The sequence below is a fragment of the Sparus aurata genome, chromosome 4 (genome assembly GCF_900880675.1).
Source record: "Sparus aurata chromosome 4, fSpaAur1.1, whole genome shotgun sequence".
Taxonomy (NCBI): domain Eukaryota; kingdom Metazoa; phylum Chordata; class Actinopteri; order Spariformes; family Sparidae; genus Sparus; species Sparus aurata.
In genome coordinates, this window is record NC_044190.1 from 15,857,677 (window position 1) to 16,001,855 (window position 144,179).

Sequence of the window (144,179 nt, forward strand, 5' to 3'; positions counted from 1 at the left end):
CCAGCAAAGGGATTTAAATCTGTGAGGTCAAATGAGTCTTCATATACGTGGGCATAGTTTCAGCTTTTTGACTTTGGTCCTTTTATATTGAATTTATTATAATTACTTATTAACATGTAGTACCAGTACAAGAAAAGTATATATTAAATAAATATTCAACATCTATCAAATATTCCTGTTTCATTACATGAATGAAGTTCTAATGTCAGATGGCAACCGGGTAATGTTTAGCTGCCAAGAAAGGCCACGAGATGTGGGAAAAAAAAAAAAATCGTACTTATTGGACCTTGAGGTTACTTCTTTGTTTTAGTGTTTTTAAATATTTCCAATAGAGTAACTGAACGGGACATTGTAGATTTAAAATGCAACAAAAACCGAACTGATGCCACAGGGATTATGGGGCTGTGGTCTGTATGTATATATGTATCATGGGTAATAGTGCTTCTATAGGTTTATGACAACATCCGATGTTTAGTGCAGTTATTATTTCATGTTCGTCATGTGTCATGTTGTGTTACTTCCTGCCCTTTGTCTTGTTTGCCCTCCCTCCTGATTAGTTTCATCTATCCCTGATTGGGCTCCTGTGTATTTAGTCCATGTGTTTTCATCCTGTCTTTGTCAGTTTTCCCCACCATTTTCTCTGCTCAACTGTGTTCAGCTGGTTATCGCTCCTTACTCTCTATCAGATTGTCTGTTCTGCTTCCCTCATCCTGTTGACTTTCTCTGATCCTGCTGTGGTGTTTGCCTATTCATGTGCTGCCCTTGTGCTGAATAAAACTTCGTCCATTTTTCCTTCTGCCTGCCATCCACTACATCAGGGTCCCCCTTCTCTGCTCCAGCACGACAGCAATCTGTTGCAAAGAGCATGTTGATAGATACATCTTGGAGTGGGGTAACACAATCCATGAGAGGTAATTTAATTTGAATTTTGTGTGAAAGCGTAAAAAATATATACTTTATTATATGTACCCGGGCGGCTGTAGCTCAGCGGGTAGAGCAGATTGGCTAGTGATCGGAAGCTCGCTGGTTCAAATTCCGGCTGAGCTGAGCTGCATGTCGAAGTGTCCTTGAGCAAGATACTGAACCCCAATCGCTCCTGAGGGCCCTGCGATGAGCTGGCGACTTGTCCAGGGTGTACCCTGCCTTCGCCTGGAGACAGCTGGGATTGGCTCCAGTAATAAACCACGCAACCCCTTGAAAAAGGATAAAGCGGTTACAGACAATGACATAATATGTGCCCGATGCTGAGTATAATCGGAGCAACACTGATCATGTAATAGAAATTAATTCATTTGACAACTAATAATTGTGATGCATTCATTTCTGGATTACAATAATTCCCCCATGACATGTATAATACAAATTCACACTGTAACTAAAGCTTGCAGCACAAAGCTCAAACACTTAGCTGATGTTGCCATCTAGTGGACATCATTTGAGGTTCATCATTATGTTACCACACCATATTTTCAAGCGTTTGACTTGGTGAACTGTATTTACAAAGCTTTACTGAGAGGCCCTGATGATGTCAGAAAAATTAACCAAAGCGATTAAATCAAAAGGACTTGCCCTCTGACTGTGTGAGCAAATTGTAATCCCTTGAACTGGTTGATAGGGAAGTACTAATCACATTACTGTGACACTCAGTGGGAGCTGTACTACACCTGTACAGTCTAATGCAATTGCTTTGCAATATGGTGCGTATAACATTCACATTCTGTTGACACTGTCAGGTGTAAATCAAATTATATGTTTTAACACTGAGCTCAGTAATTGTTGGTGTTGCATGCATAGTATTTAGAAGTGTTGGCCCCCGTCGGGTTTTGAATAGGAAGGACAAAAGCCATAGAAAAAGAAACCCACAGAACAATAGAATCCAGTAACACCAACCTGAATGAAAATAATATTATTACATATTATTTCGCTTTAACCCATGGGGCTTTTCATCCATGTGTCAATACCACAACATTTCTCATTTCTATCAGAAACAATACAAGGCCCATATCACTGGTATTGATATACAACCTGCCCCACCCCTAATCGGCGTGCACAAACAACTGCAAATCTACTAATGAATGAGAGACACATGAGATGTAAACATCATTGGTCTCCAGTAGGGATGTCAATGGGCAACTGTTATTGACTTTTTTTAATCCCAAAAATTGAAAATAACGATGTCTGAGCTCTCCTCCTGTTAGTAAACGGCTTTGGCTCCGAGCAGATACCGATGCGACCGTTTACTCCTCAGGTCGGGCTTAGTTCTCAGCCAGCAGCTGAGCAGCAGCACACATCACTCTGCAAATGTCTTGTGCTTTGTTTTGACAGGGAGGCCTCTAGCAGCAGAAATTACACACTGTACATTTAAAATCATCGATCAGTTAGTTACAGGTTAATCAGTGTTGGCCGACTGAAAGCAGGATCGAGGGAAAACTGACATCCCTCGCGTCCACCTTGGCTGAGCTGTAATGTTAGCAAGCATCTTCTGATCCACTCATTAATGAGACTGTTACCTTTCAAGAGACAGGGATATGAACCTAGCTGGGAGACTTCTGGTTTTGTGCTGCCTGGCTCACAGCTGGTAACCTGCTTTACATTTTCGGAACAGCTCTGATATGAAAAATGCAGGAAAAAAACTGTAGTAACATTGCATAAACAGGGACGTTTTTCTCTTCTGTGGCTGCGAACAAAACGCAGTCTTTCAGTAACTACTGTGCTTCAAACTGAGCCTGATCTACACACTCAACTATGGTTGACAAAAAGTGGAAACTGCAGCAAACCTGCCTGTACCTTTCTCAATCAGGAGGGACTCACTGCTAGCCTATGTCAATCACAGGGTTGTCTGGCATGTTAGAAGCCATAAGCTTAGACATTATTGCTATGCCACTCTGACAGTAATAGAAGTTACCATTTTTTTAGCATAATACCTGACAAAAAGTCTCCCTACGAAGCACCAGAATGTTAAGCCAGACTTCACGTTATGTAAAAGAAATATCTGACCATGGATTATGTATCAATGGAAGAGTTAGTTTGGAGTGGGAGTGGAAGTGGAGGTCCGACCCCTGAGAGGAGAATCCCTCCATCAACAGCCTAATCTTGTTAGGCTTTGTGACCTGTCAGAGTAATCATAATGAAGGAGTACCAGCAAGTCACAGACCCGAACACAGACCTACAGTAATTACTGTTGATGAGTATGATTCGATTTATTTCTTCTTCTCTTATTTTTTTTTCTTTCTCAACAAATTAGATTAAATTTTAATGGATGATACTTTGTATTCTAGAATTGTAAATTAGTGGTGTTCCACAAACCTGACCCTCAAAACTGTGTTTCAAATGTACATCTGTGACGAGGCCTTGCTACATCAGTCCATGCTTTGTGCCATAAATACACACTGAATGAAATGATACAGGAGATGAAATCTACAGAGTGGTGTGGAAATGTGTATTATAATACCATATAACATTGCAAACAACAAGGCTCCCAATCAAATAAAGACACGCTTAGAATAAACCCTGGTGCCATTCACTAAATCCTCTTAGAGATGCACCAGTAGGTAAGAGTAAAACCTCTAGAGTTGGCCATGATGCAGCTGCTAATTTTAGATTAATCTCAAAGGTTGGCCTCCCACAGGTAGTTTGGCTTTCTCTTTGCTGTGTTTTCGGACAGGCTGTAATGTGCATAAAATAAGGAGTAACAAATGATATCACTTACCAGAGAATAGACAAAAACAACAAATTATCTGTAGAAAAATTGCCATATTTCTTCCAGTAAATCTAATTTCAATTTTAACGAATGACACCCCATACTATACGGAACAAATATTGATTTGTATAACCTTTAAGGATGGATATGAGAAATGTTTGCACTAAAGATATTTTTGTATGACATCAGTATATGACAAGTAAGAAATGCATTTAAACCCTTTAGCTCAAGAAAAAAAATGTACTCCTTCTCCCTTATCAAGATTTCCAGAATGTATGAATGTGCAAATATTTAACATATCACAAGGTTAACTGCCGGACACTTCACTGTATTCCACTGTCAGTGCTTTTGCATTGGACGCTTGTGTATGCTGACTTGAATTGGCTTCCAAACTATTTGCCTTGTCACAAATCCTGCAGACCCATGGATATTCAGACAGTGGCCATTTTCCTGTCACGTCACGCTAAGGTGGGAAGTTCTAGTGTTATGAAGAAGGAGTTCTGTAGTTTTCCATAAACCTAGGAAACCTGACAAATGGTTGTTATGTCATCGCTGCCTGATTGATCAGCAACAGTAACAGTGAGATGGTGGACAGTGAACATCTGGACATCAGTTGTCCTTTCAGCTGCTGATCAATCAGGAAGTGGTGAAATTGTAACCATTCTCAGATTCCTTGCATTTTTAGGACTTACAACCTAAACACAGCACTGAAAAGTGCATTTTAGACATAGGTATACGTAATCTTACTAAAATATCACAGACAGAATGGTAGATGGAATAATGGTCTTCTGAGACGAAAAATTTGATTTTTTTGGACAAAATTTTGATTTTGACCTTAAATTTGCTTATCGGGGTTCCACAAAGGTGACTTTTTCCTCACCCTGAGTATATGTTACATCCAGTCTGTATTTGCATGCATGTTGGTGGATTTTTGAGGCTGTATTTTTGGATTATATTTTAAAAAGAGGCACTGTGTTTCTGCATGGGTATTTTGGTGTAAAGGAGCCACCCTTGTGTAGATGGGGATCCTTAAATGTACTTGCACCCTGTTGCTGTTGTCATTGCAATATGGATCAAGTCCTGACAATGCCAAATGATCAGATCACCAGTGAAAGTAAAGAGGCATGATCCACGAATAGTTTCGATGGCTTCCTACCATCAAATCTATCCTGTATGCATATGCTGCCAAAGGACGATAGGGCAGAGTTTCAGAATTAACATTGTGAATATCAAATACATGTGCACAAAAAGCCAGAAATACTGTGCCTTATCATGACATGTTCTGTACATTTAATCACAGCTTGTTCAAAATACATCAGCTTGTTACAGACATCATTCTAGCAGACCTCCTGTTAAGCGTTAATCTTAACCACCTCGTATCAACTAACAAGGACTCAATTGTGAATCACACTGTTTATAAAGTGCCCATTAACCCTAACCCATTAGTATGAAATAAATCCCAAACTTTAGATCTGAGATTATTTCATTGCTTTTTTATTCTGACTGGCAGGACTCAATGGTTTTGTCAGCAAGAAGTCAGCAATTCAACACTGTTAACTGTAGAGCAAATCAACTATCTTATAAGATTTCGATTGATGGCTTGATATCAATCATTCGTAACTACACTGAGTTTAAAGCAACACATATGAAATTTGTTGGAGAATTGTTTTAACACAGTAAAATTATAGTGTCTTGATTCAACCCCCACAGAGATCCACTCTGTACATACGCTCAGTAGGATATTGCTCACTCTCCTATCCTCAGAGTTAGTGCAATCTAATTAAAAGAGATTGATACCAATTCCAAATTAGCATGACCTAGAGCTTCTAAGTCTCTTAGTGTCTTTTTTTCTGCACTGAAAAACAACACTACAGCTGATTAAGGACAGCTATATACTTGGGTATCAGCCAATTGGCAGGTAAATGCAGTGGAGCAGATACTAAGATCCTTTACTTAAGGATTAAGACACAGATACAAATTGTCATCTTGGCCAATTTCTTTTCGTCATTTATCAAGTCCATTCCTAGTGTTTTAAACTGGTGGCTTTCAAGTTTTTCCATATCTCAATGTATCTCAAGGCCCGAAACGTGGCCTGTATAGTTTTGGACTAGAGCCATGCTGCTGATATTAATGACATGTTTGAACATGGCCTGGTTAACTTCTAAAGCTGCACTCAGTTTTGAACAACATTTAATGTGGAATAGTTCGCTCTTACAGACAACCCCAGACAATAAGCAGCTCTCCAGAGCCTTAGCTTTTTTTGGATTTCTAACCTTCAAAACACTTTTTTTTAGGCACATTTTAGGCAGAGTCATTTTGAGAGGAAGACCTCTGATAACCTAAGCTTCCTGGTAAGTTTTCAACAACAGACATTCCAATTTTGAAGGTAGCTGGCTCAAGAAAGACATACATGACTCGAGGCGAATGCTAATGTTGCATTCCAGGACATTTATGCTGACATTTATTACATCCAAGTCTCAGTTTGATTCACACTCTGCCCAAACTGGCCTTGCGTCGTCTTCCATATATCGTCTTCCATGACTTCCTTCATAAGTATTGCTGATCTAGTGCCTTGTTATCAGCAGTGGCATTATACTGCATGCTACACTGTTGGGCTACAGATACCTTTAATAATGAGGCCTGTCACTTACACAAGTTTGGCCCAGACTCACCTTTAGTTGCAGATCTTCTTAACTTAGAGAGGAAACCCCACCAAGCTAATACTGAGGTAATCCTGAGGCCTCACTAATCACTTCTGTCATATGCAAACTGGAGCTCTGGGATTCCACAGGGTTATAAAAAACACCTAAGAGTATGAGATCCCATTTCAAGTCTGGTCACTCCATCGTGGATTACGCACTCATACTACATGGCTACAGGACTTTGGACTTTTCAAATGACAAGCTAACCATGGGGCAAGCACAACAAACAGAGAACAATCAAGAAATTGATGTCAAAGTGCTTCAGGACATGTATAAAAAGTTTGTCATGGAATGCCCAAGTGGACTACTTTTTCTGCATGAGTTCAAACGTTTCTTTGGTGTGGAGCCGACAGGTGAAGCGTCTGATTATGCGGAGAACATGTTTCGAGCCTTTGACACAAATGGGGTGAGGGAGTAAAAGCTGTTACAGCCTGGCATATTGTTTTTTATTACCAAAATGTGAAAATGTGACCCATTTGTTCTCGTTCAACCTACCTTTCAGGATAATACAATTGATTTCCTTGAGTTTGTGGCAGCGCTGAATCTTGTTTTCCGGGGAGACTTGGAGCATAAACTGCGCTGGTCATTCAAGGTGTATGACAAAGACAACAATGGCTTTGTGGACAGAAAAGAACTCCGGTCAATAATTGATGTGAGTCTAAATCTGCTGAAGATGGAAAAGAGGATATCCTTGCAGAAAAAAAAGCATTTTGTTTCAATTCCAAACTTAAGTAGGCAAATACAGCAGCACAGAGTATCTATAGTATTGTTTAAACATCTTCATACTGTTCATACCTACTGTTTGGCTCTGTAGATGAGGCTGTGGACTTGCTTATTGCTTAAAGTACTTTTGGTTTGACAGTGACAGCAAGCCAGCATGCATAATACTAGGACCCTGAAACCAAGGCAACCATATATATTGGAGCCATGCTCAATCATACTTTATACACCAAAACTGAAAATTAATATAAGTCTGTATCTTTTCGCTGTGAGACTGCAAGTGTGTTGTTTGAAATCTTTAAAATCAAACTGTTGTACCAGTAAAATAAAACAAAATGTTTTTTTGTTTTTTTTAAATAGATGTGATATTAAACTGTATTAGTTTTCAAAAAGTCCTAAAGATGGTCAAATATATTCTTGCTATTATTGCGTGACGTCAGTTAATATGACAATATTTTCCACAATATTTCCTTTTTCTCTTTTCCATCTAGAGCATCTATCGGCTAAAGAAAAGCGCAAAGAAGGAAGACTTTGATTCACAACTTACAGTAGATGAGGTTGTGGATCGAATATTTCAGGCTGTAGATAGTGATGGAGATGGTAAGTATTCAGTCACATATTACTTTTACAATGCAGTGAAACCGCTTGCGGACTAAAAATAGCCGGAAAGTATTATTGTTTTTTATCTTTTTTATCAGCAGAGAACATTAATCTTTCTTGGACTTTTTTGACCCACAGGTCATATTAACTTGGAAGAGTTCATCAGGGGTGCACAGCAGGACCCCTGGGTGCTCAACATGGTGAAGCTGGACATGAATCCTGCTGGATGGGTCATGGAGCAGAGGAGGAGGAGCGCACACTTCTGAAATGTCAAAGCACATATGCCTTTCCTTTGTGGACAAATGGAAAACAATTACGACAAAAAAACCCCAGCTAAAATCACAAGCTCACTCACAGCCAAATCAGGATCCATTATGACATGTTTGTCAGCATTAATTACACTGAACATCTCACAATTAACAGCATGAACGCACAGATAAATATTACTTGTTTGTTTTTTGTCTTTTATTACTCTTAAAAAATATTATAAGGATTCAAATAAAAATGTCTCATATTTGGATCCTATTCAAGTAATGATTTGCATAGTGCATGTTTATTATTCAATATAGTTTGCTTACTCAAGTCAAAGCCTTCTTATCGTAAAGTGTTATTGTTTTTATTTTTATTTACATGTAAATAGTAAATGATTGTCTGCTTTTTTATCTTTGCTTTTTTACTATCTTTATTATTTTTTATTTTCTTTGTCGGCAATTAATTAACACCTCTAGGATGAAATCCTAATTGCACATACTGAGTTTAAGTGCATACTGTAAAGCAATATTGTTCTACCTGATTACTTAACTGTTGTTAAAGGCATGGTTGAACACTTATGAATTCAATTCAGTAAAAAAAACAAAAAACATGAGAAGTCACTGTCATGTCCTTCTTTCCAGAATTTACAAATGTGTGCTGATATCTCATCTCCACTAACAAATATCTGAAATACAAGCTCAATTCTTTCTTAGAAGTGTCATGTTCTCAGAACCATAAGGTGGTTCCCTCGGACTACGAGGTACAGAAACCGCCTGCTCTCGGTCAGAACCCCTAACACCCCTTCCTTCCTGTTAGTTATTCTTGCTCTACAGGATTACCTGTGTGTGGCAAACCTGATTTTAAAGTTATGAATCAGTTGAGTGAAGCTTCTGTGCTGCTACCCCCACACAGCGTATTCAAACTCTCGTAAAAGTTCATAGGTCAGCGTGAGACTCGTGTGACATGCATCACAGTAATGTTAGGGTAGCGTAGCCTGCCCCCTGCCTGCCAGGTAAAAACAAAAGCAACATGTCCAACAAGGCCGGTAAGACTTACAATTCACCGTCAAATCTAAACTCTAAAAAGTTTAGAAGATATCCAGATTTTTTTTAGGAAGAAGAGGATACATACAGTCAGGGGCATCCAGTTCAGAGAGGTCCAATGCAGACAGATCCAGCTCAGAGAGACCCTGCTCATGGAGATCCGGACAACAGGATAGCTGCTCCTCAGATCCAGAGCCGCTGAGAAGCTGAGGCTGGGAGGATTAACCGTTCTATCACGCACTGTCCAATGATCTGTCATTGAAGAGAGGGCGCAATCTCAGCTAACCTCCCTTAAATGTGGGCTGGACTATTGTATTTATTTCATTTCATTTCATTTTATTAAACAATGCACCGTAACACCATCATATATTCTGTACCATCAAATTAGTTTAACATAACTCACATATGTGGGCAGGGCTGTTATATGTTTTGTGCCCTGTTTGAGAGGAGTGAATCTTGGCACCTCTTCTTTGCCCATTTTCCATCTCTTTGACATTAGCTAATTCTAGTACACTGTTGAACTTGCTAAACATTTTCACAGCTTCAAGAAAGTGGCTCTGGTTTGAGCTTGTTGAAGACTCGTTGTCATCCCTAAAAGCCTTTCCCCGTCTCTCATGAGCGCTATAAAGTGTCTATAATAAAGTAGTATAAAGTAATCTGATCAGAATGTCTCAGTTTCTTTGTTTCTCCTATTACCTTGTTTTGAACACCTGTTACATGCAGCATGCATTTTCATCGGCTTTGGAATCTGCACGCTCTTGCATTTATTTTCAAGCTCTGCTTACCAGTTGTTTACCACAGTCACTCCCTCAGCAGTCTTGTTTCTGGAGTTCTTAATTCAGAAAAGGCTGACAGTTTAGCCATACAAAGTGTCCTTTAAAACAATCAGCCATCTGAATTTCTGGGACATCTAAGAGCAAGATGGCACTACGTGAGTTTCAACAAGGCTCGTGGTTTCCCCAGACTCCCCCTCCTCTATGGCCTTATCAGCTTAACTTCATCTACTGTTTCCCTTCCTGCAACCTCTTCCTCTACTCTTCCTTTCCCGTTAACTATGATTGCTTGATCAGCTGTAGCTTCTGTGACAGGTGTTGCATCTAAAGCCACTTCGAATTTTGTGTAAAATAAGTTTCCTTCCTTAGGTTAAAGGAAAAATGTCTGAATGTTTCTTTTGGAGCTAGTTCAGCTCCCCTCACTAGGATGACTGGTTAGGGCTGTTCAGAAAGTGTTTTTCAGAATTGGCATTACAGTGTTGTCAATTCCAATGCTAATGCAACTTAATGCAAAGGATACAAAAACATCAGTCCACCAAGACCAGTTCTTTCCAGAGGTGCTAACACAACAAAATTAGCAAACCGCCTGAAGAACTGATACGCTGACCTCTGTAAAGAACCTGAGAGGTTTCAACATCAATGAAGCATTTAACAAGATGCCCCATAAACAGCCTTACTGTTGCTGTGTCTTCACCTGTTGTTGGCCCAACAGCCATCTGCAATTCTAACACTTAACTAATCCTTCTCAGAGCTAATAGGCCTGAGGAATCTCAGACAGACAAGTTCCCATTGATAGGAAAATACTTTTGGTCAGGGTAAATTAGCAAAGATGCTGGGTTTTTTTTTTTTTTTTGTACACAGAGAACCCAAGCTTTGTTGTATCTATCTTTTGATGAAAATCTAAAATGTGATGCTCTCAATGTCAATTGTTAGCTTTAGTATCTAAAATAGTACTGAATAAAGATATTTTTCCAACCATTGTATCCGTGCTGTAAATTCCGTTATTAACACTAATTCATACAGTACATAGTATATCTACACACAAGAAAAGGGTCTCCAATGCTAAGTTGTCATTTTAGTGTAGATATAGTGTTATGTTTACTGGTGTCCTCGGGTCACTAAAGGTTCAAGATGGGATCAGGTGTGTGGATTACTGTTCAAACTCAGCTTGTCAAAGACTTAGAGTCAGATGCCATGGCTAAAAATAGGCTTCTTGGTTGGGGTCACATGAATCAGTTATTATACACGACCTACTTCACGACCCTTGAGCTGTTGAAGGAACTGTCAGTGACAGCCATGAGGTGGACGCTCAACAATTTGCTCCTGGCAGCCTTAAGAATATTACTTTACAAAGGCTTCTGTATTGATTAATTTCACTCACATTCTCTCAAATTCTTAGCTTTTACTGCAGTGGTAGGGTTTGGATTTCAGTATGGGTCAAAATCAGCAAATACAGTCACAGGAAGAAGAACTGGAGTTAGAAGGCATCCAGGACCTCTACAGGTCATTCATCATGGAGTGCCCCAGTGGATCTTTGTACCTGCATGAGTTCAAGAGGCTGTTCGGAGTACAGAATGGTACACCTGAATCAGACTACATGGACAGCATCTTCCGAGCATTTGACATGAATCATGTGAGTAAAAAAGCCACTTATAAGTAAATTGTTGAAGTCCAAGTAACAGTTTCTTTTCTTTTTTTATTCCTGCCCTGAAACCATTTTGAAATGGGTTTTTATTACTTTGAGCACAACACTTCTCTCTTAATCTGACCCAGCCTTCTTTGTTAGCGTCCAACTAATAATCTTTCCCTTATTTCAGGACAACACAATGGATTTTATAGAATATGTAGCTGCAATTAATCTCATTCTGCGTGGAAAAATTGAAGACAAGCTGCGGTGGTCTTTCAAGGTGTTTGACAACGATGACAATGGCCGCCTGGACAGAAGTGAACTACGGAAGATTGTTAAGGTAAAAAGTTTAGATTTTATAAAAGCATTTTTAAAGATCCATTTTGATCTTAAGAACATGTCTGTGTTTTTAATGCTTCTTTGAATTCCAGCAACCTAGCGGCATAGAGTTGTTCATAATAATCACTGAAAACATGTAAATACTTCACACAACTGTCAAATATTAAGATATTTCTGATGCTGAATTAAGGTCAAGTCCAGCCTAATTCAGACGTTTCTCACTTTTAAGGAATTATATAGAAGCAATATTTTGAACAACAAATGGGGACGAGGAATCTACAGCACACATGCAGCTCTCTGGTTGTACTTAAAGTCTGTTTAAAGCAAAATCAGCCATTTTCTTCTAAACACATTAAACAGGTCATAAATGTGTTTACTTAAAACATGTAAAAGCCATTCGACCATTTAGAATTTAATTTTGGAGCTAGGCTCACAAACTGTTTTTCAACATTTCTGTGTTCAGGATTTAATGGGCGGGTCAGAAATCATGCAAATCATGGCTGCGCTACGTAACGCGGCCATACGATTTGCATAAACCAGGCCCTACTGCGAAAGTGGTATAAATACGTTCAGCGCGTCAGCTTCAGCGGTTCTCCCACTCGCTCTCCAGTCGTTGATAGCATTGCTTACAATAGTTTGCAGCTAGCTAACCAGCCAACCAGTCAGCTAACCAGTCATGTCTCCTCCACATCGCTCTGCATCTTTCCTGGATGCCACAGTGTGCAGGGTGACAGCGCTGTTAGCTTATTTAAGTTTCCTTCGGATGACAACGTAAGGAAACGGTGGATCGATTTTGTCAAGAGGAGCTAACGTTACTGTGGGGAGTTAAACATCACCACCAACACCCGTCTCTGCAGTGTCCACTTTACCCCTGACAGTTTCAGCAACTATCACCAGGTAATGTCTGGATTTCTGCAGAGTCCGTTGACGCTGGTCACTGGGCATATGTGGCCGCCGCAGCCCGACCCTCTCCGTCCTGCTGACGGCGGGTCCGACCGGCGGTATGTGGCGGTCGTATCAGGGCCGCATTATTGGTGAGCCGTCCCAGTGTGAACGGATAATCCGGAGGCGCGGAGCGAGGGCGTGTCGGTCTGACAGTCTGATAACTACACAGGTCCTTCACTCAACTAAATACAGAGAAATGTCCCACAAAGCAACGTTACAGGACTGAACAAAAGTAACGTAGTAACTGTAACTGTCTTTGGCAACTTATATGAGGAAAACAAATACCACAGCTGTATGTGGAGAAGCGTCTGTCCTCCCGACTCTCCCTCACATTTCTGCTCAGAAAACAGCATCTGTCACCGGCAAAAACTTTAACTCACCGAGTGTTTGTGATGAAAATAAATCACCGCGACCGTCAGCCCTCCTGACCGAGAATTCAGGGAGCCTTCCCCCAGAAAACAGCCTCCGTCCCCGCGACTGACAGAGTCAGACAGCATCCTGTTTACTGATGGTGATTATGTATAATTATGTAATTTAGCGCCAAAAACTTAACTCCGTCACTTTCCAGGATGTTTGGTGGGTCAGGATCTTAATCACTACACATTATAACAGCATCTATATGATTATAAACTGTCCGCGGGTACACCTGGGGCACCGACGTCATTAACATGACGTGTACCGTCACGCTGTAGGCTGCATCCTTGTGCAGTACACGGAAGCCCCCCCCCCCAGCGTTTCACAGCAGAAAGAAGTGCTTGTTTTTCCATGATTTTGAGACCTAATTTTATATAGCCTACTTATATACTATACTAATGTTATATACCTCATTTTATATACTTATCTTACGAGGTAATATTACCGCGTAAGATTACTCCTCACTGAAAAAGTGCTCAGATTAGAGTAACGCGTTCTGGAGTTTTACGTTTGTGTGTAATGTAAAACATGGACTGTGAGGAACGAGGCTGAGCACTATCAGTGTCTGACTCAGAGTCAGTTTCTGGCTCTGATGGTTCAAACAGGTCCGGCTGGGTCAGTCCGATGATGCTGCTAGCTTCCATTGTCACTGTAGGTTGCGTCCTTGTACAGTACACGGAGGAGGCTCCCCTCCCTGCGTGGGTGTGGTTCCAGCGCCTCTAACTGACACGCCCCCAGTGTTTCACAGCAGAGAGAAGTGCTTGTTTTTCCATGATTTTGAGACCTAATTTTATATACTTGGCAATTTTTTTAATCTTTCAAATTTGGCTCAGTGGTCAATGACACATGTTTCTGTGGTGTGACAAACTCATAACAAAAATGTATTTCTTCTTTACACGGACTTTAAGCACAGTTGTAGTTTTAGCTAAGTGCTAGCATCCACATGCTAACATGTTCACAATTACAAGGCTAATATGCTGCTATCGAGCAGGTATATTGTTAATGTTCGCCAAGTTTAACACGTCAGCATGCTGATAAAGTAATGGACAAACTCAAGTATTTACCTGATGATGGGACTACATCTAAAGTTTTTATTTATCAATCCTCTTGATCCTCCACAATGATTGTCCGAACAACATTTTATAGTAATCATTCGAGTAGTTTGATGGCATAGTCTGGACTCAAGTGGTGGATCGATTGACCAATTGACCAACTGAACAACTAGCAGACCCTCACACCGACATTGCCATCCCTAAAAAATATAATGCTACTCTTGCTAAGAAACCACACAGATCGTCAACAACATTACATATCATTACAACATCAGAATCGGTCTAATTTAGTCTGTCCTCACCATGTAAAGGCTGTATTGGACATATGTGCAAGCAACTCAGTACAACATATAATTATGAGCATGGTTAGGTGGTCATAAAAAGAGCAAAGGAGGATATCAGCTGGAGTAGTTTATGGGTGACACTGTCTGCGCGAGGAGGAGGATGAAGTGGGTGGCTAGGACAAAAGAGTGCAGAACTTTCACTCAAGAGACGACTGTTGGTGTTCCGTGCCAAACCCAAAGTAACGTGTGACATCCTCGTATGAAATGCATGATGTATCTTTAAGCTAACAAATGTCCCCCAAACCTTGTTCTTTTTGTTATCTAAACCAATACGTTTTGTTTGCAAAACCTAACCAACTAGTTTTTGTGTCCAAACCAAAGAAAACTGAAACCGTTTGACAATCAGATGACAAAGAAGGTGTGTTGCTGTTACTCTCCATCAGTCGTACTTAAAATGGTCATATAAGAATTTCATGGAGTTCAGTCGTGTAGGTTTAACAACATGTTGTTCAAAATTGCTGGATTTGTCTTACAGATAATCTACAGGATAAAGAAAAGCTCTGCATCTGATGGATCAGGAATAGGGAGCCTCACTTCTGAAGAAGTTTGTGACCGCATTTTTCAAGAGGTCGATGTCAACAGCGATGGTATGTTGACTGCAAACTCAAAACCATCGAAACCCTGAAACCTATTCCTTAAGAAATAAATATATTTGCTATTTAGCCATAAATAATTAAGTCAGAGTTGCTTTGTCTGTGCTGCAGGTGAGATTACACTGGAGGAGTTTGTTGAAGGGGCTCAGAGGAGTCCGTGGCTTCAGAGCTTCCTGCGACTCGATGTCAGTTCCAGCGCATGGGTCCAGAAGTACATGTGTGATAGGAAACTGATGAGCTCCAAAGATTCCTGAGGGAGTTCAAGGTATATGGACCAGCCTGATAAATGGAAAGGGACCTGACTGTGAACTTATGGAATAAGCATATATTCTTACACCAACAATGTGTGAGAAGACTCCTCTTGCCTTCATATCATTTTTTATTTATTCATTTATTTTTTATATAAATACAAATGGAAATGACAGCTGATATGTGATCTTCTCAAGCAATTCAGACTTCAAGACTAAGTCCATGTCACCCTGATGACATCATCAGGGTCAGTTTCTCAGACTCGACAAAGCTCCTCCAAAACCAGACTGGGCGTTGTTTCCATGACTACTCTCTGTTGTGTAGAAGTGGGGCAATGGTGGCCCAAAGGTAAGTTGTCAGTTCAAACCTGGACCAGCAGGATAAACCTGGTTAGGGGAAAAGCCCTGGCTGCTTCAGTGGTGCTGCTCAGTGGCCAGCAGATCAGAATGTGGTTATACTGAGCAGCTTCAAGGTGTGAATGTGTGACTATGTGGATGTGAATTCTCAAGAGATTTAAGCTAGTCAACATACAGTTTGCACAGGTACACAAATCACTTGTGCTTAATTCAGACTTGGTTGAATGTGACTTGCTGACTCTCTTAGTTTGCATGTTACATATTTTCATTCATATATACATTCACAATGTCTTTGAATGCGGTTTACAAATAAACGTTTCCTTTCTCAGAAAGACTGTGAGACAAATACCAAACAATGAATTCTGTCTAATTGTAATTAGCTAGTCATTAAGTTGTGTTTATTTTGTTGGTGCAGATATGATGATAATATGATGGTACATGGTGTTTGCAATGGGTTTTATTTCAAATGGGTGCAATTTATTTTTTTTGAATGAAGCCCTGAATTGGCGTTTGCATAGTGTTTGCCTTGAATTATTGAACACAACACAACATACCACACCACATCCTGTGTGTATTACCATGGATTATAATTAATAAATAAATGTAATACAACTTGAGTCCTCCTCATTCTGAGTGTAATTTATTGTCTGAGAATTTTCATTTCATTTTTTATTTTCACATCAAACCCGCAACTGAGGAACAGTGTGATTGTTTATTTATTCATTTATTTATTTATTTATTTATTTATTAGTTGGATGAAAACCAATGTTTGCCTGTCAAACATATTGAGCTATGCATGTTCAGAATATAAAATCAGTTATGGATGGATTTTAACAACACGAAGGTTAAGGGCTACAACTTAAAAGACAGACTTAAGTAAATATTTGGCAAAGTCAATGTGAATTTCTACAGTGATATTAAAAACTGCAATGTCTGGCACTTCTAATTCTGTTCTTTGGCACTATCTGGTGGTAGTATCAAGAATGACACTGTGGCAGGAGGTTATGTTAGAGTGTAAGAATTCCTTAAAACAATAAGTAGCTATCTCAGTTCAAAAAAATGACACTAATGAAAAATTATTTGACAATAGTCCTCGGTTAACAGATTACAAAAAAATATATTTAGACAGGAGGTTTGGTAGACAGCAATGTCCGATTCAGATATTTTTAAAGGAAATGGATGTGATAAAACATTTCATTCCTGACATTTAGTCCTTCCGGTGTTGTGAAAAGTAGCCAAAAGTCATAGTAAAAGTAAAAAAAATACCAGGTTAAAGTCATCCATACGAATAGTTCCTGTGTGTGAATCAAAAGTATCTAAAATCAATTGTACTTAAAGGTCCTGTTTGTAAGATGATAATACTTACGCCTTCCCCAACCCGTCAAATACTGACACTGAATTATTATTTATGGTCAGGTCAGCAGCCAATCCGAAAGCGTCTGTATTTGGGAATGAAACTCAAGAATCAACTATCTTACATACAGCAGCCTTAAGTGTCAGGGAATAACTTTCTGGCAATAAATGTACTTACTTTGCGATAAATGTATAAATAATTGTAAATATATGTACATGTATGGGACAACATCAGATCTGATGTTCTTTTTCAAACTGTGCCATGTCAACGTGTCTTCTGTGAAAAAGGCTAACTAAACTTTTATTCATCATCAAGAACTCAGACTCTGGTTTTCTTTTAAACGATAACATGTGACAATATAACTAATGGTACTATACCATTAGAATGTCCCAGTAAATGTCAGTTAGCCAAAATGTGCAATAACAGGGCCCTGGGAGTGGCACCTTGGCATCCCAGACTGACAGCGTCAAACCTGTGGAGCAAAACTGCTGCCGTTTTCATTTGTCTCTTTTTGCACATTGTACATGGTAAAACTTGTAATAGAACAGAAATAGGGATTGAACTATAATGCATGTTAACATTTGTCTCTTTATGTTCTGAGGCATAGTGTTAAATCTTGAAAATGGGAAGAAATCGTTTTCAATGTGTTCCACTTCCCTATCTCTGTGGCAGGGGGTGGTTTGCATAAGATATGAGATAGCAGCCCTGTGTGTTACAACCTCTGCACACTTCCTGAGTAACTCAACAAGAACACTGCCTACGGATATCAGAAGAAAATGGCCACTGGATATATTGGGCACCCGAGCGTAGTCAAAGGTATGTAATCATCTGCCTGCGTTGTAGTATATCGAGCAATTATAAAAAAAATGTTTTATTTTTTACTGAACCATACAAGTAGGCTAACTGACTTTTACAGAGCCTGAAAAGGGACATGGGGAATGTGAGATACTTTCTCGTGAAATCATATTTGGTGAAACATGAACAGTAGGCTATTCATTCTTCAATGCTTTTTGATTTAATCTTGTATTTCTACGATCCATTAAGATCAAATAGATAAGGTAGAAGAGTCTGGCCCTCTCCGCTGCGCTCAATGGGGAGATATTCACTTAAGGTTTGTGTTGGCTGATATTTTTACAACTGAATGGTGTTTATGCAATAAAAATTACACTACAGGGAAAGCGCAAATAAGGAAGTGCAAGTACGCGAGTAACACTGCTGGTTTGTATGTTTATGAAAATGTGCCTACAAAACTTTTCTCGCGAGCTTTTCATAACCCTTGTATTTTTTCATAGCCTCGTACTTCTACGTGAGTCACACACACGCTCGTCTGGATTACCCTCACCACCAGTCAATATGGATTGTATGATTTCTGAAAGCCTGTAAATAAAGTCAGTGACAGCTCTCACAGAATCATTACACCCCATATCCTCAATGTGATTCTTAATCATGACGCAGGCTGAGTTCACCGTAATTACACTTCAATGAATAAATAGTGTTCACCTATCAAACTTCAGTTTTCAAACAATATGCCAGGCTGAGGGATACCACGGATTGTTGCGCATAATTTGGGCATGTGAAAAAAAAAATAATAATAATAAAATAAAATAGAATAATAAAAATAAACGTTTCTTGTGAGCATGAATAATGTTTAGGTTTTTTTTCTTTCCCCATGTCCCTTTTTCAGGCTCTGTAGAATATAGTCCAATGCCAAAACAATCAGCATTATTGTTGTGTTGTAAATAAGTGGCCTTATAATACTGTATCACCACTGACTATGCATTTGAGCTGATTTTCAACCGAAATCTTTGATCAGAGTCCAGATTCAGTGTTTATGAAACAAGACCACTGCTGATTCTCAATTCTTCATATAACTCATTATATCTTCTTAAAGTGTCTGATCGTTGTCTGTTTTCACTGAAACTCCATAACCTCCCTGACAGCATTTTTGAACCAACATCAATATTTATTTATCAGCTACGTGGTAATTGCAGTAGTTGCAGCTAAATGTGTTTGGGCGTAGCTAATATTTTAACACATGTGACTACTTTGGCTTTTATAGGAATAGTGGATGTAGAGATAGTTGTTCCTGTTTTCCCAGAAACTTGGTAGACCTACTTTTACCCAGATCTTAATCATATAGTAAACCCTCTTCATTCATAACACAGGATTCAGTTTGGAGGAACTGGACCTATCAGGACAGAAAATGAAGTCCCTTCCTCTGGATCTTCTGACACATGCTACAAAACTGGATATGCAGAGGAACAAGCTGAAGAGGGTCACTGGCATCTCTATATTAACCCACCTGGTGGAGCTTAATCTCTCCAGGAACAAGATTATGGAGTTTTCTCTTGAAATAAGCAAACTGCACTCACTAGAGACACTCTACATGAACCAGAACAACATCAGATCCATTCCAGAGGGAATCTTCCCACATCTTAGGAAGTTAAAGTTCCTAAAACTCAGTGGCAATCGCTTGACCAAGCTTCCGTCAGATATAAACCAGTGTGCCAGTATCACTTACCTGGATCTTTCCAAGAATTGCCTGCAAAACATCCAACCACTAGTTGGTCTCCCAAAACTGAAGGAGCTTTTCGTTGGGAAGAACCAATTGACTGAGCTCCCGTCCCAGCTCTTCAAGAGCAGCAGCTGTGAGCTGATTGTGTGCAAGGCCACAGGGAACCCGCTGAGGTGCCCACCACAGGAAGTCTGTGCCGGAGGGGTCGTGGACATCCAGAGCTACTTCCGTCATATGGAGGAGAACCCGAACACACGCAGTGCCTGGACAGTCAAAACCATGTTCCTGGGCTCCTCCATGGCAGGGAAGTCCACGCTTTGCCGAAGTCTGAGGGAAGGTAAGCCCGTGGCTGTGCTGGTGGAGGACCGGACTGTGGGAATCGAGATCAGTCAACTCTACACTCAGGAAGTCCGTTTACTTTTATGGGACTTTGCAGGGCAGGAGGAGTACTACCTGACACACCATGTCTTCATCACCCCACGAGCCCTGGTCATCCTCACTGTTGATCTGGCCAGGTGAGTAAGTGATATTCATCTTTTAAGACAGTGGTTCTCAGTGTTTCTGAAGGATAAAGGATAATTTCACGCAGAAATGAAATTTCAGTCATAATCTAAAATGGTCAACTACAACTTGTCTGGTATAATCCAAGCCTACAGAAGCCCTGAAATCCAGATTTTAATTTGCAAAAAGTAAGAGAAAAGATCATATTTTCACACTATCCACAGACTGTCAAACATCTTCTCAAATCAATTTTGGATCTTGGGGCTTCCAGAGACTTAAATTATACCAGACAAGATGTCTGAGCTTTGATGTTTTGGGTGAATTTATCCTTTATCGCACTAACTGAGACTACCTAATATTTGTTTCTTTCCAAATGGCAACTTTGTCAAATTACATAACATAGGATCCTAAATTCCTGCCAAAGAGAAATGTCAAACTCATGTTGAAACCTCACCAATCATATTGATCCATTTAACAACAACTCATCCCGACAGCATTCAGAGGATCAAGCGCATGTATTTATGAGCAGTTTAACCAAAGACTATTTCTTTCTCACATTATTTTATATCTGTAAAAGGGTCTAAAGAGATATTATTTTAGACACAAAAACATATCAAAGACTGGCATAAAAGAATTACTGATGTATGACTGAGTAATATTTTAGCAGCATTGCTTTAGGGATGGTCATGTTGGTTTGTCTCATGGTTGGATATCTTTAGTCCAGACTAAAAGTACCTCAACAATTAAATGAATTACCATTGAATTTCATAATACAATAATGTCCCTGTCATTTTAATTACTTTTCATTTGTTGTTAAACCATTATGATGAAGATTATCTACTGTAATCATGCCTACTGGTGTCAGTATGTTAGCATTGCTATTTACAGCACTTGAGCATTCTGTGGAGACATTTTGTTTAAATGGACCCTTGGTGCTGAGTTGAAAAGCATCACATTGTGTTTTTTTTCTCCCGTGTTCTTTGCGAGATTTTTTATTTTCATGAGTAACAAACAAAGTCGTGCACTTGAGTTGAACTTTTTCGAGATTGTGGAATGAGACCCGTAATTAAAATTATTTTTGATGTTGAATTTCAATCAGATACAGCACTGTCGATCCAGATTCTTTCAAAGACCAACTGTGGTTCTGGATAAAAAACATACAGTTGCGAGTGCCAGACTCAGTTGTCTTGCTGGTGGGAACACACTGTGACCAGTGCAGAGACCAGGAGGAGGTGATGGAGAAGAAGAGTGACATAGATGAGAAGGTCAAAGCCATGTTGGCCAACAGGAGGATGGTTTTACAACACCAGAAGAAAAATCTGGAAGAAAACAAAGATGTCTTTATGTTTGTGGACCAGCTAGATGAGCTTGACTGTCTTTTGGAATACAATTTGAAGGTACTGATTGTATGTTCTGTGTTATTTTGGAGTTGTTTTTTTTTAAACCTATATTTTTCAACCAATCAAGTTCCCCCTGATGATTGTAATAAAATGATTTAGATCTTTTGTGCGAAGCATGTTTGTTATTGTAGCACAACCTTTCTTACATGTACATTAAGTTGGAGTAAACAAGTGCTCTTGCGTTTAAATTTAAAAACTATTTTATTTCTAGAAAAGCACTGTGAAACCCTCTTGGCGAATTGTGCTGCTGTGCTGTTTGAGTGAATGTTTCCCTGTCTATACAGCCATTCATAGCTATCCTTTACCGTCCTATCAGGTCCTAGATCTTCTAACCATTGACAGCACAAGTACAGAAGATATTGCGAAACTCAGGAGTCATATTTTGATGAGCATTCAATCAGAGAGTGTGTTTCTGTGTTCCGAGAGCATCTTACCAAAAAGTTACGAAGCAGTGGAGCAAGCCATTCATACACTAGCTACACAGGAGGAAATTCCTCAGCATGGTAAATGGATATTCAACTACAAAGATAGTGACATTAATCAAAATATTATAGAGATAAATTGTATGGTGATTGTACAGTTTCATTGAAATTGATGTTTTTTTTATATCAGGTATTATTCTACTTGAAGAACTCAGTGATTTAATCCTAAACCACGTTAAAATGAGCAGAGAGAGTCTCCGCTCCATCTTGCGATTCCTGTTGCGATACCTGCATCGGATTGGGGTGATCCTTTGGTACGAAGACATCAGCATACTGAGTGACAGAGTGTTTATCCAGCCTTCATTCCTCATCTCGATGTTTAAGGTCAGCAGCTGCTTTTTCTTCCATCATAAGCCAGCTTTCAAAAGAGCATCTAAAACTCTTATGTCCCACGTATTTTCTTGCATGCTTCTGAAAGCCTAATGTTTACTCTCCACACCTCTCTCTGTAAATGCAGACCATTGTGAGACATGACCTGGTGCAGCAGCTGGAGGGGGTCTCCAGAGACCTCCTCATGCGGGAGGGGTCTCTGGTGAAACAGAAGTTCGTCTGGTTGGACGACTTGAGGAGCAGAGGCATCCTGCACAATGCGGCAATGCGCATCTTGGTCCGCAGAGAGTTGGAGAAGCTCGTCGTCGACAATGACGATTTGGTCGAAGAGGTGGTGGGAACCAAAAAAGAGGAGGGCATAATACTCACCCTGCTGCAGTATTTTGAGGTCTGCCTCCCGACTCTTGCCGGAAGCCCTTTGAACCCTCAAGCACCGGAGTTCATTCCTGGTGTGAAAAGCTGGGCGTTGGCCAGGAAGACCAGGAGAGATCCAGATGGAGCATGTCTCTTCCCCATCTTCCTGAAGGACGACCTCACCGTGTGCCACAAGTGGGGTGAGGACAAGCAGGACGACCTCCGTGTTCACGTGTACTTCCTTCCTGAGATTCCTCATGGCTTCTTCCACAGGTAGCATAGCTTGCAATCCCAAAACAAGCATAAAACCTTGAATTGCAGGGCATGTAAATGAAAGTAAAATTACACTTCTTAAACTAGTTTAAACTAAACTTCACTAAATTTGCTTCACACTGCCATGAAACCATCAGGGTGATCATCACGACCTGCTCCCTGTACCCGACTCACTGGGTGGGGAGAGAGCAGTGTCTCCTCTGCTGTGGAAACACGCTGGCTCTGGTGAGACAGAAGAACAAAGATGGAGATATGTTCATAGAGATACGCTGCAGGAGACCTGAGAAGGGTAAGAGTAGAGATCTATGATCGCCCTTCATAATGAGGTCCAACGTTTTGCACCCCTACAGTACAGACAAATGATTTCTGTCCTCAGAGTTTAGAAAGTTGTGGGACCTGATCTTAGCGGTGATGTCCAAGCTGTTTGTGCTGTCCAGACAGTGGCCGGGACTGACTCAGCAGGTGCACACACCCTGTCCAGAGAGAGGCTGTTCACACTATTTCACCTGGAGGGACTGGCAGGAGCTCGACAGCACGGACCTCTACAACCTGCAAGTGTTAAAGATTTTTTATTTTTTTTTTTTTTACGACAAATCCCTGGTCAGCTTAAAAAAAACTCAGGATTAAGGGGTTCTAGCCAGGCCAGGTTTCAGTGTTCATCTGCCCTTCACTTCCTCTCCCAGCCATTCAGGCATGCAGTGCCAGAACTTTGACCACTGTTCAAGCTGTTTACTTTGTATACATTTGGCGGACCCCGCCAACTCACTTGCTTCAAAAGGTTTAGTTTTTCCATATTCCATAATCCCTCTTAAGCATGTCTGGCTATATGCATCACAAAATAATAAAACATTATAATATAAAAACGTACAAGGGCTGAACAATTCACTGGAATAGGATCGAAATTGCATTAAGGACAAGTGTAATATCTAAATTGCAGGAGCTGCAATCGTGGTGGTACAGAGATCCACAGATTGATTTGCATCTCAAGCAAATACGAGGCGACCCCACCTTTAATACCTTGTCTTTTTTTCCCCTTTCTTTTTAGTGTGAAGGAGGAGAAATTAGTTTGCCAGGGAGGCCATACACGACGGACTGAGCTGATTTTTCCTCGGGATAAATAAATGTCTTCATCAATATGTGAGTTGTGTGTCAGCTGCACATGTAGGACTAGGTGTGACACTTTCACAGTGTGAATGGAAGTGAGTGATACATGCCCAGATGCCTGAAGAAATCAAGGTCAACAGTTTACATGTGACTGAATTTAAATGGATGAAATTATTTGATGTTTCCTTTTTTTTTTTTTATCTTTGGTACATCTATTTGATAGAAGCTCTGGTGTTCTGGGAGTAAAGCTCTAAGAAAGTATGGAGGAAAGAGGACAAATAAATACTAGGAAAAGAGAAGAAAGATGTCAGGGCGTGAAACGGAAGAAAAAAAGAGAACTGCAGAAAAAGGTCCTTGGTGATACTTGCTGACCACTGTTTGCAGACTTCCTGTATTCCACACCATGAAATATGAAAGTCTTTCTGTGCACAGTATCGTCCTCTGCTGGTTTCTCCCTGACATTACTCCTCAGTGGTTTCAGGTCTTGTCAGGTAACATGTAACTAATGTAACTGTTTTGCTTGTTTTTTTTCTGGTTTCACAGCGTAACGGCAAATCCAACTGTGTGCATCTTTCATCATAATGGATTTTCCTTCTGGAATAAAAACCTACATATAGGCTTTGTGGATAGATAAAGACAATAAACCTGGTAAATGCAGACCAGTCACATATACTTGTTAAATATATTGGGTCAGTTATTTCAAATGAATCCGGTCTGATGCTTACCACTGACGGTACACGTAGCTGGTTTCCACCTCAGGTTATTTCAACTGTGTTTTTTATTCACTTCTCAGCCCCTCTAATCTCTGTGTGAGCTCCTGCTGCCTTCATGGTCTCCTTGTAAACTACATGTTTTGGAGGAAGAAGTCAGTCTTGCGATGTGTTGAATTTTTTAATGTTTTTATTGAAAAAAATCAAATCAAATAAAAAACAGCAGACTAACTTAGCAGTTTCCATGGTGGAGGATGGTTTTTACAATTTTTTGCTGTCCTGTAAAAGCTAAAAACCATGTATGTCCAAAATGTTCTTATCGTGAATCAACAGTTATAGCCTTGTTTATTTATTTTGAGAGAATATGATGGGTTTTATTAATTTCTTTATTTAATTTCTTCAGTTTAACGTTAACATTTCCAAATTTGAAGATATGCACTTTCCACTGGGATTGAAACGAAGCAGGGTGGTGATTGGTGGTGTGACAGACAAAAAAAAGACACGCAGTTTCATAAACGCACAACTAGATGTACTGTTGCTCTTTTATCTTATGTGCAATAAGTACTAACTTCTGGCTATATTTAACACCCCAAAAATCTAAATTAAACATTTCTGTAAATGAATAATGGCATGTTACTGGTCTCTTTTTGTTGAAAACTTTTAGTTTTTTGTTGTACAAGTCTCCTTTTTAGATTTTGTTAAGGCGATGTGAGATAGCTACAAATAAGTCTTTTAGGATGCTGACAAACTCCAACTTTCATCCTCGGCCCAGGTTTGTTTTGGCTTAAAAATCGAATTTGATGGAAGGAAAACATCACTACTTAACTAAGCAGCTAAAAAGTTATCTTACAGTGTGGCAAGTCAACATAATGTCCAGTGTTGTAAAATAATATATTTTGTGCCCCAGTAAAGACAGTGTGAAATTCTTGCTTGAAGCATATTTAAAATATTTTCTAGCCAATGGAATGTGCTCAGAATAGAAATGTCTACATGGTTGGTCCCTATTTAGACCAGGAGCTGTTACAATGAGTAAAAACAATGTTATACTACAGTAACAGTCAACAGTAAAAAAAAAAAAAAAAAGAAAAAAAAAAGAAAATGTATTTCTGCAAATTACACATTACAAATTACATTTATCCTGTAAAACAAATTTTGCACACTTCCTAGTTTTGATTAAGCATAAATACAAGCAACATACTCATTGAATGACTCACTACCTTTCAACATACAGTAATTCATACCTGTCAGGCTGTATGGACTCTAATATGGAATAATGTACTGGATATGTTAAATGCAGCTTTTAAGAAGACAACATCTGTGCTGGTTTTCACACTCTATCAGTGTAAATAATATAGTGCCCTGCCTTTTAATCAGTTATACACATAGATGACCTATTATTGACCGTTATTTGCCATGTTAAACATATATATATTTTTTTCCAATAAATGAATATTGTCTATGTTCTTGTATTGAAGATTATTAAAAGAAAAATGCAACGTATCATCTTAGCTCTGTGTGTAAGCGGTTCTGTTGTTGTTTGGGGTGACCAATACATTATTTTTGGGGGGAATAAACTTTTTTTTTTCCGAATCCTGCAAAGTTAACACAATCATGTTAGCATTTTTGCACAGTTTAAAATTAGTTTTCATTTGTCCCACGGTCGATGAAGGCAACACCCTATCGCAGCATCGGCGGACCTCAGGTGTCTGCTGGGCGGCCGCGCAGCGGAGCCAATGGAGGAGATATAACACGGCGGCATGGCGGACAGAGAGAAGCGGAAAGCCAGCACGCCGTCTGGCCGCAACATCCAGGTGAAGTCTCCGGCTAGCTTCAGGTGAGAGCCTCGGCGGCAGGGAGGGTGGGAGGGACGGGGGGCTCGGGCTGCCCTGCTGGAGGCTGTGAATGAGCCATGAGCCAGCGCGGCTCTGCAGAGCCGAGGCTGCTGGTGCTGCCTGCCCGGAGCCGCCGCAGCTGCCTTCGGGCTCCGCTCACATTCGCTGGTCGAAGTCGCAGTGTGTTCTCCAGTCGTATGTTTGGTGTTTGGGCGTGTCTGCTCCCAGAGGACCGGGACGAGCTGCGTGCTCCCCGCATCTGCTCCAATCATGCATTTTTAAAATATGTCGCATACTTTTTTTTTGTTGTTGTTAATCTGCTCCAACCATATAAACCTGTAATAACTGCACAGCTGTGTTGAGATTTCAGCTTCGAGAAATGACTATATTGGCCTTGTTGCCTGCTTTTTTCACAGAAATAAGGATAGACCTCCTCAGTCTCTTAATAATGAAGTTGATTTGCTTTAAGAACACTGTTGTGATATCCTGTAGTTAGTCCAACCAGTGACTTAATGTGTTTGTGCTTCACATGTTTAGTGTTATTAACACTACTCTGACATCATATTAATCTCCCATCACTGTAATAGACCCATATTGTGTGTGCAGGATTTACAACCTCATCACAGCTGTAGTCTGACAGTCACATCATGACTGTTTATACTTTATTATTTTGTTTTCTGATAAAGGCTGTCGTTTGAATTTCTTTTCCCTTTAGCAGGAAAGTTTGAAATTGAGTGCAAACATTTTCAACATTATTTTTTATTAAAGGGCACCATGTAGTTTTAAAGAAATAATTCAAACTCTGAATTTTGATATTTGTAATATTAATGATGTAACGGTGTAATCAGAAATATATGTGTGTGTGTGTATATCTATCTATCTATATATATATATAGATAGATATATAGATATAGATATAGATATACCATACATACCTGAATAAACAAGCTGCTGAAAAACTAAACATTTTGAAGCAAGTGAGATTTTATACAAAGTAAACAGCTTGAAATTGTTTTGTTGTTTACGGTCAGTTTGTCTATTCAGTTTATTCAGTTATGAAAAGGAAGAGAGTTTGTTTGTTTACACATAAACAATCAGTCGTTGGAGATCTTTCTCTTCTGATGAAATGTTCTCCAAAACTACACAGTGCACCTTTAATAAGCCTACATTGTAGCCATTCTGTAGTTCTATTTTTAGAAAGCAACTTAAGCCTAAGGTTTGGAAACAAACAGAATTGTCTTAGCTTCTGGTTATAGTTGTATGTTGTCTTGTTGAATAGAAAACTGCAGATTTGCATAATGGATGGTTTCGAATGCATAATTCAGAGTTACATCACAGAATTAACTTCAATCAGTGGCAGTCAGTTTCTGGGAGGTAATTAATGCTGATGCTGATTATAGTTGAGTATTTTCTGTTGGTTCTTGGGCTGTTGTTCAGGCTGAAGGATCGCTTTGTGCAGTGAGAACTTGTGGTGGGCATTTTATTGTGGAGAATTAATAAGTAATCCGCAGCATTATAAGCATAATTGATAGGTTTGTCCTAATTGAAGATAGCGTTGCAGCGCTGCACCACAGATAACCCAGGCCAGAGCTCATCAGGCGATCAGTCAGAGCTATTTCAACCTGCAGAGCAGCTCAATGTAGTGAGCAGAGCACGGCGAGGGATTAGCTGCATGCTGTCGGTAGGCTTTTATACTCTGTGTCTCAAACACACACACACATGCAGACTCTGAGATCCTTGCAATGTTGCGCAGGGAGAAGCAGTGGATTTTTAGTTGCATTACTGGGCGGATGAAGGGCTGTGATCAATATTCCCCAGTGAGACCGTCACACGCACACACGCACACACACACACACACACACACACACACATAGGAACACACACCCTCGGGCTCAGCCTGTCCCTGTCTCATTAAGTGAGCTGAGAGCAGGCGGATCCACAACCATCTCTCATCAGATTTTCATCACAGTGACTTCAGAGCCGTTCCAGCAGCCTTTGATTTGTCTGACATGAAAATATATAAATAAAATCAATAACGGCCTCAAAGTTACGCACAACAAATATCAAACCTTCGGGGGGGCCAGCGAGCGGCAGAAGCAATACAGCAGCAGTTTCAGCAGTGTGATGAATTAAAGAAGTGTCTGATGTGAATGTGTCGTATCATCACCGAAATTCAAAAGAGAAACTAGACAGTAGGGCTACTTAATCAGAGTGATTCATACTGTAAAGTACAAACTGCATTTCTGTAGATAGTTCTCTCAGTTATATGGCAAAAAAAAAAAAAAAAAACACAACACATCACAGTTTGGCCATCAAAATAACAGTTAATCATAAAACTGTTTATGAGCAATGATGTAAAAGAAAGCTAAAAAGATCATCATCATTAGAATAATTAATTCCTGGCTTTAAATCAGGAGTAAGCGTGTAACATTGCAGCATGTTTTTTCCCATGACACGTCACCTGAGACTGAATGTATCGATTGGAGTGATAGTTGACCAGAGAAAGAAGCCCGGTAATCCACAACCTCAGGGTTGGCTTGGTCCCAGAGCAGCCATATGCTGGCATGTTTTCCTCCATCACCCTCCCTGCCTTCACACACTCGACTCTGTCACCTCTCCCCCGATCTGCTGCTGTCAGAGCACAGACCGTCGATCTGCCGCCGTATGTGCAGCTCTTTGTGCTCGGGAGATACAGGAGCAGTTCAAATCTAGATTCAGTCCATGTTTTGTTTTTTTTCCCCCCTTGCAAGCCCGTGACCCCATTTTGAGGCTCCTAAAAGCATGCAGCAGCACAAACAGCAGCAGTCAATGATATCACATTGACGATGAACACAACAACCGGGTTAAAAATGCTGCTTTAATGACATTCCTCAGGTTCATCACAATGTGCTGCATTTGAACAGCGGTAAGATATGTCGGTCATCCTGGCGATACAGAACAGATCCACACTGACGAAAAAAATCAACAAAACACTACAGGATGTCACTTAATGAAAGGTTTGATTTGCTTCACAGTTTTTACTAAACAGGGTATAAACTGTATCAGCACATATTCGCTATTGAGGGACTCATCAGGAATCGAGGACAAAACCCAATGAGGACGTGTTAAGCAATTCAGAATCTATGAGCCGTGTGTTTTGGGAGCTTTTGCAAATTTAATTGGAGCTGAGCCTGACAAATGAAGACTTTCCTTTCGCATTTCATAACAATTGAACTGTACCTTTAAATCCCCCTGCGCTGTATTGATCGTCTGTGGCACGAGAGGGCGTCGCAGGAGAGACTTCCACATTAGCACAGTGTTTATGTCTGTGTGTGACGCAGCGTGCGAGGAGCACTGAGACAGTGTGGGATTGCAGGTGGCATCGGTGACTTGAAACCCAGAGAGCCCTCTTAAGGCAGAGCTAATCCCTCTCATATGCAATATAATATGTATCGCCAATTATGGTAAAAGCCTGTCACTATTACCAGGCAAACATGAACAACAACAAATCAGTTTGATTTGCGAATTTATGAGAACATTTTTTTTATGGTTTGTCTTCAAAACCCCTGACTGGATGGTTGTGAGTGATTGGATTGCAGTCTTTTAAGTCATCATGTTGGTTTGATTGTGCAGTGTGAGGTGTTCACGGCCTGCTGTTTGTCTGAACTGAAATGTAATGTGTCATTAGCAGCACATGGAGTAGCCCATTAGATTAGATTAGATTAGGTGAGATTCAACCTTATTGTCATTGTGCACAGTACAAGCACAGAGACAAAGAAATGCAGTTAGTGTCTTATCAGAAGTGCAAAAAAGCAGTAAATTGCAAAGTATGTGCAGTATATAAATATTACTGGCAGTAATAGCTACATGTATTGCTTCATGATAGAAGTATATATTGTGTTGGTAGACCTATTATTGGAACATTACAGAGTACTGCTGTACTACTACTACTCTTTTATGACAACACGTTGCTTCTTGTCACTTGGATCATGAATTTGAAACAACAGCACAGAGTGTACAGGCTACAATATGGTATCAAGTATTACGGGCAGAACTGTGTCCGTATGATCCTCTCACTCTTCCGAAACTTCCCGTGGCTACATTTGATTGCCCGTGGGTACTTTCTAAATAGCCTCTTAGCAAAATTGACCACCACCTCGTAAGAGATGAATTTCTCCTGCAGTTTTTCTATGGGGGAGAAGGGCGCCATCAGGTGTTATATCGAACATACTCTGCAGTCAGCACGAACTACGGCAAATAGATAATGAAGGCATATGAGAGTTATGTTTTAAAATGTAAAGTTTACATACGATTGAGTCATCAAACTGAAAGCAGCACGTTTCCATGGTTTCTCCATCTCACGCACTCACCAGTTCAGTGGCGTAACCCCCTTTTCTTTTCTTTTATCTTCTCGCTGCAGCACTCCACACTTGATGTGACTCTGCTGACAAGATCTGCTCAGGCAGATGGATTCACAGGGTATGGGATGTGAGAGGGATGTGAGAGGGATGTGAGAGCGAGAGCGAGGGGGAGACCAGGGAGGTTAGGCGTTTTTTTGAAGTGTCAATTTCCCCGATTCACTGCATCCGTCTCTCATGGACTTTGATGTTTTCCTGAGGAGAAAAAAAAATAAAATAAGAAGGATTTTAGGGTTTTTCAGCAGGATGAGCTTGTAGCTTTTCACCTGTCTGTTATCCTTAGAGAGAGATGGACAAAGAGAGCGAGGGAGACAGGCCGACATAGAGCAGGAGCATTTAGATTAGGCTAATTTGAAGTTCACCCAACGAAGCAGCTGACAGAGTGGGCAGTTATTGCTCTGGTTGCAGTTCCCCCCCATGCTGATTATTTACTGCTGTCGCTCAGTTCTGCTGACATGGCAAGTTTCACCTGATGGCACCTCCCTTCTGCTTATACAGTGCATCTCTCTCTCTCTCTCTCTCTCTCTCTCTCTCTCTCTCTCTCTCTCTCTCTCTCTCTCTCTCTCTCTCTCTCTCTCTCTCTATCAGATGAGCAGTAGGGGTCAAAAATAATATCACAATCTATTTCCACTCCAATTAGGTTCCACAATCTACATGGCAGTTTTAGAATGCCCTGTAGACTATAGCATGATTTGAAATTGTTTGCACCAATAAAACACTAAACTACTGATCCTGTAACTCACTGACACTCGCACAAACACTTCTGTAGGGAAAGTATTGGATTTTGCGCAAAGGGCAAATGGCATCAACAGCTGGAAAACGGAAAAAGATCAGATAAAAGGAAGACTACATTGACTGAAAAATAGAATAGGGGCCAATAGAAATACAGGCCTGTCTCTAATATACGTCTGTTAAAACGTATGGCGCTCTTTCACCCTGCAGTTGAGGTAAATACCAATAAATCATATCAGAGAGTCACAGCGTGTAAACAAATGATCAATGTCCAACATGTCACCTTCCAGTTTCATGTTATATTTACTTCATGACAGTACTTTCTTTTCAATTTTTTTTTCTTCTAACAAATGGCGAATTGAACTATTGTTTCAGCGCTTATGTTACAAACATTCTGGCCATCACAGGGTTAATTTGCCCTCAGCTGACTAAATGAACCGAGATTAAATATCACACACACACACACACACACACACACACACACACACACACACACACTCTTTCTTTCTTTCTGTAGCTAAAGACACACATATTTTAAGACTTTTTTATCTGAGATATTCTCTATGTTTTAATTCTATACTGTGTTGTCATGTGTATGAATAGGTGTTGGAATCCCTTCTGCTGTGTGTGTGTGTGTGTGTGTATGTGTGTGTGTGTGTGTGTGCGCACGCGTGTGTGTGTGTGAGCTCCATAGGTTTTGGTCAGTTGCCAAGGACGTGCTGTATGGCCATATGGCTGTGTGTTGGTAGCTGAGGGTGTAGGAATAAAAAGGATGTTTTCTTGTCTTTGACCTTTCTGAAGGAATGTTTTCGATGCCAGTAGGGCTTTGACTTTTGGCCAAAAATCATATTCGAAGTTCGTTTGTTTGTTAATATTAATATTCGAATATTTATTAATAATATTTTGACCATTAGATGCCTTCAGTAAGACCTATTGGTATCAATATGTCCTGTCCACCAGAGGGCAGTGTATCAGTCAATGTCAATAGGCAGGCAATAATGTTTTCAGAAGAAAAACACACAACTGTTTTTTTATTTTTTATTAAAAGTCAGACCCCTCCTCCTCTTCCAGCTTGCCGGAATGTAGTGTTGACAGGTGGGCTCTCAAGTTGCTGGTTGTCGCGTGGTGTGTGAGTTTGGACCTACATATTTTACATATCACTTTGTCCTTAGTCGTGATTTTTCCCTGTTACTTTGGGAACCCAAAGTAGCGCCACACGTTGCTTTTCAGATGGTCTGGAGTGTAGATTTGGAACTCCTCAGGCGTAGTTGTTGTAGGCGTTGGTGCGGCCATTGTTCTGGTATACAAAATAGGCGCTAACCAGGGCGCTAACCAGGATGCTAACGTCACCTACAGGAGCCCAGATGACCAATGATAGCCTTGCTAATGAGCTCGTGATTCACAACTTCACTAGGCGTGAAACTGCCTCGGAATCTGAATTGAAAACAACGTTTACAAGCAAACACATTTACAAAAAATAATGCCCATAACAGGTTTGAATATTAAGGGCTGCCTAATATTCATTTGAATATCTTTATTTTTGTAAATATTCGAATTATATTGGAATAACGAAGTTCGGAGTCAAAGCCCTAGATGCCAGGGGTTTGGATTTCCAAAACCTTTCCTTTTTCCTGCGTACCTGCATCAAGTTGCAGTGAATGTTGCAGGTATGAATGCAGCGACGAATGTAACGCATTGGCTGTCATTCAGAGCTACATTATTGTATTACTGGCCACTAGGGTGCAGAGACATATTACAACAACTTGACACAAAACTGATGCTTTAGCCTGTCATTAAGTCATAATAGCTTTCATAGTAGCAAACAATTTCCTGTATCCATGTTCAGCTGACACAGAGAAATATATTCATCACATCACAGTCATTTTTCTGTGTGCCTGATGAATATAAAGGCAGAAACACACTGGCCCAGCCGTTGGACGTCTGAAGCGTTTGGGGAGACTCGGACGAGTTCGGGAACAAATCTGTTTGGTGTGTTCAGCTGCGTTGGAAGCTTGCGCTCCGTTCCGTCATTTCCTGTTTTCATGTAGGGCCACCCGCTTATTGCATCTCGCGCAAGCGTGGAACGTTCACGCTACTGTGGAGTTGGCAGCACGTCGAAGCAATGTGTTCAATGCAACTTTTCTGCCGAACGGGTCAGGCAGGGGGCGACAGAGTGGTCGGATAAAGGCAGTTGGCTGTTGGTTTGCGTCTGGGCGGTGTTTGGGGGCCTTAAGTGTAGCATTATCTCCTCTTTAGCTCCGGTTTGGTCTCTTCCAACTCCTGAGAAAAATATCTGGCCTCTTGAGTAATGGAGCTTTAACAGTCTTGGGGAGTACTGCTGCACATGTGAAAAAAGTAGTATCGAGGCTCCAGGGGAAGCTTGCATGCAATATGATAAATGACCTCCAGTGATGTCACGCAGTGGCTTAGTTGCATTGTGGGTGATATATAGTGCCAGATCTAGAAAATTTAGAAGAATGCGTTGAATTAAAAGGTAGTATCTCTGGTTCTGGTGTATCTATTTTGAATAATTGTTTTTAAATTGTCCATGCCACCTACATTACCCACAATTTAGCTTAGCCACTGAGTGACATCACTGGAGACAATTTATGAGATTACAGGCAGCTTCCTCTGGAGCCACAAAAAGGCTTTCTACTAAGTTTTTTCACAAAGTCTATATAAAACCTGTAAACACGCTTCAATGTGTAAAATAGTTGGAGTTACCCTTTAATGTCCAATGGCTCTTGTGTTATACATGTGATACAGTGAATATGCTTTAGCCTATGAGATGCTGGCAGGAGGTATTAATGTCCAGAGGGTTGACATGGTTAATGCACTGTAGGTCACAGACGTAGGCATGTGCACAATCCCACACACACACACACACACACACACACACACACACACACACACACACACACACACACACACAGTGGTTTTGAGAGGAAGCTTAAACCACCTGCCTAAAAAAAAAAAAAGCGAAGACCAGCACATGTCCAAGGATAATTCTGGTTATTCGAACTCTCAAGTTATTTCTGTAGGTTTGGACACCATCTCCGGCGGCAATGATAGTGTTGTATTCATCAAGTTGATAGCTGAAATCTGGTTACATATAGCGGACATACACCAGAGCGAGACAGAGCTCAGAGCATCAGAGGCAGGTCGTACAGAAATCCTAGGTAAGAAAAACGTATTGGAAAAAAAAAGAGACAACAGGGAAATTATTACTGATCCATGACTTCCTGGTTCAACTTGACTCACCACACTTCCCTCAACGTGAAATTTAAATTGTCCTGCATGATGAGGGATTATTACTCTCGGGACAGACTTATTTTCATAAAACAAAATGAGTCTGGGTAATCTGGATAACCATCTGGCTTGTTTACAGTCTGTCTGGTCGTCCGACTGCTTTTGCTTTAAGCCTTGTCAGTTGTCTTTTCTTTTTCAACGTCGCCGTCTTGCCAGACCTCAGCAATTACCTCAGGAGAGTGCACCGCCGCTTTAACTGATCGAGAGGGTGGCCAAAAGCACGAGAACAAGATCCATGCTCTTATGGACTGGAATTTTCCTTTAAGAGGATGAATAGAGGGAAAGACATGAGGAAAAATTAGGAGTCCTGTGATCAATGGGCCTCATGAATAATTGAGTGCGACAGTGTTTTGCAGGGAGAGAGCCAGAGAGGAAGAGAGAGGAGTGTCCTCCTGTGCTGATGTTTCTCTCCTGTTCGGGCTTTCCGCGGCGTCGGATGTTCTGCTTACGCCGACACTTTCCTGCAGTGGCGTAGTAAATCTGATGCACATAGGACAGAGTAAACATCCAAGAGAGAAAGAGAGAGAGTGAGAGAGGGGAGTAGATTATATAACACTACTCCTCTGTGGCAGATTCAGCTCCTCCGCTTTAAATAATTCCCCCTTCCGTCTCTCTCTCTCCTCTGGATGAGCGGTAGCAGTGGCAGGGCTCTGAATCGGACGCCTCTCCCATCGACCTGGACGCGCTGCACCCCTCCTCCCTCTTCCCCCGGCTCTCTTCCTGCTCGCTCCTCCCTCTCGCCCACCCTCCCCTCCTTCACTCCCTAACCCCTCTTGCTCCTTCTCCTCCTCCTCTCCTCTCCTCTCCTCTCCTCTCAGCTGTGGATGCCCTCCTCACTTACAGTATGGACTCGGGAGGGGAAGGAGAAGAGGGTTGGATGGAGGACCAGTGGGAGAAATGGTAGGGCATCTCTCTCATTCATCTCTCCGTGTGTCTGTTGCTTTGCCGGCACGCAGCAACATGGCTGTGTGTGACCTTGTGAGTGTGTAACTGCTAACATGCCGGGTTTCTTCATGCTACATGTCGTCTCCTTGCACCTTAAGGCTCAGGGCAGGCATGCCCTTGAAGGAGAGCGGATGCATATGGTTGTGTGCATGTTTGCGTCTAAAGAGGAGACGTGGAGCGTACAGCAGAGGGTTGCTGTTTTGTGTTGACCAAAAATGGGACCAGAGGAGAAACAAAAATACACTTTATGTCGGCGCGTGTGCATTATGGCAGCGATGCCGATGTAGGAGATTGTGTCTTTCAGATTTAACCAAAACAGTGTGGGACTTAATTTATGTCTTCAGAGTTTGTTGTCATACAGCAGATGATGGAGGGAGGGGGGTGTTTTATCTGGATGTGGTGAATCTGACAGGACGGTCCTGATCCTCGTCCTGGTCCCTGTCCTTGCAGCAGGACGAAGCTGATGAATGACAGGCAGCGTGCAGCCATTCAATCTTTCAGAGGGAGCATAAAAAGTGTTAATTATCGGGGAGAGATGGGGGGAGAAGACATAGGCGAAGGTGTACATGCGTCTGCTGTGACGACTAAACACCGGGCTTAATGTTTATAAGAGTGCGAGTTGATTGAATCACAACAGCACAACGCAGATGCTGGTCCCGTGAGACTGTAACGTTGAAAGATGTGTGCAAGTGTAAAACACCCATAGCTGTGTGTGTGAGACGACTGTCCTGCTTCCACTGGTCGAATGGACATATTGCAAATATTTAGGAGGAAATCGGATTTAGTTTTTCACAATTTGATTAATGTTAAAGGGGATTGTGGTGCATTATTAGCAGCTCATACGCAATTTCTTCCAATTGTTTTGCCAGAAGCATTTCTTTTTATCTGTCTTCCCCACAACCTAACCTTTTCTACTGTAAACTGAGAAAGAAAAAAAATTTTTTTGCAGCAGGGAATAGCACAACATGTGGGCTTGTCAGCGAAAAGAAAAAAGATGACCCTCGTCTATTTGACCTTGCGTGCTTCTTGTGAACTAAAAACTGCAGACAACATTTACAAGAAAGCAGCAGGTAAAAACGGTGCTGTTCTCATCAGGATCATCGCTGGATTCAGATAAAGACTAATGAGCTGCTGGCCGGGGCCCGTCGTGGCCTGAGCGCGAGGTCATGCTGTCCTTCATTTACACAAGCAGAGAGGCAGGCTGAGGAGACACAAACAGGCCAGTAGGATGCCCTGTCACCCCCCGCTGTCAGAGTAATGCAGGAGTTTATCCCAAATCCTTTCGCGAAACAAAACGAAACAGCCATCGTGCAGTGCTGCTGCCCTCTGATGTCTTTTAACACCATAAACTGTAGACAATGTGTCTGTGATTTGAATGATTCTTCGGGGATGTTTTGAAACCTGGACTCTATCGACCAACTGTTTTTTTGTTTTGTTTTTTGGTCAGTTGTGTAAATCCAGAAAATCTGAATTTGTGCAGTTTTGCAGATGAGGCATGACCATGTAACAATGACCACACAGCTGTGACGGCTCAGTCAAGGCAAACAACGCTTAAACTTACCTTCATTAAGCCTTTAAACCGTCATTGTTTCCATTCTATAAACAGCGTGTAAGTCAGCAAAGCACCTTAAAACGTAAGGTGTCTCTCCAAAGAGCAGTTGAGGAGCCAATTAAAAACCAAACTTACTGTTAATAATACTGCTGTGGAGGGAGGAAGATCATGCATGCTGACAACAGGATCCAAATCCCTGACTAGTACATATACTGAAATTGCCACTGGAGAGGTGAACTTACACTGTTAGACACATTAAAAGTACCTAATACCTACCTAATTAACTAATGAACCTCTGACATCTTTGAGAAAAGAATGTATACTTTAAGAGTATTTGGAGTTACATTTAAACTACATGTAAGCTATACCTTATGTCGCATCTGCAGTGGCTTCAACGCTGAGCTTAAATTTTTACATGGCCCTTTACACACACGGCTGCTGAATTAAAAGTAACTATGGACCTTCCCCAAACTCTAAAAACGTATAAGCTGTAGTTGTTGCTGGTTTGTGTTGCTTACTGTATGTGTGATTTTAATACATGTAAAATATAGAAAAACGAGAAATTGTTTGTTTCCACAATACGCGCCATGCAGTTACTGAACAGCTGAGCATAGTAGCATGTGGCATCTTAATTCATGAAGCAACTTATTGCAGCTGAAACATGATTAACATTTGACGGGTTGTACTGAGGCAACTCTATACACTTATTCAATTTTGAAAAAGAATACAAAGTAATTGCTGATTGAAAGCATTGGAGGGCATAAAGTAGTTTTTTGGGTATTGAACCAATAGGGCTGAGTAAAGGCTACCCAATTGGCATAAGACGATATCCCCAGTGAACCATCAAGATGGACATTGGGGGGTTGTTGCAAAGTATTTGAGAATTTGAGGTATCGTGTCCCAATAGAGTTGCCATAAAGCAGGAGTTGCTCATTAGCACACCACCGCTGTTTGCCACTGCTGTCTCAACCAGCCGAGAAAACATAGCCGTGTTCAGACTCAGATGCTTGAAGCAAAGTTAGCTGACAGGTTATACTGAGGGAGCTAAGCTAAGAAAACACGTATACCAGAAATGTCATTGAAAGAAATGCATCAAAGAAACACCGCTGCCACAAAGCTCACATTTTGGGGTGGCTTTAAATAGAAAATAACACGTGACATCGAGGTATAATGTCACAAATGACAACTCTGGGTACCATTTTGCACTCACTGGTTGGGTGCCTTCTAGATCGTGATATTATGATGGTACAGGGTTCAGTAGTCGATCACTGTAAACTATCTGCAATTGACAATGGCATCACCCATTCAAAGACAAAAGCACCTTTCCTTCACCTTAACCGGTGACCCTTAACCTGAGATTTGTGCATCCAAACATCCATTCTGACTTGAACATAACCAAACCTCCTCTTATGTGGCCTGCACAAAGATGTTTTTTGTTGGGAGACGGTGCTGTTCCAGAAGATTTCACAATTATTGGCATCTTTTCAACAAGCCATAACCATAACACTTGAAAACATAAAGTACAATCAACTCCTCTGGCAGAGGCAAAAATGATATCGGGATGCTGATATGATAGCTATTTAGGTTCCTGGGAGGTAACAGTGTCACAGAGATATGATGTCAGGGTCAGCCTGTTGTTACTACGCTCCGACTGATTTGCTGCGTCTCACTTTTGGGTGACGATGACACAGTAGATGTGTCACAGAGATCCCTGACCTGGAGAGCCCGGCCAGTCTGCTGAGTCAGCCCGCATTGATCACTGAGGGTGTAGTGAGTGTCTGACTGAGATGATGTGTACTACATCGTACAGGAATACAATCCCAGTGGAAAATAATGAGCATGTTTGTGGTGGTTCACTTTTTAGGATACCTATAGGTCCATTTCGTGATCATTCAGGAAAAACTTTTGGATGGGTGTGATTATAATTTTTCTCCTCCCCTTTCTCCTCTCACACATTTCCTGTACATAGCACATAATAGAACTATCTGAAATAAAGGCAGACTGGCCAAAAACTAGTCCAAACAGTAAGAGTGAGAGGTTTTTTTTTTTTTTTGGAGGACAACCTTGCAGCTGTAAATTCTCAAACTCTTCACACTTTGGACAAATGCACCTGAGATTGTTTTTCCTGAGTGAATTGAACTTTCGGGAGCTATGGACGTTACGTTAAAGCATCTCTGTACCTGCTCCAAACCAGCAGTGTTACGGGTGGGTGGCAGGTGAGGGATCATGTCCCTGTGGCTGCACTGTTGGCCCTTACAGTCCAACAGATCAATGTGTGGACGAAGGCTGGATGTACAGCCATGACCACCTTTCTTTTCAGGGCTGCACAGTTAATCGATATATAATCGACATTGCCATTATTGTGTGAATCATATCACAGTCACAATGTATGTCAAAATAATCGCAATGTAATTTTTGGTCACTACATAGTGTAGCCTTGATTTTTTTTTTATTGTTTTTATTAGAAATACAGGAAATATATTTTAACAGGTGGTTGTGCTATGACTCGGATATTAACTAAAAGAAAATTTGACTACATACACATGTGCTGCTTGAGTATGTCATTATAACTTCCACAGAGATGCTGGCATTTTATTCATGTATTTTTTTGGACCTGAGAGATTGGACTAACAGAGGAACCGGCTAATCCAGAATATAAACACAGTGAAAAATATCACCCTAGTTTTTAACAGGATCTTTCCCTTCTGTAAGTGTGATGTGAGTGTTTAGCCTGTTTGATGCGAGCGTGCTCGACATTGTCCGCCCCGCATGCTACCCTTTCAGTCTGAGCCTTGATGTGTGACAGCGTAATTTGCTCTTTATTATACACTCTGTTGGTTTTCTCTGCTGTCTGCATCCCTACTTACCCACAATTCACTGCAGCTAAGGGGTCACCCTGTCCCATCCAGGTGGTTTATCTCCCGGCACTTAATTTTCTCAGCCCTCCCTCCATTCATTTTTGTCCCCATGACTCTCTCCATCCTCTCACTGTCCACTGACTCTATTTGCACTTTCCTCTGGGTTTGATCTACGCTCACGGCATCATTTCCTCTCACCTCTTGTTGACTCGTCATTAGACTCCCCTCCTCTTTTTGTCCTTGTAAGGCCCCAATTATAGGTCAAACCCTGCAATTCAGGGTGACAATAATGTGATACACGTATGGCTGATTGGCTCTGATTGGCATTCCTGCATCTTGTTTGTAGTATTTCATTTCATTTCCCTTCCTCTCCTCTCCTCCACCTTACTCCTCCTTCCTGTAAGTGATGCTGATAACAGAGGGACACTCAGGAGCATATTGATTTTGTTCCTCCTTTCCCAGGCATCTGTCTGTGTTGTAAGAGATTACATTTGTAGAGAACTGATAAGCTTACAGTTTATTTTGTTTATCAGAAGCAAAGCTATGTCTCAAGACCAAAGACTGACGATGCAATTTGCTAGGGGCAAAAAAAAAAGAAAAGAAAAAAAAGAAGTTCAGGTGGCGCCATGAGTCCGGTGCTCTTGTGCAGCGCTGGTCATGCGTGGTGGGAAGAGGACAAGAACAGCTGGAGACATTAGAATTGAAACAATAACCAGGCTTTCAGTCAATATGAGGCACATGTGTCCTGCTGTATAAATCTCAGGTCTCACCATTAAAATACTGCTGACTTTGCCAATATTTTCCAATTCAAATTAATCTCCTGAGAATGCTTCAGAATTATATTTATGTCGAGATAACACCATTTATTGCACTGTGGCAAAGTAATCAACAGAATTTTAACTATATCGAATGCAGCAGGTGATATTTTGAAGGCTTTGAATAGTCGTACTTGGATACTGTTTGGAAACGGGCGGGCACTTAAAAACAAACACTTGACAGGTGATTGATATACCATCTGCCTGTCATCATCTATCACAGGCCAACATCAACCAGTCAGATCAATGAACCATGTGACGTTGCTGGAGAGCACTACCAGAGGGGGCTGTTGGTAAATCAAACTCTCAGAGAGAAGCCAATGACAGAAGACCGAAAAACATCTTTTATATCGAGAACCCTTCAGTGATCTTTTACTGAAAATACTCTCCAACTCTGATATAAGTGTTGTTTGCAACACAAAAGTCACTTGTCTCACTTTTTGTCACACCTAAACCGCTACTCCTTTCCAGGTTAGACTTAAAGTGCATATTTGCAGCCTGGAAAGATATGTAAGATCATGTAGTCATGTGATCACATGATCTCATGATTCCAGCTGCCTTGCGAGGTAATTGAAATCAGAGAGTTCAAACCAACTTTGCAGCCCCATGTAGTGTTAAGCATCTTGTAACAAACTGTTTTGGCCCCGTCAGCTGCACATGGACTGTACGGATGAGTCCTCAGGCTCTCACCAACCCCAACATTTGTTTAACGTAAGTTGTGGTATGGCAGGTTTCTGTGAGTTTGTTTTCTGTAGGTAGGTAACCCTCTAGTCTCACTTGTTGAAATATAAAGAGTTGCGCTGGTCATTCTCTAGACTTTACCTGCAGAGACTGGGGTTCACGTCCCATTTTGGGACCAACAGTCAAGAGTGATTTGTTTTTGAGTAATGTTATGTAAGTAATAGACAACTTTCAATCACAGCTTGCCTTGCACACATACTAAAACATAGGTAATAAATAGAATCTGAATAAAATACAGTAAAATAAAGTATGTCAAGTCGTTCAGTGGAATGAAGGACTCTATAATAGATAGAAGATGTTAATAAAGAGTTGAACTAAACATAAACTCATGTTACGCTAAGTGACATGAGTTACATCACGTAGTTACAAGACTGAAAGTAGTTGTTTAACCCCAAAATATAATTTTTTTCCTACACCTAACGGGGTAGCTATTCTGCCTTAACCTGACCAAATCGCGGCCGCTGGACAACAGTGCCAAAGTCATAATTTGTCATAATAACTGAACTGTTTGTCATAGAGCTTTATTTCTAACATCTGACCAGATGTCCATATTATGGATCATTGCTAACTTAACCACAGAGCTGTGGAAATTATGCTAAAATGGGTCACCAAATGTACTTAAGTGGCAGTGAATAGACCTGGGCTGCCTGCTCTTTTCAAGTTTATGTCTGGCAATCACTGTTGTAAAAAAAGTATAATATTGTCAGCCTTGGCTTGTCCTAAAACATAATCAGAATTTTCCACCTCGCAACTCTGGCTGCCACACAAATTTGCACTTTTCTACCATCTATCACCAGCTCACCTATTAGGAGGAGGATTGCTCAGTAGAGACGGATGATTCCACTGGGAAATCTTTCCTTCTCCCTCTGTTCCTTAGTCTCACCCAGGTGTTCATATATTCCCATCCGAGATCCTTTGCTCCCTAACAATAGATTGCTGAGCTCACAGACTCTCTAGCTCTCTTCTCCTCTTTCTTTTCTCGTACTCTCTGTCCATCCTTCAGCCCCTCTCGCTCCTTCAGGGCCTCATTATGGAGGTAAACAGATGCTTCTACTCCAGGCTATTTAGCTCCCATACCCATCCTACGACACATGATGGGCTGAAGATGGCCACAGCTGTGTGTGCTTGTGCAAGAGTAGACAGCTACAGAGTCAATGTAGCTAGAAATGACACTAGCCTCGTGCAAGGGGATCATACCTCTCCATATTCACCAGGTCTCTCTGACAGCATGCTGTGTCCTGCATCCTTGTCATCTTCTCTTTGCTAGCTCTAATAACATTTTCCTGCTGTCTGTTATGCCCCGCGGGGCTGCTGGATAAAGAGATAAAAGGCGGATATAATTACGGACGAGGAAAACTGAAGCATTGTTTACTGGAAGCTAATTGAATCCTGCCACAGACAGCAGGACAGTTCATTTCCCCGCCTGACACTGGAGTGATGTCCACGGTTGCTGCAAGAGCAATCAAGACCTTATGTTCTTGCCTGCAAAACACAACAGTTTTTTTTCCTTTGACAGCCAGAACCACACTGTAGCAAACAGATGTGGCGGCTTTGTAATGAGAGGATTGTTGACAGAAGTTGGTTGACTGAAACGTCAAGAGGCCTGATCGCCATTACATTTACAATGGACAGTCCTTGTTTCCCCCGATGATTAATCCTTATGTATGACCCATTGTCCAGCACCACTGCCATGTCAACATCTTTCCATTTGTACAGTACAAACTACTGAGAAAGAGACATTCATGCAGAATTTCACCTTTACCTCGAGGTTTAGTTAATGGAATGCTACAAAGATTGAAACTCTTCAGGGGAAAGGACAGCTCATGTTAACCACCCCATTGTCTGTCCTATGCCCATTTTGCAGATCTTCAAAAGCAGCAAAATTGACAGTGTGTTTACTGATTTATTCCATGTATTGTATTCTGATTAAATGTGTTGGCCTCTACAGACTGCGATTACCACTTCTAGTTAGTGTCATCACTAGTCTTGGTGTTGGAATATTTAACTTTAATGTAGGGCTGCAGCTATCGATTCTTTTTGTAATCGATTAATCTAGCACTTTATCGATCGATTAATCGAGTAATCAGATAATTTTTTTACCGCGTTTTTAAACAACCAAAACAAATAATGCATAACGAAAATGATGTGGCTGTAAAATGATCAAGCATTTCTCAAAAAAACAGAGGTATTCATTCCAACTCCAACATTTGGCTCCAAAACTAAGCCCATTTATTAAGTGCCAGTGCCAATGATTAAACAACAATACAGTTAAATCAACTTACTGTAAAACATGTATAACATGTAAAACTGTGAATACAAACTTAAATAGTAAAGGCCATTTGGCCTTGGTTTTGTTTTCTTAATACAACATTACAAAAAAAGGATTGCACCTTCTGCAAATTGCCCACCTGAGAACAAAGAATGAATATAAAATATCAAGCCAAACAGTCACACAATGTGTACAATTTATAACAAATAAATGTAAATAAAACAATTTTAAACAAATAAAATAAATGAATTATAAATAAGACTTTTTCAGTCTTCAGTCCCCAAATCCATGATAACCACACTAATCCGCCAATCACAAAGAGGCAAATACACTGTGTGGGAAGACTAGGGTCCTACCTACTCCACATTATACGTGTCCTCCTGGAACTGAAACTTATCCTGAACTGTCAGGAATCATTTCAGAGTGACACAGACACATTGGATTAGCCGGTGGAGGCGGTGTAATGCACTCAAACAGAGTTTATAATCACAAAACAGCCAATGTAGCACGTAATTCATGACCATGTCTGTATAAAGTAATGTTTATTTTTGCTCTTCTTCGGCGGCTGTTTCAGTGAGTTTTGGGCGCAGAGTGATGAGACGTATACTGTTGAAATTTGAAGAGTCCCAGCTTTCATATGACATGCTGTATGTAGCGTTAGCATAAAGTAGCGTAATTGCTAACGCCGATTTTTCTGACATGCGCCAATAGCGTGTTTTTTCTACGTGCTCCTTTAGTTGCTTGGTGTCTGAATTGAGTTCCGATTAGGTGAAAATGATTACCATGAGCGTTTAGCCGAGCTTCTTCCCGTTAAGTTGGTGTGCTGCATTAATATGTTGCTACATGGTTAGCATGCTCTTATAGGGTGTATAATGCAACATGCGCAGCTCGGGCTGAAGAGGTTAAAAACATCAAAGCTAAACATCATATCTAGTCAAACCGCATCACATCACTACAAATACAGAGCTAAATTGTGCCAGCCAGCTAAATTCAAAATGTATGACGCGCTGGTGTGCTTCCTGAACAACGGTCCGTGTGGCACAATCAGATCCCTGCACGTATAGTGCGCGTCATAGGAATTTAACGAGGCTTCGAGGCAGAGTTTTTGCCTCGAGGAATTTTCATAATCGAGTTAATCGAGTAACTCGATGAATCGTTTCAGCCCTACTTTAATGCAATGACTTTTAAGAAAATATTGATATTTCCATAGAGAACATTTTTTGAGGGCATTAAGATTTTCGATTTTTGGCACTAATGTAACAAAAGGTACAACTTTTCTTTTCTTTGCCAGCAGCGGAGAACACCAAAAATGACTGTAGCAAACATTAAATATCACACTTTAAATGATGTACAGGGTTTCTGCTAAAAAAAAAAAAAAAGTTGTTAAACTCAGCGGCCACCTTTGGGAACAGAATAGGCGACTTGTCACTCTAATGAGAATAACTGGTCCACTTTATAAGGTCAGCCCACCTTAAGAGAGCCAGGGTCAGAGTTGCTGCTCTCTCCTTGGCTAACCATCTTCAATGTAAAGAGCTGGTTGCAAGCAAGTCACGGGAACTGGGCTTGTTGGATCTTCTGGAGTTGTAGCAAATCTCTCATTTTCTCTCACAGTGTCTCGGCAGTGTCTATGCACACACTGATTTTTACCTGAAAGGAGATTGCAACTTGTCTGACACATTTAGTCTTAAATTAAATATTGTACTCCCCGAACTCTGGCTTGGCGCACCACTGATCTTGCACTATGGAAATGGTGCAATGTATGTGTTTAAAGTTTGCTGTCGCAGAGAACAGAGCACAATGAAAGCACAGCTGTCAGATGTGTCAAAATGAGTGTTGAACCCTTATTCAGAATCAATATGTATTGAAAAGTCAGTGTCTTTGACAATGCGAAAAATGTTTCTGCTTTCGTCAAATTTTTTATTAAATCGACAACAAATATGGAATGCACTTTTGTCAGTCACTGTTTCATGTCGGCCAGTTGTAACTACGGCTTGTGACCCGTGTTCATGCGTCTGATGTGTCACTGTGTTCAGATTTTGGCTCTGAGCCACGACCCCATCTCGGAGAGAGATAATTTGGTCAACATGAGATTTTGAGATGTACTCTGGCTACAGATGAGCGGGTAAAGGATTAACATTGATTTATGTCCCTCTCTCTTTCCCACGTCTCCTTTTCCCAAATCCTTCCCTTCACCCAGGTTGACCCATGACATTAGCCTGGATGAGTTTGAAGATGACGACCTGTCGGAGATTACGGAGATCACAGACGAGTGCGGGATGAGCTTGAACTGCAATGGCCCAGATATAAAGGTAAGCTGCCTCCACAAAGAGCTGGTTCTCACAGGATTTCACGAAATAGGCTTTCAATGAAGTCTTCCACTTTTCAAGAACTTTCATGTACACTTACGAATGCCCTCAGTGTGTAACTGTGAAGGTTCTTTCGAGGATAGATTTTGTGGTAGACTCTCATCAATTAACTATCATTAATCACTGCTGCTCTGATTGGGAGCAATTCTAGAGAGGCCATTAGATACTTGGATCGGTAGATTTCACTCAAGCAAGTACAGCATTGATGCTCAGCTTTCACATTGAGAGCAGATGTATTCCTTTATCAGGAAAAAACTGTGTCCTTAAATCTATTAAACAATGAAGGTATCAAACAAGGCAGCCAGTCTCTGCAAGTCTTCAAATTTCCTTCTTGCTGTGTGCAAACACAGAGGTGAACGCACAGGTTTCTATCATCAAAGTGCGCCAAGCAGAGTTTATTTACAATCTGCCAATTCACAAATTTATGCCGACTGCTGACACTCAATCATTCTTTAGTCTGCCAAGACTGGAGTAAGGTTTTGCGGTGCTGTATAGTTTTGTGGGTTGCTTTCAGGTTACATCAGAGGTTTCGAGTCAAAGAGGTGTAGAGTACTACTGGAGCAAAGGTGTAGCTTCTTTACTCTACTCGTAGGAAAACAATGTTTGATGGCAGAACAAAGCCAGAATAAATGTTGGCAGGTGTGTGCTTTCGCAAAACCACAGAAATGTTGAAACTTTCACATTTCTTTTTGGTGCAACTTTGCATTTCTTTAGGTTCGGTTTTCAATGTTATCCTTTGACAACACTGTGCCTATTCTCTGGCTGGTTTAAGGCACAACAAACAATCAGTAAGGGATTGGAAAAGACCATTTTTTTGGCTTAAAACACCTTTTTTCGGTCAGCATAAACTCTGCTGGTTATGTCCTGCTGTCACACTTCCAGATCTTGAAGCGCAGTCTCGAACTGTGGTCATTGGCTTGGCAACATACATTGTGTCAAGCCAATGACCCACTGTCTATCTCTGCCGGCTGGACTTCTGCCACACATGAATGAAGAGAGAATATATAATATTGTGTCTTGTTATGGCTCTTGGTGGGCTTTTAAATATATATGACACAAATGTTTGAAATATTTAAGCTAAAATGTAAATTCCTCACGCACAACTTCAACCCATGACTGTGTTCTTAATCATTTTATGCATTATGCGGACGTGTTTAACAAAACTTTGCTAGATTTTATTTCCCTTAACCCAACAGTGGCTGTAGTTTTTATCAGCAGGAGGACACTGTCCACTGCAGTTTAAAGCAAATGAGATCAACCAGATTTAAAAAGAAAACGAGTTGTATACGTAATCTCCATTCTTGCTCATGCACCATTAATCATGTTTGGCTGCCTTGCCACCGTTCAGTGACACTCTGACGAAGCCAGAGCTCAGCGAAGGGTCAGACTCTCCTCTCTGTGGCATTTTGTCCAGAACAGCTGCTGCACTCAGCTTCCTGCCAGCTGAGGAAAGAGGCCAGAGGCGGAGAAAGGCCTGACAGACGGCGACAGAGATGCTCTGTAAAAACCTTGAGTTTGATCGCGTATGATTGCCCCACTGCTTCCTGGTTATCTCAATAATTCACTTTGAGCTGTTTACTGTTAGTCTGAGTCTTCTGAAAACTTTGCTGAGTTGGAGACATTTTTGTGGCTGCCGTGGGCCCGCTAGCACCCTGGTTTTCTCAAGTTTTATTGGCATAGAAATGAGTGGGTCATTAATGATAACTGGAGTGGGTGTGAGGCACCGCTACCGGAGGGAGGGAGTGAGAGGGAGATAAATGAGGAGTGGTACAGAGGGGAAAAAAATAAGCAGAGGTAAATGTATTATTCTGTCAGATCTCTGCAGCTCTGTTCCCAGTGAAACCATCATCACCTCCTCCATTCCGCTCCCGTAACCAAGGCAACAGGAGGGTCGGGGGTTGTTTCAGTGTATTTTAAACAAGCAGATGAGAGGGTTTTTTTCTTCTGTGCTTTGTATTTGATTGTTTTAGTGAGCCGCTGACCTGACAGATGAGAAAATCGCTCTGACATTACGGAGTACCAGGATTATTTTTAGGTTAAACAAAAAAAAAAAAAAAACAGTTTTCTCCCTTTTTGCTTTTTCTTGTCTTCCTATCCAGGGAGCTAATTATAGCCCAGATAATTGACTGCGGGAGCTCTCTGCAGGAGGTGTGCATGTGTGGACATTGATGACTCATCCCAATTGCAGGGGCCTCACAGAGATCAGAATCCAAAATGGCTTCCGTGACTAGAAAACGGTAAAGGGTTCTGACATCAGCAACAACAACAACAAACCACACGTGTCATCGAGTGCTGTCACTCTCAGGAAATGGAACTAACTGGGTGTTGTAGGGGATGTTACAGCTGGAGGGCTTACGTTAGCATTGTCTTGTGGGGAAAGAGCAGGCTCTGCTGGCTGCTTTCTATAATGTGTTTGCCCTCCATCTCTCAGTGTCACATCACTTTTCCCCAGTTCTTGATTGTCTCCCTCTGGTAGTTTTGTTGCCTGTCAGAAACGGATAAGATCTTCTGCCGTGAGAATGCGTGAAGGTGCGCAGGTACACGCGTGCAGCAAGCTAACCACACCTCCAGTGAAGGTTGAAGACAGCAGTCGCTTAACCGAGGATATGAGATACACTACCATAAACAAGAGTTAATGTAAGGTAGGTAACGTAAAAAGAAGCTGGGGGTCAACCGCTATGACTTTTTCATGGCTGATACGATACCGATTAATAAAAATCCAGGAGACTGAAAACTTTTGGGACCGATATACATTTGCAGCAAAAATTAAACTCTTTGTGTCAAAATTTCAAACAACCAGTGATGAAATAATCATAAATACAATTTACTTAAGTAGAATTTTGAGGTACTTTCAGTATTTCCATTTTATGATGACAACTATTTGTTATATTTAATTACCAGTTACTTTGCAGATTCAGATTCTTCAGTATTGATTTGTTATTTATTGTGACGTGTTACCACATAAAATGTTCTCATGGGCGGGACATTATGTGAGAGGTACAAGTAGTGTTAATATGTAGAAGTAGTACAATGCTGAATATACGCCCCAATAATCAGCCAAGGCCGATAATCAGTCAACTTGGGAAAAAAAAAACTGTTGTAGAGACAAAAAAAAAAATAGGATGCACACAAATCCTTAACTTTAAATAAGTTCAATTTAGTTGCTTTGTCAGAAATGTGCCTTAAAAAAAATAGTAACAAACATTAAAGGTCCAGTGTGTAGGATTTAGTGGCATTTAGCAGATGGCAACCAACTGAACATCCCTCATCTTACCGTCCCTTGTATAGTGGCCACTTGTTGTGACCCAAATGTTTAATACTCCTCCACCCTCTCTGGAGCTGCACAATAGGGATTTAAAAGGTTACGCTGATGTTTTTTTTTTATTAATTTTTTTCATTTCGCTGAAAACTGTGAAATTAAAAATCAAAAATTGTAATGATGGGACATTTGCTGGGGGTTTGTATAAAACAAATGTGCTCGTTCATCTGGAGAATAAGGGTTTTGTAGGCCATGCAGGCCATCTCTGCAGCACTACAGTACTTTATCATATTACTGTTTATTTGACTTTTATCAAGTTAGCCTCTGTCCATAAACATGAGAGATCTTCAATAAACATAGAATTTTCTCTCTCGCAGCAATGTTAAGTGCTTTCTTGGTCAGCAGTAATTTTTGAAGGGAGAGGCGTCCAGAAACCACATTTGGCGTTGTGCAGATGAGACGAGATGAAAAACCAAGGTGCACCGAATGGCATCTCAACAACCAAGCGAACCTACAGGTTTGTGCAAAACAGCGTCATCAGGAGGTCGACATCAAATAGCAGAGGTTGCATCACAACACGATGGAGGTAACACCAGAGACCGCCTCTCCCCCTGCAGAGCATGTGTGACTGACAGTAGATAGGATGGGGGGCATGAGGGTCACAACAGTCTGAAAGTTAAATTGTCATCATAAAATCTGAAGAGAAGATGAACCTAAAGTTGAGGTTGTCTAGATTTCTATAGAAGAAATTACATTTTTGTGTAATACATTAATTCAGTTGTTTATACTTTAACAGTGTTGGCAGCCTGTCTCCCGTGGCTGCCGTAGCTTCATTGTAAAATCAACACCAAGAGGAGCTTCTGTCAACACGTAATTACAGATTTAAATTTCGGATAAGCTGTTGCTCTTGTCGGTAATAAATTACGTCATCTCTAAAAAAGAAAGAAAGAAAGAAAGAAAACTGACCTGTGGTGTTACGGTTATGGGTTAGCACTTAATCTGCAAGTGTACTACGTTGTCTGAGCCTGTGTAACGTTACGCTGAAAGCAAAATCCCAAAACAGGCTTCTCATAATGACCAGGGAGCTTTTTGTTTCATTACGGTTTAATCCTCAGCAGATGGAGGAGCTTGTAGAAAAACAGTCAAAAGCCACAACAAGTTACATCACAGTGTTTATTCTTTAAATGCTGCTTTCTTCATTCATTGACTTTAACAACCACTAAATGGATCAATATTGTATATATTAACGTTCAACTAAATAATTCCTCCTCACCTGTACTCATTCTGCAGTTGTACGCAGCTCAAGGTGGAACTTGTGCAGCTAAAGAGTCAGATATGTTGGTCTGCAGTTGACTTAGACCAAACCAGAGCTCAAAGATGACTGATCTCGATTCCCCAGGTGGAGAAACACACAGCTCCAATGAAATGACAGCCTTCCTCTATGTCTACCATCTAGACAGCTGTTTGCTAACACATAAGCCGAGTTAATAAGCCAGTTCTTTAGCCTGTGTTTCTTTGAGTTCCTTCTCTTTTCTTGAAAAGTCAAGTTGTGCATGAACACTCTCACATTAAGAAATGTAAAACATAGGCGAGTGTGGGACGGAAGCAGTTTTTCTGCTTCTCTGTCATATTTCAGCTGTCATGGCAGACCTTAGAGGCACTGCTTTGTTGCTGCTTTCTGTTTAAAAGTGCACATTGTTCAATGGGGGCTTGGTCTGTTTAAAAATATATGAGGATGTTGTGCAGCTGCAGGACCTCAAATGGGTTGGTGGGTGGGTGGGTGGGGGGTTGGGGTTGCCCTCACTGTACACACACAGAGTGGTGACCTCATCAGTGAGCTCATCATCCCAGGGGAGTTTTAAGATGCATCAGGTCTCATCAATAATGGACAGTCACCGGGATTGAGCATCAGTCAGACCAGACAGGCGTGGTGTCTACCCCAGCAAGAAAAGAAGGTTCAGAGGGTCAGAGGGCGTGTCCGGACTGATGCAGACATTTGGAAACACTGCCACAGGTCAAACTGATGCGATCCTTGATGATGCAACAGCATTTTGTTCTGGATTTGTTCAAATTGTTCAGATTTGAGCAGAAAAATAACAACTAGGCTGATCAACACTGCTCATGCAGACATGCGTCTCGTCTTTTTTTGGCATTCTCCATCGCTATTTAAACCCCATGTTGAACATCTATTCGAATATCACAACATTAGATTCAAATGAGGAGAAATGCATTGAATCTGTGTTACTGTCTTTAATCTCGGTTCTCAAACAAAGCTGTTGCTTCTTGATCCAGTGTCAGCACAATTGACATATTTTTTGCAGCATCTCGGTGCAAATACAATCATGAAAGTGCTAAAGTGACCCGAGTCTGACTCCTGGTTGAACTGGCTCATTAGTTGTGTATGTGTCTGCACCAGTGTGCACATGGCCGGAGTTATGAAGGTTTACATAGAGCACCTCAGGTCCAGAATGAAACATAGAGAGATTTGATGGTCCTCAGAGACATGAACTGACAACATGCATTATCACAATGACTGTAAGTCTGTGTGTGTGTGCGCGTGTGTATAAGTGTGTGTGTGTGTGTGTGTGTGTGTGTAAGAGAGAGTGAGACGACAGTCGCAGTCATTTTGTCATGTGCGAATGGTTGAAAAAGACCTGTGTTGAGGTGGAGGCAGGGGGGAGGGGTCAGATAGAATGGACTATAACATTAAGTGACTGTAGTAAAACACACATCACCCCTACGATGTATCTACACATAGGAATCTAGAAGATTCAACGCTTGTTATTCTGTCTTCTGCCCTCTATTGTCACATTGTGCTAGACAGAGACATAAAAAGCGACTGTAAAACTCAAAGCCCTGACAAAATCCTTCTCCAACATACCAGGTGTTATGTCATGACTTTGAATCAACATGAGTACTAGTTTTTCAAAACAACATTACAACTGTCTTATACAGTCGGAACTTTGTCCAAGATTATAAACTTTTTCAGAGTATATTCACATACTTATTGTTAGGGATGCACCATATGGACAATATGACTGATGATTTAAAAATGTCTATTTAGCAGTTTATAACCTGTAGTTTATGCACAACTGAGGGTAAGTAAGGCTAAAGGCCCGTACACACTAGATCGACGGTCGGCTGTCGGGCATTGTCGGGTCCAGTCGGTCCAGTCGGAGGCCTTTTTGGCCGATTCAGCATGTAGAATTGGTGGCAGATGGTTGTTGACACAAATCTCTCTGATTGGCTGTTCAGGTAAGCAAATCAGTACAGAAAAAAGAAACCGGGAAAAGAAAGGGAAAGCCACTTGAGTCTGTCCCTGTAGTATTCAATATTTCACCCATTTAGTGCAGTTTCTCCTTATTTTTCCTCCTCTACCTTTTTATCAGACATATTCTCAATTAGGAGTGGTTATAATAGCGAGAGTGGTGTCAAAAAATGTTGCTTAATCAAAGTCTTAGCAGTGTCCTAGCACTGTGTAAGTGCAGCTTTTTGGCGGAGATAGACATGAGGCGACGCAACAATCAGCCTTTGTCGCAGCTAGTTATTTAATGTCAGTTTGGTGTGTAGGGGCCTTTTAGTGATAGTGAACACAGATGAATGATTTGTATATGTCAAAGCTCTAACAAGAGCTGTTGTGTTCTACCTCATGGACTTTTTTCCCCCTCTCACAACCCTTGTGGAACGTGCGCCTTGTTGTCTACCTCTGTAAAAACAACGTCTGCATCATTTGGCTTTTCTACCGATGTGCTGCAGTTTGATCTCATGAACGAGACAAGAGTGTCCTTCACGTTTCTTCTGCTTCCTCTCCTTTTTCTCCTTTCTGTTTATTAGTGGATTACAAGACGATGCATATTCTGAAAATATAGCATGTAAACCTCATCTAGTAGAACCCAAAATAAAAGTTTTAACCTGAAAACGGCCGTAATATATCTCATTTTAAGGTGCATATCACCACTTATTGTGTCAGTATTTTAATATAATGATGCAGTTTGGCTTTATTTCATCTGCTTTATTTAATTTTCTATTCCTTTTAGTTGATAATTAGAGCTGGTAGCCAATCAATAACTAATAGTATACATTTCCCATTATTTGACTGTTATTTATTGTGCATCCCTACTTTTTATAAATGTTTAAAGACATTTAAGTTTTTTTCTGATTCTGCAAAAGGTGCAACAGTTTAATTCAGGGTTTGATGTCTATTACATCATTAGATTTTTATTTTACTTGAATAATTGATATGTCTTCATGACTTCATAGCTATGGGAAAATCGTTTTAAAACCTTTCTCCCAATAAAGGTGATTGATTTTAATTCAAGTCCCTACGCTGTTGTACTCCATCATTATACATCAGTAAAATAGAATTTCAGTAACCCAGAGAGGAAAGGGGAGGGAGATTTACAGAGAGAGTCGGAGGGAGGGGGTCCAGGAAAACACTTGCAAGAGGAGAAGGAGACCTATTGCCATGGCAACAGTGTTTCTCTCACCTAGTGCACATGTCAGAGCTGAAAATACATGCAATGCAGTGTCTCACACGCACACACAGGCACACACACACACACACACACACACACACACACACACACACACACACACACTGCCACCATGGATACTGCTCACGTCACCTCATCCACACATGGTAACAACAGCTGAGAGGGAGCTGCATCATCAACACAAACACAAACAAGAGGAGCAGTTTGTGTCTCTTGTCTCTCTGGTCCTTTTTACAGCATCCCGTATCATATATGTTGTTGTTTACTTATATTACTAATACATGGGTAGATTTTTTGGCCACTTTGAGCAGAAATACATGACAACATATTGACCTGCTCAAATAACAGAAGAATTAGCTGTAATTTGATGTTGTGTCTTTAAGTGAAGTTTGTTCTCCTTTCAGCTTTGTTTTGGCTGTCACTAACTCCTAAGAAAAATATCTATATCTTTAGCAGCTAGATTCCCCCTCTTCTCCAGCTAACTTTGTACGTCCACCTTTCAATGTCAGATGGGCATACAGAAGATATAATGACCTGAAATAAGATAGATACTCTGTTTGAGGTGTACTGCTGCAATTGTGGTAATCTTTAGGGGTTCATAAGATATTTTAAATGGGACTTTATCTGGTAAAACTACAGAATATTGATACTGCAAATGTTATTGTTTTAAAATATGATTTTGACCCGGATTTTAAATGGGACTATATGTAAAGCAGCAGTTTTGCAGTTAACAGTTCTGACCATATGATGTCTATGTATTATATTGCAAAGATACTGCAGAAGTTAGCATGCTAAGCCACTAGCCCTGGCCGATTTTTGTTCCAAAGCTCCTGTTCTAGCAGTGTAAAAACTAGCAGTCCCCTGGTCCCAGAGAGCCCCGTCAGAACCCCTTACTTCATGGCTACCTGTGCTAACTAGCTAAGGGCGGCTACAGGAAGCAGCAAAACAGCAGTTACTCTGGTGGTGCAGTGTCTCTTATTTGTTTTAAGTATTACACCTTCTTTAGATACTCAAGTGAAAACATGAAGTCCAGATTTTATATACAGTTTAAAAGAAAAAATGTTGATACTTAATAATTTGTGATATTTAATCACATTGGAGCAACAAGTCCAAATATTTATTTTACAGGATTTAAAAAAAAGAATAATTCAAATGATAATGAGATTTATCATGTTTAAGTTTTAATGTGTTAATGATTCAGATAATTGAACGAGGGAATCTGTTCTTCAATCAGATCTTAACTATTTGCTGTCTTTCTGGGCATTTTTCTCATTTATTTATCTATAGTTTATTGTTCTGTATTTTTGTTTTTTTGTTTTTTCTTCCACTAAACAGAGCTCAGCAGCAGGTTTTGAGTGATTTAGCATTTTCACTCTTGTGTAGTTTTATCTGACCTGTTTGCTGTGTGATTGCCTAGCTCGGGCTGCTCTGATTGGACGGGATGCGAGCATCACATCTTCAGGGCAGCAGCATCTCGTCTGCCTCCCCCCCTTGTCTCTTAGCAACAGGGGCTGGAGCTTCCTTAAAGCGGCCAGTCGTAATTGAGGTCATAAAACATGATAGGAAGGGTAGAAGACCACCACATTAGGTATCGATCCTCAGCAGGTGAGAAGGTGAACTGGAGGAGAGAGGGGGAGAGGAGAAGTAAAAGGAAATGTTGGGGGAAGGGGGATGATGGTGTGATTACAGGTGCTGAGACAGAAAGTGGTGTGATGCAAATGATGTAAATGAACTGAAAGTACGTGTGGAGGAGGAGGGGTGACAGGAGTGTCTTATGACAGCTCAACAGATAGGGGAGTGAGTGATGAGTATTTATTGGATGGATGGATGGATGGATGGATGGATGGATGGTGGGAGCAATTACAACTACTTTAATAGCAGAGGATAGCTATTGTATGATTTTAGAAACTCCTAAATTATTGTCATTAATTTCCTTTTTAAATGTATTATTCCTACAATACCTGTGGATGGCAACTGCGATCGATATGAGATGGTATCATATGCCCATTTAACACAATCAGTTACATTTATATCAACCCACAAAAAGCAACTAAAATAGTGGAAATATTATTTTATCAATGCTTTCAAAATAAAGGTGTATCTCAACGATTGGTGGTGACATGAATTGATGTTTTCATTTTGCATCAATGCTATTGGATCGTTGATCGTTGAATCGAAATAACAATCTGAATCGATGTATGGTTACACCCCTAAAAATAACTTTTAGCAACTGAAACCCAAGACAAGATTGTTGTCACGACAAATACAACACAGCCTCAGCCTGAAATGACTGAATAGATCCAGCTGCTTCCAAGAGCAACACATTGAGAGCACAAGAATGACAGTGCAGCAGCACTACAGTCCATCAGGGCAACTGCAACTTGTAGTGTTGTCATTTCTCCCACAGTTTCACAGTGAAATGATAAAGTCAAAATTGAAACTGGAAAAGATGGCAGAAGTGACATTTTAAAAAGTCACGTATGTGAATCCTGCAAGTCAAACAGTCACTCCCAAAACAATGTGTTGTTAGGTTTAGGGACTAAAAGTAGTTGGTTATGTTTAGAAAAAACATTGTAGTGTTGGTAAGAATAACTACAAGACATTACTTGTGCAAATTTAGTTCCAAACCTACTTACATTAGGTACATAACTACATGAAGAACAGTCTGCTGAGTGAAAATCCTGAGTGTGTTTGATTTCTTTCTCATTCTATTCATGACGTCACCCTCATTCTGCCTTTCCAGCTCTAATAATTACTACACAACATTTCCCAACTGACGGATTAATAAAGTGTTACCTTATAACAACTTCCACTAGAGGTTGCTGCCCAATAAGAAACATCAATATGGGTCGTAATAAGCTGCTCTCACAACTACAATACAACTATCCACCTTATGGTTGTATAAATGAGATGGAAAGATAACAAAAATACAAAATTTGATGTCCGACATAACTTTGTTTGTTTGGGTGTAGACAAGGTCAAACATTCTACCTTCATAAATGGCCCATGACACATCTTGCTGGCACTGAATGATGGCATTTGGTGTTAATCCTTTTCGGTCAGGTAGAATTTAGAACTGTCCCAAACGATTATTTTTCAAACGATTAATCTAGCGATTATTTTTTCGATTAGTCGACTAATTTAATGATTAATTTAACGTTGCATGACCAAACAAAAGTAACGTAGTAACTGTAACTGTCGTTGGTAACTTATGTGAGGAAAAAAATACCACAGTTGTAGGCGGAGCAGTGTCTGTCCTCCCGCCTGTCCTACCAACTCTTCTACCAACTCAAACATTTCTTCCCGAAAAACAGTGTCTGTCACCGGCAAAAACCTTTAACTCACTCAAGTGGTTGTGTTGATAGAAATCACTGCGATGGTCAGCCCTCCCGACCGAGACTTCAGTGAACTTTCCCCCAGAAAACAGCCTCCGTCCCCGCAAGTGACAGAGTCATGTAGCGACCTGTTTACTGATGGCGATTATGTAATAATGTAATTTAGCACGAAAAACGTAACTCTTTTACCTTCCAGGATGTTTAGGGGGCCGGGTTCTCAATCACTACACATTATAAACGGTCCGCGGGTTTAGATCGGCAGGGGAAACACCTGGGAAACACCCCGACGTCATCATCATGACGTGTACCGTCACGTCTCTTTAGGAGCGGTAGCGCAGCTTTCTGCGTGAATAACATGGCGGTTCGTCTTTATTCCAGCGGTGCTTCGCTCTGTGTGAATGACCAACGGCGGAGAATTGGCGAACTGCCGCTGCGGCGTTAATGCAGCATCTTTGTGTGAGTAGGGATGCATATTGATAAGGATTTAGCGATTCCGATTCTTTATCGATTCCTGTTTATCGATCCGTTTTTTTTATCGATTCCCAAATAGGCTGAAAAACAAGTAGTAAATTAGTACAGAAAAGAATACAACCTGATTTATTCATATAAATCTTAATTATTCACTGCTTAGGATAAACAATACTCAAATGAGTCCTCAATAAACAAATAAACAATACTCAAATGAGTAAAATGAGTCCACAAGTCAAGTGGCTACTGGCTAAGGATAATCCCATAGAGGAACAAGAGGAACAACAAACAAGGAATGGACAGGGCTGGGCTGATTAAATTAAACTCATTTTTATCATTATCACACAACGTTAGCCAGTTGTTTAATTTTATCTGCTGTGCTAGTGCTCGCACTGGTGCTGCCAAGTGCGTCAAACACACGGCATTGCTGGAGTATAATGCCGTGTTGTGTGGCCAAATGCTTGGACATATTAGTTGTATTACTGCCTTTGGCGCGCAGATCCCTCTTACAGGTATTACAGGTGACGATCCCCGAGGTGTCGTCCTTCTTTGTGAAATGCAGCCAGACTTTGGATCGTTTTTGCCGGGACGACATTTCTCCAAAGTGCATCGCATGTAGCAGCTCAGCTCACCTCTGCTCTGCAGCAGCTTGTGTGTGTGACGTCATCGCAAATTTGCGAGTAGGGTACGTTTGTTTACAGTGGCGGCGCAGCCCGGGAAAAATCGATAGCGGAATCGTAAAGGGTTTTTGTTAGCGATTCCAAAGAATCATTTGACTCAGAACCGGTTCCCAAACGAAACCGGTAAACGATGCGCATCCCTATGTGTGAGAGGGGCTATTCTCAGCCGCCGCAGGTACTACCACTTCGTGTTTGGGACGACGCATTGATGCAGATTATTCATGTCGACGAATTTATGTTGTCGATTACGTTGATTACGTCGACTAAGTCGACGCGTCGTCCCAGCCCTAGTAGAATTATCCTGTTTGAAGAAAACAATTATGAGAGTCCAGAGATTACTTTCAATGTAACATCAGAGACTTTTAAACCAGGCCTCTGAACAGAAAAACATCATCTGAATAGGGACTAAACCAGACAAACAGCAGTGTCACAAATCACTCCTGTGCCCTGACAATTATTGACTTCTGCCTATGCCTATGTCTGCTAATTTTGAGAGAGCTTCTCTCTGCCACATTTTTAAAATGTTCATATCAGTAGTTAGTCTAAATGTGGACTTTAATGGATGCAGTTCCTGAATAGGAATGCAGCAACACAAACACCTCCCATTGTTGTCCCAATTCAATGCTTTCTGGGCTTTTAACAAACCATTATAGCAGCCCACTCTCAAATACACACAAGCCTCTTTTTCTCTCGAGGGAGAGAGACCTCTGGATATCTGTGATCGGTGTTTCTCTGCATACAAATGTGCTGCAAGGCAACACTTAGCCGATGGAATTGAATTAACCTCCATTCTATTCAACGACTGTGAGTTAGCTTCCTTTCTGCAGCTGCGCATGCACATGTCGACACCCACTCTGCCTCATTTACAAAGGATAACACATATGATAATCTTCATAATACTGCTATTCACCAGCATACAGCCAAGAATGGAGGTGTTTGCATGTGTAAATAAGACACAGGCTGTCAGCGAAGGTTTAAATACTGTGAACATAATTATTGCTCGGTATATGAGTGCAGTTCAGCGTCTGCATAAAAAATGTGGGTTAATGTCAATGCTTTAGTTCCACAGCTAGTTCCACGACTCTGCTATCACTGATCCTTCCTGAAATATTACTCTACGTTCCATTGCTGATGTTGATCTCTCTCTGGATCAGCTCTGCTCCAGCTCCTAAAGACAGTTTCATTTTCATTTTAGTTTACCAATTAGGATTTGACCGATATGTAGTTCTGAGTGATAAATCAATGTCATCATTATTCCTTTCTCCTTGCATCGTAAAAACATTCTCATATGAAGAAATTGTGGCTCACAGTGCTAAAGAAAAAGTTCTACGAGCTAAATTTGGCTTCAATGTCCCACTGTGAGAATTGGAATGGCCCATGAACATATATATTATCAATGAATAATATTAGTTTCTTATTGCTATACATTATTTTTTTTTGTGTATACTATATAATTCTCAATACTTACTAACATGGCATGGCCTAAAAAAAGTACTTAATGTGCAATTTATTCATTGTATGAAACTATCATTTTATGAAACTGTATCATTTTAGATACAGGGTTAGAGGTTCTGAAATGTTGACATATTTGGATTATTCTCTCTCTCTCTCTCTCTCTCCATAATTTATATATATATATATATATATATATATATATATATATATATATATATATATATATATATATATATATATATATATATATATATTTGTGTGTATTGAGAGTGGGCTGCTATAATGGTTTGTTAAAAGCCCAGAAAGCATTGAATTGGGACAACAATGGGAGGTGTTTGTGTTGCTGCATTCCTATTCAGGAACTGCATCCATTAAAGTCCACATTTAGACTAACTACTGATATGAACATTTTAAAAATGTGGCAGAGAGAAGCTCTCTCAAAATTAGCAGACATAGGCATAGGCAGAAGTCAATAATTGTCAGGGCACAGGAGTGATTTGTGACACTGCTGTTTGTCTGGTTTAGTCCCTATTCAGATGATGTTTTTCTGTTCAGAGGCCTGGTTTAAAAGTCTCTGATGTTACATTGAAAGTAATCTCTGGACTCTCATAATTGTTTTCTTCAAACAGGATAATTCTACTAGGGCTGGGACGACGCGTCGACTTAGTCGACGTAATCAACGTAATCGACAACATAAATTCGTCGACATGAATAATCTGCATCAATGCGTCGTCCCAAACACGAAGTGGTAGTACCTGCGGCGGCTGAGAATAGCCCCTCTCACACATAGGGATGCGCATCGTTTACCGGTTTCGTTTGGGAACCGGTTCTGAGTCAAATGATTCTTTGGAATCGCTAACAAAAACCCTTTACGATTCCGCTATCGATTTTTCCCGGGCTGCGCCGCCACTGTAAACAAACGTACCCTACTCGCAAATTTGCGATGACGTCACACACACAAGCTGCTGCAGAGCAGAGGTGAGCTGAGCTGCTACATGCGATGCACTTTGGAGAAATGTCGTCCCGGCAAAAACGATCCAAAGTCTGGCTGCATTTCACAAAGAAGGACGACACCTGTAATACCTGTAAGAGGGATCTGCGCGCCAAAGGCAGTAATACATACATACATACATACATATATGTATGTATGCATACATATATATATATATATATATATATATATATATATATATATATATATATATATATATATATATATATATATATACGTACGTACGTACGTACGTACGCACGTACATACATACATATATATATGTATGTATGTATGTATGTATGTATTACTGCCTTTGGCGCGCAGATCCCTCTTACAGGTATTACAGGTGACGATCCCCGAGGTGTCGTGTATATATGTGTATATATATATATAATAATAATAATAATAATACATTTTATTTCATAGGCGCCTTTCTGTCACTCAAGGACACCTTACAGTAAACAAAGACAATTTAAGCCACAAAGTACACAAGAAAAGAAAACAGTAAAAATTGACAGAAAATTCATTTAACTAAAAAAGGTGATCTTAAACAGGTGTGTTTTGAGTTTGGACTTGAAATCAGATAGTGTAGTGATGTTCCTTATTTCGGGTGGCAGAGAGTTCCAGAGCCGGGGAGCAGAGCGGCTGAAAGCTATGTATATATATATATATATATATATATATATATATATATATATATATATATGTATATGTATATATACATATATATATATATATATATATATATATATATATATATATATATTAGGGCTGTCAAACGATTAATTTTTTTAATCGCGATTAATCGCATTTTGTCCATAGTTAACTCGCGATTAATCGCAATTTTTTGGCACATTTTTTTCTGTTCTAAATGTACCTTGATGTATTTTTTAATGTTCTTAATACTTTTAACAACATAAGAAAGGGCAAATATGCTTGCATTATGAACATTTTTGGCGGGGGGGGGGGCTCTCTGCATCTGCCCTGTGTTTGGCTTGCAAGTGATATTTGAGACTCAATGTACTTCGATGGTAAGTCATTTCATGTCGATAGTACATGCAGATAACTTTTGTCCTATCGACCGAACCATCTGGCAGTGTTTCGAAAGTAGTTTGCCGTTCATACCGTAAATGACCAAATAATATACGGGTTTCAATCACCACAGGGTCCCTTTAAACGCCGGTGCAGATGTATATTTTGGTAAATAACCGCCGGTTCCAAATAAATGTCGGGTCTAATTTTTTATTTTTTTAAAAATTAAGGAAGAAGAGGTGTCCACTGACACTGCACGTTTTTCTTCTTCGCCTTTTTCACGCGGTGTGCTGCTTTCTGTCAGTCAGTATCACACTGATGATCGCCATGGCTCCGGTGCAGCAAAACAATAAAAAGTACCACTTGAAATTCAAACTTTCTGTTAAAATATGCAGAGGAAAACTCGGGAGAAGCAGCCGCTAGATGTTTCTCTGTCGACCAGAAGAGAGTGAGAGAAACGGAGCTTGAGCGTCTGTCTGAGGAGGACAGCAACAGGGCCAGGCTGCCTGCTGGAGGGAGGAAGAAGGCTAGCGAGGAGCCTGAGATAAACATGCGGGGATGAGTTATCAGCAAACGGGCACGCCACGAGAGAGTGTCCCGCAGAATGATCAGGACGATGGAGAAACAAATGTCCGCCACCGTGAGTGACAGCAGAGATGAGGAGTTTGCAGCGAGTGCTGGTTGGCTGAATCGTTTCCTCCGCCGCAGCAACTTCACTTACAGGAGGATGCCAGAGAATTCACCGAGAAGCTGGAGAAGTTTGTAATGTTTTCATCCAGGATTATTGTGAGGAAGGAATTAAACGCCTGTCCCAAATTGCCTTTTGGTCTGTTAAGTGATTGAAACAACTAAACTCCCCGGCTATTATTTGGTATTTTACGGTAAGTCCTTTCTCAATTTCCTCACTTTTTAGTCCACCGTGTTTTTCCCGAACCGCCAACCCTGCTGCTTCTTCTTCTGATTCCCTTTCTGCCACCCTCTGGATCAAGACTACAGGTGCCACTGACGGCCGTAAATCTTTCAATGCGCGTTTTGTTTTTTGGTTTTTTATACCGAGCGTTAATCGCGCGTTAAAAAATTAACGGCGTTAAGAGGATGTTGCGTTAACTCTTAACGCCGTAACTCTTAACGCCGTTAACGCGTTAACGCGTTAACTTTGACAGCCCTAATATATATATATATATATATATATATATATATATATATATATATATATATATATATATGCATCAGATTGACTCTAATTTTGTTAGATTGTATTTAATTTTACATGAGTTTTCATTCTTAATAGATTTGGAGCTTAAAGCTTTTGTGTTTGCAGTAGAGAGATAAAGACAGTAATAGGCCTAGCAGTGACTCCATGGCAAAGCATCTAGGAGTGGAGTGACCATGTGTTCTGTGTGTGTGGCTGCAGGGATAGTAATGGGAAGTGACTGAACTGTCCCAGTGCCCTTTGACTTACTGCCTCTCAGATGACGCTTGTGTTGGCTTCGATTTCAGCAGTGATGCAGAAGACAAAATGAATCTTATCACAAAATGAAACAGCTGCTCCGATTTGTTGGGATTTTGGGCAAATATGTCGACTTGTGGAATACGTGACATGAGGATTGAGAGGATTGCCATAAAAATAATCTGTTCGCCAATAAGTACGTTTAGCTGAGGCTGATGGAAATGTACATCAGATACATCAGTCACCAAGGCAGTACAACAACCCCTACAAAAAAAGGTGTCTGACATGAGCACGATGTCAGAATAAACAATGAAGGGAAAATGAAATGATAGTTCATGTGACTATCAGGCAAGGTGCGAACTCAAGCAAAGCGGATATTAACTGCCACTTTCATAATAGAGAGTGAAATGAAAAAAAACACAAGCTGTGAAACTGAACAGTGATTAGCAGAGCAGAGGGAGTGTTCATCCTCACTTCATCACTGTAGGTAAATGCCGTCATGTGGAGAAGCAGATGCTGGGAATTGCCTAGGTCTCTCGTCTCTGTGCTTTAAGCAGCTCAGTGTTGGCAGTGACAGTGTTACAGGCTGGAGACAGAGCAGCCTCTTATTGGCCGGCTCGGTCTCCTCATCCCATCCGCACGCAGCCTCTCTCTCCTTCCTTCCGCCTGTCTCTCTCTACCTCTCTCTGCCTTGACTGACAGTGTTTTCCCCTCCAATCTCTGCAGGGCCATGTGAGGCGAGGAACCAATAGCATGTCGGGGAGGGCCGAGCTAGGCGCCGTCGGCCAGTTTCAGGCAGAGATGCTGCATTTGGAACTCATCGACGGGGCTGACGGTTACCGTGGTGACAAAGAGTCCTCGAAGGCGTCTGCCATCGCACCACCGCCAGTCATCAAGGACCCCGCGGCACCTAGCACCATGGATACCTACCGGCCCAAGAGACCCACGACCCTTAACCTCTTTCCGATTGTGCCGCGCACACAGGTAGATCCTGCATGAACACACCCACACACACACACACACACACACACACACACACACACACACACACACACACAGTTCGTGGCAGATGACGGAATATTGATCAAAGTGATCAGCATGAGGACTAGAGCGTCAGTAAGGAAGATCTTTTTTTCCTTTCCATCAGTGTGTCTGCCTGTCCGGGTTCATCCTCACACACTGATATGACAATACAAAATGGAATTATAAATAGTTGACCTGTGTGACATCACCAATGGATTCACTACAATTGTTTCTCTGACAGGATGTGTTTGCGCGACCGAACAATAGCCTCAATTGACAATTGTCAAGACACAGAGACACTGAGATTTTTTCTCCTTGGTGCCCATCTCTGTTTGTGTTTGAATGCAGCTCGAGCTCGTGACTGTGTGTGCGTGTTCGTGGATGTCAGTCTTTGTGAGGACCAGTGTCAGCCTTGAACCTCAAGGGGGAAGATTTTGTCTTTAAAGGGCTGTACGAGGGTTACTTTAAGGTTTTAAGGTCAGAATTGTGTTTAGTTTAGGAGCGGAAGAATATACAGTATCAATAAGGGTCCTCACAGGTGTAGACGCACCAAATGATGATGTGTGTTTGGGTGAGGCTATGTGCAATTGTGCGCGTGCGTGTGAGTGTAGGTATGCATGAGTGTTGATCTCGTGTGTCCGTCCACCTTCTGTTCATAAAGCAGCGCTCTTGTTTTCCTTCACTCAAAGGACAGACTTGGAGCGCCTTGGTAACAGAATGGCTACAGCCAAGCCCCCAGGAACAGTGCCGAGCTTTCAAAGCCAATGCGACATACTGGCCAAAACTGGCCCAAAAAGCCTTTTTCCCATAAGCCTACATTTTAAAAGAAGCAACTGTAGGAGGATAATTTTTTTTATAGAGTGTCAAAACCCCCTGCAAAAATGACATGTTTCACCATCAGAATTTGATCCCTTTTGGTCCGATAACATTTGGAAAGTCTAGAGGAGTCGCACCGTTAAGTCATTTCATCATTCAAGTTAGCTAAGGATTGACCCTAAGGTTAGCCAGCCCGGCCAGCTGGAGTCTCTACTGCAGATGCATTACGGGCCCAACAGTGTGGGCTCTGGAATATTTTTATACACAGGAAGTTGAGCTTTTTTGGCTTCATGCATCACTGAGCAGCTTTGAATGAACATGGCTCCACTTCCCACGCTGTAACCAGAGTTCCACACCAACGGGCCCGTAGCTCTGGAGATATGTGTGAGTGGATAGTTCTCTACATTCCACGAGTTCTTTAAGCTTTTTTTCAGTCTAGTAAATATGCATATAAACAACTCTTTCACATGGTGAACAAAAGTAAATGACGATGACACTAGTTAACTTGTTTTTTTTCGGCTGATGGGGTGTGTGCTTTGTTTTAACAATACTGGGTTAGCTGCTGCTGATAGTGCTTTGTTGTCTTTCCTGAACATATTCAACTACCTCATATTCCATTCACACATTGAAACAAATCTTAACCTTATAGTAACAAATACAAACTTTCTCTGCCGTTCTTGTGAAACCAACTGGCTATTAGCTTTAGCAGTTAACTCACTTAGACTCATGGAAGACTCCAGTCAGGCACAGTGTGAGCACAGGCAAAGTGGGACAGGCAGGTAGGCAGTCCAGTCATTTCCAGTCAGGCCGAATAAAATGATCGTCTTGGTTTATGACTGAAATGCGACAGCAACGCACCGGATTATTACGCCAGACAGTAAATGTGCCGTTGAACCAAAATTATACGCTGAAAGAGGCTAAATGGCTCTGAAGGGCCGCAGATTTGGTGAAAATTTGCTGAGTTCATCACAATGAGTGGCACCTTTCACATTACATGCTGCCATTTTACTCACGATTTCTGCAATTCAAACGTTAAAACGATAATTGAAGAGATGAATGTAGTCATTTTACAGACAAACCGACTATAAAACAAAGCTGCCAGCCTTCAGCTGCCATAACAATGTCTGACTTCACTTGTTATTGCTGTTATTTTATGTTTAATCTCCTAAATCTGAGGGAATATAGTAATTTGAGTGCAGGATTTAGTAATTCAAGCGTAAAGAATGTATTCATAGCGAGAATAATAAAGTAGAATAATAATGTATAGTCAGTATAATATTATGATAATAAATGTATTTTCATATTCATTCATCCACTTTAGTTTTCAAAAAATGCACTCTATGATGCATTACATAGAAATGTAAATGCCTTTATGGTGACTTTATTATGCAACCTATAGAATATTATGTATGTGAGTTTGCCATTGACTCACACACTCTCCACAGTGCAGGCTGTCAACATGATCAACCAAGCAGCTCTATATTTGTCTACGCTTTTGTACTCTGCCCAGTCTCTGTGAGGTGGAAGCATGCCTACTGTTCTCGCTGTGTTTGTGTGTGTGTGTGTGTGTGTGTGTGTGTGTGTGTGTGTGTGTGTGTGTGTGTGTGTGTGTGTGTGTGTGTCTGTGTGTGTGCGTGTGTCTGTGTGTGTGTTGACCTGTCAGAGCAACCATGTATAAAGCAAATAATTGCTCTGAAACGTTTCTCTACTTGGGAGGTCTTCCTGTCTCCTGGGATATTGTTAACTGTCTTCATACAGAAGCCAAAGAAAAAGAAAAAACAGAAAACACAGCCTGATTTAAAACAATTTCATGTTAAATAAGTGAGGGGTTTACCTGAAAGCGGCCTTTGCATGAACTTTGAAGATGTGACGCAACAAGACTGAGCATCCACCAGCAGCAGATCTTGTAGTCATTTTTGTTTTTGGACTCTAATGTAGCTTGGCCACATTTACAGATCAATCATTCTCTAGTGTTCGTAATGACTGTCGGTTTAACAGTTCTACCTGTTACATCCTTTTTATATGAATCATTAGCTTTAATTTCTTCTCACAGATCGAAAATGTTCAGAGCAGTTTCCTACATTTCCCACAAAGCCCACCGACAACCCCACTGGCTGGGGAATAAAATAGCTCTGCTGTGGATGACGTACAGAAAGCCTTTTGATTCTAGAAAAGATGAGGACAAAAAAAACATTACAAAAAGCTGTTGAAAAGGCGTTTGTGCTGATGACAGGTCTGCACAATACGTCTGCGGTGCATTCTGGTAAATTTCTTGCTCCTGTGGGAGTAGAAATTGGTCTACTCGTCTTTCATGGATTTCTCACCGACTAAATGCACAGGTTTGGACGACCTTATGGCCATAGGAAAATGACCACATGAGGGAATTAATTGAAAGCACATCACCAAGATAGCTTTATAATAAGGATAAAGTGCTGTGGTGGATTTTCTCTCCCAGCACACCTTTAACTGAGACACCGCAACAGCTCTACAGCTCCAGCAGACAGTGGAAGCTGAGGTTTAGTCAGGCAGTGCAGACGAAAGTCAAATGAGATGAGACAGATGAGTGCTGATGATCTTCCGGGCACTGTTATATATATATATATATATATATATATTTTTTTTTTTTTATCAGAGAGAGTACAGTTAGAAGAGAGAGAGAGTGTGCTGTGTGACTGTTTCCAGGTCAGCGGATTGGTAAAAATGCAGAATATACATTTAGCTCTGCATCGCTTGGCAGCGAGTGAGAGTTCTGTGGTTGAACAAGAGCAGCTCTGAGCACTGATCACAGTCAGAGCACTGAGGCTTTTCGAAAGGCAATATCTCTGGATCCAATAACTTGACTAGTGCCGGCATTTAGTGCCAGAGAACTACAAGGTGAAAAAAATGATGAAAAGGCTTAAACACATTTGAGGCAGACTAGTGGGATATGTATCAAAATGAAGATCAGCAGCGGTCCATAAAAATGAAGTAGACAAACATGTACAGTATTTGCGGAGGTATTTGCGAAAAATGGGGGAAGGTTTTAGTTCACAGATCGTCTCCTCTCCAGTCAAAGGATCCAACAGACAGAAAGACAGACGCCCATCTCAGGAGGGATTCCTCCTTCCTAATCCAAGTCACACTCTAATCTCTCATCTGGGTACGACAGCCTCCTTCTGTTGATGTCGGCTATGTGTGTGTATTTGTGTGTGTTTGTGTGAGTGTGTATATACAAGTATGTTACTTAGAGGGTTAACCTACATACTGCGCTCTAAGTTGTACTTAAATACAGGATTGCACATGGGCAAATTCAACATCAAGGAAATGATGAAGAGAGAAACATTTTGTTTGCATTTTATACATAGAACTGAGAAGGGTTTTTTAGTGTTTAGTCAGCCTGTCAAATGCTGCCAACACCCCGGAAGACCATTTAAATTTATCACAAGTTTGATCTTATTTTTTGCTGTTTCGGAGCTATCTGAGAAATCAGACGAGGCAAGAAACAAGAGCAGCCAGACGGTTAGACATCTCATAAGCTCTCATGTTAGCCACACTTATTCAGAAGAACAATTATGATAAGGATAAAGTTACAACCCGAAGCATTTCATCGACATCATCACGGTTTAAAGATTGACTTCCTGGTTCAACAGTAAATGAAAACTCTTGGCCACGACCTGTCTGGTCAACATAGTATAAGCATTAGTGACAGAAATGATGGCCACGATTACGAAGATTACACGTTGTAATAAACATGAGCCAAAAAAGAAAGCTATCCAAGACTCCAAGTGTGTGTGCATGTGTATGTGTGTGTATGTGTGTGTGTGTTGCCCACAGCTGAACAGATGACTGCCACGCGTTATCAGAGTCACTTCCATGTCGATATTAATAATACACACCGCATCAGAGTCACTTCCCCGAGCGATGATCTTTTTTGTCGCTGTGGTGAGACGAGTCTTACAATCAAGATCAATACTGCAGTCTCCCACCTGCTGATTCACCCGTTACCAGGGGCAACAGCTCCGTCTCCGCCTGGTACACGTAGATGGGAAGTGAGTCATGCGTGGCGGTGGGTGGACAGAGGAGGAGGACACAATGTTATTTTGGACCGCACATCGTCGTCACAGGAGTTTCCAGTTCCCCCTTCCATCCGTTAATGTTTCCCTTTACCACTTCTGTGTCCCTTCTTCTCTTGTCTCTGGGTGTCAACCTCAACACTCCAATGGTAGCGACAGTGTTTTGATTAATTTGGGGACGTGTTTGTATCTGCCGGCCGAATCAAAGTCTTATTTTCACTCTCTTTTAGCTCTGTTTTTGGTCTCCATTGACTCCTGCGATAAAAGTCTTTACATCTAGCTGCTGATGAGGGCAGCAAGAGTGACCCAAAACCGTAACTTCGTGTCTAGCCCGACATCATCGTCGACCGGGCCGTTAGTCTGCGTTCCTGAATTTGAGGGAGCGTGTTTTTCCTCAGAGTTGCCACAAAGCAGGAGTTGCTCATTAGCTCACCGCTGTAGTCACCGCTGTTTCCCACTCTCGCTCTGATGGCAAACCTCCGATGGTCTCACCCAGCTGGGAAAACTATCTCCCATCACCAGGGAAGGGAGTCAGACCAAGAGTCCAACATACATCCTCATGCCGGGCTTTAAAGGGTCCGCGTCCCTGCGCCACACGTCCGTAGCTTTGCTGTGTTCAGCCTCAGAAGCCAGAAAACAAAGTTAGCCTAGCTATACCGAGGAAGCTAATAAAACATAACCACACCATGATTGAGATAAGCAGCCATCAGAAAAGAGTCCCCAATGTCACCAATGCATCCGAGCCTCTTGGGTAAGTAACTGGGCAGGCTCGAAGAGAAAATAATAAATGGTACCTACCTGTCTTTCTCTTGCCCCAAGCTGGGACTTTTCTGTAGCATGTTGGTCCTTTTACATTTCAGTGTGTCATGTGTCCCACTGTTTGAATCTGATGGGATTCAGAGCACTCTAGATCAGCAGTATGTTCATGTGGTTTGGACGAGAAAGGTTTGGCTGTGTTGTTGTGCTAACAGTTGTTTTTTTTTTAACTTCTGCTTCATGGAGGTTCCGTGCTTGTTACAACTCACTCACACAAAGCTATTTCCCTTCAAACATGATCAATTTAGACTAACGTTTCAACAACATTAAGTTTATCATATTAAGGTACAAAAATGTATGTATTTCACGGCCTTCTCCTGGCTGGGTGTGGTCAGGAGCGTAGTGAGCTGCAGCGAGTACCACACTTGGCAGCGATGTCGCTGACAAAGGTCAAAAGAATTGTTCAGCTTGTGCTAATTTCCTCTTAACTAACATTAATCTCAGATTCCACTCTTCATTCATGCTGCAATGTGGCCATTAGGGGTCTTTTTTTACTGGAAAACTGTTACATTTTTTGTCTCTCAGCCTTGAGGTAGAATTTGAAAGAGGGCTGTTGAAAAGTATCATGTTCTCTAGAATAGGCTCTGCTCTCATAGGCTGTCATCTATCAACAACTCCTCAAAACAGCCTAAAGAGACTCTCAGTGTGTGTGTGTGTGTGTGTGTGTGTGTGTGTGTGTGTGTGTGTGTGTGTGTGTGTGTATGTGTGATAAAAGGTCTGGTCCCTTTAAATGCACACCACTGAGCACAGACAAAAGAATCCAGGCTCATTCAACAGAATAAAAGCTTTGTGTGTGTGTGTGTGTGTGTGTGTGTGTGTGTGTGTGCAGTTTGCAGTGCAGAGTCTAACAGTGTAGTTTAGAGAGAGAGAGAGAGAGAGAGAGAGAGAGAGAGAGAGAGAGAGAGAGGGACGGGGAGACAAAAAGTTGTGTACATTGAGTTTGAGGATCCAGAACTCTGTGACCAAAACTCTTTTTCTCTCCCTCTCTCTCTCTCTCTCCCCTCCACTCTTTCTCTCCGTTCTCTCCATCTATTTTTCCTCCTCCACATTTCCTTCTTCTTCTTCTTTTCCTCCGTTTCCTCAGGACACGTTAAACAACAACTCCTTCGGGAAGAAATACAGCTGGCAGGAGAAGGTGTCAGGCTCCTCGTCGCCTCTTAAAACAGGTGAGCTCTTCATTCCTGCTGGATCTTCACGCTCATTTTAGCTCGACTTTCTTTCTGAATGTGCAGATCAGGATGCCGTCTCTGACATTATCCACCCGTGTGCTGCGAACACAGCAGCTGAATGAGCATGTGATTTGCAGTGAGTCTGGCAGGCTGTGTCTGTCTGATCCTCAGGGGACAGTGGAAAGTGCTTGGATTAGCTATGCTGAGCTAAGTCTAGCTAGCTGTGGCAGTGCTACACACTGTGTTTGAGTGTGAGTGTGTGTGTGTGTGTGTGTGTGTGTGTGTGTGTGTGTGTGTGTGTGTGTGTTAGGCAGCTCAGGGCTTAGCTAGCTTGGAGCTGTCATTGCTCATTGCTACGACTCTTTTCAGAGCGGCATGTGAGGCGAGACTAACCAAACTCACAGCCAACAAGTCGCCACCGTCAGTGGAAGTGCAGCACTCATTCTGTTGATGATTATAAAACACACCTCGAGAGAGAGAAACCATTTGGGATAAATCAACTTGCCTTTCACGCTTCACTTCAGCCAGAATGGGAGCAATCACTCAATATTCCGAGATGGTTACCCCTTTTCCTAGCCTTGTGTTCGCAGAAAATGAATTGAAATGAAGCCGAATGCTGAATTGAAATTGAAATGACTTTGCTGTAATGTTTGACTTTAGCAGAATTTATTACAGATTTGATTTTGATATTTACGGTCAGCGATGAGGGGCCGTCGCAGCCATTTTGCCACTCCATATTGCGAAACTACGAGGCTGATCTTGTCCATTTGGGCGCTCGTGATGCATTCTGTGCAATGTGACGTGGAGGCTGCACAGGTCATTCTAGTGTATTCGATGTCCACCGTTGCTCAGTAAAGTTTTGGCCTTTTTTCCCCAAAGAAAGCTATCTCACCGTCCACTAGCATCAAACATCAACATTAAGAAAAGATTATGACGGAAACGTTCTGTGTCTTTTTTATGAGGCAAAATAAAAAAGTGTAAACAGTTCAATTAAAAATGCTTTGACAGTAAATTACACACAGGATTTATGATAATTTGATCTTCATCGGCTTAAACACTTGACTGATGGGTTCAGTCTGTTCAAACCATACACCATAACCATAAACCTTAACTATACAAGTGACACACTGATATTGTACCGTTGTTTTTACTCGCATTAAGATTTCTCAGACATTTTAATTGGACACAACCGGTGCCATTCTTATGCGAACTAGTAAGTGACATGGAGTGGCGCCACAAGCTCCACAGACTACACAGAGAGTTGAGAGTAGTTTGTTTTAAGGAGCTGTCTGAGAAAAATTTGGCTTCATTTGAATTGCAATCAAAGTCAGTCCATAAAAAACAAGTCTGTGCTGCCCTTTCCTTTTTTCTTTTTCAATACGATAAGAGGTAATTGTTGTAAAGATCATTTGGGTACCAATTTCACAAAAATGCAGATGTGCCTGTCGAGCAGAGTCTCAGGATTGGCCTGAATTGGCCTCCCTGCTCCCCTATATGCTGACTTTTGTCTCACATGGTCGTTTGCAGTCCTGTGTTTTCCCAACGTCGTGCTGCATCATCCACCATGAACAAATATCATGGTTGGATTCCCTGGCGATGGATTATGACATAACACGTCAATCACCTTTTCCCTGCTGCACTCTGAATTTGATGAGTAATGGGGATTAAGCTGCGTAATCCTAGCATCCGTTACCTAACCATTTCTACGTTTCTCTCTTCCCGTTTGTGCTTTCTGTCTTTCCCCTCGCTGCCATGTCCGCCTTCGTGTCTGTTTTCGTCCGTCATGTCTGCATTTCTGCATCATTTCCTCTGTGCGTCTGGCCTTTGTGCGGCCTTGTCTGTCTGCATGTGTGTCTGTGCGACTGTCTGCGTGCTGTTGCTTGCGTCTGCCCTTCCTCCAGGTGAGCTCACCCCTCCACGTGAGCACAGCTGCCTGAGTGACGAGGACAAGGTGCACGGCGGGGGAGCGCAGACCAAAGACCGCGGGACCTCCACCGACGCCCCCTGCAGACACAGCCACACCTCCGGACACTCGCACGGCTCATCCACAGCGGCTGCGACGCGCTCTAAGCTTCAGGAAAAGCCGCCTGCACCGCCGCCACCGCAGAACTATACACCAGCTCCTCTTTACCCGGCGGGCAAGGCGGATGGAGGAGGAAACCACCGGGAGAGGATTCGCTACCACACGGACGTCCATCTAGAGCCCACAGAGGAGATCTACCTGACTCCGGTGCAGCGTTCGGCCGACCCCCTTGAGGCCCCAAACGCACAGGACCGGCCTTTCCTCTCGCAGCAGACTGAGCAGGGCCGCATGTCCATCAGCTCCGACACAGAGGGCCCGCCTCCTTACCAGCCCCTCCCAGACCGGACAAACCCATCCATCTATGAGGAGGACGAGGTCTATGTCCCCCCACCTTCATATGCTTCCTGTGTAGAGTCCCTCATAACACCGCCCAGCATGGCTCTCTCAGCTCGCTCTTCCCTTGCGTTGGATCTTAGCCTGAAGGGCGAGGGCACGGGGGCTGGGGTCATGCTGAGAGGGGGGTCATCGGTTGAGTACGTGGACGCCACAGATGAAAGCTACTGTGGGGAGGATGAGGACGTGGACAGGATAATAATGGACGGAAGGATGAGGAAGGGGGGAGGAAAGGGGGATGGCGGTGGCAGCAGAGTTCCACCAAGGACTTCCATGAGCTCGGAGGCCAGCGGCCTCTCATATGACTCAGTCAAGTACACACTAGTGGTGGACGAGCACGCTCAGCTAGAACTGGTCAGTCTGCGGCAGTGTTACCAAGGCTACAGTGACGACAGCGACTCGGCCACCGTCTACGACAACTGCGTCTCTTCTCCCTACGAGTCTGCCATCGGGGAGGAGTACGAGGAGGAAGATGAGGAGGAGGACGAGGACGGCGCACGGATGGGAGGAGTGAGGAGAGAGGCCACTGCCTGTCTGTCTGAAGACTCCACTCCAGAGGTCGACCTGCACTTCTCCAAGAAGTTCCTCAACGTCTTCATGAATGGACGCTCTCGCTCCTCCAGTAAGTCACTGCAATTATAGGAAAATGTTGTGATTCATTATTGTTTATTTTATTTTATTTTATTTTTTACCACTTATGCTGGGGCTTTTTTTATTTAGCTCTGCCAAAAAGGACTGTAATCTAATCCTAAACACACTGTAGCCTTTTCCAATAGCAGAAGGTGAGCATATATCTTGTGAACAAAAAGAGAGTTATAAAAGCAGTGACTTTCAGGTCCAGACACTTAACCAAGTATTATAAACAATTTTCAGTTAAATTCAGTTGTCAATTGCACAATTAAAATTTTCTTAAATTGTATTATCAGGTTTTGTCTCATTTGATGTAAAAAAAAAAAAGAGAATATGTTTATTTATGTTAAAGCAACAGAAAAATGATGGCCCTAACAGGCAGCCAAAAATATCGTTAAACATAGAACATTCAAGGTTGATATCAAATATTCATTTACATTTTTTGTGAGGGAACAAATTATTTGGGTTAGTGATGAGTGAATGATTTGGTATTTGTTTGTGTTTAGCCCTGATTACAAAACTAAATAACACATGTACATTTAAACTGTCTGGGTGTATTGCAGCGTCAAGAGAATAATCAAAAGTGTAAGTAATGAATGAATTGGGATGGTTTGCATGTAGCCTCTCAATACTTCCCAATCTGAAGCCACATCGTCTTATAACATCAGTAATTGAATCTTCATCCATTTACCAGATAGGTCACAGCGACACATCACCCTCCTCTTTGTCAAAGAGAATGGATTTTATTTGTGAGAACAGGAATACGAGACATTACATTCACCCCCTTAGAATTATGTGTGAACCACCAGGAAGCACATCAGCACAGCAGGCTGTTGTTCTATGTGATTCCCTTTAGTTGTACAGTTTCACAGCAGTGAATGCTGTCTAGGCGAATTGGCAGCGTGGCGATAAAAGCTAAAAGCGATGATGGCTGATGAAGCAAAGCCACGGGGGTGTTCAGGTGCTGGAATATTCCTGTGCAGCACAGATCATCATCCACCTGACATGAAGCTCTTTGCGGATATGTGACTGCACTTGAGCTAGATTTAACTTTGTGATTGTGACTGAAGGTTTAGTAAGAAAGACATCAAGCAATAATTGACAATATTGAGTAGAATCACATCTGAAGCGTATTATTTTAGATAAAGGTACATGTTATTTACGTGAAGATTATCCTAATTTAGGACACATTACCCAGGTCAGCTTGTGTGACTTCAAAATGAAGGAATGCAGTTTATGCTGCTTTGTTGATATCGTTATCAGAAACCCAGCTGGACATGTTTTTGGCCTGCTGGGTGGAGGGACCTTGAGCCAAGAGCATCTTGCAGTTCTGCTGGATTTGCCTCCAGATTCTTGTAGGCCCCCTGTTGTCCCGACCAATCGAACAGGAGTCGGGGAAGATCATTATTAAAAGAGTAATCCACCAGCTTAGCATTGTGTTCTTCTAAGTATAAGGAACAAAATCAAGCCAGTAGAACCAGAGATATCATGTTTTCATATTATATGTATTATCTTTCCTTTTATCAAAACCTGGTGCCTATATTGCCCATAATGCAACTCAACCACCAAGGCAGAGAACCAGATTTTGCACAGCTCCCTCTAAAGTCACAAAAGGCTTTTTTTTCAACTTTTTTCCACATGTGCTACAGTGCTATGTTGAATACAATATGTGTAGCATGTAACAATTGAAAATATGCCCCTTTGACATTCACTTGCTGCTCCCACCATCAACAAAAGGTGTCACCAAATAAACCATGACTTTAAAGGATAAGTTCAACCAACAATAAAAATTCAATCTTTATCTACTTGTCCTAATGCTGGTGGAAAGTCGGGTGAAGTCCTCAAAACATTTCTGGAGCTTCACATAAAAACAGCAATGTAGTGTTCTCTTAAAAAAATGAAGCAGATGGGGAGCAGATGATTTGAAATGTAAAATACCCCCCCCCCCCCCCCCAAATAAAAATAAAAATGACTCCGTACTGGCATAATCCAAGACTCTAGAAGCCCCGAGACCCCATGTTGATTTGAGAAAAATTGGAGATACACCTTCAATGAGCGCTTCAGACAGAGTCTGAGCTAACGCTTTAGCTTAGCAGCTACAGTGAAGATTTTTGCATTGAAAAGGGTACAAATAAAGTCTTTTTCAAATCCATGGAAGATCTCGGGCCTCTCAGAGATTATGATCCTACTGGATAAGCTTAATGGAGCCATTTTATGTTTTTATTTCAGTTGTTTGTAAACAAATCAAAACCCCATCCACTGTAGCTGTTTGAGAAAATTCTGCAACACTGTTTTTGCCGTGAAGCTCCAGAAATGCTTGGTGGACAACACAACTTAACCTGGATTTCCATCATTATGGGGATTAGAAGATATGATGACTGAATTTTCATTTTTGGATAAACTCGACCTTTAAGTCTAGACAGGCGTTCGCACGTGAAACAGTTGTTAAAATGTGCAAGCAGCCTTAATAAAGATGTAGGTAAGACGATCAAGTTTGATCCAAGAAGTGCAGTATTAATAATGAGTTCAGAGGCTATACTAGTCAGATACCTAAACGCTGCACAGCAGTTTGTAACACTAAGAGAGGGGATTTCACTGCTCTCAGGGAAAATCATTTAATCCCCCGTCTTTGCGATTGCTTGGGAATCCGCAGAAATATGCCATTCATGAGGGGGCTGAGCTTTTGGATGTGGTGTGAATGCCGCTCTGAACATTGCCCAAAAGCCTTACAACCGTGGGTCTAAGAATGTGTACAAGACGGAAAGTAGTCGTCAGCCAGGTGTGAAACTTTCATTAAAAAAAAAAATCTTTGAGATTTGAGAGATGTGAAAGGTTTGCCCTAATGACAGAAGCTCAGATGTGCCACTTTCTCCGACTGAGTCTCCGTGGTCTCCTTTTGGAAAAGAAAGAACAAGGCCGGGGAGTAAGAAGGCTGTGTCCTTCGATAGCGGATTCTTGGATCAACTTTCATTAGGCTGACGCTCACCTTGGGAAAACAGTGGGAAGTATCATCAGTCAAACACTGACCCACAACCAGGTGGGTAATGGACAGATGGGATTAATATGAAAGAGAGTTGTCTATAATACATGTGCGGTCACTTCCTCTAATGGTCTCTGCCGTCCTCTTGGAACGCCGTCTGTGTTTTTTACAGACTCATTAGAAACACTGCAGCAGTTTATCAGAGTAGTGCAGGAGGGGCTGGCGGATGTCTCAGGGGAACGTAGGCAGAAATGCACAATGCTCATCTGCTTCGCGCCTAATTAACGCGTGATTCACGGGTCGTGAATATGCACAAGTGCTTAAAAGTACACACAGTGTGTCCTAATTGTGGTTTCTGTTTGCATCCGATGGACTTTTGTCGCAACTTGAAGTGGACACCATTCATCTCCATGCCAGCTGAGTACACAGGCTGACACTTCACACCTTATTATTGCCTTATTCAGTTTTCTCTCACATTCTCTCTCTTTCACTCTCTGGCTTTCAAGGCGCAGAGTCCTTCGGCCTTTACTCTTGCATCATAAATGGGGAGGAGAAGGATCAGAGCCACAGAGCCGTCTACAGGTGAGGAAGAACTGCACCGGCACCGGCATCGCCGTCACTAACATCATATCCTCTGCATGCACAGGGATTGTTGCGCAAACATCAACCTTGTTTTAGCAGTTATTCTTATTGAATCATTCCCCCCTAACACATCACACTGGCAGTCAGGAAATCAAATGTATCGACTCAAGACTGTGGCTGCACTGAATGAGTACAAACAAAATACCCAGTAGAATCTCAACAGAAACCCGGAAACCCTGCGATTCTAAATCAGACAGATTGTAAACAAAGACGCAATACCGCCTTTTTGTCTAAAATAAGCAACGTACAGTAGATGCGAAAATTAGTGTAGGAGCACCTGACATGTCCTTAACTGTTTGATATCCAATGTTCATGGTTAACATAGATATTCAAAACAGGGGGTTTAGATAACATGTCTCAATGCTTTTTATTTCTTACCCTGATCTTACCAGTACCTCAACAGACTTTAAAATTGGCCTTTAGTTATCATTTTAAGCAGTCGTTTCCCCCCCCCCCCCCCCCCCAAAAAAAATTGGTCATTTAACGTATCGTTTTAAGTCTGCCTCCTCATTTTCCTGTACACAGCAAATCTCCTTAGCTGGGTTGGTGACGCCTGCTGAGCTGCTGACATCAGCAATGACCTGTGGTGTCACACGCAGCAGTGATTCTTAACTACCAGAGGGAAAAAAACGCTCCACCGTCAACACAATATTAATAATTAGGTTTCTGCCAAGGTGCTGGCTGTGACAGAATTTCTATAGCCGACGTGGAAACTTCCCAAATCTCAGCGAACCAGTAAGCAAACCCGAAAAGTAACTGAGAGGAATGACCAGAGGAAATACAGCAATGACAAAAACTAAGAGGAACCCTGATACAATCCCATATCCCAAGTATCTGACTGTGGCAGCAGCCGCCAAAGTCGCATATTACCGGCTTACCATAGCCCAGTTTGTGCCTCTCACGCACAGGTGCTAGCTGCGTTAGCATTAGCAACCGCCGGCATAAATACTATATACATGAATGAGATTTAGTCCTCAACTAAGGACAAAATGAGTCAACTCAATAACTGCAGAATTCGGAGCTTAAAAAAGATATCCAGGGCCGACAAACAGCATCATCAACCACAAAAAAAAACAGCATGTCTCGGGCTATGCACTGGCACTTGCCCACAAACACCCACACTGGAGAGCCTCTTGTAGTAGAGCACCTAGCCGAACTACAACACTCACGCCCACGCAGTGACTATCTCCAAGGGCCACGAGTGTGCTTCGAGTGGCGCCACCAGACTCGCTGTCTTTCCGAGTATTACAGTCTGACGGTAGCTCCTCAGTTAGCTCCGAGCTCTACGTCGCTGTCCGTGCCACACTGAGCAGTAATCAGACAGTCAGCATCCTCCTTGTCCCCTTGTCCTGACCCCCTTGCATCACGTGTGAGCAGAACTTGAGGGTGCAGTTACTCATCTCCTTCAATCATTTTTTTTTCTTTTTTTTTAGCTGGAGCACAACATGCTCAATTTCTTCATGTTTCCGCAGTAACGGTCGCACTCCAGCTGGCAGCGTGCAGTTGCAGCTGCTGTTCAAGACCTCGGGCTGATGGATGCAAACGGGAGGGGGACAAAAATAACAGCAATGAATGCAGTCATGTGAACAGCAGCGTCTCTGTGCACTGACATATCATGTGATGGGGCGAGACGTTATACATGCATGGCTGAAAGCAGGAGGTTTTTACAGCGTTCCTTTATTTTAATGGTCTTTTAGCTTGTATGTAATATTTTCCACTTTTCTAGTGTCTCTGTAGCCATTAGCATCACATCTGTCTAGCCGGCATCAGGCTTGTCAAAGTATTCCCTTGAAATGAACCAAATATCAAAGCAGACGTACAGCCTGAAACATGTTTGTGCTGCGTACACAGTGTAAGCCACCCGTCCACCGCATCAAAAGCCCGTGACGTCCCTTCGATTGCCCACATTACTACATCTGTCTCGACAGGTTTGTCCCCCGACATGACGACGAGTTGGAGCTGGAGGTGGATGATCCGCTGCTGGTGGAGGTCCAGTCAGAGGATTACTGGTACGAGGGTTACAACATGCGAACTGGCGCCCGTGGAATCTTCCCAGCCTACTACGCCACAGAGGTGACCAAGGACCCCGAGAGCTACAAAGGTACACATGCTGCCACCGCTGTAGAAGAACTGACCATGAATGTGTTGATAAAAACTAGCTACAAATGCTTTCTTTGGTCCGACTAGGAACGCTGACTCTGCACAAGACCATCGCATATCCAAGGCCAACTTTGTAAATGTAAATTATTTGTAATTTTTTCTTTTTTTTTTTAGTTTCACAGTTTGTGAATTTGTGGTGGTTTTTAAATTCTACAGGTGAAGGTGGATGGGTGTGCGTTAGCATTTTTTCTACACCGATATTGATACTGAAGCTTATGGATAGCAGCAGCAGTGATGCGTTTTGGTAGACAGGCAACGTTACAAAAGGAAACCCAGACTCAAAATCCTGGAACTGAAGTGCATTCAGTGGTAGTACACAACAATTAACTGAAACCAAATAAAGTCAAGAATAACTTAGCACAGAAACTAAAGACATGAACACAATTTAGAAATGCTTAAAATCTGTGCTGTGGGCACCGCTTAGTTCAGTTGGTAGAGCGGGCTTTCCATGTGCAGAGGCTTTGTCCTCGCTACAGCAGCCCCGGGTTCGAATCCCGGCCTGGACCCCTTTGCTGCGTGTCACTCCTCCTCTCTCTCATCCTGTTTCCTGTCATTTATTGAGCTGTTCTATCAATATAGCTATATAAAGGCCTAAAAAGTTTTTATCAGAAATGTGAACAATCCAAGCAAGAGAATGATTACTGCATTAGAATGAATTCATATTACATAAAAAGAGAACAGTACCACATGTCCAGAAGCTTATCAGTAATTCAGTATCAACCAATCAGGGACTGTTTCCAATTTAGCAGCCAGAACTAACAGTAGTGACTATTTTTTTTAGCTCAATTTCTACTCCATTTAAGATAGCATGTGTCCCCTAACTATATGCATCTGTGGCAGGACTTCACTGCTACAGTCATCCTAACTGTGTGAGTGACATTTGCAGATTGACTGATTGAAAAAGTGGAAACATTGGTGTATGATAACATATTATATAATTTGGTTTGATAATTATACATTTTGGCCATCACACTGAAGTACAGTGAAGCAATTTATAGATTTAGAAGTTTTTTTTTATTTTCAAAACATTAAAACAAAGGAGAGGCAAGACAAGGAGTTTTTCTTTGTTCATCCATTTGTGTTTAGATATCCGTCTGCTGAAACAAGTTCCCCACAGTCAGGCTGATTGTCTAACAGCTGATGTCAGACGGGGCTGAAACAGTTGCTTAATCGATGACAGACAATCGGCAACTAAAGTCATCCCGCAAACAAAGAATAAAAAAAATCTACTTTCAGTTTTGTCGTTTACGAGGGTTTGTTTTTCTGTCTCTCCCTGTGCAGTGAAGAGCAGTGAGTGGGTGGACAGGTACCGGCTGAAGTTCCTGGGCTCAGTTCAGGTGCCCTACCACAAAGGAAATGATGTTCTGTGTGCAGCAATGCAGAAGGTAAAGGGCCTGCGTTTGTGTGATGATCGGCATGTGATTCCATGTGTAAAGCACGGCGTACGTGAGCTACTCTCCCAGAACACTTTGGTAGAGGACATGTAGCGAGATGTGAAAAACTGCCGCATATTATGTATCCCACAACTTCTAATTTACTGCGAAGTGTGTCTACAATAGGATCACAAAATGGATTAATCCTATGTGCTTAAAAATGCGGTAAAAAAGCTCACGGCACTTTAAGGATGTGTGCCGTTTTCTCATGGTGCAACACCCAACAAAATAAAGGAGGTTCTTGCAGTTGGCAACATGTCAAAGAAAGGATTATCTCATTGGATAGACAGTACTATAGTGTTGATATTTAACACTCTGAACTGACATCATCTTTTATGTTTGTTTTCCAGATTGCCACCAACAGAAGGATGACAGTTAAGTACAACCCGCCTTCCTCCTGCATCCTGGAGATCAGCGTGAAAGGCATCAAGCTCTCAGTTCAGGAGGATTATTATGCCTGCGACAGAGTAAGACTCCCACTGTCCCTCTGTCTGTCTAATTCATGTAAAACTCATTAAGTGCAGCTGCATGAGGTTTTGTCAGGGAACGGCTCATCATTTATGCTGTACAGTTGAGGCATGTTGCCCCCATGTGGCTGCCGATAGAGACTGCAGGCGGATATGTCCTGTGGAGGCCTGGAAGGGTTTTCTTATTTACATATTTCCATTTTGAACTTTAAACTCTAAATCCTCAACGTTTAAGAGAAGCATTGCAACTTGTATACTCTTAAATTAAGACTAAATCATATAGAATGAGAAGTTGCTTTTCCAATCAAAGTTTGTCATGCTGAACAAATGATCATCTTTGATATGTTCTGTAAGCACTTGTGAAAACTTTCTCTCCAGTCCCAGTCTCTACGACTAACACCTGACACTATTAAGGCTCCCGTCCCAAAATGCAGCACTTCTTTTATCATCATCCAAATAGAAAATGGCCACGATGAAAGGCGCTTACAACACTCGAATAATTATGAAGACCAATAAAGGAGACCAATTAAGTAGATTTCCTCTTTTTTTTTTTATCTACTTGAAATTATGTTTTCAGCTTGGGTTTACACCAAACATCAGGACAACTATTTTCCTTATTCTTAAGTTACAACATACAAAATAATGCAATGTAACGTGAAATTTAATGCAGAATGTCTCAAAAAACATCTTTCTATTGAGTCACTGTTCAGATAATATGTGTTGCTACTCATCATACTTCCCACAAGTATATAATTGGTATACTATAGTAGCCATATAATGGTAACATTACACTAAAAAAAAGAACTACTCTTGCATAATGAGTCGTCGTCGTTGTCTTTGTTGCGCTGTCGATAATTTGGTACCTTCCCGATGTTAATAGCAGACATTAATTCTGCCTCTTTTCTGCGTCCTGTTCACAGAGTAATGAGTGCAATCACTTCTTCCAGTTGAAGAACGTCTCCTTCTGCGGCTATCACCCCAAAAACAGCAAGTAAGTAAAGGCTGAAAGCGCAACTTAATGTATGGTCAAAGACTAAAGTAGCAAGTCACAGATGTTTGCCTCCCTGATGGCATTCAACTGTTATACTGAAGGCCTGAGTGCTGAGACTTCATCAGAATAAAACAGAGAGAGGCGTATGGAGCCGGAGTGTGCAACACATTCAAGTCTACTTCCAGTGATCAGCGCCTCACCTTGGTGTGCCTTTCGTTTCTATACACCTGCAGTGGCCAAACAGTAATCTACCACAAGGTGTTGCCAGAGATCAACCAATGTACTAGACTTAAGTCAGAGACTTGAACGACTGACTGCTAATTGATCCAAACAATCAACTGTGCCCGACAAAGACAGAAACACAGTAACAGTCTGTCACTGCTGCCTGGACTAGATTATATTGCATGAGAGCGGGTGTTTTTTTTTAAAAAAGAGGTTTGATCAATTTTACAATGACAGTAATGACATAAAATAGTATCTGAGGATTGCTTGAATTTTAAGTACCAAGTACTCAGCTATTTCAACTTCTTAAACAAGCAAACACTACAACAATTAAATACAGACATGAGGTAATAATAAAAGATTTTCCTGGAAGAAGACAAGAAGAAGAGACAAGTTTGTGCACTTTGCCATTATCTGCCTAGTTATCTTTGTAACACAAACAGAGTGTCGAATCTGCATTTTCTGGCTCATTGGTCAAATAAATGGCCATGATTTGTAAGACATGGAAATGACTTAAAGATTAACCACATTTGGCTTTGGTGAAACAACTAGTTAGTGTAGTTACTGCGGTTAGCCCTTGATACAGCGGTTTGTTTTTTAATAAATAACAGAAATTATTAAGTATTTGTTACACGACTCAGGCTTGTAACAACCTAGAGACCATACACACACACAAAAGTCAGTTTTAATTGTTGAGAAAATAGGTGTGTGGTGTGGAGATGTGGGTGTAGTGTGAGGCAAGTCTGAGTGAATTTGTACGTGTCAGGAAATGCTGGAAAAGTGGGGAGGCCGAGAGGATATGTTGAGCACCAATGTCAGACAGTGGGACGATCACATATTCAATAAAAGATGGTAACAGTGCTGACCACCCTTTTCTGAGTGCCGTATCTGTTTTCCCTGTCTGTTCCCTGCAGGTATTTTGGTTTTATTACGAAGCACCCAGCAGACCAGAGATTTGCCTGCCATGTGTTTGTGTCTGAAAACTCCACAAAACCTCTTGCGGAGTCAGTAGGGTGAGTTGGACTTTCTTTTCTTTCATCCCAAGTAAGACTCTGTCCTCCTCATTTCCCCCTCCTCATAATTACAGGGATAAGTGATTCACTACTCTGACAAGGAGGCTATTATTAAATATCTCATCAACTTCGTACATTTCCCACATGTTTTATAAATCCACGTATCTTACCATTGTCTCCTTTCTAATGCAGATCTAGATCCATTTGCATATTTCTAAATTCTTTCTAAAACACATACTCCACAGAGTTGTGTCGTCTTGGCAGAGGTACTAAATTATAAAGCTAAATATTGAATTTGATCAAGATCCAGAATAAACAAGAGCCAATCCGGTATCAACCTCTCCCCTGACAGATGACATTACCTGGATTTTCAACTTTATTTGTAAGGGACAATGTGCAATTAAAACATAAATGTAACCATTATTCTACCTATTCTTATTCTTATTCTATTCTACCATTATTCTATCTATTAAATGCATTGCACAAGAGTTAGCCTTAGGCTAATTTACACTTACACGGGTCACTCGTTTCACGATCATTATTTGAGCCATTTGGTCCAATAACATTTGGAATGTCTAGAAGAGCCGCACGATTAAATTGGTTCATCCCCCTTTACGATAGCCGAGCCGAGCCGATCTTAGCAGGTTTAAATGGGATTTGTTGGCCAGTGGAAAAGGAGAACCCAGCCCAGGTTACATGATATACATTTCAACATCTACTGCAATGACTGCGGAACCGGTTTTGACACTGTCATCCCGGTTGACTGATCCAATCTCGCAGTTCGAACGTGAACTTTTGATTATCTCTTTGCCGCCGTATATGTGTACACATGTCAATACAGCCCCTCCCTGTGCTCTGCAGACCATGATGAATCAGAATGTGAAAACAATGAACACATTCTTTTCGATGTATTTTTCTCAAACACAAATATTAAACACCTGCTCTAAATATTTGTATTGGCCAATTATGATCATTTGTTTGAATAACAAAGATCCCATTTCACTGTAGTGACTAATAGTGCCCCAACTACAAAGAGCCTGTGTTTCTTTCACCATCATCTTAATAATAGCATAGCATAGTATAGTTTTTTGTATAGTTTGACTGTCGACTTGATCTCTAAAAACATGAACAGAAAGGCTTATATTTCAGTCTATTCTTAAGAAAGAAAAATGAAAGAAACCATCCATGTGAAAATAATTTGAGAATTGTAAGATAGTGGGACGGAAGCTAACCTCCGGATGGGGTATAACCCTTAGGATCGACCCCAACCAACATGTATTGCTGTATTTTCATCATTGTCTTCAATGTGTTTATCTATTTATTTGTATTCTTTAATCTTACTTAATTTCTGCATAGATTTATCTTATTCATTCTTTTAATCTATTTCATCAGTTGTACCGGCAACAGCCGTAGCCAGAGGCAAGTTTTCGGGTTGTTTGTTCAGCCATATGTACGTCCGTACGCTGGTGCGCTATCCTCGTATACGCGGTATCTCAGAGACGAATTGAGGGAATTTCTTCAAATTTGGTCCAAGTCTTTGTGAAGACTCAAGAATGAACTGATCCAAATTGTGTGACCAGAAGTCAAGGTTGCTGTCACCTCACAAAACACACTTTCGGCCATAACTCAAGAATTAAATAGTAAATGCATCTAATATTCTTCAAACATATTGGCCATTATTCAACACCACAGCTCTTGGAACTTGATTTGTGCAGTTTTGACATTGGATTGACTTGTTTTTACTTCTCTGTACAGAACCTTGAATCTTTCTCTGTGCATAATACCTACTCTATAACCTGTATGAAACTGTCTTTACCCCTCAGTTAAGCGAAAGAACTAGACTGACTGTAGGATGTGTCTTTGTTTTTACAGGAAAGCCTTCCAGTTGTACTATAAAGAGTTTGTGGAGGTCTCATGCCCTACAGAGGACATCTACCTGGAATGACCCTGCCCTGCCTTCAACCACAGCCCTGTACAGTACACTGTATCATAACATAATGTTGCATGAAGGACAGACGTATCTAAAATAATAATACAAATGAAATGAAAAAAAAAAATGAAAAATTAACACATCTGACAGATGGGCTTGAAAAGAAGGATCAGGTACTGGAACTGTGGTGCATTAAGAAGAGATGGAAATGAGCCAAAGTAGGAGCGCCTTGAGCAAGGAAAATATGCAAAACGGAGTCAGCGAAGCGGCTGGAACTCACAGGCTGTCCGTGGAAAGCACAAACACTGTACCACCGCAGCCTTGGCAGCGCTAGTTAGCCGGTAAGCGTCATCCCGACTGAAAGCCCAGGAGCCGTACTGGACTGCACCAGCGTGTACTTGCACTTATCAAAAGTAAACCAGTGGCTGGGATTTGGAAAAACACATGATGAGTCTGCTATGACTTTAAAAAATGTTGGGGTATGATCACGAGGCACGTATGTACTTACTAAATAACATCCTCACAATGAAAATGTACACAAGTAAACCAAATCCACGTAGGAACAGTGCATATCGCCCTTTTAGCAAACCGGATATGAAGGTTATATCCACATTTTTCAGCAGTAACAAAAAAAAATGTGATGTTGTTTGCATTTTGGGGTCCCTGTTAGATTTCACCAGCCATCTGACAGCAGAAAATATCGTAGCCATCCAAAAGAATGTCAACACTAAGTCAAGAATAACTCCTGGAATGCACTCAACATCACCTGGCCATGACAGAAACACAGTATGAGGGTGTACTAGCGTGGATTTTTACTTTTAGACATTTTAGCAGCTTCTATCGGTCCTGTAGTGCTCAGCTAAATAGCCCCCACCCTTTGCCCAGCAAACCCTTAGCCCTTAACTCCTGGTCTAATGCGAGACACACTGCGCTTCTTTTCTGTGTGTTCTAACTAGGTATCAAATCAGTGACTGTGACGTTTAATACCAGGAGGAAGAAGAAGAAGAAGAAGAAGAAGAAAAAAAAAACATCTGGCTCTGGCTCTTTGATGGTACAAGACGAGTTCCGACAAACAAAATCTCCTTCATGTGGTGTTCTAGAAACTTGCTCCTTGTGGTTTTTCCACATCAGAAATATATAAAATGCTCTCAGTGTGGCGGTGAGAAGATAATAAAGGCTGATCCTCGGTACACAGTAGTTGCAGGTGCTGACGGGGGAGCTAAAGTGAAACTCTGGTGTCTTCATATCTTCACTAGTAGTGCCTCTTTTTCATCAGATCATTGTGACCTTCCTCAGTGGACATTATCACGACATTTTGAGGGATTACCATTGAGTGCGTGTTGAGTTGAAGAGTTTGAATGCGAATAGTGATGTAGGAATGTGTTTGATGTGACTTGCAAAATGAGCTGTACTGTACCTGTGCTGTCAAAGATCATACTTCATCAGTATCAGCACGGCCAATGCAGAGCTTTATGTCTAACGAGTATACGCCAGGGACCCACAATGTCGGATTTTTAACTACATTTTTCTACTCATATTGGCTGATTGGAACTGCCGATACGGATATAGGCACATTCTGTATTTTCCACCTAATTACAGAGAATATTAAATCTCTACTGTTGTGGAATTGCTTCATTAATCCAATGGCCCACTTGCAGATACAGTAATCTTTCAAAAGGTACGCCTACACATTCTCTGGACAATTTCCAAAAATTGTTTGCTCGTTGTTCATAACTGTCAACTGCTCCTCCAACTTCCTCTAAAAATGTGTACAGTTACAACTTCCCTGCTGTTTGCAGAAACATATCCCTTTTTAACGTTTATTCTGGCGATTGAGTCGTGCTATTGTGCCCTTATCATCACACATCATCTCTAAACTAAGGAACTAAGAATCTGCATCAGTGAAATGAAGCTAATGGGACCACCAGTCACCACCAGGTGTTGGACCAAATCACCCCAGACCAACTCGAGATGCCGATGAATGATCATTACACAAAACCAAAGGATTGCCATATCTTTGTTTTAACCTTCCCGAGTCCAGCACAGGTACAGCACGGCTGCTCTGCAGTGAAAGAAAGACAAGTGTGCTTCCTACATCATGTGTCACTAACACTGATTTTTAACAGACTATTTAATGTGATTATATTCAACAGAAAATAATATGTCTGTAAATGAAAGATTATTATAAGGGTGTGGAAATTGTCGATTCAGGCATCTCACCAGTCCCCCACAGTTTGTTCCTTTGAAAAAAGAAAAAAAAAAAGTATCTCTCACGAGACGGTCGTCTGCTGTCGCTGATCAAAGCCATCGTGTTCACATCAAGAGATCAACACTGACTTTTATATGAGTTCCCTTCTCAAGAGCCAATCAGGCAGACAGGAGCAAAATGTAAAGTAATGGAGGCTATACAAAGGGTGTATAGATATGCCATATATAAATAAATAATTTAATATCTGTAATTATAAATATGACACTGTATTGATTAAACTTGTAGTATGTGAAATTTCTCTTTATTTTGGACTTTTTTTAGGTGTGAATTATTCTTTATTTAAAGATTTTAATGCAGATCTCGTTGTGTCCTGTCGTTATTAAGTTTGCCGTCACTTGCACATTCAGCACATGTACACAAATACATTTATATCACTGTAGTCGTGAGGCCCTGGTGTTGTTCCTCGTCAGATCATCTGACCGTGAGGCCGCCAGCTCCAGTGATAAAGCAGCTACCATAGATCTCAGCAGGGTAGTTGGCAAGTACAACGAACAGTCATTGCCGACTTGCTCGTGAGTAGGGTTACTGAAATAGTAACTCAGAAGTGCAACCAGAAGAGTGTTAGTTTTGTGTGTTTCTGTGTGTGTGTGTGTGTGTGTAAAAATCAATAAGCAGGATGCAGGGGCGTTATTCTCAGAGATGCACTTGGTTTAGATGACTGTGGTTTGGATCAATACTAGAAAGCTAGTCAGATTTCAGATACATTAATCTGTACATCAGTTTTCATAAGGACTCTTTTTCCATGAATTCTGGGAAAATCAGTCTACTTTATTATAAGCTGTGGTGCCTCGGTACAGAAGAATATCCCAACTGCTTGACCTACCTTGACTTTAGTTTCGTGATGGTAAACACTTTGTCATCCGATTACAGAGGCAATTCTTGCTGCCTATGTAAGATCGCCTAATTAGAACTGTTTAATTATAATTAGAATAACCATTATAAAACTAGCAATCGTCCTGTCATGCCTTTGTGTTTAAAATGGACATGCGAATGCCTGTATCCATGACAACAGCTGTCAAACATATCTTTTCAATTGCTAACAAGCTAGCACTAATTGACAAAACGAGACGGATGTTCAATTTCTTTGAGGAAAATAAGGTCGCCAGAACAGCGTTTGAAGCTATAAAGGTGGCAGGGTCCACCAAATGTAAACAAGGTAAAGTAGTATGAAACAGTATGAGTTGTCTTTTGCAGTCAGTTTGTTTTTCAGTTCATTCTGTTATGTAAACAAAGACAGTTTCTTTATTTAGTTTGTTTAGGATTACACATCAAGGGAGATCTTTCTGCTCTGATTATGATTTATTTCCCAGAACTACCCAGTGCACCTTCATTACATGTACCGAGTAAAGGAAAGCTGACAGGCTAGCTTCACTGTTAGCCTTTCCAACAGGCTCATGTCAGTATGACTGGTGTTAGCTTCTCCAACAGTAGCCTTTCAATAGTGTGTACCTGTTGTTCCCCTTTTCCATTGTCATATACAGTTTACCTATCAACAATGGTGTTGTCACTTACGGCAGTTCATTTGAATTTAGGACAGGGTCTATGCTGTCAAGATTATTTTCCTAAATTTAGTTTCTGTATTCCCCAAATCCCTCTGAGATTCACATGTATGTGTGGTATGATTCCATATTTCTGCTATCTCTTTAATAGTTTCCTTGCACAACAGAAAATTGACTGATGATGCCCTCGCACCTCACATCAGCATAATTCTCATTACCACCCCAAAACATTGCTGTTGCTGATCGAAATCATGGAAACATGGCTTTGAGCTCCAATTAGCTTGTGTGTAGGTTGTCTTTTGAGTTGTGAAATAAGTCATACCTTATATGGAAATGGATTAGCATTTAGCTGTTCCATTACACATTTAATACAAAAATAAAATTAAAAACAAGAAACACACACACCAGTATGTCCGGTATCAGATCACACTTCATGAAAATAATCTTTAAAAAAAAAAAACACATGCAAACAAGAAAATGGTAAATTCCTGTTTTTGTTTTCTTGCTGGAGATGATGACCCATGCCTAACATATCACCTTAACTGTTTTATATCAGGATCCGTTGTGAATTCTGTTAGTAGTATTCGTCCTCCAGGTCAGGCTGATAAGGATATTCAGTGTCAGGTGGCGCAGGAGGAGGAGGAAATGCCCTTTCACTATAATCTGCGCCAAACAATAAACATTATCAGATGGACAGGTGGATCCAAAGAACATAGTGTCTTCTTTGAAAAAGGCACCCTCAGTAAAGTGCTGCTGTATGTGGCAGTCTTACCATCTGTAAGGCCAGCGTGCTGGAAGCCAGGGTCAAATAGTTGCTCTAACTCTGCTGTGCGGGCGTCAGCGCTGCTGGAAGAAGACACAACACTAGATGAAAACAAGAGTGACGGTATCACCACCACACTGTAGAGGCTGTTTACATAGTATTGGCTCAAGGGCCCCTTTTGAAAGTAGAACTGTCAGGTTGTTCCATCATGGGGCCTGATTTATGGTACAGTGCTTAACACTCAACACTTTTAATTTTCAACACGTTTAATTTTCATGACATTCTTTGGTGAAATTTTATCTCTATGGTAACTGGATACTATCCTTAATACTACCATACTAGCCCTAGCATAGCAATGTGGTGTGATTTGTAACAAGGACCATACTTATATAGTGCTCAAAATCAGCAGTTCACTCATGCATTCATACACTGCACTGTTGGCAGCAGCTACCATGCAAGGTGCCACCTGCTCATCAGGAGTAATTACCATTATACACATTCACAGACCAATGGAAGAGCCACTGGGAGCAATTTGGGGTTCAGTATCTTGCTCAAAAACTGCAGACTGTAGACTGCAGGCAGAGCCGGCCCGAGGCATAAGCGAACTAAGCTGCCGCTTTTTTTTTTTAAACATATTAAAGACATTAAACAAATAGCATGAATTAATGAATAATTCAAGACAAGATTATTCTGATTTCATGATCAATATACCTGCCTACAACTGCTGTGTCTGCGAGCATTTGAGTCATGCGCATAAACTAGACACCTCGCGTGCATAGAAAAAGCAAGGATGGATTTTGGATGGAGTTCCTCTGAATGAACCTGAATGACCCAAGAGGTGAAGGGGCCCTGAAGCCCAAGTCGTGGCGTGAAGTCACTACCTCAACAAGTTCAAAAGCAAAAGGCTATGAATCTGAATGACTCTCCAGCTGGCCATCCCAAAAAGGCACCAGAATACAGGAAATCACAACTACCAACTTCAACATTTTCGGGGGGAGGACCCCCAGACCCCCCTTCCCTCATTTGCACCCACTTTCATACAAATAAGGTGTGGTTATGTGGTGGTTATAAGGTTATGCATCTGTGCCCAGGGGGACAGTAGTTCATAATCTGTCACGGTATTAATACAATTTAAAATTTAACATTATAGTGTGACATTTGTGTCAATAAATGTCAAGCACAGGTGACCCGCGGTGGTGGGAGGGGGGCCCCAAATCAAATTCTGCTGAGGGCCCCCAAAAGGCTTGGGCCAGCACTGACTGCAGGGGCCAGGGAACACACCAATGACCCTTTGGCTGGTGAACACTCTTTGAAAGTGTACCTTACCATAAATCAAACTGTTGGTCCTTTTAAAATAAATTGCACTCTGTAATTGCATTGAACAGAAGCATCTGCCAGATAAATTTCCCTTTCCCTTCTCTTTTCCCTTTAAGACATTTCCCATTAAAGCTGCTGACACAGTGGTGGAATGGTGTCAGCCCCAGACTGGCAACAAGGAAGTATTTAAATAAAGCCTACCCGCTTTGCACAGGTGTAGAGCGACCGCCACCAAACGCCAGAGAGATAACAATGAGGAGAGTCAGCATGTTTGAAGTGATCCTGTTTCAACCCTGTCTGTGTTGACAAGATTCATGTGATTCTAGAGTTGACCGCTGCATTTGTTTGTCTTCAAAATGAAATGTTATTTTTTTTTGAAAGAGGAGCTCCACACTGAATTATTTTTTGAACCGCGAGCACAACCACATAGATTCTTCACATATGATGTTACTACAGTCAAACCACTTGACCTCTTGTTCTTCAAAAATGTAAACTCTTCCTATTTCTCTGTTAGAGTCTCGATAGAGTTTCAAATGACGGAAAAAAATCTGTGTTTTTTTCTAACCTTAAATGAAGGTTCAAATTAATGAAAAAATGGTTTATTCCAATCCTGATGTTGCCGCGACACCTTTCATAATGACACGCTATTGATTACATTAATTCTAAATAAGAAACTGCAAATTTGACGTATTTTCATGAATATAAACGACAATATCATATCAATTTCTGTCCTCTCCCTCGGAAAAGCCCAGACCTGGAGAGCAAAGTGTTCTGTTCCATATCCATTTTATCCATCTTATATCTTTTTAAAATGTGGTCAGTATGTTCCTTCCGGGTCCCAATAGTAGGCCTGCATAATGACTTTGAAGAGTAGTAAAAATAGTTTCCGTAATATTTTTTGGTTGCATGTAATTTATAATTGTCATTATATTAAAGGTGATGTTGATGACATATTTATGTAGACAAATCTTTTTTTTTTTTTAAATAGTTCATCGACAGAGCTGGTGGAAAGGTGCAGAATATAAGTATCTCTGTTTTTCGAAGAACTGATACCCAACCATTGCCACGTTTATCATTGCTTTCTTGATTCTTTAAACGTCATAACGCTGTTTTGCTCCAACATCACTGTAGTCGTGACTTTCTCTTGAGCGCTGCAAACAGGTAAATGTGTTACTCTGGTTTGCCAGGGACCAAATGCTGTTTCCGGGACCAAACATGAGTAAATACGCACAATACAAATTTATTTCCAGTAAAACCCAAAAACCTAATAGTGTAAACAATTTCACGTTTTCTTATTTCTCACTCAAACAAATTGAATTTACACCTTTATATAATCAAAGCCTGTATACTGAAAGCTGAACTTCAGATGCTGGGCACAAACTGTGTTGATGTATTATGTGGGTTTTTCTTCAAACGTTGGATCAGATAGGATCAGTTGGCTGGCCTCATTTCCCAGTCTTATGGTGAAATGACAGAGAACAGGTTATGGCAGGTCTGTTGTCTCTATGCACAGTTACATTTTAACACAGACACACACAGCCTCGGTGTCTGTTGCTGCTTAAAAGCTGACAGTTAATGTACAGGAACCTGTTCTTGCTGTTTGGTGCAAATAAACAGTCGTGCGAGCAATGTGAATGAACACAAATGATTCCGCAGTCAAGCCCACATGAGTAACGTAAGACAATAGCGTACTTCTCATTCAGTTTAAACAAATAGGGCAGCATCAGAGTGCTTCAGCTGCGTCAGGGCACATACAGAGACTTAAAGACAAAAGAATTGAATTAAAATAAAATAACAGGGCATATAATGAAAACATACACAGTAGATTCCACAGTAGACCCTGATTGGTTGCTCACACTCAGTAAAAGTAAATGGACAGCTTTTCCCTGATGTGGAACTTTTGATATGAAGATGTACATCATCACAGTATTACATTATCATCTCCTTCTTTTCACCCTGCTCTCTCCCCAAGGAAGGAATCTGGTAGATCAAACTGACTGGCAGAATGCCTGCCACGACACTCAAGACAAAAAACAGCACTCATCCAAACTGAACCTTCCTCGAATGCCACTCCTACTCACTGTGTCCTTTCCCTGAACAAGGGCTCTCCGAAGCAGTGGATCTTGATACTCTCTTTGGACCAATACACCAGAGGAGAATCTCAACAAATCTGCTGAGAAGCATTTTTACCATTATTGTGCTAGGCATGAAGTGGATTTATACCTGTAAAAAAATACATTAAATAAAAAGCAGATAGGTAAGTCATCAGTTATGTCTTTGCAAGGAAAACTGTGGCTCACTTTGACTGTTTGGAATAACTTCCAGTTCTATTTGCTCAAATGCTTTACACAAACTTTTTTCTTTTTTTGTTATCTTGCAAGATGGATCTTTAAGTAGCACTACTTTACACTGAATTTCATAAACATCACATATGTTTTCTGTTTAAAGTGATTTGAATTAAATTCCATTCATCATGATTGGTGGTGAGAAATTTGCTGGTTATGCGTTTTACTAAAATCAGTGAATAAAAACATGTTGTGAAACAGTTGGTTGTTTTACTCACCTGCCTGATGATCATTGTAGAACATGAACTTTGATGTATTTGATTTTGGCCACATTAAGCTGCTATTTGAGAAGTTAACTTTAATTGAATTTGATCTATACAGGCAAATGTATTTATTAACATTTTGCAGGATTGTTGGCTCTGTTTTTGTGAAAGTGGGTATATGTAACTGTTTTTTTTATTACCAAAGCAAAAACTGAACATTATTGTCCCCTAGGTGTAGTTTCACCCACTAGTCAACAGATACCGTCACCTTCCATTTGCTGGGTTTGTTTGCTGGAAAAATACGTGGATTTGACCTGGATATGAGGTATCCTGACTCTCGTCTTTCAGAGGGGTTCCTAAATATTTTCAGCAGCTCACTGATGTTTGCAAAGGAAGCCTATGTTTCACGATTCTGGTAATGCAATTCTTGACAATAATGTATGTGTAAATGTAGGCAGACATCTGAAATAAATCATGGTGCACAATGGAGGCTGAGTCTAATTTAAAGGTCCAGTGTGTAGGATTTGGGGGGATCTGTTGGTGGAAATGGAATAATATTCATAATCATGTTTTTATTAGTGTATAGTCACATAAAACTAAGAGTTGCAGTGTTAAAGTACTTCAGACTCAGTCTTTTATATCTACAGAGGGAGCTGGTCCATGAACTGAAGTTTTCTCTTTAATGCTGTTGTTCTGCTTTTGCACTGTTCACTTGCCACTTCAAGGAGTACTGGAAAATTCGGCTGTCTTGTGTTGCTAACTGTGTGCTTCACATTCATATATTTCAGGTCAGTACAATTGTCTTCATTGTTACCCCTGATACAGCAGCAAATTCACCCATAATTAGCATTATTTGTATACTATAATTCTTATACAAAGAGTTATTGTACTTCAAAAGTAATACATTCCAGCATGTTTCAAGGCCCAGCTCTTTTTTTTGCACCACCCCTGAATGAAACTCAATATCGTTTTTGTTTTGTCACATTAAGAACTTTAAGTTGTCGTCAGCTCAACTTTTCAGCACTGTGCTAATAAGTATCGATATGTGTATGAGTATTGACTTATTTGCAAGGATACATGGAAGCTGATTTTATTCCAGTCTCATGATGGTCATTTTTCTTGACTAGATTTTTACAGAGCCTCTCGATTACGGATTTCATGCTGGTGGACTTTGAAGACAAACCGAGACAGAAGATCAATTTAGATGACACGCTTATCTTTGGGTAAGAAATCTAACCTTTAGCTTTGGCTGCAAATGCCCAGAAGTCCAAAGCTGGGGTACGCTGCATTTTTTTGGTGCAAATACTCTCTAACAACCATTCAGAATAAATAAATGTTACTTCACACTTCATATTTCTGTCGTGCATCTGACCGGTTATACCTGTAAAACCCCATCAATCTTTACTTAGACTTAGCTTTACATTTGTCACAAAACAAATGTCACTTTGTCAAGGCACACCATGAGTTAATAGATTCCTGCTACATATACAGGGAACACAGTGACGTGCTGTGTTTGGATTTACAAAATATAACCTGGTTGGTTGGACTAGGTTGCACAGCGTTGGAATTTAGAATATAAACCCACAACCAGCCATTAAACCAGTTTGAGAAATTAACAAATATGCTTTCCATGTGATAATTTTGCAACCTTTCCCGCTAAGGTGTGGTGCATTCACCAGCCTAACAGCGTCGGTGTCTTGATGCTTTGTCTCCATCAAGTAAATCAGAGATGTAGTCAGGTAGTCTAAAACTTTAAAGACAAGTAACAACATTCTCTGTCCTGGGTTTTTTGGGGTTTGTTTTTTTGTAAAAATGAAGATATAAATATATCTATGGTAAACAGCATATCAAAGCATTTTTGTGCCATTGTTTTGAAAAATATGAAGCCTGTGATATTTCGTCCTGAACATGGATCTCATCAAATTTTATACACCAGTTGGAAGCTGATTTAGACTCAATTGCAGCTGAAAGTCATTTGAAAATCTAAGAGGAGCCCTGATCATCCCCCTAATACAGCAGCAACGTCACTCAGTCAGTTTGCATTTGCATACTCATTAATAATGGGTCATAAAACTGTAAAAGTTATAAATTCTTGCGAATGTCAAGACTCAACTCACCTTTTCTTGAAGCATGGTGGTTTTTTTCACCACCCCTGAATGTGTTATAGTGTTATAGGCTCTCCAGATAAATATAAGGCATTGCGAAAGAGAACAACAAAAGAGAAGATAAAGCTTTCTCTTTGTTGTACAGTTCAGACAAAGGTTCCCTGCTGAGTGCCAATAATTTCATAATGAAACAATTAGGGATCTTTCAACCTGACAAAAAAAAGAACATGCTGGCTTCATCTTTTGGTACATTTCATCGCTTGTTCGTGATTTGGAACACAATGTAAATCACCTGCCGCTCTGGCTGATTAAAATGCGGTTTATATTCATCCTTCATTTCAGGGCCAGGCCGGCCGTTCAAACCCGGACATATTGGAAAGCTCCTATCATCTGGGAGGGGATGTTTGACCCCAATCTCTACGACCAAAAGCACATCGAAGGCCAGTCATCTGTGGCCCTCACTGTGTTCGCTGTGGGCAGGTTGGTTTCTCCATAAAAATGATAACCGTGAGAATACGTCTGTCCACACTTTTTACAATCTTTGCTGTAGATCAAGATGCCCTCCCTGCACGTCAGCTACAGCTGAATAACACTTAAGCCCAAACTGATGCCACACACACTTCCCTTGGTTTAAGTCACATGGCTCCATCCAGCCACACATCACCTCTCTTTTTTCCTGCCCATAGACGTCTGCAAAGTCATTGTTTTCTAGCAATGTTGGTGAAAACGTGCACATCTTTGCGATAAACATCACGCTAAGAGATAACTGAGGTTTGGTTCAGACTCGAAGAGATGACCTCAGTGCTAAAACAGACAAGAGGGCAAGCTGATGTGAATTCCTATGTATCATGCCAACATAATAATATTGTCATTATTGTAATGTTTTTTCTCATTATCACAATGATTTACGATCTCTACCTAAGGTACCTGGATGCCTACCTCAACACTTTCCTTACCTCTGCAGAACAACATTTTATGTTGGGGTTACGAGTGACATACTACGTGTTCACGGATCTACCGGATAAGGTACCAAAAATCCAGCTTGCTCCTCAGCGAAGCCTGAAGGTCATCCAGGTGTTAAAACAGTCCAATTGGCAGGACATCTCTATGATGCGCATGAAATCAATATCAGATACCATCGAATCAGAGATTCGTGACCGCTGCGATTATGTCTTCTGCTTTGATGTGGATCAGGAGTTCAAGGGGAGATTTGGCTCAGAAGCCCTGGGGGAATCTGTGGCTTTGCTGCACGCTCACTTTTACAAACTTCCAAAGGAGAGGTTCACCTATGACAGAAACCCCAAATCCAAAGCTTTCATGGAAACCGGGGATTTCTACTACCACGCTGCAATCTTTGGAGGCCTGTTGGAAAATGTGAAGAATTTGACAGATTCCTGCTATTTGAACATCATGGAGGACAAAACAAACGGCGTGGAGGCTCTGTGGCATGACGAGAGTCATCTAAATAAGTACTTCTGGTCTTACAAACCAAGCAGGCTTCTCTCCCCAGAGTACTGCTGGGACCAGACTATTGGTGATGTCAGAGACATTAATGTCACTCGCCTAATATGGGCACCAAAGGATTATGAGACACTTCGCACTAAATAGAGTGGCTAGTAGAGACACAGAGATTGTTTACTGTAAGCATTCTTCTTCTGGTTAATCTATAACTCAGGTAAATCTACTGTAAATGGTTGTGTTTTTGTCTTTGTTCAGGTATCATTTAGAGTAGGTGAGTCAAAACTGTTTCCCTTACACCCCTTTTCGATCAAAGGGGAACCAAGCGCTGGTTCTGGACTGTTGTTAGTGCTCGTTCAAATTTGCACAAGGGCAACCGTAAAGTTACATCATTTGGTCTTTGTATACGTCTTTTATGTTCCAGCATGGACCCATGGAACTGTAAAAGCGAGAACAAATGTGAGGACATTGTGACGTTGCTTCTGGCTTTGCATGCCTACATGCCTACACTGGCAACAATACATGACTGGTCCCCTGACCACTGCTGCTTTGATCAGTGATAATGGAACACATCTTTCATGTTTGTTTCCCTTGGATAATTCAGAACATGCTACATTTGCTCTGGATTTATGGCAGTCATAAGCTGTTTAATTGGTTCTTGGTCACAATTACCCGCTCCCAGCCCATAACGCAAGTGGTTCTTTGTTCTGGATTAGCAAAGTTTTTCTGAATTGTCCTCCATGATGTGTGAGAGCCAGTTTTCTGGCTTTTCAAAATGCAAAAAAGAATGCTTTTAGAGGAGGCACTGGCTTCAAACCAGCACCTGAACCACCTTGGTCGAAAAGGGGTATTAGAGGACCAAAACTGATAATTAACAGTTGACTATGAGCCAAAAGCAGCTACCTATTATATTGTATCGATAAAGCAACATTATATGTATTACTTGTTTATTTCTTTACCTAAACATAGCAGCTTCAGAATCATTTTGATGGTACAGTGTCTTGTAATAGGGTGAATGGTGTCTCTGTCTGCCCCCCCATCACTTGTTTCTGCACTATGTAACTTAAGTCAGAGGGTACAGCTTTACTACAATGTTTTTTTTTTGTAGTCAGCACCTACATTACTTCTGACAAATTGTCACAGAACTGGGATTTGTTTGTACGACAGTGGTGTTCCACTCAGAAACTGTGGGAAATGTGAAGTGAAATATATTTCTTTTCTTTTTCCTTCTGTACCACTGCAGTTTCTGCAGAAAACAAACTGACTTTCTTGAAAGAAAATGTAAACCATATCTGCAGCATCTGAACAGAACAGACATGGATACCGGTTGTCATAGAATTTAAGACTGCCCAGCTCATCCCTGGGTGGCCCACCCCGCTGTGCAGCAGGAACCACGCAGCGGCCACCTGTGTCATTCAGCTGACCTCAGATCAGCTTGGACCTGTCTGACTGAAGCCAGTGATGCATTATTCATAGACTGCCACCATCTGGCACATCGGCGCACTCTGCCACCTGAGCACTCACCCTGTCAGACATACACTAGAAGAAAAGGGCAGAATATCACAGGCCAAATGAAGAACTAGTTCAGTTTAAGGGTTTGTTAGATTATTTATTCGACCAATGTGTCACTATTTGATAGGTGTCTGAGAAACTGTTAGCTTGCATTGGGATTATGTGCAACACATCCCAGTCTGAGGCAGTGTACATTATTTGTCTGAACAACATTAGCCACAGGACAGCACTTCCCAAGAAATGAAAGGTGTTCTGTAGTAAAAAAATAAAAATAAAAAAATACACAGTGCAGCACTGCTTTCTGGTTTGAAGATCCAGGAGTGAATGCAAGTAAAGAAGAAAAAATATATATAATGAAGTGCAGTTTAGCCGTATACCACTTGAGGGGGCTAGTGTCAAATCTACATTAGATAGTAATAAAGGTCCCACAGGATGGTGACGTATAGTCCGATTGTTATAAATGAAGGATTGGCTTTTCTCCTGTGGATCTCGCATGTTCAACATCAGCTTGCTGCCTTGCAGTCTCCTCTTCATGCATGTTAGTCTCTTCCAAAACTGTCTGAAACAGGTTGATGTAATTTCACCACACTGGAAGACTTTCTCATGTCTTAAGAAAATCAGACGTTTAGGGACTCACTTGTTTGTTTTAGTTTTTTTGTAAATACCTAATTAAAAAAAATAATAATAATAATAATTTAACTCTTTATGCATATATGTCTGATTCTTTCTTCTGTACTTGTTAGATCTTGAGCTGTTGTAACAAGTGAATTTCCTTGTTGTCTAATCTTATCAATGATAAACATAAATCACTTAATAAGATGCACTGTATAAAGGCTGTACCACCTATATACCTGTAAAAGTTCAGGGTGAAGCTGGGTTTCTGGTAAAATGCTGTTGTTGTTTTTTTTTGTTTTGTTTTTTTAATGCAAGGAAAATAAATAATTCAAGCAGGTTTTTTTTTTACAATCAATTGTTTAAGGTGACATTTTATACATGCATGCAAACTTTCCTTCTGTGAGAATGTTGGATTCAGTGTATCATGCTGCATTGCGAGCTGTTTCTCGTCCAGGTTTTCATACACATGACTGCAGCTTGTATGAGAGCGTGGGTTGGTCGTCTTTGTGCGGTCGTAGATTGGAACATCTCTTAAAACTCAGCAGCTACATCAGCAGCTGCAACCTTTCGCTCACGCGGACAAGTAATGTACGTCACTTGTCGAACCCACACTGTCTTCAATGAAAGTGCACTTAACATTTTTGCACCTTCATCCTGGTGTGAGTCATAGAGACACTTGATATTTATGGAAGTTTATAACAATAGGATTAAGGGTTATTTGAGCACTGAATGCACATGCTACTGCTACTGAACAGAGACCTTGCAACTGGTAAAGTCACTGTCATGATGTTGATTGTATTAAGTCAATCGCTTGTTTCTTTTATGTGAAAATTTATATTGCTGTTTCTGCTAGGACTCCCTTGTAGAAGAGATTTTGAATCTGAAAGGGAATATATTCCTCTTCACAAACTCCCGGAACACCACACGGTGGTGCTCATAGCTCACTGTGCCCCCAGCACAGTTATACAGGGAAGAAGCACAAAGTACTTTCCAGACAAAGGGAAATGCAATTACAGGAAGACTCTGGAAACACCAGGGTCAAGTTAAAAAACAAAAAACAAAAAAAAAAAAAAACAGCATGATGACTTAACAAAATTAGATTCACAAAAAAATGAATAAAACAGTAAATGATGTATTTATTGTATTTAAGTTTGGTTTTATTCTCTTGTCCTGTGACAGAAAGCACATTGCCATTAACACAGTTAGTCACAGTTCACAAATCAAGCTGGCTCCCAAAAAGAATTTCTAAAAGCTTTGGTCTGCTGAGCTTGTGGTTACGAGCACCAACAATCCACCAACCAAAAAAATAATAAATAAACTGGCAGTAGACTGATAATCTGTGTCTATCCTAAGAAGATCATCATTCTATATATATGCAATAGCAAGGGGAGCCTCAGTATACCATGCAGAGTCCTTGTTTTCTAAGTTTTCATTCAACATTATTGACAACTGACTCTGCCTTCAGAGCAGCTGTGCATGTGCAAGACACAACAAGGTTGTAAAAAAAATAGATATTTCTATTAATAGCACCCATGGCTGTGCAGACAAAAGAAAACTGGTTTGGGTATGGTGGCTCTCAATATCTGCTGTCTTAATGACAGAAAGAAATTTGAAATGTGACTGTGCCAAAGTAGAGCTCAAGAAGAAGAACCAGCTGCCAGCTCAACTTGTTTGTGCCCTCATTTGTGTGAAAATAGAAACAGTAGGGGGCTGGGTGAGGGCGTACTGTCAGTATGTGGTATCTGTTCTTCAGGCATCAAAAATAAAAGAAGTGAGGTCAACATATCGAGCTAGGCAGAGTATTCTTGGAAGCTGGTCTGTGACACCAAATCCCTACTGAAGTGATAAAGGGAGGAGGAGGTATGTAGTTATGCATGTTTGCAAGTGTTGGAAATTAACATGCAGTGCAGAACTTTTGTCTCCCCCTGCTGGCAGTAAGATCACCTACATACTTTCCACATGCCTTTGACGCCACAGGCTACACCAATGTAGCTGACACTAGGGGTGGGCGGATCGATCCAAATATCGATAGTATCGATACCAAGGTGAGTATTGGTATCGGATCGATACTAGTGTGATGAGATTGATATTTTTATTGCATTTTCTCTTCTATAAATTCAGCAAATCACTTGTATTTCTTCACAGAGTTTGTGTGAGCGCAGCTCAGTCCTCAGTCTCAGCGTTCCTCTTCACCTCTCTCACTCCACTCACTCAGGTTCACTGTAAATATAACTCAACAATGTATACTTATACTAAGATATATAACCTACCTCAAGAATATAATAACCCCTTTGTGTATCTGTTGAAGGAACAATAGTATTGCTCTTTGGGCTACATGCAGATAGGTTATAGATTTAATTATGTTAAATATAATTTTCTTATTTGGCTAAAATCTTTGTCCTGTTTATCGTTATTATAATCATGGTCAACTAATTAAAGGCAAAAGTACAAAATCATTATTTGATCAGGAATTTTCAAGTAAAAAGTGTCAGTGTCACTACCAGTATCAGTATCGGTATCGGCAATACTGGTGCTGTATTTACTTGGTATCGGATCGATACCAAAATTTGCAGTATCGCCCACCCCTAGCTGACACTGTAGCCCGCTCTGTTGCTGCAGTTACTCCCCCTTTCAGTCGAGCAACAGGTCTTCGCCGGATGACGTTAAACGCATTGGTACCTTTCCTCCAAGCGCAGGAATCCTGCCACAGACTCCAGATTTAAAAAGTGAAGTATAATGCGAAATATGGAGAGATTTGACTGGCGGTGATAGGCTTAATCAGCATTGTTTGAACTTGTTTGGCAACATATTGAATAACAGATGTTCATTTTAAATGTGAAAAGTCCAGCACTCTGGGTTTAAGCACCATGGTAAGCATTGTAAAATGCAAATATTGTACTTTTTAACTTCTCTTGATGGCAGGATTTAAACGTTATTTTGCAGTTTCAGTAATTATTTTTATTATGAAGTGAGATCATAAATATGGCTGCGTCAGAGACAAGTGACAATGCGATCAAAGCTCCTGTTGGTAAGATGTTGAGTTTTGAGTCTCATTCCAACTTGTCAAATACTGACGCTTTGAGTTTACAACTGATGCCGAGCACCAGTATTTGATGAGTTGGTAATGAGACTCTATCTTACCAGCCGGAGCTCTGAAGTCCCGATTTTTAAGAACGTTAATTTTTGGGTCTCCCAGACTCGTCAAATAATGAGGTGTTGGGATGGTGGCCGCCAAAACCTACAACTGCAAAGCATCAGTTTGATGCATAAAACAATATTCTAATGAAGAGTTTTATATATGTACAGTAGTAAGCAAGGTTAAAGGTAAACTCACCTGTCCCTTTTGTACAGCCAAGGTCACTGTTACCTTCAGTACGTGATGCCAAAAAAAAGTCGTTTCTCACTCATTTGTGAGGCATTTAAGTACATCTTGTAGTTCAAATTCAAACTCACCTAAATCAGCTTCATTTCACCTGAGTTGTAAAGCAGGTCAAATCACCTCATGTCCAGGCGCCCTTCAAGTCATCTCCATCGATATGTCAGGTGTCTCACACACAGCTGCTGTTTCCATTTGAATGAGGCAGCAGTCTGGGCATGCATGGCACTAACTGAACACACACAGCTGTGTTCACACTGTGTGGTAAGTCTGGTGCAATAGTCAGTCATTAACTCTTCCTATCCTTTGGTACTAATAAACAAACCTATGATTATGCCAATTTACAGCCCGACCTCATCAGAAAAATGTCCATAAAGGTTGACTGTGTAGCAGTGTACCCATATTTACATTTCTTGTTAAGCAGTGACCTCTAGTAGCCTTTGTAAGAGCAAAGGAGGAAATCGGGTGAAGTTGTATGAAGAATGACAGAAGTTGACCCAGAATACTGCTGTTTGTGTCCCATGTGCAACCAAAAGTCAACAGAGTTATTGTGACTTACTGATGCAGTAATTTACATCCTGTACAAAACATGGGTTAAATTCACATGCATGCCAGACGAATCAAAACAATGAAAACAGTAGCGTGGGATCATGGGAGTTGTTGTCTTTATTGTTAAACAGCAACATTGCCAATGAAAGTCTATCTGATGTGACTCAGGCAGAAATGTTAATGGGTGAGGTAATGTTTTTTTAGTTTTATTGAAGTTACGCAGTCACCTTAAAAACTTCCTTCCTCAAGTTATCAGGACAGCCGACCAAAGGAAATGCACTGATACCTTGTGAAAACTTGTGGATTTCCTTGGGTTGAACATTGTTGGAAACATTTGGGGTGCTTTAAGTACACAGCTGAACGAAATATCTCATAAATGTCTGGTGGTTTTATACCTTTAAGCAGCAGAAAAAAAGCCATCTGATGGAGAGGTCACTCAGAGGTTAACAAACCCAAAACTGTCACCTGTTTGTCTAAGCTATGCCGTGATCAAATTCCCTCACTGAATCAATAGTGTCAGGTGTTCTGACACAGAAAGGTTGCTAATTCTCCAACAGGCCATGTTTTTTGAAGCAGTAGTTTCAGGTTGGGACATGCTGACATCATACTGCACTCGTGTTTTACAAGAGGTGACAACTATGTTGAAACCCAGCTATGAAAATATGAAGGTGCACTTGAGGCACATAAACATCATGGCAAACATGAAGTGAGTAGTAAGTGTATGTACACCTGTGTGCGTCTCTGGTAGTCTTGACACTGTATGTTTGTAGATCTGCCTGGCCTCCCTGTGCACTTTTCTGCCATGAAAAGGTGCATTATAAAAAGACCTTCTGAACAGCCCACTCAACACAGAAACAACGTTAATGAAGGTGTGAATCAAACCGTTTCTCTTTGCTTTTCTAAAGCCTGCAAGAGAATTGACTGAATGAGGCAAAGTTGGCTTTCATTTGGGTTTCAGGGCCAACTTGGTAAACTACTAGCATTCTCTGAAGCAATGTTAGCAGCATGGCTTAATGGATGGCAGTGTCACCTGGACACGACTTTGATTTTGATTGAAACATCTCAACAATAATTGGATGGATTTTAAGTCCGGACAGCCATTCATGGTCCTCAGAGGAGGAAGCTGACTGACTTTGGTGATGGCTTGACTGGGTGCCGACATCAAGATCAAAATGTCATTTTTCCGGTTCTTTATTTAAAGTATTTATATAACATGTTATTTATGTTATATTTACTTAGTACTTGAGAAAGTGTTGACATAACGATCCCCTGCACTTTGTGTTTATTATAACTTAGCAAACTTAAGCATGCTAAGAAGCTAATAAGATAAAATGTCCAAGGTTAACCCCTTTGTGCTCTTTAGGAGAAAAGAAAGAAATGAAAAACAAACTATTTTGTGGAGAGAACTGGAGCCGGAACAAAAAATGGACGTGTCCCACTGCCTGGGGAAAGAAGCTGCTCCGTGGTCCTGGTGGTACAGCAGTTGGGACTGGCTGCGGTGGGTGGTGTCCTTGGGTACCCTTCACTGATATGTATGATGCTCTGTAGTTGGGTACCGATGATGTTCCGTATTAATCACCTGCTGTAGAGCCTTCTGTCCTGGACCTGGAACCAAGGTGGAGATGTGTGATGACTAGGATAGGTTATCAGTGATGGTAATTCCGTGGAACACCTGCTCCACCTTATCTCCACTGATGTGTGTATGTGCCTCCTTTTTTTCTAAAATTAACAATCAGCTCCTTGGTTTTCCTGACGATGAGCAGTAGATTGTTCTCTGTGCACCACTCTGCAAGACTGTTGATTTCCTGATATCTCCCGTCATTGCTTTTAATATGGAAGATGACGTTGGTGTTGTCTGCATACTTCACAGCAGAGTTCTTTTGATGTCTTGAAATGCAGTCATGGGTGTACAGTGTGAACAGGAGGGGGCTGAGCACACAGTCCTGGGGAGCTCCGGTGTTGAGCACTAAAGTAGAGGATGCGTGACTATCAATCTGAACTTTATGGGGTCTGTTTGTGAGATGGTCTGATATCTTACTACAGATTGTTGCACTCAAGCCCAGAGTGTTCTGTTTTTAAATCAGTTTCATTGATGAGGTTGTATTGAATGTTGAGCTGAAATGAACAAAAAGCAATCTGGTGTAGCTTTTTATATTCTCCGGGTTTTTTGAAGGCTGAGTGGAGGGCAGTGGATATGGCATCCTCTGTGGATCGGTTGGTTCTGAAAACATACTAGCGAGGGTCCAAGCTGAACAAGATGTAATCTTGGATGTGCTGGAGAACCAGTTTCCAATAAGATGTTGGGCATGGCAAAAATAATATCCAACTTGTTGGCATTAGCCTTTAGCCAAAATCACAGCCTAAAAGAACTGCTAGCATGGCTGTTTCTTTGCTGGGAAAGACTGTTGTGCAAAACATTTGTATAACAATGTATTTCAATTGCAAGATATAATCTATCAAGCAAAACCAATGATTTGCTATAAACCTAACATGAATCTTCAAATTTGGCCTGTTTCAATATTGAGGGATCACTAAAGTAGAAATGTTTAATTCATTAGCGTATCCCAAGTACCACGCAACAGCATGTTCTCTTGTCAGGTGATAGCAGGTCTTTTTCTGAGATGTCATACAGTAGGAACACATTGTTGAGGTCTCTGGACATAAAGCATGTGGAGAAGAGCTGTTGAATTCCTATTGTTATCATCAAACGGTACACAAAACACAAATGAGTCTTCCCAGATATTTCCATCAGAAACCCAAAACTGATTTAAAAAGAAATTCCTGTGGATTACCTTCCTCATTTATTCTTTTTCAAACGCGAATAGAAATCAGCAATATAAGAGATGCGCTTTGTTCGGTGAAATGAAGGGCAGATTTTAGAGGTTTAGAGGTTTTACCTCCCCTGACTCTCACACCGATCTCTGACTTTGAAGAAAGTTGCTTTCACAGAGCCCTAAACACAATAGATCCCCCCACCCTTGCATGCCCTTGTGAGAGGATATATGTCAAAGCTGTAACATCATACTTCAAAGTATCACTTTGACTCTCCACGGGTCACATTCCTTCATGATGGTGGAGTACATGTGAATGGATTCAACCTTGCGCAGGGAGAGAAGGAAAGGGAGGAGAGTTAAAGAAGGTGGAGGAGGAAAAAGAAGAGAAGCCGAGAAAATTGCAAGGAGAGAGTAAGACAAGAGAGAGGAAAAACAGGGTTATGAGCGTAAAGTCCACTGACACAGAGCAGCATCTGGCACGACTCATCCTTCCCATCATACACATTCCTGTCTGACACACTCACAAAGCACCATTGTAATGAACTGGATCTGAATCATATCCTCGCTGCTACTTACCCTATAAGCTGTGACCGCGCACACACACACACACACACATACACACACACACACCGCACACACTCGTTTGGCCTTGAGCCACCTCCATTGTGCAGAGTTATGGGCTGACAGTTTTAATACCACCTGTAAATGATTCCCTACTGTACAGAGAGGAGGTGTGAACTTCAAAAGATAAGGAAAGAAGAGAGGAGGAGGAGGATGGATGAGTCGCGATATAGTGTTGCTAGCATCACGTGAGCTGTGGTCGAAGGGGACACGGTGTGCTCAGTGTGTGTGTGTGTGTGTGTGTGTGTGTGTGTGTGTGTGTATGTGTGTGTGTGCGCGTCTGTGTGTGCAGTCTTCATACCTGTCCGTCCTTTACACATCAGAGGCATCGAGAACATCAGAGTGGATGTCAGAGGTGGAAGTTGACTCTCAGGTTCACTTTTTGTTGTCGTTTTACCACAAAGTACATATTTTACTTGAGTAAGCTCAAAGAAGAGTTCGCTCAACATGTGCTGTTGGGTACAAAACCCTTCATATCGCTGTTTCTGGGGAGAGAGAGAGAAAGAAGAGCAAAGAATAAAGAAAGACAGAAATATAGAAGAAAATGTAGTTACTCAAGAAAAGTGACAACGGAAGTAAGTAAGAAAGTAAACACCTGTAACTCCAACGGTTAGTTTAGACAATATTGGAGAAAAAACGATTCCAAAAATGAAATACTAATACAAAACCTCAAAACTGTACTCAAGTGCAGCAGTACATAAGTTACTTCCTGACTCTGGGCGCTGCAGATGTGGTGAGTGTGACTTTCTTTTCTATGTAGATACACACTGAGGCTCTCTTGTTTTCCCCACTGGCAGGTAAAGCACACTCACATCTATCTTGTGGATTTTCATATACACCAGGTATTTCTCCGGCCACACAGGGACGGCAACATCTACTTTGTGATTTCTACACTACTGTAATTGTTTCGCTGCTCTGAAGGGTCAATATCTGCCAGGGCACCCAAATTAATTAGGCTGGTTGCTTGTATTGTTTATACTAATCGAAACATAAAAAGGACTTCAAGGAGTCAAATGTTTTGTCCAAGTCAGCGACAAGTTTTCTTCATGGATGTCACGTAAGCCGAAGTTCAAAGTGAAAGAGAGAGAACTAACTTTCTCCTCACCCACATAAACACTTCCACAGACATAGTGAGCGTCTGCCCCGCAGTCATGATGAAGAGCAGGCCAGGTTTTTTTAGAGAGTGCTGCCCCCACGGAGTCAAACGTCCCCAGGGCAGAGGTGTGTGTCCGTGAAAATGGGACAAGAGAGAAAAATCCCCAAATTCCCCCTGTGAAAGGCACTGCGTAATTAATCTCCAGCAGGGGTTTGCCCTCCTCTCTGACATGTGAGTGACATGCAGACTCCGTGTGTGTGTGTGTGTGTGTGTGTGTGTGAGGTGTTTGATTGCCTCTCCTCCGGGCCTGCTCCATCATGTCCCGTTTGATGTTTTCCCTTTTTCTTCGTTTTCTTTCCTCTCTTCCACCTCTTTTTTCTCCTGTCGCCTGCTGCGCTCAGTGTCCTAGTATTCCTCTCCTTTCTGGTTTTCACTGCAAAATGGATCATACAGTGAGTGTGTGCATGCCAAGTCAGAGCGGATAAGGTGTGGGAGGTGCAGGGTATACAATGCTCAGGTGTCTGCAGGATTTTTAGAAATATTTTGTTTTTACATGAATATCTTACTGTGTATTATGTGAAAGAGGTTCCTCGCAGTGACAAGAACACAGCTCTGCTCGACTTTAGCACCTTTCAGCTCATTGTTTTGGTTTTATAGTCAACAGTTTTACTATTCTGGTTCACTGCTCTCAACGCTGCATTTCCAGCAGCCAAAGGCATCTGCTTCTTCAGCAAGAAATCTCTCATCAACACACCGTATACTTGACCAAATGAAAGAAAGACAGATTTTGTTAGAGGAAATCCTGTCTAATTGACCCAACTCAAGCAACAGTATGGTTGGGTTTGAAAATTCAACTCAGCATTTTTTAGTATGTGACAGTTTTCTGTGGCAAGCATGCACTAAAGGAATATCATTATGATTTCAATCTTCAACTGGTAAAGCCTAGTCAATTAAATGTGCTTAAAAATAGCACAGCTTTGAAACTGTGTGCAGTACATGAGTCAAGGTCCAATTCTGCGTGCAGGCAATACACCAGTCCTTTCCATTAAGGTTGGGGTGGATCAACCCAAAGGCCAAAGTAAATGTTAGCAAAGAGTGGTTCTGCAAAACTTCAGATAAGTTAGGACTTAACGTTTCTTTGTGTTGCTACTCTACGTCTCTTGCTACAGCACTGTGCTTATGGTCTGCTTAGGTTTAGGCAAAAATCCACTTGGTTAGGGTTTGGAAAACATCATGGTTTGGCTTAAAATACTGGAAACTTTGGACATATCCCACAATGTTGAACGTCGGTTGCCCACTTTGCAGCCTTTTGGCATGGAATAATGCCACCACCATACCTGCTACCTACCGATGTGACAATCAGCTAACAAGCATATAATGTGGGCCTAACTATGTATCTGCTCCACGCAGATGTTAACGGACAGAGTCGACATATCACCTGCACACAACAGTGGACTATGTTGTATATACTGCGGACAATTTTGAAATGAAAAGTTGGGTTTTTGATGCAGATTGATGAGAAACAAAATCAGTTGGGGGCCGATCTATAGTTCGGAGTGCTTTCCATTTAGAGCTGGCCTTGTGCCGCGGGTGTCAAAAACTGATGATGCGTTCGACGATGCTTGAGAGAGAGGGACCTCTCTTTTATTGCATACATGTTTCATCGATTACTCTTGGCATGCCTATTTTTCATTGCATCTGTACCTTTAGATTTAAGGAAAGTAGACAAGTGAATCGTTTCTATACGTGATGAGGGAAGCCTATTTTGTTAACATGCTGTAAACCGTTCTGATTGGACAGATTTCCGCAACTTTGTCATCAGAGATTAAATCAAGAACCAATTCCAGCTCTGTTGCATTGGACTTGAAGTCAAACCGCCTGGAAAACCGACGGATTCCATAACATGTTAAACTTTAGATGTAGCATTCATCGTCTGTAAATACTGGAACATTGTATTTCCCATAATTGTGCTTCTTTAAATAAAATCTCACTGGTGAGCAATGAGCAGCGACTGCCTATGGGCCGTAACTTGAGAAGCAGCTATTTGTGAGTAACACAGTGTGTGTTAGAGCTGCAGAGGAGGAAGGAGAGACAGCCTGCCACATTAATGACAACCACACTTATGTAAAGCTCCACACAGTATTTATAGAGTCAGCTGGGCTTCAGAAGGCCACAGTCGGAAAGTCCACAAGCCACAAGCCATGACACACGTTCACAGACACGCAAGCACACAAACACATACACACACATACATTTACTTTTTTTACTGAATTAATGAATTTTAATTCATTATTGGCACAAGAAAGAGATCTAGCTTTAGACCGCAGCTCACAACGTACATCGCAGTTCTCCCCAATCATAAACATGTCTTGTAAATTCCCAGATAGTTCCCCCGTTGTTCCCTCGCTTCCCATTTTGTTCCATTGCACTGACATGCACACTCTAAAAGATGATGTGCGCGATCTGAGAAAAGAGCTCGAACCACAGAAGCAGGAGGATTACGTGGAGAAAATCTTAATTCTCAGATTTGTTTGTGGTCCCAGTGTTCTGTTTCACTATGGCAAAAAAATATATAATATTAAATCTTTAAACACTTTCCCTTGCTTTTTGGTTTTCCATTCATAGATGACAGCAACTCTCCGAGGTTGCAGATTTAATTATTGTTTTTGTAAGTTTGCACATAGTGTTACTGGTGTTAGTACACAGCATTAGACTCCCTGAGAGTCGCTGTGAATCAGGGTGGACCAGAGCTGGACAGCAGAATCAACCCTGTAAACCCCTGTTTACTACGACTTCGACCATTTTCTGCCATATTTACCACAGCTGCATCCGTGTTTACAAAGCTGCCAGGGCAACTATACACACAAATATACACAACTTTAGCGCTGACACATCTGTATCTGTGTATGTTACAAAGAAAATGGAAACAACTCTGCTGTAAAGAAGGAAGGAAAGTGTAAGAGCAGCCTTCACCCCCTCTTTGTTCTCCCATCGTGCATTCTGAAATTTTTTTCCCTCTCCTTCCTCTTTTCATTCATTGTCAGTGATGACAGCGAACAGTGTGACAGCTGACATTTGAGTTTAAAATCTTGACCTTTTATCAGGGTGTCCTTATACGACCAATTATTGTTAAAAGCGTTGCTGGATGTGCACTGCAAGATTAATGTCAATACACTGTCAGCTTTGCCAAGGTGAGCAATGGATAAATGCACTTTGTGAAAATGCTCTACAATGCTGGGGAGCTCTTTTTACACCGTCACAGAAATGGTTTGAATGAAGCTCCTTCTTTTGGTCAACCCACGCTCCCACACTAAGTTTTTTGATAGTTTTATTTGAGATTTTAAAGTCTTCACAAACTCAACATCCTCACACTGCAATTTTAAAGATATATATAGTTGTTATATTCTGATCATGGAGCAACATAATTGCCACCTTTTAAGGTTGTAACCATGACAGTTCTATTAGTTATAAATGCACCATGGGATGATTTGTATTTTTACTCCTCCTAATATTTTTTGTTTGTTTCAGTAAGATGCCATGAAGACTTAAAGTGTATAAGTGCAAGAATTGCATCAAGTTTATTATCCTAATTCTATACATACAAGTGAACATGCCAGGCCTGTCCATACCCCTATGAGTATATGAAAAATATTGCAAATACACTTAATCTACACTATAGTTGTCGACTCCTCTGTGTTAATCTTATAAAATTCCGACACGTTTACACAGGAGCCATCCTGAGCAGCATGGTAGCAAAGCAGCTAACATAGGTTTTCCATCTGTTTCCACACATGATGCATTCAGTTACAATATTGACTTGTACGTCACTTCCATTTATGGCAGCCCAACACACAATCACAGTAGCTAGATACATTAAAAGAAGAAGAAAAATCTGAAGTTAAAAAATATACTTTAGATTGTGTTTATGTGCAATGCTAGTACATGCAACTTTAGTACTTTGCCACCTTTGCAAGGTGTCTCATTTCTAGACTGGACCAGACTGAGGTATGTTAATGTAAGTAAACTAAACTCAACCAACCCAGTCGGCTGAAAAAGAGTTTGAGTTAAAACTGGACGTTTCATTATGTTGCAACTTCTGGTTTATCTTGATTGAATTCCTATTTCTCGTGTGTCACAAAGCTCTGCTTATGCCTTGTTTAGGTTTTGGCTTAAAGTACCTGTTTTGGTTTCCAACGCTCACTGATAGAGATGGTCCGACTTCCTGTGAAAGTCCTCAACTTGGAGAAATATTGGAAACGTTTCTCAATACAACACATTAAAATGTGACTAGTTTCTAAGGAGCTTATCAGGAATGAAAGAAGTGTTGATGAAAAATAAATGCATACAATTAAATCAAATAAACAATTAAATAAAGTTAACATGGGTAGTTTATCACGATGAGTTAAGTAGAGACTCATTCATTATTAATTACTTACTTACTAATTACTCTTTTTGTGCAGCTCCAATTAATGAATACCTGTCCATTACTTACCCTTAGCAAAAAGTAGTTTATTCAAGTGTACTACAAGTATACTTATTTTATACTAAAACTGAAGCAGTATACTTGAAGTGTACTTTTTATATGCTACATTTGATATACTTAAGAAAAGTATAGTGAAGTATACTTGGCTTATACTGAAAAGTATAAAGAATAGTCTAAGACTAAGTACATTAATACTTAGACATATACTTTAATACTAAAGCTTATACTTGTACTTTAGTATACTGTGGACTGTGGCGCAAAGACTCTTGGGTATTCTGTTGTTGTTGGTGTAATTATGGTTTGTGAATGTGTTTGTGAATAAGATGATGTGTAAGACGGTTGCAGGTTAATTCACATCCTTGTTATGTGGTTAAATTGTGTCGAATTAACAAAGATGATAAAAATGTTGGCACCGTGAGTGAAGGGGTGTTTTCCGGGAGAGACTTCCTGTCTGTTAAATTGTGGGCATGTATGGTAATAAATGGTGAATCTCTTGCTGGAACTTGCCACATTATAAGTACTATCTTAACTTCAGTATAGTAGAAGGTTGAGTCATTGAGTTGTGCTTACATATAATTTAGCGGAATAAAAATGTTTTTCACTACACACATTTGCTTTGAGGTATTACTCCTGTTATAAACTTACATGTTAATAAACTAAAATGTGGACTAGAAGTATGTACTTAGTACACTAGTAGTATATAGATGAGTATACTTGTTGTATACTTGAAAGTGTACTTCTGTAAACTTAAAATGACCTTATAAAGTATACTTAAAGTATACTTCTATAAACTTAAAATGTTCCAATTTAGTCCGAAGAAGTATTAAATTAGTATACTTTCTAGTATGCTACAAGTACATGGTCCATAGTATACTTGCCATACTTATACTCAAGCATACCTAATAAAATGAACTTCAAGTATACTACTTTTTGCTAAGGGTAGCCCTTAATGTCCCCCTCGAGCGGTACATCATCACCATAACTACCCACTTTTCTGTGTCCTTTCATGTGTTACAGAAATGTTTTGTGTTTAAACAGATTATTTTTTGTATTTTATATTTTCTCATTGATGTAGTGTTCCAGTCTTGGTGGAAGTTAGTACAGATTCGAAAGTTTCTGAAGTGGAAAGAAACGTAACATTCCCTCATCTCCATAGTCAAGATATGAGGGTGATCACATTTTTGTCAGCCCTGACACCTCAGAGGAGTAAAAGATGCTGCCGCAGTGGGGGGTCTCCGTAATTGGCCCAACCTGACGGATGGTAGGTGAAAGAGGATTATGCTGTATAGGGTGTGTGTGCGTGTGTGTGTGTGTGTGTGTGTGTGTGTGTGTGTGTAGAGATAAAGATAGAGATGTGTCATTTTGTATCACACTCAGTGAGCCTCAGCCTCTTGTTTGTTTTTGAATGTATGTTTGTATGCTTGTTCATTTGAGAGTGTGTACTTGAGAAGTTTGATTTGTTATCTGTGACCCAAAGCATGCTCTAGTACCACACATTCACAAAGAGGGCTGAAAATGAAACTTGTGCTCTTTTAAACATGAGTTTTCTTGAAAGTGTCTTTCACTAGCAAGGACCACACCATCAACGAGATGCGTTTAAGGATTTATTAGTGACAAAGGAAAACGAAGTGTCGAAGATCTTGGTTCTTTTGAGTTCTTCAAGTGCGTTGTGGGGGTTCTTGTAGAGAATCCGCCGCCGTTCCCGGGCAGCGACGGACCCCCTCATGGACCTACGAAGGAGAGGAGAGAAAGAAGAAACAGACAGAGAGAAATGGGGTGGGGGGGAGGGGTGCAGAATACGAGAGCGAAGCAGATGAGAGGGTCAGGTGGTTATTTATAGAAATGCGGAAGTTGGCGCTGTTGAGGTGTGGTCCTGCTCCTGAAACTTTGCCAATTAAGCTTCAATTCACTAGCAAGGACCACACCATCAACGAGATGCGTTTAAGGATTTATTAGTGACAAAGGAAAACGAAGTGTCGAAGATCTTGGTTCTTTTGAGTTCTTCGAGTGCGTTGTGGGGATTCTTGTAGAGAATCCGCCGCAGCTCCCGGGCAGCGACGGACTCCCAAAAACCTCCGATTACTTGAGAAGAGATTGAGCGGATCTGAGATCTTTGAGATCTGAACAGATGTAACGGTGGTACGTTTGGGAGGACCAGCGGCCTATGAGATGTATGAAGTGTTCTGGGAAGCCATTACGGGAGGCTGAAGTGGCAGCTGAAGGAGTGCCCAGAGTAGTTGTCGGGCAAAATACCAGACAATGAGAGCACCCGGCGAAAGTGATGGTGGAACCAGAATCGAGTAGCCACTTGGCTGGATTCGGAGATGAAGAGAGGATCTGTCGTTGTTGTGAGATTTACGGAATTGCAAGAAATTTGCGAGGGTTTCGAAGGGATTCAGTGGTGATTGGACCTTGAAGAAGAAGACGGGTGTAGGCGGACCAAATTGATTGGTTTTGGTTTGCTTTAAGTGGAACACCATAGTGTCGTCTGAAAAGCGAGACAAGTCAGAAATGCAAGCATGACGGCTTGAGTCGAAGTGAATGGTTGAGGAGGTGAATTCGGAGCATCTGAGGAAACCAAAAGGCAAGCATGAACATGGCTTCCAGGGTTTGGGCGACTTGAGGAGTGCCGTACCCGGAACGGATTGTGTGGAGGCAGATTAACAGCAAGTTGGCATTAAGAGGAAGACGGTGAGGGCTTAACGAACTGTTAACGAACAGCCGGTTATTGTCTTGGAAAGAAGCTGATACCGCTAAGGTAGGCTTGGTGGTGCGTGATTTGTCATGAGGAATGGGCGTAAGTACTGAAAGAAGTCGTGGTGATGAGATCGAATGACGGAAAGGTTGTGTTGTATTGGTCGTGAAAGTAATGGAAGCTTTCCAAGCTGTCCAGTAGGAAGAGAGGGTCGAGGGTGATAGGCTGTTGATGGTGGAGCTCTGGGAGTCGCTTATCAGGGGTATAAGCGCAGGATTTACGAGTTGAATGTCGACGCCCAACTGGCGTAGGGAAGGTATCTGCGTGAGGTGCCAAGCTTCTGAACTTCTGGCATTCATTAGCGAGCTTCGGGGGCGATTCTGCCGCAAGCCATCTTCCTTTGTAGAAACCCCCAAAACCGGCCTAAGGAGCAGCATCGCTGTACAGATGGATGTCATGTGGGTTAGTTGGTTGGTCATCGTAAAAGAAAGTGATTCCATTCCAATTGGTGATAGGGTTGAGTCACGGACAGATTTCAGCAAGGCTCGAGCTATCCAGGGAGATGGAGGTCAAGAGTGATGGGACGGAAGGGACAGAAGTTGACGTTTGGTGCGGCGCGGGGCGCAGAAGGAGGTTCGGCTGAGCTTTCCGACCGGGAATGAAGTCTAAAACTTGTTAGTGTCAAGAATGATTCTGAGAAACTCAAGGGATGTGGAGGGGAGTGGAGTTTTCTCTGCGATGATGGGACCCCGAGGTTGGAGAAGACTGAAGTCAGGGTAATCAGGCCGGAAGCGGGTGGCGATGAGGTGGGGGGAAATTGTTAGACTGGATCCAGCTGAGGGCTTCAGGTGGGGTGTCGAAGAGTTTAGGCTGCTTTGCGACCAAAGGTGAGCCTAACGGTGAAGTAATATATACCACGCCAGTGGATGCTGAAGAAACGGCAGGAGTCGGGGTGAATAGGGAGGACTTTAAGAGCACTGGTCTGTTCCTGGACTTTCCTTAACTTCCTTAGCGAGCGTGCGGTCAACTGAATCTGGCTCAGTTATGGTCGACTGAAGATTTTGGATTTCAAAGAGATAGATGATTGTGTGGGAGTCCGGGGTGAAGACCTTCTTCAAGTCCTTTATGAGAAACTAGCTTTGGCGAGGTAGGTTGTACGGGCATTCGGGGTGGGCGTGGCCCCCGCTGCAGAAGGAGTAAACGTGGAGGAAGCGGCACTGGGACACGGTGCATCCGGTACTGTTGAAGCCGTTGCAAATCGAACGACCTCCTTGGTGCATGACGGGCCTGCCTTTCTTATATACGCCGTTGATTACGGGAAGATGACAGAAGGGGTAGATGACATCTGTTCTGGAGGTATGGGTGCTGGTGGAGCTGCCGACAACAGGCGAGAGAAGGCTGAAGCTCTCGTTTGGTTTTTTGTGCGGCCCAGTGTGGGTAGCTGTGTATTAAGTGAAATTAGTGGTTGCCTGCTGAGGGGGAAGAACGGGTGCCGGCATCCCGGTGCTGACGACCCCAGCCGACATGAGCTGCTGGGACTGATGGAGCTGGGAGATGGAAGCTCCCTGCATCCCGGCATAGGGTGCTGGCACCCGGTGCCAGGAGCCCCGGTTGAAGCGAGGTGCTGTGGTTGCTGGAATTAGGCGGCAGAGGGCACTGGCATCTTGGTGCCAGGAGACTTGGTTGAAGCGAGGTGCTGTTGTTGATGGAAAGAGGAAGCAGAGGGCACTGGCATCCCGGTGCCAGGAGCCCTGGTTGAAGCAATCTGCTGTGGTCGCTGGAAATAGGCGGCAGAGGGCACTGGCATCTCGGTGCCAGGAGCCCCGGTTGAAGCGAGCAGCTGTGGTTGCTTGAAACGGGAAGCAGGGGGTGCTGGCATCTCGGTGCCAGGAGCCCCAGTTGAAGCGAGCTGCTGTGGTTGCTTGAAACGGGAAGCAGGGGGCGCTGGCATCTCGGTGCCAGGAACCCCGGTTGAAGCGAGCTGCTGTGGTTGCTGGAAACGGGAAGCAGGGGGCGCTGGCATCTCGGTGCCAGGAGCTGCGGTTGAAGCGAGTTGCTGTGGTTGTGTCACGACCCACAGGTCGTGACTTAGACCTGGCCTCTGTTTGCGTGTGATTGTAGTTGTTGTGTTTCCTTTTGTCCTTTTGGTGTGCCTGGTGGGTTTGCTTTTTGTCTGTCTCTGTGTTCCTTTCTCTCCCTCTCCTCTGGAAGCTGCTGAGGGGGACGTGGTGACTGAGGAGACAGCTGACACACCTGCAGCTCATCACCGGCAATCAACCCCTCTACTTATTCTCAGAGCAGCCTTCCAGACCCTGCCGGATCGTTGTATCTACTCCAGTGAGAAGACGCCAGCCATCTGACAACTCGTGAGCCTTTGTTTAGCACGTTTTGCTAATTCAGTTTTTCCTGTGTTCGCCACAGACACCAGCCCAGAGCCTGAACCCTGCCTGCCTCGCCAAACGACTCAAACCTCCAGCCTGGAGCCTGAGACGCGCCAACCTTCACAGACTGGAAACAGGAAGCAGGGGGCTCTGGCATCTCGTGCCATGAGCCCCGGTTGAAGCGAGCTGTTGTGGTTGCTGGAAACAGGAAACAGGAAACAGGGGGCTCTGGCATCTCGGTGCCGGGAGCCCCAGTTGAAGCGAGCTGCTGTGGTTGCTGGAAACAGGAAGCAGGGGGCTCTGGCATCTCGTGCCAGGAGCCCCGGTTGAAGTGAGCTGCTGTGGTTGCTGGAAACAGGAAGCAGGGGGCTCTGGCATCTCGTGCCAGGAGCCCCGGTTGAAGCGAGCTGCTGTGGTTGTTGGAAAAAGCAGCGGGGGGCGCTGGCATCCCGGTGCCAGGAGCCCCCGCAAAGGTTAGCTGCGGTGATGGCTGGAACTGGATGGCGGTGGGCACTGTGGCGTTTGCCCTTGGGTTGTAGGTTGCTGTAGCTGATGATGATAATCCTGATAGGAGCTGGAGGGTCCTGGAATGCATCTGGGCGCTCCCTCTGGAGTGTAGTGATGCGAGAAGTGGTGGCGGAAACTCTGGAGTTGTTTGATCTGGCAGAGGATCTCCGTCTCTGCTTTTGCTGCTGCTCTTTGTTTTCTTTGGGATGTTATTTGATTGTACTGTCCCTTTAACAAGAGCGTAGACGTCACTGCCTGTAGGGCTGTGCGTGATGACGTCACCTGGAAGCGATCTGGTGTTAACGGAACAAGCAGCCATGAGTTTTTTTTTGTTTTTGTTTTTGTTTTTTCCAAAAGATTGGCTGTTGTGGTTGCTAGAACTGGATGGCAGTGGGCACCATGTTGTAAGTTGCTGGTGTCGATGATGAAAATCCTGATGGGGATTGGAAGGTCCTGAAATCCATCTGGGCACTCCCTTTGGAGTGGAGTGATGACGAGCGGTGGTAGCAGAAACTCTAGAGTCATTTGATCTGGCTGAGGATTGTCTCCACTTTTGCTGCTGCACTTTCTGTTGTCTATGAGCTTTCTGCTGTCTTTGGGCTGTAGTATTTAATTGTACTGTCCCTTTTAACAGGAGCGTCGACGTCGCGGTGAGTTGCGTGCGCATAATGACGTCACCCGGAAGAGAGCTAGTGTTGACGGAAGAAGCTCACATGCGTGTGGAGAAAGTTTGGCTTTAAAGTCCATTCGGTGAAACAGAATTCATTTGTCGTTTAAAGTTTTCTGGGGAGTGGCTACTGTCCAATCGGTGACTGTAGAAGATGAAAGCCGGTCGGGGGAACTCACCGGAGCGTGGAGACGTTGAGACCGGCGAGTTGTTCGGCCGGTGTTGGCGGAATGATGGCGGGAAGCTTCGCTTCTTGGAGGTGAAGGAGACGGCGAACTGTGGCGAACTGCAGCGACGGTGACTTTCTGTTCTGGAATTTCCTCGTCCTCCCTTTGCTGCGGAAGGAGGTGGGCTGGGAGACACGGGAGAGTCGTCGGACGAACTATGATAATCTTGGATGTTGAGGAGAGATGAACCAGGCGGGATGCGAACCATGGATGAGACGAAGTTGGTGCTCTTCGGACTCGCTCGCGCCCTAGCCGGCTGTAGGGCCACTGGAATCAGGGTCTCGGGTACGGAGGTGACGGGAAAGTTGTCTGCTTCAGATGAATGGTGATCCTGATCTCGTCTGCAAAATCGTCCCACGGGGATAGTGATACGAAGTCCATGATGAGGTGAGTAAAGCCTGATGTTGCACGTACAAAAGTTTGGATGTGCTCGGGCGAGGTGATGTCGCGTGATCTCGTTTCTGGGTGCGAGAGTGCAGAATACGAGAGCGAAGCAGATGAGAGGGTCAGGTGGTTATTTGTAGAAATGCGGAAGTTGGCGCTGTTGAGGTGTGGTCCTGCTCCTGAAACTTCGCCAATTAAGCTTCAACACAAGCTTTTGTTTGAAAAAAACATATTTTTTCTGTCAATTTAATTTCTTCCCTTCTTTCTAAAGGTTTACAATGTTTGCACTTACTTACACCAGTGTTTATTACTGTAAAAGTTTGCATCAAAATAAATGAATGAAATGAAATGAAATGCAATGAATTTGCCATGATAGCTGGATTTGCAGTCAAATAAATCTGCTCACGTACAATCTTAAAAAACTTTGACACAATTTCACACTGCCAATAGACACATTTTAAGTTTATAACTACAGAAAACAATTACCGTAGGGGAGTTCCACCATCCAATTCTATATAAAGGGGTATTTGTAGTTGTGGATTAAGGTTGAACACTGTAGCAATGCCAAAGCCGTTGTGCACCTCCTCTAAAATATAAAATTGGGTCTACTGCAGCTACTGAAGACTGCGCAAACTTTGCTAGTGTCTAGTTTTGTAAGTGATTGTTCAGAGTGAAGACAACATTATGGAAGTTAAAGACAGCCTTGAATATCTCATTCAGTCATCTTTACTAAAACATTGATTTTTTTCAGTAAAGCCACCTGTAAGAATTTAGGTTTTCTTGGTATCAGGAGGTAGCCTAGCATGGTTTGTTTCACAAACCTGTTGCAAGGATAAAATGTTGCCGCTAAATGTTTCTCATTATGATTGATACACTCACATTTTAATGTGTCATAGGCTACGTGCAATATTTAAATTTCATCAAACGTGTCCAATCACATTCAAGTAACATGCTTACAATCTAATTTTCATGTCTGAAGGTGGAGGAAATGGTAGTGAAGCTACAAGCGACAAAGCTGGCAAGCCAGTGACCACAGTTCATGTTTCAACATTTGTAAGGGTCAAACAACTGAATATTTTTGAAGAGAGACCACTGCATTGTAAACATGACACGATGTGCATTGCAACGAAAAACTAGTATTTTTGACAGGAGGTCGGAACATCTCCAGCCATGTTTTTGGCAACCAAAACAGGTCATTATGTATTACCTGATTTAGATCTTTTCCTAACTCTAACCAACTGGTATTTGTGAAAGAAGAAAGAAAGAAATACATTGTAACAAAAAGAAATTTGTAACATTTTACAATACCAGTTGTTTTCTTCATAAATGTACACTGGCACCCTTTTCTCTGGCAATGGGGTTGAGTTTTCTTGAGCTGGGGTTAGGGGGATTGCTAAGTTGAATGATAGCCTTCTGTATTGCTTTGGCTACATTGAATCATGGTATTTTGTGTCCTGTTTGTGTGAAAATTAACCTCTCTGCCTTCTATGATCGATTTCTTCCTGTGGATGGTTGTCAAGATAACAAAAATGCAAAAACAGATGTGCCAGCACAATCAATAAACACAGACAACCTTGACAATATTAGCCCTGAGTCACTTGAGGCTGCTCTGAACTGTAATGCTACACCGAGGTAAATGGGTTTCACAGTTCACTGCTGACAGCTTAGACTACACAAAAAGCCCTAACAACATATGTCTTGGCTGTTTTTTAAGGTTCTCAAGCAACCAGCAGCAGGATGTGCACACCGTATCACGACTGGGAAAGCTGTCCACTTGAGCCTCATTTCTGTCCTCTAGAGAATGAATAACCCTCGCTTCAGCCTTCCATCCATTCATAATCGTGTTTAGTAGAGTCTAAGACGTGTCCACAAGCCTTTTCCACGTCATAAATCTGCTTTTACAGCTGGAATATCCATTCATACCTCTGCACGGTTTCAACAATTTACAGTTTGTTGCATAAGCAAAGAGAATCAGCAGCGTCTAGGTGTGTACTCAGGGGTTTAGTGTATAGCTCAAGGTCTTTTGAAATTTTCTCAACTTGCTGTGTCTACGCAGTGAAAACTAATTAGAAACGTATGTAATTGATGGCTGACATCACAATTCAGTGGAAGCACAACCTGTAAACAAGCCACAGTGGTGGAAACTGAATGTTGCTGTCCCAAGGACTCCCTTAGCACATTGTGTCTGCTTTAAGGCAACTTTGCCACACACAAACAGTGAAACACAATGGCAACATGAAATTAAAGGAGCGTAGCCATCCGAACCACAAGGTCAAACCAACAAAGAAAATAAAAATCACTAAAAGTGTTTGGGCAGTCTCTTTCACTGCCTCTCTTTCTGCTTCTGGCTTGCTTTTCCTCTGTGTTTTGTGACGGTTTTCTCTTTCTCTTGAATACTATGTGTGTCTCTCAGCTCAGCGGGTGTTGTGCAATGGCAGGCGGTTGCAGCATTAAGATGGGTAGTTTTGTCCTGCAGCTCGACAACTGGGAGGCAGATTCAAGCTGTTGGAAGTTCAAACGCAGACAGACACGATGCCCCCTGAGTCGCAGGACAAACACAAAGACTCTGCAAAGACAAAGGCTACCTTTCTCGCCTCCTGTTTCACTCTCCCGAACTGAGTTTCAAGGCCAGAGGTGTCTCTGGGGTCCAACCCGTTCTATTATCATTCCTCTGCTCATCTTCCTCTTTTATTTCATCCTCCAATTTAATGAAAGATAAACTCCCTGGTGTTGTTGTTGCAACCAATAGCATTTCCACATCACCCAGCTCACTAAATAAAATGAACACATTTATTAATCATATCTACAGTGATCAGGTCCAAATGATAAAATTGTATCAGAAGAAAGATTGTTTTTTGTTTGTTTGTTTGTTTGTTTTATTCAAGTAAAAGCCAGTGTGATGACAGATTTGTATGACCAATCATCACCTGGAGGATTATTTCTGAAAGTAGATTGACAATGACAACTGAAAATAAACAAAAAGCTAGTGTAGTTGTTGCCCAAATTACAACCCAAAATGTTTGTGTAGGTAAAAACCTACATTTTGGCCAATATGTCATATCCTGACCGGTGACAAAATAATGTTGAAAGTTGAAGACAAAGTCTGTTTGTCACCGGGGTGCATTCAGATTTAGAGTAAGGCATGGTTTAATACATGAAACAGCGTATTCCTACAGTGCAGTCAGGGGAGGAGGGGTCTTGCCCTGAACACAATGAGCTAGAAGTCCACAAAAGCTGTCACAGGTGTTTAACCTCCACAGTGTACAAGCCACTGTGACAATTACACCTAAAGATTACCAACACAATTGCCAGAATGTATGTTGATTATGATTTATGTTTCATGCCATGAAACACTGTGCTTATGCCCTGGTTAGGTTTAGGCACAACAACCATGTGGTTAGAGTAAGGAACAGATAATGTTTTGGCCCAAAATACCTTTTTGGGGATGGAGATATCCAGAGGTCAGCACTGGGTTTCATTGCCAGAAACATGCAAGGAAAATGGGAAGAGGGATATTCTGCTAATGTTGCGAAAAAAAGAGGTGTAAATAGATGACACATACATTCACTGAAAAAGGGATTGTAATTTTAAAATGAAGAATGATATACTAGCCTGTAACCATGCATGTGTGCCCACACGACAACACTTCACAACATCACTCGGCCGTAGAGTGAATCTGAATACACTTTATCGAGGTTAAATAAAAGCCATCCGATTGATATTTCTTTTCTCTAATCTTTACTTGCATATGTTGATGCAGAGGTAATCCCAGCGAAACAGAGTAATCAAGTTGCATTACTTTCAAATTGTGATACTTGGATTATGTAACTGACTGTAGGTTATCATCATCTGCATCAGAATACAAATTTAAAGTAACCCTCCCCACCCTGGGAACACATCTTGAGATGTCCCGGCTCCCAAATTTTCCTTTTAAAAACCCGCCGTGGGTCCACACCTACAAAGGTTGAAATGGAGTCTCAAACTGCAGGCACTGAGGAGGCTGGCTCGGCAGCCCTCACACCTGTAATGGTAATCACATGATTGATAACTCCATCACAACACAATTGGCCATTATCACCTTAATGAGCATCGTAATAGTGATTTGATTTAAGAAAAACCCAGAAAAAAAACGAGTGGTGAATCATCATTTAACAAATGGCAAGACGGCTCACTGAATTTTGTTATGAGTGTAAAAAATGATATCACATTTGCAGTCACCAGGTCTCAGCCTAACATAGGGGAGATCATGTGTGAGAAAACTCTTCACCTACCGCCATCACATCTTTTGGAAAAGAATTATGTTCATTCCTGATCTATCTGTATTTACCCATGTGGTCAACACATACCAATGTATAGTATGACCATGCACATACACGCTTGCTGTGTATGTGTGTGTGTGTGTGTGTGTGTGTTCTTTGTTGATTTTCAAGGATCCCTTATCACAAACAATCAGCAGCTTTCGAGGGCATCCATCTATCACTGTCAGGGAGCTGCTAGCCTCCTCACTGACAGAAGCGCACACATACACACACACTGCAGACAGGCGAAACGAGCATACCTCAGATGTGCTGATTCAGGGCACACACTTTGTTCATGGAGTATTTCAGTGGACTGTCCTCAGGAGACCTGCTTCAGAGGAAGACCTCTGGTTTTTTTTTTTTTTTTTTTTTTATAACCTATTATTAACCAAATTTATTTATTTTCCTGGCATGACATCTGTTTACTTATTAACATAGAGTGTTGGGATCTGAGGAGGCAGACAAACAAGCTGACAGCTTGCAAACAAACCTTCATTTTAAACCAATTCTCCAGAAACACTTACTTGGAAATTCAAATTGTCTGCTGCAAAAACTCTGACTTAAGTGACAACACAAACATGCTTTTCACTTTTCCTGCTCTCAGATAATTTGGTCATGAATAAACTTAAATTGATTAACTTCCCATATGTTTGCCTACTTTTTGTTCACCCAAGACACCCTTCCAGAAATGGCCTGTACTGTTAGCAAGTAAATATTATTAAAGCTGATTGGAGACAGGTTGAAAAAAAAAAAACACGGACTCAAAGTCTATGTGTTTTTGAATGGGTTTTCGGTTAAATGCCCAAAATAAGACTTAAGATATTTTGTTCTATGCTATTAAAAACATCATTGAATGTCCCGCAATTGAATTATATTTTGCTTATTTGTCTGTTTGTGTTAAACGGCGGTTGCTAACAAGTAGCTAAAGGTGACTATAGAAATTGTCATGGACATTAAACATCCTCACACCGAACACAGAGACCCATCTACCCACTAGTCTGTCTTTACAGGTTGACTTCTAACTTTACTTAACTTTACTTGTAGATTGATCAATATACTGAAAACGTCTATAGTAATTGTGAAGTAAGATGCTTAGTGGTGTTGACGTTTAAGTTTTGCGACCACAGTCTGGTCTGCTTACAAACTAACATTAGATTTTTACATCTAGCGACTTAATTGATGCTGCGAAAAATCGCAAAAGTGGTGTTCATCTGTGAAGATCATCTTGCTGAGCAAAATGTATAAGTGTCATAAACTTGTGTTTGTCATGGAGATTATTTTCAGCACTAATCCAAAATCCAATTCAAAAATCCCATAGGCTTGTTGTCGAGGGCACCACGGCGATGCTAACTTCCGGGCTGGCTGACAAAAATACGCCACTCTGTTCCTTTGACTCAAACAGGAGAAACATGCTTCAGTAAAATGCTTTTTAAACATTAGAGGATTGAGGCTATGAACGTCTGAGTTTAAAAATTAGTCACCATTCAAAGGCAGACCATAAGAGATGATTGAGAGGGATTTAATAATGTATGAGTCTTTCCAGTCTTTCTCTTTAGGAAACCCATTCATAGTGGACCCTTTAACCAATCCTTGAAAAACTATGAAATGATTTTATCTAATGGTTTGGCAATAATAGACATTTTTACCAAGCTTATAAAGCTTGGCTGTGTTGAGATGGAATCGTAAAGATTCAACATCCTTGCTACTTTGTGTTGAAAATGTAAAAAAAAGAGAAGCCCAGGGATCTGGATGACACACCGAAGAGGGTTTCAAATGGACATTTCAGATCCTGGATATCCCCCCGGTCACCCACATCATCCCCCACCCCCACCTCTCATTGCCACCATGCTGTGAAGACAAAGAGGTTTATTCCATCTGAATGGTTCTGGCTGTGTACGGCCCGTACATTCAGATTGTGACTGAAGCTGTTCCCGAGGGTCTGAGCAATTCATCAACAGTCACAATAACAGATCACTGATTAGATTTTGTGTGTGTGTGTGTGTGCGTGTGTGTGTGTCTGATGACTCAGTGAGTACATTTTAATGTACCATGTAGAACAGGCCGACTCTGCCAACCTATCCTGTTTTATTCTGTTCAAACACAATCCTGCAAAGTAACAGGCATTGACAAGTTGTTGTTGAACAGTTGCTGGGAAATAAAGTTTAGAATTCTTTTTTTTTTTTTTTTTAAAAACATGCTGTACAGACTTAAATTATCCATTTAGTTTTCTTTTATAAATCTTTTATCAGACAAGGTCTTTCTTCTGCATGAATAGGTAAGACTGTTTTCCTTTTCGTCCAAGAAACAGATGAGCGAGTCAGCCACAGTTCAGTTGAGTTTAACAACTGAAACAATTTGGATGTGTATGTGCAGTATGTAATCAGATTCTTGAAGCCGGATCAAAAGATATGGATTTTCCTTACTTAGTTTAAAATTCCAACCTAATCAACAAAAGACAATCCTTGGCAAAGAAAAAAATGCTTCTTGAGCATTATAGGAAATAGGTGTAAAGAGGTATCCTCTATAAATGAGATGCAAACGGGAAATGTAACTATTAATTGTTATTACAATAATTTAAGTATACCTGCTTATTTTCCCGATACAGTAGCCACCTACTGCTTTGCCGCTAAAAAAGATAAAGAGGAGAAGAGGGACAGGCAGTAGACTGACAACAAGCACAGCAAGCTAGCATGTCATTAACCTTGAGGACAATTTTTTAAGTTTCCGAGGAAGACAACACAACCACATGTTCTGCAAGGTTTCTGGGAAGAGGTAAAGTATGTGAGTAATAAACAACAACAAATCTTAAAAAGTCATTTAAACAGTCGTTGCTACTGAAGTTTATTAACTTGGATTTTGCGGAATAATGGCACATTTGGAGGTATCCTCTACCGAGCTGCCCCTACTTTGTCCTGCCCTGTGTGGTGTGATCCATTTGTTCAATACAATTGACAGGTCACACTTTGCTTGTGCTCTTTTTTAGAATGCAGAGTTTACAGCATCAAACCTACAGTATAATAACTGTCCCATCCCATATAAGAAATCAATAAGACACAGATGCGTTGAAGGGAATTTGTAAGGGAGTTTGCTCTGTGGCAGTTAGAAAATTGACAGATCAGAGCATAAAACATGGCTAAAGTAAAAAAATAAGGCAAGAATGAAGGAAAACATTTATTTTTCTGATGGATTTTTTCCACTCCGTTGACAATGTAGAACCTGACATGATTTAGAACAACCATGATAACCGGCACATACGTGATTATTTCGGCCCGTGTGTGAGTGTGTGTTGTGCTCTAGCTGTTGCGTGCTGGACAGTGCTAATGGCATTCTTCACCCTGTATCTGAAGGTGGCCCCCCAAGCGCAATTTGTCCCTAATAGCTTATTCCCCCCTCGCCTCCGTTCCCATGATGCTCGTCGCCTTTAGTCCCCTTTTTGCGCTCTTCTGTCTGTGACTGCCTGGCTCGTCATTGTGATGTTCTCGCAGCAGATGGGGGCCCTTTCAGCCACATCAGCTGGGGCTTCTGTCCACCAAGACATTAGTCATGCCTCCCGGCTACCACGGACACAAGAGGGCTAATTGGAAACAGATCACACACACTCACACTTGTGATCACATTTACACGTGCAATCACGCACACAGACGGGCGAACCCGCATGCAGACGCACATGCACTATCACACACTTAATTACTCAGACCCTCGCTCTAATACACTCTCACACAATGCGAGACACACACTTGCACTCTCCTTCTTTCAGAGCCCCCTCTGTCTCCCCAAAGGAAGCACCTCAGGGTGAGGGGAAGGGGGTCAGCTTATTGTTTCTCATGGAGAGCATGTGAAACAAACGAGAGGACTCCGCAGACGGGTAATGAGTGAGGAACAGAGTGATGGAAGGACAGAGAGAATGAGAATCCTCCACCTCCATTAATGTTTCCTCTCTCTTTATAAAGGACAGCTCCATCCCCGTTCGCATTGTGTGAAGTCAGCCCACCGTGAACCCTTAATGGCTAATAGCAGGGCGCACACAATACCTGATCTGGCGGAACATCAAGTCTGCGGCTCTCACAAATCAGCTAACTGCCTCTTAATTAGCTCATCAAAGCTTGACAGGTGGTTACACTTTAGCCAGAGAAAATTACAGCTTACGTCCAGGCATGTCTGTGAATGAGAAAATCTGAATCATGGTCATTATAGACCAGGTGCAATCGTCAAGTGGTTAACAGTTCATTTCATTCATGGTTTTTTTTTTCTTCTCTTTCTTATCCTTTTGCCTTCCCAGCGACAGAGTTTTCTTAAAGACCGTCATACGTCATCTGGAATTCCCATAGTCGGCCCACATTGCAGTCGCCAATTATAAATCTGTTACACCCAAATTAGTGTGTATGTAGGTGACTTCTATCCCAGTGGACGAGTTTGCCTCCCAGTTTTTTTTTTTTTTTTACTTCCTCTGGTGTGTCACGTTCAATGTCACAAACGCACCGGAGAAAGGGGAGCAGCACAAAGCAGGGAGGGCCATCCTTTTGTCTCTCCCTCAAACACTGCGCTGACTGAATGATGCAGAGCGAACAGAGACAGACACCGGAAAAAAGGTGCATTCAGTTGTGATGTTTCCTGGAGCTGGAGCTGAAATATAACCATGACTAATTAAGAGTCGTGTCACCCAGGAATTGATGACAATTGTACCCTGTCCTATGAAGGACAAAAGCCAGATGTCAGCAGGTGATAGTGGACTTTTTGTCCAAGGTTTAAAACACAAGAACACAAAGCCATGCCATACAAAAACAAACCAGAGAAGCTCATTTGAAAGCCAATCTGTTGGTCGAAAATCAACAGCCAAATAAGGCATATGCACACATATGTACGCTTCATGTGTACCATATTGACATTTCCACAATATGTGTTACATCATGTTCAATTTACATGTTTATTAACACATTTTCATGTCCATGGGTGGAGGGAATGGTGGTGGGGTTACATGAAGGGAACAAGGCTGCCAAGCCAGTGACAACAGCTCACGACTGTGTTCCAACTTTAGTAAGTGCTGAACCACTGGATGTTTTTAAGGCAACATGTTTTGCCCTAATCTAACTGGACCATAAGCACAGCTTTGTTACAACTTAATAGAAAAAGTAATGTCAAGTTTCATCATATCCATGGTTTGCAAAATTGTACATTGCTAATATTCATTTTGGCATTTAAGTTGAATTAGAAACTTGCAAAGACACAACATATACCAAAAAAACATAGAAAATACCAGTGGCTTATCTGTAAATGATGGCAGGCCAGCCGACACAGACGATAATTGGCAGCAATCGGTTCACATTAAATGAGCGTCTCTCTGTGACAATTAAGGATGAGGGCTTCCCTTGGGGAAGTCTGGAAAGAGCTTGGAGGACTTTATGAACATCTGCAGTTTCTCCACTCAGTTACTCTATGTGGGCTTTTGTTGTTTCCTTTGTAATTGCTACTGTTTTCCTGTGAAAGCCGCTGACAGACGTGCTGACAGACGCATCCCTGATACACAATTTCACCAGCTGCTCCTTTTCACCGACTATACTATCATGGAGCTTCGCCAGAAGTTAATACCTTCCAGTTCCATATCTCTCAAAATGCAGATGCCCTGCTCAACCAGAAGGAGTTGCCGGTGAAGTGACAAGGACATAATCCTCAGCAGGCTTCCAACCCACACTCACAGTAGAGCCAGAAGTCCTGCCCACCCGTGTACCAGACACATTCATCTCTTACAGTAAAAACAGTAATAGCTTGTGCAAATGGGATGAGCATGAAGCATAACTGTGATGTCATGAGTCAACTTCAAGTGAAGAAAATAAAAAACAACAGTCACAGATGACAATGAGTCACACTCAATTGAAGCTACAGATTGTTTGTCCTCTATGGTTTGTCGTGTTGCTTGAAGTTGCAAAAGAACTTTTATATTTAGCCCTTAAAGATGAAACAAGTAATGTAACAGTAGTATTTCGAGTGTTGATTGTGTGTGTGTGTGTGTGTGTGTGTGTGTGTGTGTGTGTGTGTGTGTGTGTGTGTGTGACATCATCCACATTTTGGGGGGTTTTCCACACAATGCTGCCATTTTTGCTGGTTACTGGTGCCTGAGGCGCAAAGAGAAAGGGATAAACATCATGGCTGACTATTAGGATTGAATACCTGTCAATCAAGCCGACATGCTAAAAAAGCGTGTGTTTTCTAATATGCCAAAAGGTAAAGCAGAATTTTGTGAGAGAAATTAAAGAACTAACACCTCATCGAAATGTATATTGTATTTGTAGAATATGATTCAGCTGACCTCTATACTGACTGAGTGTTGTTTCCATTGACTGTATAATACAAATGTAACTTTCTACTTAAGTGCCTTAAAGCTGGGTTCTTTCTAATGGCCAGCAGGTGGCTGGTTGCAGAAGTAAGCAGAAGTAAGCTTATGAAAAAATGACCCTACTTTTCACTCAGTAAACATTTTCCTAATGAGTTTATGGTCTCATTAACTAGTTTCAAGTGTTTTTCATTACAGTAAGAGGTTCATTTAGTGAATAATGCTCAGATTCAGAGGGATGATTTATGATGCACAAGAAAGCAGGGTATGTTTAATGCATGTCTACCTTGTGATTGACAAGTTGCTGGGGTGTGTCCTGGATAACCTCTCCAGCTCCACCCTCTTGTCCAAATATTTGGTCTTTTGATTCAAACAAAACAAGAAGACTACGGTCGTAACGCCAAACTTCGCCAGGCGTGGAAATGCTATAAAATGGACAAATCATCTTACACTTTGGTTTTCTCCCAGCCCACATCTAGTGGTCAATAGGCCACCTACAATCTTAGAGGGCTATGCATTGTATTTAGCACTGTCTTTTGAGGATTTCTGCCTGACACCGCCATGCTAATTATTACAATACAGCAAAGACGATCAATAAGTTAGTCAGGGATTGCCGGGAGGAAGCTCCAACACGGAACCTTGAAATGTACGAGTGCGAGTTCAGTATTATACATTTCTTGAGGGGGATGTTGCACATAACAGAAATGCTGAACAGAGCATGTGAATGAAGTGCATTGCACGAATGCACAATATATGAAAATAATATGCAGGCGGATATGGAAACAAGGAGGTTAAGCTTGTCAGTTTGAGCCAAGGTGACTTCCAACATCTCTGCCTCTGCCTGGGTCTGTACATTTCCCTCTCTCTCTCTCTCTGCCAGACGGACAAGGAACAGAGCAGAGGATGTCATTCAGTGTCTGCCAATTAAATGATGCCCTGAAGCATGCCTCACTAACGCAGCTAATTTGTGTATATTTAGAGATAGCAGCTTGGCGGCCCTGGTGGAGGTGGGTGGGCGGCCACTGTACCTGCTCTACGGATCGGCCGACTCAGCAGCAGCAGAGCGGGGGCAGCCATGATGGACAGCGGCTGATTAGGGGAAGTCCAGAACAGGTTGGATTTGCTCTGATGCCCCAAGGCTTTGTCAAGGCAGCAAACATCTCAGCCTACGGTGCAAACACGCCCCCCATTACTTATTTATTCATTCTCTCTGGATGATGTGTTGACAGCCAGGGGGTTGCACAGAACGTCGAGTGAACAGGATATCGTTGTTTAGGGCTGATCCGGTGACGAACTGCTCTGCAGTCCACTGGGCTTACCTCTCACACTGAAAATTGGGAAAAGAATAACGTTAGGGATGGAGGGGAAGGATGAAGAGGAAGAAGAAGAAAAAGAAGAAGGGGTGAAGAAGAGCTGTGAAGCATGCAGAACCTGACTGGAAACTGGACAAGAAACTGGACAGGTGTCATGTCATCACAGGACAGCGAGCAGGAATATGTCCCGAGGCTGTGGATACTTTTCCCCTCTGTGATCTATAATACATTTGCAAGCCCATTAATATCTAATTTTTCTGCTTTGCATTTATGTATGTCCTTTGTATGTATATTTGTGTCAGGCCCCCGGAATAAATGTTAGACTTGCTGCAGTACAGTGAAATAATGGATATATTGTGCAGTAAATAAAGAGGCTCAAGAAAGATATGTAAGTGGAAAATTTCACATGGACACCATTTTATTTATATAGGCCAACATCATAAATCCCGTACTTGTTTCAAAAGGCTTTACAATCTGGTAGCAGACAGCACCCTCTTTCTTTAGATCCTTAGTTCAAATAAGGAAAAACCTTCCCCCAACTGACCTATAACAGGGATGAAAAAAGCAAGAAACCACAAGAGGAGCACAGAGGAGGAATCCATCTTCCAGGGCAAACAGATATGAAATAGATGCCATGGCTACTGAGTATACAGAAATAACAGAAACACATTAAATCTGTGAAATCCGTGTTTCTCTATGGTTAAATTGTCGCAGCTACATTGAACAAAAATGTGAAGCTGCCCAGATTAACTTTTTTAGGCAAGGCAAGGCAAGGCAAGTTTATTTGTATAGCACAATTCAGACAGAAGGCAACTCAAAGTGCTTTACAGGCACACACAAATTACATTAAAAGACATACACATTTCATTTAAAAGACATAAAAAAATTGCATTAAAAAAATTTAAAATAGCATTTTAGACCAGAGAAAACATTAAGAAACAAACATCAAAACAAGTAGGCTAAAATAGAAAAGCTTTAAAAGTAACAAGACTGTAGAGTCAGAGTCATAATGCAGTTCAAAGACTTGAATTGCTTCAGTTAAAAGCAGTGGCAAAAAGAAATGTTTTAAGTCTTGATTTAAAAGAGGTAAGTGTTGGAGCAGACCTGCAATTTTCAGGGAGTTTGTTCCAAACATGTGGTGCATAGTAACTGAAAGCTGCTTCTCCATGTTTAGTTCTGACTCTGGGGACTGAAAGCAGACCGGTACCTGACAATCTCAGAGGTTTGGATGGTTCATAACGCGGCAGCAGATCAGAAATGTATTTTGGCCTGAAACCATTCAATGCTTTATAAACCAACAACAGGACTTTGAAATCTATTCTTTGATAGACAGGAAGCCAGTGTAAAGATCTAAGAACTGGAGTGATGTGATCTACTTTTTTGGTTCTTGTTAGGACTCAAGCAGCAGCGTTCTGAATCAGCTGCAACTGTCTGATGGAGTTTTTAGGGAGTCCTGTAAGGACACCATTACAGTAGTCGAGTCTGCTGAAGATAAATGCGTGAACAAGTTTCTCCAAATCCTGCCGAGACATAAGCCCTCTTATCCTGGATATATTCTTAAGGTGATAGTAGGCTGACTTTGAAACTGTCTTAATATGGCTGCTGAAATTCATGGCTGAGTCCATAATTACACCGAGGTTTCTGGCTTGGTCTGTAGTTTTCAACAATACAGACTGTAGCTGAGCAGAGACTTTAAGTCGTTCTTCCTTGGATCCAAAAACAATTATTTCAGTCTTATCTTTGTTTAACTGAAGAAAACTCTGACACATCCAATCTTTGATTTGTTCAGTGCATCTACTCAGGGTATGTATGGGATTATAGTCCCCTTGTGATATGGTTATATACATTTGTGTGTTATCTGCATAACTATGGTAGCAAATTTCATTGTTTTCCATTATCTGAGCTAGAGGGAGCATGTAAATGTTGAATAGTAGAGGCCCCAGAATGGAGCCCTGGGGTACTCCGCTTGTCATTTTCATCTGTTCAGATGTGTAATCACCAATAGACACAAAGTCATCTCTCTCATTTAGATACGATTTAAACCACTTTAGTGTTGTACCAGAGAGTCCAACCCAGTTTTCCAGTAGGTCCAGTAGTATATTATGGTCGACTGTGTCATTTGGCATGAACCACATGTATCAAGTAATGCCTCGTGATACAGCAAAAGCATATTGAGCAAGGTAGAACAAAAAGTTAAAGATCCCTATATGTGCTACTACATACATATAAACAAAAAAACAAATGTATTAGAATGACATTAAGAAACAAATAAGCAGCATAATTCAGTTGGGATTAGGGTTATGGTTAGGGTTAACCTATTTCGCTACATGTTGACAGCAAGAACACTCCAGCTGTGGCACTCAGTGGAACAGAAGGAGATAGGGAATGACTGAACTCACATCTTGTCCTGAAATGTCATCATCTTGGAATTACAAGCACAATATTGAAGCTTCATGTTCCTGCTGCCTCTCGTGACATATTTCATATATTGATTTCCTAACCTCTTTCTCAGGTTGTCTCCCTGGAAACACCAACAAATGTCTAGCTGAAACAATGGCTATTGTTAAAAGGGCAATCCATGTCTATATCCACGTTTTCAGTTTGGTTAGAATTTGAACACACTGCAAACTGTGCTGCATTTACTGACTGTTCGGACGTCTAAGCATTGCGCACATTGGCGAGCCTGTCCCTTGGAGAGCTCTCGCAAGTTACTACATTTGCTTAGCGAACCCTAAGATGTTAACTTCTACAGCTATTACTTTTGTTCACATCCAGCCTTTGTGGTTTCTCTCTCTGGCATCATAATGTGGGAGTTGCAGGCAGGGACCAGAAATATCATGGGACTAGTATACGTAATTTATGACAGCAGGCGCTTTGAGTGTAGCCACTTAGGGGGGAAGCGTATGCATTCAATCAATGATCACATTATGCAAGAGTGCATGAAATTGGGAATATTAAGAGAGCATGCTTTAGCTGTGCAAGTAAATACATGAATTGAATTATTCGTGTAATCAAAGTGAGAGCAGGAATGACATTAGGCCTGTTATGCATGAGATAAGAGTCACTTATTCTATTAGTCCACCACATGGGGCCAATGCAGATTATTTGAACATCCATTCAGTGCCAATGTGCCTCCATTTGTGCCTTATTGGCCCTTTTTGTAAAGGGACAAAAGCTGAATTCTGTACAACTATTTGTATGTTACGCAGTCATTATTGTTCAGATCAGTTTATGGTCACTGGGTTTTTTAAGGTTGCTCCTCGGGTGAAATGTTCTTAATGATCACATGAAGGATCGTATGACAAAAGCAGTACAATATGAATCAATCATGAAACAAGAAATAAGTCAAGCTATTTTCTGAGGTACATAAAGGTCGCAGTCAGTGGTTGTACCTCTGCTTTCATAGATATTGATGCAAATTTCACCTCTTCCAGATCAGATTTAAAAAGCCATTTTAATCCTTACTTCATTTCTTCATTATAGATTCTTATTTGACATATGTGACTCTTAGAGCGTGAAATTGATTTACAGACCTGGGACATCCTCTAAAAATGACACCGACACAAAGGTGAAAGTGAGGACTAGGTAGTCTTTTAATTATATACATTGTATCCTGCATATCTTCTATTAGCCTTATCCATTATTTTAATTACTTATCTAATTACTTTTAAATTAATATGTATGATTATATTTTATATCTAAATTCAAACCGAATTTCTAAGAATTTTTTTTATAAAAATAGACTTTATAAGGTAGTGTATGCTTAAGCCAACATGATATAAATTGCAAAAACTATATCAACCTTAAAAGGTGACACTATACTGAACAGATTGGTGTCGGGCCATGAGCCCACCCAATTGCTACAATTGGCAATGTGCGTTTCCACAAACCACAGATAGGTTTAGAAATAGCCACAAAAAACACATGTTCGGGGTTAGGAAATGATCATGATTTGCATTAAAATACCAGGTCACCACAAAAGTCAGCTCATCATGTATTTCAAACAATTTGTAGAAATGTTGATATGAGGTGTACAAATTTGTACTTATCCAAGGTTTGCAGGAACATAAAATTGCAACATTTTAATTATGTTGACTGGGTTGCCAGAGTATGATTGTACTTTTACTTTTCTTTTTTCAAATTCTTGTAAAAAGAATACAGTCAATCCCAAAGCATACATTACCACCATGCTACCTGTTGTGACAGCAAATAACAGTATTAATGTTGAAACTCTATGGAATGTCTCCCTGCTCAAATAAAAACAGAAATACAGAAAAGATGTTTAACCTCCATGTCATACATTACAATGACAAAATTAAGAACTTGTCATGTACATGAAGGAAATGTGACATTTATAATGTTTGTGTCATGTCTTAATGTGAGGGAAGCCACACTCTCCCCATCACTCCACATAGATCTGATGTTTTTGTCTGCAGCTCAAAAGCGAGCAACACTTTTGGATTTGCGTGACTACATTTTTAATCACAAATTCCTTTTATTTGCAATAATATAGTTTTTAATTGCAGTGTGGAAAGTTTTGCTCTCAAACCTATTCTGTTTGACTACATAATAAAAACACAAACATAACTCCATACCATCAATCCTTTTCAACCAAGAAACCCAAGTGATTTGATACGATGATTTTGAACTGTGGCATCAGCCCAGCGCAGCAGGGATGTGCATCTCCGTTACAACAGGGCTGCCTGCTTAAAGTTTTGTCTGGAACTGATGACGTGCCTGAGTTGAAATTGTTCATAGCCAGTGCCCATAACCAGGATGAAATATTAGCAGTTAACGTTTCTGCAATCTGGTGATACTTTCCAAGTCAACAAAACAGGTCATATCACGTTCACATTACGGGTATATGAGCTGAGCTGTCATGTGCAGAGGGGGTGGGGGTCTAAACCTAACCTAAAGTGTTTCTGTACCTACAGGCATGAACACAGCATGTGACTAGATAATATTGAAAATTAAACCTAGAGACAGATAAAGTTGCAACATATCAGTAATTTTGCAGATACCTACATTGCCAATTTTTTTCGGTCAATTGGATTAGGCTCAGGTAGCCCATTTATTAGCTTAATTATCTGACAACAACCCAAACATGCCCTTAGTGCTGCTAACATGAGTTCTTTGTACACCCAAATCATTTCATATCTTGTCAGAGTTGGTAACTATGTGTGGCCAGAACACAACTAAATCGTGCAGAGTGTCAGCCAAAATGAGTCTTACCAACCTGGGTGTGGGGGTCAACTGAGTATGCAGTGCTGATCAAGTGTCTGCATGTGGATCTGTATTCAACAAAAGTAAAGCACAAAGTACTGATTCACTAACTCCTTACCCGAACTGATGGCAACACTAATTAGAGCTTTCTGTTTTATTGCTGCGTGGGAGCAGGAGAGCTTCACTGTAGAACAATCCATGTGTTCATTAGTGGTAATCTCTCCCCAGCCCGCAGAAATTGCTAAAATTCTTTGTTTTCCTATTCGGGGGTTAGACAAGTTTGACTCTTCTCTCCCTTGACTGTGTCTGAAACAGATAAACTCTCATTTCCTCTCATTACCCAATCAGATTGTCAAAACCACCGCAGGGGCAGACATTTCCTGTAGGGTCAGGAAGAATAAAACAGTGAGACAATGAGAGTGAGAAAGACTGAGAGGGCGGTTGGACAGGGTTTGCGGGCAGATTGGAGAGGAAGTTTGAGAGAGAGAGAGACAGAGAGAGAGGATGAAAAGAGTGATGGGCTGCTGGATGATCAGCATCCACATCATCGCTCTGAATGAAAAGCTCAGAGGACACTTTCGAAGCAGGAAATAAACACCAGCATACAGATAACACTCTATTTAAACAGAGTCCCTTGCAGAGCGATCAGCTAGTGGCACTCAGTGCAGTGAAGCGGACATGAATGATTGGCAATTAGAGAGAGGTGATGAAGTCAGTTGGAAAGAGAGAAGTATCGAAAGAGAATGGACAGCAGAGGCAAGTACTCCTTCAACTTCACCCGGCGACCCTCCTAGTGTGATGACAGGAGAAAAGGAGAGCAGGATGACCAACATCAGAATTTTTATTTTACACTGCCAAACCACTGTCTCCTCACACTCTCACTGTAGACGGCAGACGATGTATGATGGAGACGGACACGGAGAGGGAGAAAGGAAACATGGCGTTTAGCTGGCAGTGAGAAGCTTCTTATCTGGGAGATCTGCTCATAAACAGAAAGACTTCCAGTTTAACTCAATGTTATGATTGGATTTAGCCAATTTAAAAGTGCATTAAAATTTATGGATCAGACATTTTTTTGGATCGTTGAGTAGTGTTCCATTTCAGATGGTACAATACTTGTGATGAAACAGACTAAATATTTGCTGTCTGGGTCAGGATTTGTGCTAGGGTTACATGGTCTGTAGACAAACAGCAAACAACTCGTCACTTTGAACTTCAGCACTGTTGTCAGATGATATAAAATATTGCAACGTTGTCCTAAAACTGGAAACAGTTCAGTCACAGGATCCTTTTCCAGTGTTTTCAATGTTTGTTATGGTTCACTCTAGCCTGTAAAGCTACACGTTGACCAAAGGGTAAATTCAATGGCCCGGGCCTCTGTATTAACAAAATACTGTTTTCCATCTTTTAGGGTGGTAACCATGTGAACCCAACAGATAGTTATGAGGCTGAAACAATGAACAGCTTGTTACACGTGCTCCAAATTTGTTTGAAAGTCTACACAATTTATCAGGAAGGCCTTCCAGTACCAGCCATAGAAGAACTCAGATCTTTTTCTTATAACGTAATATATTAGTTCTCTTGTACTGCTGTTGTCAGTTTAACCTTTAGCATATGTGTTGACTAAAGAGGAGCTTAAATTGTTAAATAGTTAAAGTAGCATCAATTGGGACAACTGTTACCACCTGACAGCCAAGGACAGGCTAGTTCCCCAAATAATGCAAACATGGCGCTTCGATTTAAATGTTTAGTCATGCCTTACATCACAAGAAAATGTCCTGTGATTCAGTTCAAAAGCCAACAATTTCAAGATTAAACCACATCAGCTAGATACAATCAACTGTCAAGTGCCAGCCAACAGTCAAGTGTGTACGAATTCTTGGCAACTCACCGATGTGTCTGGGATTTTCAGTGGTTCATCTAAATCCAACAAAAGCACTCTTAATGTTTAGAAGTACAAGTATCCCATGCCTAAATGGTAATGAAATAGCAACTTAATTTGTCAGAAAAAAAAGATTAATTTGAAATGTTTCAGTGTTTTATTTAAACATTATTTAAAAGCAAAACAACATTAACCTGTTAACTAGATAACAAAAAAAAAAAAGTTTGCCGGCCTTGGACCTCTTGCTTGACAAAAGCAATTAGGCGCTACTATGCCCGCCATATGGCCTGCAACAGCCAACTTGTAATTCCATAGACTGGAGACCCAAAGTGATTGAATAAATTAATGTTTTGTCCTGTGTTGTTGAAACTCTGAGGGAAATGGAAACCATCAAGTTGCCTTTGCAGCAGCGGTGCCTATGATAATACCGTTTGGAAACGCATCAGGGCAAAGTTGTCTGTTGCCCCTTTATATGAACTACAAGTATAAAATCTGTGTATAGTGCAGTACATGAGTGAGTGAACTGTTATTTTGGGCTGTCTTACATAATCTTGATTTCAGAATCTGGGAAGCTCCCAGCACACTGCAGTCACACAGGTTTATCCTGAGCAAAGAAATAGACAATAAAAAACTGATAGACAGCAGGGTTGTTGCCCTCTTCCTACCAGTTGACTTGATACCTATCTTTCCGGTGTTAGAAGGCTGAAAGCTATTTCCCCAACGAGCTTCGTTTAAATCCAGTTAGAATAACAATGATTTCTCAGTACAATAAAAAGGACAATTATTTACTTAGGTTATGCTACAAAACCTCATCTCAATCTGCCAGCCAAGCCCTGGGATACGATTTGACCTTGGAGTAGGTCATGCTACATGCTGTGGTCCTGTCGTGTTTTCCAGCTAATTGGGCCCAGCACAGGTCATCTGCAGGCTTAAATTTGCATAAAAAATGTAGGCGAAAATAAAAACGTTTTCATTTTACCTACTTACATTTTCACAAGGGACAAGCACTGCTTGTGCTCCCAATATTTTCACCTTCAGTTTACTCTGGTTTCAAGTAGGATAGGCTTTCTAGGATACATTTTGTAACAGCTTTGTAGCTTTCTATACAGCTCAAATATGGTGTGTTGTCTGCAGAGATTTACTCTCAATCTCATTTTGTCCATCTTGCTGTATTTCTAACAAACTTTTACACAACTGTAAGTCATACTGTGCTACTCTACAGGGCCTTTTTCCCCAAAAAAAATTCAAAAAAAAAAAAATCAAAGCAGAGTGCTTTGATGTGACTCTGATTATTTTATTCAAATTAATTGTGAGGGGAGGGCTGTTTGTCAGAACACAGGTGGTGTTTGACATATTGAGGATCCAGATCTGCACTAGGGGCTGTCAGAGCTGGTAGATAGTCAGACTTGAATGTTGCGCACTCACACACAGTTAAACACAGCCGGGAGAAGTACTGTACAAACTCTAGCGTCGTTGCCATTGTTACTGTCTGTTGCAGTTACCACAGCAACTAATACACAAACACACACGTCTGGGCTTGTGTTTGCTCTCGCACACATGTCCGTACCCCCTGCCCTCACCCCTCCCCTCCTCCTCCTTCATCGCACACATACACTCACACACACACACACACACACACACACACACACACACACTGGTGTTGAATGACAGCGCTCTCCTGACCTTGGCGGCACTTGGAGCTCGTCCAAGCGAGAGGCTGCTGGAGGTGTTGAAGCCTGAGCGGAGCAGCAAGGTGAAGGACAGGCAGCACTGACAAACGCCGGAGCTGCTCCGCTTTTCATTCTTCACCTCACATTCCTCCTCCAGCAGAGGCTCTCATCAAATTATTTGGACTCCACACTCACCCACACATATATGTGCGCACACCTTTACATGCGCCCCCGCTCGTTACCGCTGCTGCTGCTGCCGTGCTTGCCATGCCACCGCTGTTCTGTTGACGCTGCCATTCTTGACTCCTAAAACAAACGCTCTTAGATTGTGAGAGCAAAAGTGCCAGCCGCAGCTATTTCACTTAATAACACACTTCTTGAGCACCAATTAAAATGCCTGTCATACACTGTGCCCGCTTCTGTGATAATGGGGTAAAGATGGGAGGAGGGTCTCCATTTGCCCGATTATTAAGAGAGGTGTGACACAGAAGCATTCATTTATAAAGATGGTGTTATTATATCTTATCAGCGTGGCAATCGGGGACATTTTGTTCTTAGAGGTGAAAAACTTTTGGTGTGACAGCAAAATGCCTCAGGTCTCTTTGGTTGTATGCAATAGGCACAATGCCAACCACTTCTCACCACCACACGTACGAAAACGATCTCTTTTTCCTCTGTCTTCCTCAGCATCGTTTCAAGATTATTTGTGTCCACACGGATCCACTCAAAACGACCGAAAACGCTGTAGTTCATATTCGAGGACTATAGGTGGCACTTGAAATTCACCAAAAACGGAGAAGAAGAGACAGAGCATGCACATGAAGCTTGCACGCTGTAAACAAACAGACAGTAGGCGGAGACAACAAGAAGAAGATGAAAATGGCTAGTGCAAGGAAACCAGAATCGTTTGTGTGGACCGATAATGAGGTCAAACTGCTGCTGCGACTCACACTCAACTACAAGGCGAGTAGGTTGCAAGAAAGGCTCAATATCTTCTGTGGCACGAACACAAGCATGTAGTCCGGCATTGTTGTTGTTGTTGTTATGAAACGTCGCCGGGTTCAGAGGTCGGAGGCAAGAGGTCGAGGGGTGGGGCGATGGCGTCATGGTTTCGGAAAGTATGCGGATTCGCTGTCCACACGAGAACAGGAGGGCAGCGTTTTCGGATTTTTCTACCCTGAGACCCGGTTTCAAAAGAGTGCGTTTTCAGGATCCGTGTGGATGGTCGGCCAAAACGATGCACAACATGTGCCTTTTCGCAAAAGAACGTTTTCGTGTGGACCACCTCTAAATAGCGACAAAAAATAAAATAATGCAAAGGTTACACACTCCAGGGAATGTTTAGTCAGCTTTATCTCTTTACTCATCGTTGTTCATCGTTGGCACATTCGTCGGACTGTTTTTACATTAATGGCAGAGAACTCAGAACACATTGAATGTATTTGGCTGATTTTTTTTATCCAAAGCGAGGGAGATTTGGGAACCAATTTGAGGTTCATTGTCTCGCTTGAGGGCAGGAGGAGCTGAGATTAAACCATCAACCTTACATGTGAAGGTCCAGTGTGTAGAATTCAGAGGTATTGGAAACATAATTATGATTATTATACTCCATTTCTGCCAAAACATCGACGAAATAAATCCTACATCCTGGACCTTTAATGGCTGACACGCTCCACAGAATGGACTACAGCCGCCTGCGACATCGCTCAACAAAGTCTGATGGGACAAGAAACACAAACAATCAGGCAGCATGTAAAAATAGTTCAGGTGGATTATTGAAAACTCTTGTCATTTGGGGGGTCAAACCCAAAGTGAGCCCACCAGGAATGTAGAAATCCCTCACTGCAAAGGAAAAATGTGTGAGCAGAGCCATCCAGCAGTCTGCACATTTTATACTGAGAGCGTGGAAGGTTGAACCAATTGCAGGAGACCGCAGACTGGCTGATCAACAGCGGGACTGTTATTCAAAATCAACGCGAGGGGCAGGTAAATGGAGCACACCGAGACTGAACTGAGATACAAACTAAACCAACGAGAGGAAGAGGTGCAGGTGGACAGATAGGCGGAGAAGCACAGCTGAGGTGAAATGAGGAGAAAAAAAAAAAAACAGGAGAAGAAGAAGGCTGACAGGCTGGAGGAAAAAACGGCTGGGAACGGGGCCGGGCTAACACGGCTGATGCAGGACAGGTGTGGAGGGAAAAGCAGGCAGGGGAACAGAGCAAGCTGCAGAGATGCAACAAAAACACAGAAAAGCACATCGAAAGAGGACAGAGATTACAGGACCATGTCGGTGTAGATTGTCAAACTTAAGATGTGCGTTTTTGTTTTTTCTTCATTCCGCTTCAGGATTGTAGGTCAGCTGTTTACGTGACATTGGGATTAATAGGGTCTGGTGTTTACAAGCACGATTAATTTGATCTGAATTTTCTCTTTTGTGCACGTCACCGCGTTTCCAGATTGCAACAGTAAACTCGGTGCGTATTATGTTATCACAAACGATGGGAATTCATACGAATGGACTATAAAAGTGAGATCCAAGTCGTAAAAAAAACTGGACTCCAGCAGCCAAACGGCAACAGGAAAAAAAAACAAATGCACGATCGTGTTTTAGAGGGAAACAGTACGTCCGCTCAGTGTTTCTTCCTCATTTCATTTTGTGTTAGCACAGCTTGTGACTGCAAAACTTTTTGGGAAATGAACCCAATATCTGGCATAACAACACTGCGATGACATAACTACACCTGGGTTGTGATGGATTACCAACCTCATGCGAGTCTCTGCATGTTGATGACACACTGAGGATAAGTACAATCAATGGCTGCTCGAGTGTTAAGCTTAACTGCTGCATGAATCATAGTTGCCTCTACCTTCCCTTTTTGTTAATGATGCACTCTTGTGATTTATAGCACATACTCATACTGTAAATAACACTGTCACTGTTTGTTGTTCTTGTTGTTTTTTTTTTTTTAAGTATATAGGCTTCCAGTGTTCCTTAAATAGATTTTAAAGATAGCGAGCTGCATTTCCCGAATTCCCACTGCTTGAAGGAAAAGGGGAAGATATACGGATAATACATCCAGCCAGCGTTGATTGCGCGGTGCATATTAAGCCAAAAAAAAAAAAAAGACTCCAACAAGCCCTTCAG

At 41.5% G+C, this 144,179-nt stretch overlaps 5 protein-coding genes across 9 annotated transcripts; all 5 read left to right on the forward strand.

Moving 5' to 3' along the window:
- The first annotated feature begins 3,677 nt into the window (after positions 1-3,677).
- LOC115580674 (guanylyl cyclase-activating protein 2-like) lies at positions 3,678-9,804 on the forward strand. The gene is made up of 4 exons (XM_030415253.1): positions 3,678-6,808; positions 6,905-7,054; positions 7,614-7,722; positions 7,861-9,804. The coding sequence occupies exons 1-4, from the start codon at positions 6,515-6,517 to the stop codon at positions 7,986-7,988; spliced, it is 681 nt and encodes a 226-aa protein (XP_030271113.1). The 5' UTR covers positions 3,678-6,514; the 3' UTR covers positions 7,989-9,804.
- A 1,260-nt stretch (positions 9,805-11,064) lies between these two features.
- Positions 11,065-16,311, forward strand: LOC115579980 (guanylyl cyclase-activating protein 2-like). Its single transcript, XM_030413767.1, has 4 exons — positions 11,065-11,423; positions 11,608-11,757; positions 14,987-15,098; positions 15,216-16,311. Exons 1-4 carry the CDS (start codon positions 11,223-11,225, stop codon positions 15,356-15,358), a joined length of 606 nt encoding a protein of 201 aa, XP_030269627.1. The 5' UTR covers positions 11,065-11,222; the 3' UTR covers positions 15,359-16,311.
- Positions 16,312-17,774: 1,463 nt separating this feature from the next.
- On the forward strand, positions 17,775-26,137 carry LOC115579896 (malignant fibrous histiocytoma-amplified sequence 1 homolog). 3 transcript variants are annotated; one of them, XM_030413604.1, is made up of 10 exons: positions 17,775-17,879; positions 19,229-20,093; positions 21,179-21,476; positions 21,796-21,982; positions 22,092-22,285; positions 22,419-22,918; positions 23,056-23,207; positions 23,295-23,469; positions 23,964-24,055; positions 24,246-26,137. In XM_030413604.1, the coding sequence occupies exons 1-9, from the start codon at positions 17,840-17,842 to the stop codon at positions 24,037-24,039; spliced, it is 2,487 nt and encodes an 828-aa protein (XP_030269464.1). In that variant the 5' UTR covers positions 17,775-17,839; the 3' UTR covers positions 24,040-24,055; positions 24,246-26,137. The 3 variants fall into 3 exon arrangements, with proteins under 3 accessions (XP_030269464.1, XP_030269465.1, XP_030269463.1); XM_030413605.1 differs by having other exon boundaries at positions 24,566-26,137; XM_030413603.1 differs by having other exon boundaries at positions 23,964-26,137.
- A 265-nt stretch (positions 26,138-26,402) lies between these two features.
- On the forward strand, positions 26,403-89,041 carry mapk8ip1b (mitogen-activated protein kinase 8 interacting protein 1b). Of its 3 annotated transcripts, XR_003983831.1 has the most exons (13): positions 26,403-26,566; positions 46,380-46,491; positions 64,441-64,698; positions 71,506-71,587; positions 73,492-74,628; positions 78,123-78,198; positions 80,187-80,359; positions 81,700-81,803; positions 82,202-82,318; positions 83,239-83,309; positions 84,446-84,544; positions 86,417-86,815; positions 87,431-89,041. XR_003983831.1 is itself a non-coding variant. In XM_030414391.1 (12 exons), the coding sequence occupies exons 1-12, from the start codon at positions 26,490-26,492 to the stop codon at positions 86,487-86,489; spliced, it is 2,379 nt and encodes a 792-aa protein (XP_030270251.1). In that variant the 5' UTR covers positions 26,403-26,489; the 3' UTR covers positions 86,490-89,041. The 3 variants fall into 3 exon arrangements, 2 of the variants coding, with proteins under 2 accessions (XP_030270251.1, XP_030270252.1); XM_030414391.1 differs by having other exon boundaries at positions 86,417-89,041; XM_030414392.1 differs by lacking the exon at positions 26,403-26,566 and adding an exon at positions 35,429-35,902 and having other exon boundaries at positions 86,417-89,041.
- Positions 89,042-94,556: 5,515 nt separating this feature from the next.
- Positions 94,557-99,374, forward strand: LOC115579890 (alpha-1,3-galactosyltransferase 2-like). Its single transcript, XM_030413591.1, has 6 exons — positions 94,557-94,579; positions 95,103-95,285; positions 95,596-95,658; positions 95,998-96,093; positions 97,318-97,455; positions 97,899-99,374. The coding sequence occupies exons 2-6, from the start codon at positions 95,191-95,193 to the stop codon at positions 98,581-98,583; spliced, it is 1,077 nt and encodes a 358-aa protein (XP_030269451.1). The 5' UTR covers positions 94,557-94,579; positions 95,103-95,190; the 3' UTR covers positions 98,584-99,374.
- The last annotated feature ends 44,805 nt before the right edge of the window (positions 99,375-144,179 follow it).

Excerpts from the sequence above, each read along its gene's own strand:
- LOC115580674 (XM_030415253.1), top strand. The coding sequence starts at position 6,515 with ATGAGATCCCATTTCAAGTCTGGTCACTCCATCGTGGATTACGCACTC. Across the intron at positions 7,055-7,613 it reads AACTCCGGTCAATAATTGAT|AGCATCTATCGGCTAAAGAA; the intron begins GTGAGTCTAAAT and ends TTTTCCATCTAG. Across the intron at positions 7,723-7,860 it reads TGTAGATAGTGATGGAGATG|GTCATATTAACTTGGAAGAG; the intron begins GTAAGTATTCAG and ends TTTGACCCACAG.
- LOC115579980 (XM_030413767.1), top strand. The coding sequence starts at position 11,223 with ATGGGTCAAAATCAGCAAATACAGTCACAGGAAGAAGAACTGGAGTTA. Across the intron at positions 11,424-11,607 it reads GAGCATTTGACATGAATCAT|GACAACACAATGGATTTTAT; the intron begins GTGAGTAAAAAA and ends CCCTTATTTCAG. Across the intron at positions 15,099-15,215 it reads GGTCGATGTCAACAGCGATG|GTGAGATTACACTGGAGGAG; the intron begins GTATGTTGACTG and ends TCTGTGCTGCAG.
- LOC115579896 (XM_030413603.1), top strand. The coding sequence starts at position 17,840 with ATGGCCACTGGATATATTGGGCACCCGAGCGTAGTCAAAG. Across the intron at positions 17,880-19,228 it reads GCACCCGAGCGTAGTCAAAG|GATTCAGTTTGGAGGAACTG; the intron begins GTATGTAATCAT and ends TTCATAACACAG. Across the intron at positions 22,286-22,418 it reads TCCTCATCTCGATGTTTAAG|ACCATTGTGAGACATGACCT; the intron begins GTCAGCAGCTGC and ends CTGTAAATGCAG.
- mapk8ip1b (XM_030414391.1), top strand. The coding sequence starts at position 26,490 with ATGGCGGACAGAGAGAAGCGGAAAGCCAGCACGCCGTCTGGCCGCAAC. Across the intron at positions 81,804-82,201 it reads TGTGTGCAGCAATGCAGAAG|ATTGCCACCAACAGAAGGAT; the intron begins GTAAAGGGCCTG and ends TTTGTTTTCCAG. Across the intron at positions 82,319-83,238 it reads ATTATTATGCCTGCGACAGA|AGTAATGAGTGCAATCACTT; the intron begins GTAAGACTCCCA and ends TCCTGTTCACAG.
- LOC115579890 (XM_030413591.1), top strand. The coding sequence starts at position 95,191 with ATGAGGTATCCTGACTCTCGTCTTTCAGAGGGGTTCCTAAATATTTTC. Across the intron at positions 95,286-95,595 it reads GCCTATGTTTCACGATTCTG|GAGTACTGGAAAATTCGGCT; the intron begins GTAATGCAATTC and ends TGCCACTTCAAG. Across the intron at positions 97,456-97,898 it reads ACTGTGTTCGCTGTGGGCAG|GTACCTGGATGCCTACCTCA; the intron begins GTTGGTTTCTCC and ends TCTCTACCTAAG.